The 144179-nt window shown below is 40.0% G+C and overlaps 3 protein-coding genes and 1 long non-coding RNA gene across 15 annotated transcripts in view; 2 read left to right on the top strand and 2 right to left on the bottom strand.

Moving 5' to 3' along the window:
* SDR16C5 (short chain dehydrogenase/reductase family 16C member 5) overlaps positions 1 to 4139 on the top strand; it is a 21063-nt gene extending 16924 nt beyond the window's left edge. For 3 of the 4 annotated variants that reach the window (XM_033202604.1, XM_033202607.1, XM_033202605.1), the window contains exon 7: positions 2557 to 4082. In XM_033202604.1, coding sequence (XP_033058495.1) covers positions 2557 to 2650 — 94 coding nt within the window. In that variant the 3' untranslated portion in view covers positions 2651 to 4082. Of the gene's footprint in view, positions 1 to 2556 lie in introns of all 4 variants that reach the window. The other variant, XM_033202603.1, reaches the window with a different exon arrangement.
* A 6762-nt stretch (positions 4140 to 10901) lies between these two features.
* On the bottom strand, positions 10902 to 64788 carry LOC117079291. 2 transcript variants are annotated; one of them, XR_004435356.1, is made up of 4 exons: positions 64767 to 64788; positions 64597 to 64717; positions 12954 to 13013; positions 10902 to 12875 (listed from the first exon to the last, which is right to left on the bottom strand). It is a non-coding gene; the product is annotated as an uncharacterized LOC117079291 (long non-coding RNA). The 2 variants fall into 2 exon arrangements; XR_004435355.1 differs by lacking the exon at positions 64767 to 64788 and having other exon boundaries at positions 64597 to 64723.
* Positions 64789 to 82394: 17606 nt separating this feature from the next.
* On the bottom strand, positions 82395 to 90029 carry CHCHD7 (coiled-coil-helix-coiled-coil-helix domain containing 7). 4 transcript variants are annotated; one of them, XM_033202358.1, is made up of 5 exons: positions 89757 to 90029; positions 88692 to 88839; positions 86609 to 86678; positions 84496 to 84638; positions 82395 to 83714 (listed from the first exon to the last, which is right to left on the bottom strand). In XM_033202358.1, the coding sequence occupies exons 2-4, from the start codon at positions 88748 to 88750 to the stop codon at positions 84522 to 84524; spliced, it is 246 nt and encodes an 81-aa protein (XP_033058249.1). In that variant the 5' UTR covers positions 88751 to 88839; positions 89757 to 90029; the 3' UTR covers positions 82395 to 83714; positions 84496 to 84521. The 4 variants fall into 4 exon arrangements, with proteins under 4 accessions (XP_033058249.1, XP_033058247.1, XP_033058250.1 ...); XM_033202356.1 differs by having other exon boundaries at positions 84496 to 84594; positions 89757 to 89997; XM_033202359.1 differs by lacking the exon at positions 88692 to 88839 and having other exon boundaries at positions 89757 to 90012.
* A 187-nt stretch (positions 90030 to 90216) lies between these two features.
* PLAG1 (PLAG1 zinc finger) lies at positions 90217 to 141687 on the top strand. Of its 5 annotated transcripts, XM_033202528.1 has the most exons (5): positions 90217 to 90473; positions 122830 to 122934; positions 131289 to 131387; positions 134198 to 134556; positions 135081 to 141687. In XM_033202528.1, the coding sequence occupies exons 4-5, from the start codon at positions 134315 to 134317 to the stop codon at positions 136339 to 136341; spliced, it is 1503 nt and encodes a 500-aa protein (XP_033058419.1). In that variant the 5' UTR covers positions 90217 to 90473; positions 122830 to 122934; positions 131289 to 131387; positions 134198 to 134314; the 3' UTR covers positions 136342 to 141687. The 5 variants fall into 5 exon arrangements, with proteins under 5 accessions (XP_033058419.1, XP_033058420.1, XP_033058422.1 ...); XM_033202529.1 differs by lacking the exon at positions 122830 to 122934; XM_033202531.1 differs by lacking the exon at positions 134198 to 134556.
* The last annotated feature ends 2492 nt before the right edge of the window (positions 141688 to 144179 follow it).

Here is a 144179-nt window from a genome sequence, read left to right as displayed (position 1 = left end):
ATTAAGTTCTTTTTGCTTAATAGATAGCAGATTATAGTATAGTAATGCCAATGGTAAGAACATGGAACTTAATTTTTCTACTTTGAATAACTGTGGAGATTATGTTTAGTTTTATGACATACTAGTTACGGGACATGTTTTGAGAGAGGATTAGATAGCTGCTGAGTAAGCCAAAGGCAAGGTGAAGAAACTCAGTAAAGGCAGTCACATCAAACACTCCACCAAACATTCATTCAGCAAACATTCAGAGAGTGCTGTGTGTGTCATGAATCACCCACTATCCAAGGATCTGCGCTCAGGGTTACAGCAAAGAACAAGACAAACAGTGGTCCCTGCCCATGTGGAAATCACTTCCTGTGGGGTGAGGGGACAGAAAAGAAACAAAAAAAAAAAAAGTAAAGTAAAAGAAAAGACCATAAGTGCTCTAAAGAAATATAAAGCAGGGGCCGGGCGCGGTGGCTCAAGCCTGTAATCCCAGCACTTTGGGAGGTCGAGACGGGCGGATCACGAGGTCAGGAGATCGAGACCATCCTGGCGAACACTGTGAAACCCCGTCTCTACTAAAAAATACAAAAAACTAGCCGGGCGAGGTGGCGGGTGTCTGTAGTCCCAGCTACTCGGGAGGCTGAGGCAGGAGAATGGCGTGAACCCGGGAGGCGGAGCTTGCAGTGAGCTGAGATCCGGCCACTGCACTCCAGCCCCGGCGACAGAGCAAGACTCCGTCTCAAAAAAAAAAAAAAAAAAAGAAAGAAATATAAAGCAGGAAAGGGAAAAAAGGAAATCCCACAGTGGGAGGTAGATGGGTGCAAGTTGAGTTTTACTTTTTTTTCTTTTTTCTTTTTTTTTTTTTTTTGAGATGGAGTTTCGCTCATCACCCAGGCTGGAGTCCAATGGCGCGATCTTGGCTCACTGCAACCCCCACCTTCCCGAGTTCAAGTGATTCTCCTGTCTCAGCCTCCCGAGTAGCTGGGATTACAGGTGTCTGCCACCATGCCTGGCTAATTTTTGTATTTTTAGTAGAGTCGGGGCGTCACCACATTGGCCAGGCTGGTCTCGAACTCCAAGTGCTGGGATTACAAGCGCGAGCCACCATGCCTGGCCAAGATTTACGTTTTTTTTTTAATTTTACTTATTTAATTTTTTTTGGAGACAAAGTCTTGTTCTGTCACCCAGGCTAGAGTGCAGTGGTGTGATCATAGCCCACAGCAGCCTCAAACTCCCAGGCGCAAGTCATCCTCCCACCTCAGCCTCCCAAATAGCTGGGACTATAGTTGTGCACCATTATGCACAGCTAATTTATTTTTATTTTTTTAGAGATGGGGTCTTGCTATATTGCCCAGGCTGGTCTCAAATTCCTGGCTTCAAGCAATCCTCCCACCTCAGCCTCCCAAGGCGTTGGGATTACAAGCATAAGCCACCACATCTCAGCGAGATTTAATTTCTTTTTTCTTTTGAGACAGACTTTTGCTATGTTGCCCAGGCCAGAGTGCAGTGGCATGATCATGCCTCACTGCAACCCCCCACCTCCTGGTTTCAAGCAATTCTCCTGCCTCAGCCTCTTGAGTAGCTAGGATTACAGGCATGTGCCACCACGCCTGGCTAATTTTTGTGTTTCTAGTAGAGACAGGGTTTCACCATGTTGGCCAGGCTGGTTTCAAACTCCTGACATGATCTGCCTGCCTCGGCCTCCCAAAGTGCTGGGATTATGGGCATGAGCCACCACGCCCAGCCTGTGAGATTTAATTTTAAGAGTGGTGTTTAATGGGTGGGGGGAGTCTCATAAAGAAGGTAGTATTTGACCAGAGACTTGAAACTGTGGAGGGGATGAACCACTTGGAGATCTTGGGGTGCCCAAACAGGGGAACAAGGAGCATGGGGTCCTTTCCTTTACTCCCCACCTTAGGATGAGTCTCAGGTTTCCTTTGCCTGCTTTGTTTCCTTGCTCTGCAGTATTGAGTGCTAAGGCCAGTGGAGCAGAGTGCTCTGTTGGGATGATGATCATGCATATATATGGCTTTGCAGAGGGGCAGACGGGGATGGAGAAAATGAACAGTGTTAGTTGAGTCTTGCCCAAGGTTTGAGGAGTTATTGCATCTCATCCTCATAGTAGTCCCAGAAAGGCAGATTGATGACCTCATTTTACAGCTGAGAAAATTGAGGTCTGTGAGCTGAGTCAGTTGCCTAAGGTGGCATTGCAAATGACAGAGCTAGGATTCCAGCCAGGCTCATCTGCCCCCAAAGCCCATGCCTACACCACAACACTTCACTGCTTCCTCTGTGTCATTGTACAGTGGAGTGATGCTTTGGAAACCGAAATGAGAAGTGAATTGAATAACTTAAGTAAAGCCACAAAACCTGTCAAGGCCCTGGGCAAGTGTCCTCTGATACAGTGAAGAAGGCCCGGTGACCCTGAGGCAGGTAGCAGTCAGGCTGCATAGTGTGTGCATGACTGAATGACTGCATCTGCCGCAAGAGGTGACACTGCTTTTCAGTAGAGGTGGTAAAGAGGCTTTCATGAATGATAATCACGAAAGTTTATTCTTGTGTTCTCTTTAGCTTTTTGCCCCTCAAGACAGCACTGCTTATAGGTGACTATCTTGACATCTTTCATGCAATGGATGGCTTTCTTGAACGAAAGAAGAAGCTCTAAGGACCAACTCTATGGCTGAGGTCATCTGATACACAATGTTACGTAATGTGTACTTCAATGAAGAAAAGTATTTTTGTCTGACAGTGGAATGTAGCTGGAGACCAAAAGTACCACTCCTGTTCTGTTATCTGGACTAGAATTTTCAACCAACGCATTTGAAAATAATGTTGCTATCACCTATTAGGTTGAGTTTTGGTTTTTTCTTTTGCTATTTGTTTTCCAAAAATAAAGACAGCCCATTTTTGTCATTTCCATTTGCCACAGATGTAAGAAAGTGATAAGCCATGGCCACAAGCTGCCCTGAGCTTTTTGGTCGTTGGGGAGGTGGCTCAAATGGAGCCGGTGGCTGTGGTTAACCTGCACTGGGGAGCAGGGCGGAGGGGCGAAGAGGACATGTGGGTATCCAGTCAGAATGCCCTCTCTCCAGAGGACACACAGCTCTGGATTCCCACCTCCTTGCTCTCCGCTCTGGCCTTTTTGAACCTGTACCACCTAATAGAGAAAAGCCCCGCCTCAAATGCCCTTCTTTCCAAAACAGCTACACAAATACTTATTTCTGAATGCCCTCCTGGATACGCAGACTGAGTGCCAGTCTGGCTAAAGGCCCATCCAGCACCATTGTCCCTAAGAGCCTTACTGGGCATTCCCTGAACCCCCCTCAGAGGCGGTGATCCTAGACCAAACTCTTAAATAGAATCACTTTTGTTTCCTAGAAGAGATCAAAGAGTGGTTGCTTCTTATTTTGAAGATGAAATTCTACCAAGTTAGGTTTTTTGCTATCTGTTGATCCAAAAAATATATTCGTGCAATTAACTTTAAGTGTTTAACTTAGTATTTCAAGTTGGGATTCAGGTTGAGGCATTTTCCTGCAGAATGGGCAATTTTATGCATTTACATTCATCAGTGCTGCCCTCACTTCGGATCTATTGTATTCTTACAGTTTAATCAACTGGCAAAGTGCTTTCATGCTTTGGAGATTAACTACAAAAGCAAGATTAAGAAAAATATGTTAATTACCATATCCCTGGAACTCCTTCTCAGGCTGGCGGGGGCAGCCTTGCAAGAGAAACAGCAGCCTTTGTCTCTTCCCTCTTGTGGGGAGCAAGGAAGGGATGAGCGGTACCTTGGGAGACCCTGTAAAAGTCTAAAGAATTGAGAATTTGACTATCTTGGGGGTAAAATGCTGTCATAGGGGCAGTGATCTCAGGGAGTGTAAACGCTGGAATCCACTGTGGTCTGATTTACCTTGAGTGGCCTCCACAAACATGACAGCCCTGTCCTGTATTTCCTTTCCATTCAGAAAGCCTTAAAAAAAAAAAAAAACTTGTTTTATGATAATACTATAAGAATCATAACTCAACATTTACTGTGTCTGGCAGCAAATTAAGTATTTGACAAATGTTATTTCATTAAACAAGACTGTCAATCATTACTCAAAGAATGATGAAGGTATTTGGTGTATGTCAAAGAATAAAGGCATTTTATTTCACAGAGTGACATCTTACTCCACTGTAGATGTGTACTGAGAGGATAACAAAGGCCCTCTTAGAGTCACCCACCGACGTTCCAAATCCTTGGTTAACAAGGTTAATTAAGAAAGAAGCACAATATTGCTGTAATATTACAATTCCAGAAGCGTATCTTCTAGGGTCCTGTCTATTTAGTTGAAGAATAAAGCTCAGACTCTTCGAGGATTCAGTACAACAAAGGTCCAGGAGCACTGCAGGCATCCCCCACATCATAACATCATTAATAGCAATTATTTCTAATTGGAGTGCATCTTGGCTGGACTGTGACAAAGCCCTGAAATTCAACTGTGGTTTTACAATACCCATAAAATTGTCTAAACAAATTCAGATTTACTTGAGACACTTCTATGAGAAGAGACCACATGTAAATTAGAGGATTCTAGAGGCCACTAAATAACAAGGTGATTTAATGCCCTGGGGAGCGAGGAGTGCTCTCAGCATGTGTGTCATGCCCGTTTCCATCCGATATTTAGTCCTAATGAAACCATGACCAAGAGCGCAACACCTAAGCAATCCTGAGGAAACGGAGGGACACAGGGCCAGGGCTGTGCCCCATGCCTGGGCATTCTGCCCTGCAGGGCGCATCTTCCAGGATCTTGTACTCACTGAGCTGCTCCAAAGCAGAGAAGAATTCTTGGTGTAAGAAGGAGTTTGACTGGGTAAAAATGTGTGCCACACACTGTGTGTGTATGTGTGGTTTTACATTGTGATGCTGTCTTAGTCCACTGGCTGTGTGTGTGTGTGTGTGTGTGTGTATGTGGTTTTACATTGTGATGCTTAGTCCACTGGGGTGTGTGGGGGTGTGTGTGTGTGTGTGGTTTTACATTGTGATGCTTAGTCCACTGGGGTGTGTGGGGGTGTGTGTGTGTGTGTGTGTGGTTTTACATTGTGATGCTGTCTTGGGCCACTGGGGCCACCATAACAAAATGCCACAAATTGGGTACTTTAAACAACAGAACTTTAATTCTCATAATTCTGGAAGCTGGGAGTCCAAGATCAAGGTGGCAGCTGATTCATTTTCTGGTGAGGGCTCTCTTGCTGGCTTGTGGAGAGAGAGAGAGAGAGAGGGTGGGAGGGAAGGAGGGAAGGGGAAGGGAGAGGAGGGGAAGGGAGGGGAGGGGAGGGAAAGGGAGGGGAGGGCAAGGGTGGGGGAGCTATTTCTTCTTCTTCTAAGGACACCAGTTCCATCATAAGGGCTCTACTTTCTTGACCTCATCTAACCCTAATTACCTCCCAAATTCCCATATCATTCCTCATAAATTTTGGGGGAACACAGACATGCAGTCCATAACAGATGCCAAGATAGAAAAAGAAACCAGACCACAAATGACATTTATACTCCTTAGAGTCCTCACGCTGAGATGGTCACAGTTCATCAGATGAAATCATTTAAAATCTTGGAGGCAAAGTGAATTGAGAATGCCTGAAAGAAACTAATTCCAACCTCCAAGAGTCAGCACTTGAGAAAAACATGACTGAGAATCTGGGCCACCAGACAAAAACTGTTGTGAAGCCAGAAGTCCTGTGCAGAGCAGCTCTGGGACGAACATGTCTGGTACTAGGCACCCTCAACATTCCAGGCTCATGAACCAGGTTGGACTGAGAGCAGGGCTCATGCATGTAATTCCAGCTCTTTGGGAGGCCAAGGCAGGAGGATAGCTTGAGGCCAGGAATTCAAGACCAGCCTGGGCAACATAGCAAGACCCTGTCTCTACAAAAAATTTAAAGATTAGCCAGATGTGGTGGTGGTGCACACTTGTAGTCAGAATTCATCACATGACTAAAGCAGCCCTCAAAGGATGCTGAGAAATATGGTATTGATTTTGCACCACCCTGAGCCACCTAAACATAGGGGCTATAGTAATAGGGGTCCTATTACTATGGGAAAAGATAAGAAAAGATCCAGATGTTGGATGTTAACTTACAGTTTCTGCCACAGTCTTTCACATATATTTATGTATTCTCTTCTAAGATAGAACCCACAGACCCTCTCCACTGTAAAGATCTGCCCAGTCACTGCAGGTCACCAGAAGTCCAGAACCTATGGGCTAGGCAGCACCCTCTATCAGATCCTAATGACTCCTCATGGCCGAATGACCAAGAAGAGACAAGGTGAGTGATTCACCCCCATCTCACTCTACATACAGTGGTGCATGAGAAGCAGGATAGCCATGAGTCAGAAATGAGAAGGAAAGGAGATGGGAGGAGTGAAAGGGAGGGGAAGGAAGGGGAGGAGAGGGGTAAAAAAAAAAAAGAGAAGGGGAGGGGAAGGAAAAGAGGAGAAGAGAGGAGGGGATTCAAGGAAAGGGGAGAAGAGAAGAGGGAAAGGGGAGGGAAAGGAGAAGGGAGGGGGAAGGAAGAGGGAGAGGAGTAGAATGAGGGGAAGCCAGGAGACTTTCCATTCAAAACCAGGAAGTGGGCAGAAGAAACACAGTGATGGTCCACAGTGATGGGATTTTGCTGGGCAGGAATCACAAGTGCTTCCTTTCTCAGGCAGCCCTGTCTGCTTCTACTCTGTGATATGGCATCTTGACCATTGCCCTCCATGAACCTAGAAGGTTCTTTGTTGTTTAACATTTTCCCCACAGCTGAGGTGAGCTTTGCGGACTATATTGTCTCTCAAGGCTACATAGATTGTGTAGTTTTAAACTAGAGGGAGAAAGACTTATAGCCTGTGTCAAGGCTGTCTTCACTTTTGCAATACAATTGCCTCCAATAGCTCAGTTGACTTCTTGTGTATTTATTTCATCCCCCTCATTGGCCATTTAAACCACTGCCACAGATCTTGCTTGGATGAAGCTTTAAGCCTGAACGCTGCTCTGTAACTGGCACCTGTGCTCTGCCCATGCCTACCTCTGTCTCTGTTTGGTGGATGTGGTGGGAAAGGTTTAAGGGAAAGGTCACTCCCATGGTCTGATGTTTATTGCTGGCTGGATCCCTGGTCTGGCATTCAATCCTTAACGGAAGGTGCTGGGGAAAAGCTTAGGACCACAGTATTTCTTCCCCTAAGGCCATTGTCTGGCATCTACACTTCTGAGGGCTCCCATCAGGCGCAGAGGGTGTTGGCTGTTTCAACCCTCCAAGGCTCCAAATTGCCATGCTCTCAGTTAGCTAGGCTTGCAGGTAGCGAGGGCTGGCTTCCTTCCCTCCTCTGCTCACACACTGTGCTCTCCAGCCTGAGCTCCCTTCTGTGAGTCTCTGCTAAAAAGCTGCAGAGCACCCACGCCACAGAAAAATTCTGAATTTGTCTTACCTTTTCCCCTCATGCTACTGTCATACTCAGCAGGTCATACATTTTCCAGGGCAGAGTAGGATCCATTTGAACCAAATGTTCCCACTGCCAAACAAGTGTGCCCAGATTTCTGCAGAATCTGGAAGATTCTGAACACTTACCACCTCTCACCTAACAACACGACCTTCCTTATACCGCATATTTCCATTTCCATTATGTGGAGCACCTCCTGCAGGGTACTAAGTTCTATATTCGCTATAACTGTGGCCCCAAGTAAACAGCCATGTAAGAGCTACGAAAGTCTGCTCTTCTCAGGTGAAAGTCCAGAGGAAGACAAACCATGTCTTCTATGTTGGTTCTGCTCTAAGAAGCAGGAACCCAGGCTACTGACAGCCCCTCGCTCTGCCATCGCAAGAATGTGACCATCATCTTTAGGGTCAAGAGAATGGCAGACCTAGGAAGGGATAAAGTCGAAAGCAATCAAGGCACCGATTTGCCTTTTAAGAATATTTCTATTCCCTAGAAAGCAGACTCACATTAAAAAAAACATAATACAAAGACTATTTCTAGAAGCTCACACAGCACTCCCCTCAAATACTATTATTTGAGATGCAAGGATGCAAGGGAGATGGGTGATTGCAGTTTCTAGGACAGTAGCCATAATTCCGTTGAATGACTGTGAAAATTTCTGAGACTAGGAAAGCAGGCATTAGTAATCCTGGACGTGGGCTCTCTCAAGTCACAGATGTGGATTCAGATCAGTTTAGCTATGCAGCTGTTTAAACTGATTGAAGTCAAGTGATTTGAACTTTCTGAGACCCTTTTCCCATATCTGTAAATGGCTGCAGTTCTTCATATGACTGTCCCAAGGATTAAATGAGTCGACAATTGTAAAATGCCAAATGCAGGGTTTGACACATGCTAATGCTCAACAGACATCAGTATCTACTGTGTCCCCTATCTAAACTCTGACTTTGAACTTCTGGTATCATTTGAAATCTCTTTATATTAATATTCATATATCTTATTCACTTTTTCCCTCTATAATGTTAAAATATTTTGATATTTCACTGTGGGAAGTACAATTGCTTAAAGCTATGGATTTTAATTCTTTTTAATAGAAAATTGTTGGCCTCACTCTTTTTTTAGTACTTTTTTTAAAAAAAGAGAAAATGTAATGCCTCACTTTGAACTTCTGCTCAGGCCATTTATGTTGAAATAATTTATGATAAATTTTGAATCTTGGCCCTCTTTGCCCTTATGCTTCCTATTTTATCTTCATTTCTTGCTCACCTGCTCTCTTCTCACTGCCCTGTCTCTTTTCCTCTCTTTATTTTCCCATTCAAAAATATGTAGTGAGTGCCTGTTATGTTTCAGTCACTTTACCACGTGTTACATAATAGATATATAAATATAGGTTATGGGATGTCAAATCGAACTTTTTTGATGTCTTGAATTTTTGGCTGAAGCCACAAAGCTGAGAAAGAATATGGATGGTAAGTACCTTAAAAAAAGGTCCTGGCTGGGCACGATGGCTCACGCCTGTAATCCCAGCACTTTGGGAGGCCAAGGCAGGTGGATCATGAGGTCAGGAGTTTTAGACCAGCCTGACCAACATGGTGAAACCCTGTCTCTACTAAAAATACAAAAGTTAGCCAGGCATGATGGCATGCACCTGTAATCCCAGCTACTCAGGAGGCTGAGGCAAGAGAATCACCTGAACCCGGGAGACGGAGGTTGCAGTGAGCCAAAATCACATCACTGCACTCCAGCCTGGGTGACAGAGCAAAACTCTGTCTTAAAAAAAAAAAAAAAAAAAAAAAAAAGGTCCTAGACATATCTGTGAAAGGACAATAAAAATCTGAGGACCCCAAACTCTGCCAAAAGGACAGTTAAGCTTGATAACTGAGTCATGCAAAAACCGCCTTTCTTTTGTTCCCAAACAGCTGTGATTTCACATGATTACTTTAACCTAAAATATAGATTTACTGAGTGCAAGATGAATGTGTAATTGACATCCCCCCCAGCTCAGTTCTTTTCACATGTAAACTGTAGATCCTTTGAGTGCTAATCAGAGCCTCACAAGAAAGCCATCATTGGCATCATTGCCCACCCACCTCCTCTTTTTTCCTTTCCTCCTTCCCCTCCTGCTCACTCTTTCCCCTTTAAATATTGAAGTCCTCAAACCCTCTTTGGAAAAAGCCCAGGACACAGATTGTACTGTGTGTGTTTCTTTTTCCTGGTTGCATTCTCAACCTGGACAGAATAAATTTCTAAATCGATTGAGGTTTGCTTCAGTCACTTTTTGGGTTACTTATCTGTGTAGAGCTAAGGGAGGAGACCACCCCTCATATTGTCTTATGCCCAATTTCTGCCTCCAAAGAAAGAAGAAGTAAAAACTAAAAGGCAGAAATGAAATCCACAAGCAGACCCTGGACCACACCCTGGGCCTGGTAGTTAAAGATTGATCCCTGACCTAATTGGTTATGTTATCTATAGATTACAGACGTTGTATAGAAAAGCACTGTGAAAATCCTTGTCCTATTCTCTTCCGTTCTAATTACCGGTGCATGCAGCCCCCACTCACGTACCCCCTGCTTGCTCAATTGATCACGACCCTCTCAAGCGGACCCCCTTAGAGTTGTGAGCCCTTAAAAGGGACAGGAATTGCTCACTCGGGGAACTTGCCTCTTGAGACAGGATTCTTGCTGATGCTCCCGGCCGAATAAACTACTTTCTTCTTTAACTCGGTGTCTGAGGGATTTTGTGTGTGACTTGTCCTGCTACAGAGCTTGTAAAAAACATATCAAAACCAGACTTCAGATTTCATTTCCAACATGCAAAGGACTTGAAAGTCCCACTCCTTTCCTTACAATAATAAAAAGCTAGATAAATGGAAAATAAATCACTTTTCTTGGATCAATCAGAGACTAGAGGCTATAGGACAAACTGCCAACCAAAAAACTCTGGGGAAATAGGCTCATTCAGAAAGACACAGCCAAGATCTGCTCATCTGGAGCAGAAGCTGCCTGGAGCTCTTGACTGGTGGGAGTCTTGACATGAAAATTTCAACAAATTGCTGGAGAAGTGTGAATTAGCATAAGAGTGAGAAGTTCTTGAGGATCAAAGTCTTAGTAGGCCATCCACACAAATGTGGGCTTCACATCCAGGAATTCCAGCAGGTTCTCACAGGGAAGCTCTGAGAAAGATCCCCTCCTGGCTCTGGAATGGAGTAATCACTGTAAAATAGGACCAGAACCTTCCCCGTGCAAAGGCTTACCCCTCCAGGAGAAAGGAGTCTGCCAGCCTTAGCCCAGCTGCAGGAAGGGTATTCCTTTCTGCTCTCTCTCTCCAGCCCTGTTGTCTCACCTAATGGGAAACAAGATTCAAAATGGGCCAGGGCTTCAGGGAAGGAAGAGGAGATGGGAAAAGCTATACACCTGGGCAAACACTTGTGAACGTCAGCTCTGAGAAGCAGGGCCTCGAAGGCTAAGGTTTAAACAAAAGATAATACAATACTATCCCTCCCCCTGCACCAACAGAGCTCCATTATAACAGTGGATCACAGCTGAAAAAGCTACAAGACATAGACTTTCTCTGAAAAGAAACACTTACGGAAACCCAAACGTAACACAGGAGACACAAACAAGCACCCAAGAGGAATGTGAAGCCTCTGGCATTTAAAGCTACAGCAAACATTAAATATTGCCCAGCTCCTAGCCAGATTAACATAAATCCCCACACCAAGGGCCTATTTACCCCAGTTCCTATAACCCAATAAAACATGTTCAGCTTTCAAGAAAAAGTTACAAAGCATACCAAAACCAATAAAAAGTACACTCTCAAGAGATAAATTATCAGAACCAAACTCAGATATGACACAAATGTTTGATTTATCAGACAGGGAATTTAAAATAACTATGGTTCGTATTTTAAGGACTCTAATGGAAAAAGCAAATAATATGCACAAGCGTATGGATAATGAAAACAGGGCAATGGCAATGCTAAGAAAAAAATAAAGAAAATGCTAGAAATCGAAAATGTCATAACAAAAATGAAGAATACCTTTGATGGTATTCTCAGCAGACTAGATACATCTGAGGAAAATTTTAAACTCAGTGAGAGTGAAGACAGGTCAATAGAAATTTCCCAGTGTGAAACATAAGAGAAACACATAATGAAATTTTTTAAAAAGAGAAGCAGAACAGAGCATCTAAGAACTGTACTTCAAAAGCTGTGTCAGATGTGAGATTAGAATATCAAAAGATAAAGTAAGGCAGAAGGAAGCAGAAGAAGTACTTAAAGTGATTATAACTGAGAACTTTCCAAAATTAATGGCAGACACCAAATCCTGACTACAGTAGAATTAGACTAGAAACAAATAACAGAAAAATAGCTGGAACGACCCTAAATATTTGGAAGTTAGCAACACACTTCTAAATAACCCATGGATCAAAGACCTCTCAAAAGAAACTTTAAAATATTTCAAACTAAATAAAAATGGAAATACAACTTACCAAAATGTATGGAATCCAAGAAAAGTAGTGCTTAAAAGGAAACTTATCTCATTAAATGTATTGAATAGAAAAGAAGAAAGCTCACAAACCAATAACCTAAGCCTCCACCTTAAGAAACCATATAAAGAGAGCCATTGAAGCCTAAAGCAAACAGAAAAAAAAAGAAATAATACAAATTATAACAGAAATCAATAAAATTGAAAATAGGAAAACAATTTTTTAAAATCAATGAAATGCTAAGTGATAAAATTATATCAAATAAAATGCTCAATTAAAACCAGAGAAGGCAGAAAAAGAGATCAACAAAATTGATTGTCCTCTAGCCAGATTAAAGAAAAAAAAGGAAGACACAAGTTACCAATCTCAGAAATGAAAAAGGAGTCATCACTACTGATCCTGTGGAAATTAAAAGGATAATCAAAGATAGCAAAGCAGTTCAGCAACTACTGTTCTCAATAACCACAAAAGAAAACTGGAGTTTTAAAAAGAGCTTGAATGAAGAGGCACTTTGAAGTGTGAGTCCCTCAGATCAGAAAGCACTTAACATTTCTCCTCCCCACCACTCCCTGCACTATCCTTCCCCATCACGTCTGATGGCATGTTCTCCAAACAGGTTTTTGGTGGCAAACTAGGAGATGTCCATGAAGATAGGGAATTTAGAATTTCATGGTCCAGCTGGAGGCCTGCTATGCTGCCAGGATCATAGGCAGCCTTTGGGCAGAAATGCTATTGAGAGGACTCGACATGTGTCCACAGGGGTTTCAGGCCTACATGAAAAAGGTTCTTGCCTCTTGATTGAAGAATTCTGACTCCAGGAGACTGACTAGAGCTTCTCAGTATGGCAGGATCCTGGGAAACGATTCAGCAGTTGGTCAAGCAGAAATCACCAATGGATGTTAAAGCCTCCTTGAAGCAAAGAGGATTGCCAGCCAGGAAAAAGAGACCCCCTGCACAAAGAAATTGTAAACATTTACTACTGGTGTATAGGAGCTGGGATGTATATGCGGCTCAATGAGAAATCTTACCTCATTGGAGAATGGTGGCATAAAGGGGCAGGGCTTCCCAAGACTGCCAAAATCAAGCCCCTGAGAGAGAGAGAGCATTTGGACACCTGTTATTGCAGACATTGACAACTGCATCACATCAGCACCCATCCCACCGTTCTTATGACTTTATTCCTGCCCGTTTGTTTCCTCCTCACCACTGAAGTGTTCATGGAAAGCATCAACAGAACAAGATGTAAGAAGAGAAAAAGTAGATCGTGCCTCCCCACCCACCCTCTCCAGGACAGATCTTAAAGGGGCTTTAATTTAGAGTGGATTCGACTTTAAAAATCTCCAAAAATGAGATTAAAAATGACTGAAAACCATGAGATCTGCTAATCATGCTGTTAAAAGTTGGGAAAGGGAGCTCCGGCAGAACACAAGAGTGAGAAGAAAAGGCAACTGTCTGCTGACTGTCCCATTGAGTGGAGTCACTGAATAATGAGATTACTAATCATTGCTTAAAGAATAGTAGAGGGAGTTGGACATCTGAAGAGCAAGGGCTAAAGCTATCACATAGCTGGTTCTCATTATTCACAGTAGTTCTGTTCTAGAAAATTGTACAAACCCTGAATTTGTGAATACTGAACCATTGCTCCCAAGATGAAATACAAGTTAGGTTCTGAAAAGCCTCTGGTGATACTTTTGTGAACCCATCAGTACTCAACCTTGTTTTATGTGTGTTTTTAATTAAAGATATCTTATTTTATATTATATATATATGTCTATATGTACACACAAACACACACATGCACACATATATATGTATAGTTGATTCGTTAACACTGAACCCATGCCAACAACACTGTAACTCATTCCTGAAGGAAGCTGATGTAACACACATATTTTCTCCACAAGGCACATCACAGCCTCTTGGCTTAGGAACATTAGACAGCACTTCACTTGGAGGCCATTTTAAACACCAAACTCACCAAACAAACATTTAAAAAATGCAAAAAATGTGATACTAAATAGATTGTAAAAAGGACAGTTGTTTACAGTATGGGAGCACAAACAAGAAAGCATAGTGTTCAACCTTGTTCAACCTCAGCTAAAAACATCATGTTGGGAGACTCAAATTTTTAGTTGCTTTTAGCATGTCCAGAAATGACCATGAAAGCACCACAAGTGTTGATTTGGGAGTTATAGATAAATTTTAGCAAGTAGGCAAATTCACAAATATGAAATTTCGTGAATAATGAGGATGAACTGTACAGGCTGGGTCCAGGGTGTGGGAGGGGACCTGAAACCCCACACTTGCCATTATTCTGGTTTTCAGTATTACTCTGTCTAATAATGGTACAAGTCATATCATTGTTTAAATAAATTAACATTTCTCTAATTTTTTAGCATCTCTAATATGCTTATTAGCCCTTGGTGATTCCTCTTCTGTAAACTGCCAGTTCATATTCTTTCCCTTTTTGTCTGCTGGGATTGTTCGTTTGCAGTTCCTTCTCTACGCCAGGCACTAACTACTTATTGATATTACATGCAGCCACCTATGACCATACCACCCTGAATGCGCCCTATCTTGTCTGATATTGCATACAGCAAATATCTTCTCCCAGCTTACCATCTTATTAATTCTGTCGTTTTGATGGAAACAAGCCACTAGTTTGTTTTTTAAGTTTTGATTAGGAAGTTCCTCCCTCTTTGGGAGGCCGAGGCAGGCAGATCACCTGAAGTCGGGAGTTCAAGACCAGCCTGACCAACATGGAGAAACTCTAACTCTACTAAAAATACAAAATTAGCAGAGCATGGTGGCACATGCCTGTAATCCCAGCTACTCGGGAGGCTGAGGCAGGAGAATCACTTGAATCCGGGAAGTGGAAGTTGCGGTGAGCCAAGATCATGCCATTGCACTCCAACCTGGGCAACAAGAGTGACACTCCATCTCAAAAAAAAAAAGAAGTTCCTCTCTGCCCATAGGTTATAATAATATATTTTCTGCTATTAATTTATTTTTCATGTAGGCTTTTAATCCATCTAGATTCCACCTTTATATGTGGCATTGAGTACTAATCTATTTTTTATATTCTCCGCATGTTGAGCCTATCTCTTTGTTCCTCATTATTCCTCCTTCATCATAGTTTAAGTTGTTATATCTACGTGAGTCTATCTCTGGACTCACTATTTTGTTCCATTGGTCTTGTCTGTGCTTGCACCAGTACTAATGGTTTTTTCTAAGTAGAGCTTTGTAGTTTCATTAATGTCTAGTAGTAAAGGCATTGTTTTTAAGATTGAGTTAAATGGACTTTAGACTTTAATTCCATCACATAATTTTTACATGTATAAAAGTTCACTTAAAAATCTAGGGTTTAGTGGTATTGAACATATGTACGGGTTCTTTCAAGAAGATTTGACATCTTTATGATATTAAATCACCCCCTGATCCTATGCAAAAATATAGAGTGATAATTTATTTGAATGGTTTTTAATGTCTCTTAATAATTTTAAATGTTTTCTCCATAGAGGTCTTGTGCATTCTTGGTTAATTCCTAGATATCATTACAGTTTTTGCTGCTGTTATGAGTACAATCTTATTAACAAATTTTTTTCAAGTTGATTATTACTTATTAGAGAAATGCTTTTGATTTTTACAGGCTGTTCTCATGTCCGAGAAAGTTGCTGATTTTTCATTAGTTCTGATAGTTTATCTGTTGAATATGTCGGGTTTTCTAGGTAGGTGATCATATCATCTGCATCACCTCCGATCTTTACATCTCTCTTTTTGTTTTGTTTTGTTTTGTTTCGTTTTGTTTTGTTTGTTTTGAGATGGAGTTTCACTCTTGTTGCCCAGGCTGGAGTTCAATGGCGTGATCTCGGCTCACGGCAACCTCCGCCTCCTGGATTCAAGCGATTCTCCTGCCTAAGCCTCCCAAGTAGCTGAGATTACAGGCATGCACCACGACGCCTGGCAAATTTTGTATTTTTAGTAGAGATGGAGTTTCTCCATGTTGGCCAGACTAGTCTCAAACTCCTGACCTCAGGTGATCTGCTCGCCTTGGCTTCCCAAAGTGCTGGGATTGCAGGCATGAGCCACCGTGCCTGGCTCAATCTTTACACCTCTTATTTCACTTTCCTTTTAATATTGGTTAGGCTTTTCACTAGTGGTAATAGTGGGCATATATATCTTGTTATTGTTTTTAAAAGAAATGTGCATAAAGCTTATTAATTAAGTTTAAAGTGTATTATAGGTCTTTTGCTATATAAACTTTATCAAATGAAGAAAGTTTCCTCCCATTCTAAATTTTCCAAGGGTTTCTAAACTTATAAATATGATTTTTCAACTTTGTGATGTAACTTGTATGAAAATGGAATTGGTACAAATTTACCAAATTTGTACATAAAAAAATTGGCAAACTTTACTGCATGGGCTTGTAGGCTTTTGAGAGAGAGGTACTTTGATCATTATTTTCACTCATTTTATTCACATTGGTTGATTCAAGTTCTCTATTTTCTCTTGCATAAATTTTATTTTTTAAATTTTAGACTCAGGAGTTACATGTACATGTTAGTTATGTAGGTATATTGCCTAATGCTGAGGTTTGGGCTTCTAAATGATTCTGTTGCAAAATAGCGAACATAGTACCTGATAGTTTTTCAACCCTTATACCTTCTTTGCCTCCCCCTTTTTGGAATCGCCAGTGTTTGTTATTCCCATTTTTGTATCCATATGTAAATTATGTTTAGCTCTCACTTATAAGTGACAACATGAAGTATTTGGTTTTCTGTTTCTACATTAATTTGCTTAAAATAATGGCCTCCAGCTGCAAAGTACATGACTTTGCTCTTTTTTATGGCTGCGTAGTATTGCATGGTGTATAGGTACCACAGTTTCTTTATCCAATCCACTGTTAATGGACACCTGGGTTGATTGTATGCATCTGCTATTGTGAATAGTGCTGCTATAAACATATGAGTGCATGTGTCTTTTTGATAGAATGATTTATTTTCCTTTGAGTATATACTCAGTAATAGGATTGCTGGATCAAACGGCAGTTCTACTTTTAGTTCTTGAGAAATCTCAGAACTTCTTTCCACAATGGCTGAATTAATTTGCATTCCCACCAACTGTGTATAGGTGTTCCCTTTTCTCCGCAATGTCACCAACATCTGTTTTTTGCTGACTAATAATAGCCATTCTGACTGGTGTGAGATGGTATCTCATTGTGATTTTGATTTGCATCTCTCTGATGATTAGTGACATTGAGTATTTTTTCATATGTTTGTTGACCACTTGTATGTCTTTTTGAGAAATGTCTTTTCATCTTTTGCTCACTTTTAGTGAGGTTATTTGTTTTATTCCTGTTGATTTGTTTAAGTTCTTCATAGATTCTGGATATTAGTTCTTTGTTGGACACATGGCTAGCAAATATTTTCTCCCATTCTGTAGGTTGTCTGTTTACTCTGTTGATAGTTTATTTTGTTGTCTTGCATTAATTTTTAAATTGTATATTTTTCTAGGAATATAGTTATTTCATTCCAGTTTTCAGTTATCATATAGCTATTTATAATACTCTTTTATTAATTTTAAATCTCTTTTTTTCTGTAATTGTTTCCCCTTCTTCTGTGTTGAAAATGATGGCTAATGCAGCTCTTTCTTCTATACCATATTGCCCTTATTAGAAGTTGAGGCTCCTGTATTTATTTTAACATGTACATAAATTTTTTTCTAAAAAAAAAAAAAATAAAGCTTGGCCTTGTTAAAGAGGCTGACTTTTCAACAGAGATGTTCACTGTTGACCCTCCCAAGGCAAGTAGCGTAGCCAGGCCCTGAGGCTTAATTTGAAGCTGAGGTAAGGGCTGAGGCTGCTGCAAGAATGATTTGATAGGGCCAAAATTCAGAAAGGACTGAGATTAAGAGATTAGAAACCCAGATGCTGTGATTGTACAAACTGATTTCTTAATTGTCACCTGCATGGAGCATATGAGGCCTCTGAGTGTGAGGACAGCATTCTGTGACTGCTCCCAAACAGCACAGAGTTCAGGGCACACATCTGAACTGAGGCTGCCACTCACTGCTGAATGTGACCTGAACCCTGTCTGAAGAAAATGGGCCAATCCTTAAAACTCAGGAGGTTTCATACACATCACACACACAATTCTTCCTCAAGTCATCAGAAGGCAATGCATGGCAGTATTTGCTTCAGCAACTATCCTTTTGGGGCATATTTCCTTTCTGTTGGTATGACATTGCACCTGTTTGTGTTACCTGCTTTCCCATGCTGACATTCAAAGTTTTGGACCCTACTGTAATATTGACCCTTAACAGTCCTTATGGACCCATCATCCAGGAATGTACATGCACAGACCCTCCATCTCCTCCAGTTTCCGGGCTGACCAACCTACACATTCAACCTGCTCACAGCTGACCAGGGATGGTATCGACTTGGTATCCCCAAGAAAGCCCTAACCACACTCTTATTTTTGAAAATATCATATAAAATTAGAAGTTGCTTCTCATACTTAAATTTAACTTTTCATTATGATAAGTGTTTAAATATTTATATTGCATTAAAAATATGTTTCTAAAAATCTTATGATGAATGAGAAGTGCTGGTGACAATTGATAAAAGAAATAGGTTAATAAATTGTGTATAATCACAACTATATAAAATACAAGTTAAAACAATTTAAACTCAGGGGAAAACTTTATGGAAATGCACCAAAAATGTCTTAGATGCTGCTTCAATGGGTAACATGACTATGGGTGACTTTTTGTTTTGTTTTGTTTTGTTTTTGTTCTTGCAGACGGAGTTTCGCTCTTGTCTCCCAAGCTGGAGTGCAGTGGCGCGATCCCGGCTCACTGCAACCTCCAACTCCCAGGTTCAAGTAATTCTCCTGCCTCAGCCTCCCGAGTAGCTGGGACTACAGGTGTGTGCCGCCACCCCCAGCTAATTATTTCTTTGTTTTATTAGTAGAGACAGGGTTTCACCATGTTGGCCAAGTTGGCCTCAAACTCCTGACCTCAGGTGATCCACCCTCCTCAGCCTCCCAAATTGCTGGGATTACAGGCATGAGCCACCACACCTGGCCGACTATGGGTGACTTTTTCAAATTTTTCTATTTCCTGTGTCTTTCAATTATAATGAGGATGTCATAGATACTGTTAATGCCCCGCCCAGATCTCTACCTACTGATACCTTGTCCATAGCTACTGCAAGTGATTGCTAACAGTTTACCCCTGTGATCTTCTCCCAAGACTCCTGCTTGCCTTACTAGAGCCAGTGATAACCACCCTGGTGGCCAATGTCTATTTAACTCAGGATTTGACAAGCGGGACAACTCTGTGATACAATTTCAGCTCCAAAATGACCCCTCCTCCCCCATCATGTCAAAGTGAGACTTTACTTAGCCAAACCCTTGCTTAGCTCTTACCCCTTCCCTAAAGCTTCCCTCTCTGCCTTATAGGTTTTTAACAATCAACCCATTTTTTATGGAGTGATGTCCATATAACTGCTAGTGTTTAGGCTGCTAGTTTTAAGTGGCCCAGAATAAGAAAGAGCTCTGAAGCACAGCCAAGCTATGGTATACACAGCTCTACTACTTGAACCATAGGATCCAGAAGTTCCCACGATAGTAGATGTACAACAGATGCAGGCATGCTTCTAGATCTCCAGAGCAAGATTCTGCTATCCACAATAGAAAATCAGCTCCTAACATCTCACCGGGCCCGGGCCCTGGAGCATCTGACTATGGGACATCAAGTAACTACACAACCGAACTTCCCATATGAGATGAGGACTCTCAGATTACCAAGTAAGTCATAAGATCAGGCAAACCCAGTATTAATAGATCTCTGGCCGGGCGCGGTGGCTCAAGCCTGTAATCCCAGCACTTTGGGAGTCCGAGATGGGCGGATCACGAGGTCAGGAGATCGAGACCACCCTGGCTAACACGGTGAAACCCCGTCTCTACTAAAAATACAAAAAACTAGCCGGGCGAAGTGGCGGCGCCTGTAGTCCCAGCTACTCGGGAGGCTGAGGCAGGAGAATGGCGTGAACCCGGGAGGTGGAGCTTGCAGTGAGCTGAGATCTGGCCACTGCACTCCAGCCTGGGTGACAGAGCAAGACTCCGTCTCAAAAAAAAAATAAAAATAAAAATAAAAATAGATCTCATACACTTAGATCTCACCTCAGGCTGGGGAATCTGATCTAAGACAATTGTTGACACTAGAAGTGGGCCTACGAGGCAGGTTCTAAGGAAGGAAGCCTGGAATTGAATAAACTGCTAACAAGGAGGACCCTGCCAGTGAAAAGGTTTGGCACGTTATATCAATGGAGTTGCTCAAACATCCCCCTGTGATGAGCTGGGATGGGATGCGCTGATTGGTACAACATCCCTGCATTTGACATATACAGGAGAAATGGTAATTGTAAAAACTGTGGAATTGGGTGGCTGTTTCTGGATACCTTTGATGCATTAGAGGAAAAAAAAATGACTGGCTTGGTTTGGTTAATCCCCATAGAAAGCAAACTGTGAAGGTCACAGGGCAGCCTTGGTGCGATTTAAAGACTCTCATCACCTGTAGATGTAGGACAGACAGAGCTGAAGAGAAGGAAAGAGCTTAATTCAAAGAATCGCAGAACTGCAGATGAGGTAGGTCTCTTATAACAAAGTCAAGGCCCTGGTAAGGAAGCAGTGGGACCTGGGAACTGGGACAGAGAACCCAGGTTGGTGCAGTTGAGACACTAGATCCTCCAGATTTTCTTGGGCCACTCTCCTTTGTTAGGAAAGAAAGCTGGCCTTTCTGGAATCGTGGCTCCTCCCCAAACTTGAAGACCATACTAAGCCTCAAATGAGGTCCTTCAACATTACACTTGCCTTCTTCAAGATATGCTCCCTTCTCCCAGCCACCATGCCAATAACTAGCATCAAATCTCAGCATGGGCCTACCAAGAAAGTTATGGGATTGCTGAAGAATAACAGAAATTATAAGGCAGCAGAATTATGGTGCCTGGCCCAAGTGGCTGGCCAGTATCAGGAGAGTAGAATTGGGAGCGACGTTTGAGGGACTGGATCAAGATGTGAGACAGAAATACACAGCTGTGGCCGGGCGCGGTGGCTCATGCCTGTAATCAGAGCACTTTGCGGGTATGAGGCAGGCGGATCACCTGAGGCCAGGAGTTCCACACCAGCCTGGCCAACATGGTGAAACCCTGTCTCTACTAAAAATACAAAAAATTAGCCAGATGTGGTGGCAGGCAGCTGTAATCCCAGCTACTCTGGGGCTGAGGCAGGAGAATCACTTGAACCCAGGAGGCGGAGGCTGCAGTGAGCCTGTGAGATTGCAGTGAGATTGCACCACTGCACTCCAGACTGGGCAACAAGAGCAAAATTCCGTCTCAAAGAAAGAAAGAAAAAAAGAAATATAGAGCTGGATAAGCAGAGCCCACCAATTAGGAAGAACTCTCCCATGACACAAGAGCTGACACCCTATCAAGGTCCCAAGAAAACATTTCCAGGTTCTTACATAGTGCTAAGGGAGCCACAATAAATGAAGGAGAAATGCTCAAACACCCCATGACAGACTTTGGAGGAAGGGATCAAAAGTTGCAGAGAATTGGGCCTGCTGGAGAGATAAGAGCCACTGGCTGGCAATATCCCTGGGGACAGACCAAGTGAGAGGTGGCTCACGGAGGTGATAACAAAGTTACTGGCCAGAAGCATCTCTGAGGATCTCAGTAGTGTCTGCCGTCTACTAGCTGCTGCTGAAGGTTAAAGATATTGTTACTGAGCAACCTAGTACAATAAAGATGCTAGGAGCGGTGGCTCACACCTGTAATCCCAGCACTTTGGGAGGCCGAGGCAGGCGGATCACAAAGTCAGGAGATCGAGACCATCCTGGCTAACATGGTGAAACCCCGTCTCTAGTAAAAACACAAAAAATTAGCCGGTGCGGTGGCAGGAGCCTGTGGTCCCAGCTACTTGGGAGGCTGAGGCAGGAGAATGCCATGAACCCGGGAGGCAGAGCTTGCAGTGAGCTGAGATCATGCCACTGCACTCCAGCCTGGGTGACAGAGTGAGACTCCATCACACACACACACACACACACACACAAAAAAAGATGCTAGGAGCCCCCAAATAGCAGAATCAAGTGGGAGTAATTTCAGCACTGGCAGCCAGGGACCTGAGCCACTGGGCTCTCTGGGGATGGCTTTTAGAATTCAGTACTTCAAATCCTGCTACTGGGTATATATCCAAAAGAAAACAAATTGTTCTACCAAAAAGACACATGCACGTATATGTTCATCACAGCACTATTCACAATAGCAAAGAAATAGAATCAACCTAGATGCCCATCAATGGTGGACTGGATAAAGAAAATGTGGTACCTATATACCATGTGATATGGCTTGGATCTGTGTCCCCATCAAATCTCATGTCAAATTGTAATTCCCAGTGTTGGAGGTGGGGCCTGGTGGGAGGTGACTGGATCATGAAAGCAATTTCTCATGAATGGTTTAGCACCATCCCTGCCTTGGTACTGTACTCACAGTAGTGGGTTAGTTCTCACAGGATTTGGTTTTTTAAAAGTGTGTGGCACCTCCCTACTCACTCTCTCTTGCTTCTGCCACTGTCATGTGACACTCCTCACTCCTCTTTTGCCTTCTGCCATGACTGGAAGCTTCCTGAGGCCTCCCCAGAAGCAGATGCCCCTGTGCTTCCTGTACAGCCTGCAGAACCAAGAGCTAATTAAACCTCTTTTCTTTATAAATTACTCAGTCTCAGGTATTTATTTATAGTAATGTGAGAATGGACCAATACACCATGGAATACTATGCAGCCATAAAAAAAGAACTAAATCATGTCCTTTACAGAAACATGGATGCAGCTGGAGGCCATTATCCTAAGCAAATTAACACAGGAACAGAAAGCCAAAAATCACATGTTCTCACATATAAATGGGTATCCACGGACATAAAAATAGTAACAATAGACCCTAGAGACTACTAGAGAGGGGAGGGAGAGAGGGGAGCAAGGGTTGAAAAGTTAACTGTTGGGTACTAGGCACACTACCTGGCTGACGGGATCATTGGCATCCCAGACCTCAGCATCAAAAAATACACTCATGTAACAAACCTGCATGTGCACCACCTGAATCTAAAATGAAAGTTGAAAATATTTAAAAAAAAAGAATTTAGTACTTCTAGAGCAAAACAGATAGGTAGCCCATAAAGATACTGCTATTATATATATAATAATCAAATATATATAGTATATAATATGCACATAATTTATATAAATTATGATAAATATATAAATTATATGTATATATAATCAAAAGATAGCAAGAACAGATAAGCAGAAAGCTGGGGTCAGCTGCTCCAGTGGAAATCCTTTGTCCAATTTTCAGACTAGAGCTAGATCTCAGAGACCAAGTCCTCTGAGAAGGACCTGGAATTCTGCAACAAAGGTATATAAACAATGACAGCCCCCTTCCTAGGCCTTCCCTCAAAAAAACCTATGAAAAGGTACAGTGAAGTTGTTTATCAGCTTAAGGAGTTTTGGGGCTGAGATGGGGTTTTCTAAATATACAATCATATCATCTGCAAACAGGGACAATTTGACTTCCTCTCTTCCTATTTGAATACACTTTATTTCTTTCTCTTGCGTGATTGGCATGGCCAGAACTTCCAATACTATGTTGAATAGGAGTGGTGAGAGAGGGCGTCCTTGTCTTGTGCCGGTTTTCAAAGGGATTGCTTCCAGCTTTTGCCCACTCAGCATGATATTGGCTATGGGTTTGTCATAAATAGCTCTTATTATTTTGAGATATGTGCCATCAATACCTAGCTTATTGAGAGCTTTTAGCATGAAGGGGTGTTGAATTTTGTCGAAGGCCTTTTCTGCATCTATTGAGATAATCATGTGGTTTTTGTCATTAGTTCTGTTTATGTGATGGATTACATTTATTGATTTCCATATGTTGGACCAGCCTTGCATCCCAGGGATGAAGCCAACTCGGTCGTGACTTTTGATGTGCTGCTGGATTCAGTTTGCCAGTGTTTTACTGAGGATTTTTGCATTGATGTTTATTAGGGATATTGGCCTGAAATTTTCTTTTTTTGATGTCTCTCTGCCAGGTTTTGAAATCAGGATGATGCTGGCCTCATAAAATGAGCTAGGGAGGAATCCCTCTTTTTCTATTGTTTGGAATCGTTTCAGAAGGAATAGTGCCAGCTCCTCTTTGTACCTCTGGTAGAATGTGGCTGTGAATCTGTCTGGTCCTAGGCTGTTTTTGGTTGGTAGCCTATTTATTACTACCTCAATTTCAGAACTTCTATTGGCCTATTCAGGGATACGACTTCTTTCTGGTTTAATCTTGGGAGTGTGTATGTGTCCAGGAATTTATCCATTTCTATATTTTCCTTTTTTTTTCCCCCCCAGACAGAGTTTCATTCTTGTTGCCCAGGCTGGAGTGCAATTGCACGATCTCGGTTCACTGCAACCTCTGCCTCCAGGGTTCAAGCAATTTTCCTGCCTCAGCCTCCTGAGTAGCTGGGATTACAGGCCTGTGCCACCATCCCCGGCTAATTTTGTATTTTTTAGTAGAGATGGGGTTTAGTAGGGACTTGGTCAGGCTGGTCTCGAACTTCCGACCTCAGATGATTCGCCCACCTTTGCCTCCCAAAGTGCTGGGATTACAGGCAGGAGCCACCATGCCCGGCTGATTTTCTAGTTTATTTGCATAGGGGTGTTTATAGTATTCTCTGATGGTAGATTGTATTTCTGTGGGATCAGTGGTGATACCCTCTTTATCATTTTTTATTGTGTCTATTTGATTTTTCTCTTTTTTATTAGTCTGGCTAGTAGTCTATCTTGTTAATCTTTTCAAAAAACCAGCTCCTGGATTCAATGATTTTTTGAAGGGTTTTTTGTGTCTCTGTCTACTTGAGTTCTGCTCTGATCTTAATTATTTCTTCTCTTCTGCTAGCTTTTGAATTTGTTTGCTCTTCCTTCTCTAGTTCTTTTAATTGTGAGTTAGGATGTCAATATTAGATCTTTCCCACTTTCTGATGTGGGCATTTAGTGCTATAAATTTCCTTCTAAACACTGCTTTGGCTGTGTCCCAGAGATTACGGTAAGTTGTCTCTTTGTTCTCATTGGTTTCAAAGAGCTTCATTATTTCTGCCTTCATTTTGTTATTTACCTAGTAGTCATTCAGGAGCAGGTTGTTCAGTTTCCATGTAGTTGTACAGTTTTGAGTGAGTTTCTTAATCCTGAATTCTAGTTTTGTTGCACCGTGGTCTGAGAGACTGTTTGATAGGATTTCTGTTCTTTTGCATTTGCAGAGGAGTGTTTTACTTCCAATTTTGTGGTCGAGTTTAGAATAAGTGCAATGTGGCTGGGTGCGGTGGCTCAAGCCTGTAATCCCAGCACTTTGGTAGGCCGAGACAGGCGGATCACAAGGTCAGGAGATCAAGACCATCCTGGCTAACATGGTGAAACCCCGTCTCTACTACAGAATATAAAAAAACTAGCCGGGCGAGGTGGCAGGCACCTGTAGTCCCAGCTACTCAGGAGGCTGAGGCAGGAGAATGGCGTAAACCCGGGAGGTGGAGCTTCAGTGAGCCGAGATCCGACCACTGCACTCCAGCCTGGGTGACAGAGCGAGACTCTGTCTCAAAAAAAAAAAAAAAAAAAGAATAAGTGCAATGTGGTGCTAAGAAGAATGCATATTCTGTTCATTTGGGGTGGAGAGTTCTGTAGCTATCTATTAGGTCTGCTTGGTCCAGAGCTGAGTTCAAGTCCTGAATATCCTTGTTAATCTTCTGTCTCATTGATCTGTCTAATATTGACAGTGGGATGTTAAAGTCTCCCACTATTTTTGTGTGGGAGTCTGAGTCTCTTTGTAGTTCTCTAAGGACTTGTTTTATGAATCTGGGTGCTCCTGTATTGGGTGTATATATATTTAGGATAGTTAGCTCTTCTTGTTGCATTGATCCCTTTACCATTATGTAATGCCCTTCTTTGTCTTTTTTGATCCTAGTTGGTTTGAAATATGTTTTATCAGAGACTAGGATTGCAATCCCTGCTTTTTTTTTTTTTTTTTTTTTTGCTTTCCATTTGCTTGGTAAATATTCCTCCATCCCTTTATTTTGAGCCTATGTGTGTCTTTGCACATGAGATGGGTCTCCTGAATACAGCACACCAATGGGTCTTGATTCTTTAGCCAATTTGCCAATCTGTGTCTTTTAATCAGGGCATTTAGCCCATTTAGATTTAAGGTTAATATTGTTATGTTTGAATTTGATCCTGTCATCATGACACTAGCTGGTTATTTTGCACATTCATTGATGCAGTTTCTTCAGTGTCAATGGTCATTATATTTTGGTGTGTTTTTGCAGTGGCTGGTACCGGTTGTTCCTTTCCATTTTTAGTGCTTCCTTCAGGAGCTCTTGTAAGGCAGGCCTGGTGGTAACAAAATCCCTCAGCATTTGCTTGTCTGTAAAGGATTTTATTTCTCCTTCATTTATAAAGCTTAGTTTGGCTAGATATGAAATTCTGGGTTGAAAATTCTTTTCTTTAAGAATGTTGAATACTGGTCCCCCTTCTCTTCTGGCTTGCAGGGTGTCTGCAGAGAGATCCACTGTTAGTCGGATGGTCTTCCGTTGTAGGTAACCTGACCTTTCTCTCTGGCTGCCCTTAACATTTTTTCCTCCATTTTAACCTTGGTGAACCTGATGATTATGTGTCTTGGGGTTTCTCTTCTCGAGGAGTATCTTTGTGTTCTCTGTATTTCCTGAATTTGAATGTTGGCTTGTCTTGCTAGGTTGAGGAAGTTCTCCTGGATAAAATCCTGATGTGTGTTTTCCAACTTGGTTCCATTCTCCCTATCACTTTCAGGGATCCCAATCAATTGTAGGTTTGGTCTTTTCACATAGTCCCATATTTCTTTGAGGCTTTGTTCATTCCTTTTCATTCTTTTTTCTCTAGTCTTGTCTTCACACCTTGTTTCAGTAAGCTGGTCTTCAAACTCTGATATCCTTTCTTCTTTTTGATCAGTTCATCTATTGATATTGTGTATGCTTCACAGAGTTCTTGTGCTGTGTTTTTCAGCTCCATCAGGTCATTTATGTTCTTCTCTAAACTGGTTATTCTAGTTAGCAGTTCCTGTAACCTATTGTCAAGGTTCTTAGCTTCCCCGCAGTGCATTAGAACATGCTTCTTTAGCTCAGAGGAGTTTGTTATTACCCGCCTTCTGAAATCTACTTCTGTCAATTTGTCAAACTCATTCTCTGTACAGTTTTGTGCCCTTGCTGGAGAAGAGCTGCAATTATTTGAAGAAGAGGTGTTTTGGTTTTAGGAATTTTCAGCCTTTTTGCACTAGTTTTTCCTCATCTTCCTGGATTTATCCACCTTTGATTTTTGAGGCTGATGACCTTTGGATGGGGTTTCTGTGTGGGGGTCTTTTTTGTTGATGTTAATATTATTGCTTTCTGTTTGTTAGTTTTTCTTGTAGCAGTCAGGCCCTTCTTCTGCAGTTTGCTGGAGGTCCACTCCAGATACTATTTGCCTACGTATCACCAGCGGAGGCTACAGAATAGCAAAGATTGCTGCCTGCTCCTGCCTCAGGAAGCTTCGTCCCAGAGGGGCACTGACCTGATGCCAGCTAGAGCTCTCCTCTGTGATGTGTCTGTCAACTCCTGTTGGGAAGTCTCTCCCAGTCAGGAGGCACCAGGGTCAGGGACCCACTTGAAGAGGCAGTCTGTTCCTTAGCAGTGTTCAAGCACTGTGCTGGGAGAACCCTCCTTGTTAGGATCCACTGTTCTTTCCAAAGCAGGAAGGCAGGGATGTTTACTGCACCCACAGCTGCCCCTTCCCCAAGGTGCTCTGTCCCAGGGAGATGAGTTTTATCTATAAGCCCCTGACTGGGGCTGCTGCTTTCTTTCAGAGATGCCTTGCCCAGTGAGGAGGAATCTAGAGAGGCAGTCTGGCCACAGCCACTTTGACGCACTGTGTTGAGTTCCTCCCAGTCCGAACTTCCAGGCCTCCTTAGTGCTGTCAGGGGAAAACTGCCTACTCAAGCTTCAGTAATGGCAGATGACCCCCCCTCCACCCCCCGCCCACCAAGCTAGATTGTACCAGGTCAACTTGAGACTTCTGTGCTGGCAGTGAGAATTTCAAGCCAGTGGTTCTTAGTTTGGTTGGCTCCATGGGAGTGCGACCCACTCAGCAAAACCACTTGGCTCACTGGCTTCAGTCCCCTTTCCAGGGGAGTGAATGGCTCTGTCTTGCTGGGGTTCCAGGCACCACTGAAAACCCTTGCAGCTAGCTCGGTGTCTGCCTGAACAGTTGCCCAGTTTTATGCTTGAAACCAGGGCTCTGGTGGCGTAGGCACACGAGGGAATCTCCTGGTCTGTGGATTGCAAAAGTCATGGGAAAAGTGTAGTATCTGGGCTGAATAGCACAGTCCCTCACAGCTTCCCTTGGCTGGGAATGGGAGACCCCCCACCAACCCCACTCCTTGCACTTCCCAGGCAAGATGATGCCCCAACCTGCTTTGCTCACCCTCCGTGGGCTGCACCCCCTGCCTAACCAATCCCAGTGAGATGAACAGGGTACCTCAGTTGGAAATACAAAAATCACCTGCCTTCTTCTTGGTCTTGCTGGGAGCTACAGGCTAGAGCTGTTCCTATTCGATCATCTTGCCCAGCAATTCAATAATGTATTAAGTGTGAGCCGGGTGCAATGGCGTGAGCCTGTAATCTTAGCTACTTGGGAGCCTGAGGTGGAAAGATCACACTTAAGCCCAGGAGTTTGAGTTCAGGCTCACAACATAACAAGACCCCATCTCAAACCAATAAAATCATATTATATATTAAATGTGAAAAGCAAGGAACACTATATTCACTTTTTTAAAGGTAACAATTTGGGATTTCTCAGGCCTCTTTATTATAGTTAGAACAAGTTTCAGATTAAAAGACAACTCTTCTGGCCAGGTGTGGTGGCTCATGCCTGTAATCCCAGCACTTTGGGAGGCTGAGGGGGGTGGGTCACGAGGTCAAGAGATCAAGACCATCCTGGCTAACATGGTGAAACCCCATCTCTACTAAAAAGTACCAAAAAAAATTAGCTGGGCATGGTGGCCGGCACCTGTAGTCCCAGCTACTTGGGAGGCTGAGGCAGGAGAATGGTGTGAACCCAGAAGGTGGAGCTTGTAGTGAGCCGAGACTGTGCCACTGCACTCCAGCCTGGGAGACAGAACAAGACTCCATTAAAAAAAAAAGACAACTCTTCTGAATTGCGCTGTTGAAATGTTCTCCACTCTGAACTTCAGCACTGTGAAGTTACTACTATTCAGCAAATATTCATTCCCTTCCTCTTCGAGGTTCGGGCATTCCATGCTCCATTGATCTTAGACTTGGTTAGGTAAGGTGTCTTGCTTTTGCTTTGGACAGAGGAGTTTCAGTGAAACTTATGTAAGCAGATGTCTTAAGGGGCATGGCATTAGGCTGACTCACAGCCTAAAGCAAAGTCTCCTCCTGTAAGCAAAAAAATGAATGCATAAACAAATGCCTATCTTTGTGATCCCTAGAGCTTTGGGGTGGTTCCTTGTGCAACATCATTGGGCAATAGCTGGCAATTACAAATATTATTTACATTGTCTAAGTATGATTCTAGGTAAAGACTATTCACCTGAAAGTAGCTGAGCTGTCAAACCAGAAGATGTGGAACTCCACCTTGAAAAGACTTGGATGAGATTATTCACCTAGAGAATGACCTGTTTTGTAAGCCTGGAATTATATAGGTTACACTGAATCTTATGAAACTGAAGCCTCCATAGATTACTATTGACTTAGCTTGATTTTATCAATGTGCCATGTACATCACACCTGGGAACCCTAACAGATGCCTTTGCCCTTGTTCTGTATCTTGTAGAGAATCTACAGTCACTTTCTAGCTCACACCACACAAATCCTATCTTCAAATGTCCCGCAGCCATATTCTGCCCTTAACCCAAATATCATGTCCAAGGTTTATCTGTAACTGACACTTGACACAAGTTGTGAAAGAATTAGGAAAGGAAGACAAATGCAAAATAAATAAAATCAGCCACAGGGAAATGCAGGGAGTTTCCAATCAATTATTTACCAAATGGGAAAGATGACCTTGCGCAAATGTTGCTGCTGTCTATAGCAAGCACATGAGTTGAGAGAAGGCTGAGGTAATTGAACGGTTACATATAATATATATGTCTATTATATTTGTATATATGTATACATATATCAATATATGTATATATCAGTAGTATATACTGTGGTACATATATCAGTGGTATCAGTATATATACACACAGATATATATACAAGTGTATTTAAAATACATATGTAGATATGTATATATATATCAGTATATATGTGTGTATATATGTATATGTGTATATATGTATATTATATATATTATATATATATATATATCAATGCCCAGAATTACACTTAGCAACTGTGGTATAATAAATAATATTTGATCTTTGTTTCTGGAGACTCCTAGATAGCTTCAGGATGGGGCTGGTTGCCCAAGGAACCAACCATGTGATCAGAGGGTTGGAACTTTCAGCCCCACCTCCCAACCTCCTGGGAGAAAAGGAAGAGGCACTGGAGACTAAGTCTGTCATCAATAGTCAATGATTTAATCAATCATGCCTACATAATAAAACCTCCATAAAAACCCCTAAACAACAGGGTCCAGAGAGCATCTGAGTTGGTATACACATTGAGGTACAGAGAGGGTGGGGTACCCCAGTTCCATGGGGACAGAAGCTCTTATGCTAGAGACCCTTCTGGACCTTGCCCCATATACCTTGTTATCTGGCTGTTCACTTGTATCCTTTATAGCAAGCCAGTAAACATAAGACAAGTGCCTTTCTGAGTTCTGTGAGCCATTCCAGCAAATTATCACACCTGGGGAGTGGGTCAAGGGAATTTCCAATCTATAGCTGATCAGTCAGAAGTACATATAGCCGGGCCGAACAGGAACAGCTCCAGTCTCCAACTCCCAGCGCGAGCGACACAGAAGACCGGTGATTTCTGCATTTTCAACTGAGGTACTGGGGTCATCTCACTAGGGAGTGCCGGACAATAGGTGCTGGTCAGCTGCTGCAGCTGACCAGCGAGAGCAGATGCAGGGCGAGGCATCACCTCACCTGGGAAGCGCAGGGGGAAGGAATCCCTTTCCTAGCCAGGGGAACTGAGACACACAACACCTGGAAAATCGGGTAACTCCCACCCCAACTACCACGCTTAAGCAAACGGGCACACCAGAAGAATATATCCCTCACCTGGCCGGGAGGGTCCCACGCCCACGGAGCCTCCCTCATTGCTAACACAGCAGTCTGCGCGATCTATCCGCAAGGCAGCAGCGAAGCTGGGGGAGGGGCGCCCGCCATTGCTGAGGCTTAAGTAGGTAAACAAAGCCGCTGGGAAGCTCGAACTGGGTGGAGCTCACAGCAGCTCAAGGAAACCTGCCTGTCTCTATAGACTCACCTCTGGGGGCAGGGCACAGCTTAAAAAACAACAGGGGAAGCAGCAGAGGCCTGAGCAGACGCGAACGACTCTGTCTGACAGCTTTGAAGAGAGCAGTGGATCTCCCAACACGGAGGTTGAGATCTGAGAATGGACAGACTGCCTGCTCAAGTGGGTCCCTGACCCCTGAGTAGCCTAACTGGGAGACATCCCCCACTAGGGGCAGTCTGACACCCCACACCTCACAGGGTGGAGTACACCCCTGAGAGGAAGCTTCAAAGTAAGAATCAGACAGGTACACTCGCTGTTCAGCAATATTCTATCTTTCTGCAACCTCTGCTGCTGATACCCAGGCAAACAGGGTCTGGAGTGGACCTCAAGCAATCTCCAACAGACCTATAGCTGAGGGTCCTGACTGTCAGAAGGAAAACTATCAAACAGGAAGGACACCTATACCAAAACCCCATCAGTACGTCACCATCATCAAAGACCAGAGACAGATAAAACACAAAGATGGGGAAAAGCAGGGCAGAAAAGCTGGAAATTCAAAAAATAAGAGCACATCTCCCCTGCAAAGGAGCGCAGCCCATCGCCAGCAACGGATCAAAGCTGGTCAGATAATGACTTTGACGAGATGAGAGAAGAAGGCTTCAGTCCATCAAACTTCTCAGAGCTAAAGGAGGAATTACGTACCCAGTGCAAAGAAACTAAAAATCTTGAAAAAAGAGTGGAAGAATTGACAGCTAGACTAATTAATGCAGAGAAGGTCATAAATGAAATGACAGAGATGAAAACCATGACACGAGAAATACGTGACAAATGCACAAGCTTCAGTAACCAACTCGATCAACTGGAAGAAAGAGTATCAGCGATTGAGGATCAAATGAATGAAATGAAGCGAGAAGAGAAACCGAAAGAAAAAGAAGAAAAAGAAATGAACAAAGCCTGCAAGAAGTATGGGATTATGTAAAAAGACCAAATCTACGTCTGATTGGGGTGCCTGAAAGTGAGGGGGAAAATGGAACCAAGTTGGAAAACACTCTTCAGGATATCATCCAGGAGAACTTCCCCAACCTAGTAGGGCAGGCCAACATTCAAATTCAGGAAATACAGAGAACGCCACAAAGATACTCCTCCAGAAGAGCAACTCCAAGACACATAATTGCCAGATTCACCAAAGTTGAAATGAAGGAAAAATCTTAAGGGCAGCCAGAGAGAAAGGTCGGGTTACCCACAAAGGGAAGCCCATCAGACTAACAGCAGATCTCTCGCAGAAACTCTACAAGCCAGAAGAGAGTGGGGGCCAATATTCAACGTTCTTAAAGAAAAGAATTTTCAACCCAGAATTCATATCCAGCCAAACTAAGTTTCATAAGTGAAGGAGAAATAAAATCCTTTACAGATAAGCAAATGCTTAGAGATTTTGTCACCACCAGGCCTGCCTTACAGAGACCCTGAAGGAAGCCCTAAACATGGAAAGGAACAACCGGTACCAGCCATTGCAAAAACATGCCAAAATGTAAAGACCATCGAGGCTAGGAAGAAACTGCATCAACTAACGAGCAAAATAACCAGTTAATATCATAATGGCAGGATCAAGTTCACACATAACAATATTAACCTTAAATGTCATGGACTAAATGCTCCAATTAAAAGACACAGACTGGCAAACTGGATAAAGAGTCAACACCCATCAGTCTGCTGTATTCAGGAGACCCATCTCACATGCAGAGACATACATAGGCTCAAAATAAAGGGATGGAGGAAGATCTACCAAGCAAATGGAGAACAAAAAAAAGCAGGGGTTGCAATCCTAGTCTCTGATAAAATAGACTTTAAACCATCAAAGATCAAAAGAGACAAAGAAGGCCATTACATAATGGTAAAGGGATCAATTCAACAGGAAGAGCTAACTATCCTAAATATATATGCACCCAATACAGGAGCACCCAGATTCATAAAGCAAGTCCTTAGAGACTTACAAAGAGACTTAGACTCCCATACAATAATAATGGGAGACTTCAACACTCCACTGTCAACATTAGACAGATCAACGAGACAGAAAGTTAACAAGGATATCCAGGAATTGAACTCATCTCTGCACCAAGCGGACCTAATAGACATCTATAGAACTCTCCACCCCAAATCAACAGAATATACATTCTTCTCAGCACCACATCGCACTTATTCCAAAATTGACCACATAATTGGAAGTAAAGCACTCCTCAGCAAATGTCAAAGAACAGAAATTATAACAAACTGTCTCTCAGACCACAGTGCAATCAAACTAGAACTCAGGACTAAGAAACTCAATCAAAACCGCTCAACTACATGGAAACTGAACAACCTGCTCCTGAATGACTACTGGGTACATAACGAAATGAAAGCAGAAATAAAGATGTTCTTTGAAACCAATGAGAACAAAGATACAACATACCAGAATCTCTGGGACACATTTAAAGCAGTGTGTAGAGGGAAATTTATAGCACTAAATGCCCACAAGAGAAAGCAGGAAAGATCTAAAATTGACACTCTAACATCACAATTAAAAGAACTAGAGAGGCAAGAGCAAACACATTCAAAAGCTAGCAGAAGGCAAGAAATAACTAAGATCAGAGCAGAACTGAAGGAGATAGAGACACAAAAAACCCTCCAAAAATCAATGAATCCAGGAGTTGGTTTTTTGAAAAGATCAACAAAATTGACAGACCGCTAGCAAGACTAATAAAGAAGAAAAAGAGAGGAATCAAATAGACGCAATAAAAAATGATAAAGGGGATATCACCACCGACCCCACAGAAATACAAACTACCATCAGAGAATACTATAAACACCTCTACGCAAATCAACTAGAAAATCTAGAAGAAATGGATAATTTCCTGGACACTTACACTCTCCCAAGACTAAACAGGAAGAAGTTGAATCCCTGAATAGACCAATAGCAGGCTCTGAAATTGAGGCAATAATTAATAGCCTACCACCAAAAAAGTCCAGGACCAGATGGATTCACAGCTGAATTCTACCAGAGGTACAAGGAGGAGCTGGTACCATTCCTTCTGAAACTATTCCAATCAATAGAAAAAGAGGGAATCCTCCCTAACTCATTTTATGAGGCCAACATCATCCTGATACCAAAGCCTGGCAGAGACACAACAAAAAAAGAGAATTTTAGACCAATATCCCTGATGAACATCGATGCAAAAATCCTCAATAAAATACTGGCAAACGGATTCAGCAGCACATCAAAAAGCTTATCCACCATGATCAAGTGGGCTTCATCCCTGGGATGCAAGGCTGGTTCAACATTCGCAAATCAATAAACGTAATCCAGCATATAAACAGAACCAAAGACAAGAACCACATGATTATCTCAATAGATGCAGAAAAGGCTTTTGACAAAATTCAACAGCCCTTCATGCTAAAAACTCTCAAAAATTCGGTATTGATGGAACGATATCAAAATAATAAGAGCTATTTATGACAAACCCACAGCTAATATCATACTGAATGGGCAAAAACTGGAAAAATTCCCTTTGAAAACTGGCACAAGACAGGGATGCCCTCTCTCACCACTCCTATTCAACATAGTGTTGGAAGTTCTGGCTAGGGCAATCAGGCAAGAGAAAGAAATCAAGGGTATTCAGTTAGGAAAAGAAGAAGTCAAATTGTCCCTGTTTGCAGATGACATGATTGTATATTTAGAAAACCCCATTCATCTCAGCCCAAAATCTCCTTAAGCTGATAAGCAACTTCAGCAAAGTCTCAGGATACAAAATTAATGTGCAAAAATCACAAGCATTCTTATACACCAGTAACAGACAAGCAGAGAGCCAAATCAGGAATGAACTTCCATTCACAATTGCTTCAAAGAGAATAAAATACCTAGGAATCCAACTTACAAGGGATGTAAAGGACCTCTTCAAGGAGAACTACAAACCACTGCTCAGTGAAATCAAAGAGGACACAAACAAATGGAAGAACATACCATGCTCATGGATAGGAAGAATCAATATTGTGAAAATGGCCATACTGCCCAAGGTTATTTATAGATTCAATGCCATCCCCATCAAGCTACCAATGAGTTTCTTCACAGAATTGGAAAAAACTGCTTTAAAGTTCATATGGAACCAAAAAAGAGCCCGCATTGCCAAGACAATCCTAAGTCAAAAGGACAAAGCTGGAGGCGTCACGCTACCTGACTTCAAACTATACTACAAGGCTACAGTAACCAAAACAGCATGGTACTGGTACCAAAACAGAGATATAGACCAATGGAACAGAACAGAGTCCTCAGAAATAATACCACACATCTACAGCCATCTGATCTTTGACAAACCTGAGAGAAACAAGAAATGGGGAAAGGATTCCTATTTAATAAATGGTGCTGGGAAAATTGGCTAGCCATAAGTAGAAAGCTGAAACTGGATCCTTTCCTTACTCCTTATATGAAGATTAATTCAAGATGGATTAGAGACTTAAATGTTAGACCTAATACCATAAAAACCCTAGAAGAAAATCTAGGTAGTACCATTCAGGACATAGGCATGGGCAAGGACTTCATGTCTAAAACACCAAAAGCAACGGCAGCAAAAGCCAAAATGACAATGGGATCTAATTAAACTAAAGAGCTTCTGCACAGCAAAAGAAACTACCATCAGAGTGAACAGGCAACCTACAGAATGGGAGAAAATTTTTGCAATCTACTCATCTGACAAAGGGCTAATATCCAGAATCTACAAAGAACAAGCAAATATACAAGAAAAAAAAAAACAACCCCATCAAAAAGTGGGGAAAGGATATGAACAGACATTTCTCAAAAGAAGACATTCATACAGCCAACAGACACATGAAAAAATGCTCATCATCACTCGCCATCAGAGAAATGCAAATCAAAACCACAATGAGATACCATCTCACACCAGTTAGAATGGCAATCACTAAAAAGTCAGGAAACAACAGGTGCTGGAGAGGATGTGGGAATAGGAACACTTTTACACTGTTGGTGGGATTGTAAACTAGTTCAACCATTATGGAAAACAGTATGGCAATTCCTCAAGGATCTAGAACTAGATGTACCATATGACCCAGCCATCCCACTACTGGGTATATACCCAAAGATTATAAATTATTCTACTACAAAGACACATGCACACGTATGTTTATTGCGGCACTATTCAATAGCAAAGACTTGGAATCAACCCAAATGTCCATCTGTGACAGACTGGATTAAGAAAATGTGGCACATATACACCATGGAATACTATGCAGCCATAAAAAAGGATGAGTTTGTGTCCTTTGTAGGGACATGGATGCAGCTGGAAACCATCATTCTTAGCAAACTATCACAAGAAGAAAACCAAACACCGCATGTTCTCACTTATAGGTGGGAACTGAACAATGAGATCACCTGGACTCAGGAAGGGGAAATCACACACTGGGGCATATCATCGGGAGGGGGAGGGGGGAGGTATTGCATCGGGGAGTTATACATGATATAAATGATGAATTGATGGGTGCTGACGAGTTGATGGGTGCAGCACACCAACATGGCACAAATATACATATGTAACAAACCTGCATGTTATGCACATGTACCCTAGAACTTAAAGTATAATAAAAATAAAAATAAAAAAAAGAAGTACATATAGCCAAAAATTGCAATTGGCGTCTGAAGTGGGGGCAATCTTTTGGGACCAAGCCCTTTACTTTGTGTGATCTGATGCTAATTCTAGGCAGATAGTGTCAGGATTGAATTCAATCGTAGGATACCTCATTGGTGTCAGAAATTTGACGAAGTGGACTTTGAAAAGACACTGCACATTTGGTGTCAGGAGAGAAACCTTTCATTTGGTGTCAGAAGTGGTGTGAGAAAAAAAATCACTTAGCAACCATCCAAAATACATTCTGAGAGAGATGTAGTCAAGGGGTACACAAGTCTGAAGCACATGTAGAGAGCCGCTGAAAACGACAGACTGATGGGTTATATACAAATACAGTCAAGGAAACTTTCGTTTACCAGAGTCTAAAACATTTTTTGAGGGTGTCGTTTGTCTTTTGATGGTTCTTGTGCTCCTTCTTTAGCCTAGGCTTTTCCTCTGCTGGGTGTGAAGTGTTTCTTCTGTAGCCTGTGTAAGTGCCCAGTGCTTGACTGCTCACCTGATTCAGCTGTCTCTTGATAACTCCTTAACACATCACTCTCTTGACTCAATTCCCACCTTTCTGGTAGCTCCTCCTGTCTTCTGTGCGGGTTCCCTTCTTCTACTATATGTTACAGTTTTCTGTGTTCCATCTTCAACCCCCTCACTAAACACATTATTTCTGGGTGATCTCATGGCCGCAATCATGATTTAATTGGTAATGAGCCCAAAAATATGTCTTTTATTTAACTCCACATCCACATATTTAATTGCCTTCTTAAACAGACCCACCTATTTCTGAGATACTTCAATCTCAACAAGTCCAAAATTGAACTCATTATTCTTCTCTGGTATTGACCATCCCTTCCTCCCATCCCCTACCCTCTCTGTAATGCACACACAAAAAGGAACGAAGCCATTAAGTTGCAAGTCATCACTGACTCCCCCTCTCCTGCAACAGCCCCATACCCCATATGAGAAGTCTCTTTTTAGAGATGGGGTCTTGCTGTATTGCCCAGGCTGGATTCAAACTGCTAGGCTTAAGTGATCCTCTCACCTCAGTCTCCCAAGTAGCTGGGATTACAGGCACATACCACTGCATCCAGCATCCAATCTAAGAAGCCTTGACTTAAGTTTTTTTTTGAGACAGAGTGTTGCTCTTTCGCCCAGGATGGAGTGCAGTGGTGTGATCTTAGCTCACTGCCATTTCCACCTCATAGGTTCAAATGATTATCTGGCCTTAGCCTCCCGAGTAGCTGGGATTACAGGTGTGCGCCACCACACCTGGCTAATTTTTGTATTTTTAGTAGAGACCAGGTTTCACCATGTTGACCAGGCTGGTCTCAAACTCCTGACCTCATGTAATCTGCTCACCTTGACCTCCCAAAATGCTGGGATTACAGGTGTGAGCCACCATGCCCGGCAATTTAAGCTTTTAACTAGGAATGGGAAACAAGGTATTCTGTGACTCAAAGAGAGATGGAGCAATTAATGAAAACAGAAGAATCAGAAAGGAGAACTGCTTATATTAGAAGTGGTTTTTAGAAATACAAAGTTGAGGTGTTTACTATTATAACATCCATGCATGGTTACTTAACAATGAGTGGGAAATTTGAAATTAAATAAATAAACCTAAGGGTTTTCTGGATGGATGCAATCATTGAAATCATAGAAATTTTAAAATACAAAAAAAGAACAAGGTTAGAGAACAGAACTTTGGAAAATGCCTAGATTTCTACACTGAGTAGAAGAAAGGAATTTAGTGAGAAAGTTTATTAAAAAACAGTTAGACCTAAAGGAAGGACTAAAGTAGTAAAATATATTGAAAGCAACAAAGGAAAGACTTACAAGAATAAGGCAGAGGTCAACTTTCTCCATTATAAGAAAAATGTCAAGAAAAATTTGAATAAGATTCTACTTTCACCTATCAGATAGGTAGAGATAGAAACATTTTATATTATTCTATGTTAATGAAAGTCTAGGGGAAAAGGCACTCTTGTACATTTTTAGTGGAGTGTAACTTGGTTCAATATCATTGGAGACAATTTGGCAGAAACAATTGTTATGATAATTTGTGATAGTCATTTGACCCAAAATTTCCTTAGAGAAAAAATTTAGCCCACAGACATATTTACATACTCAAGCAATTATTGTAGAAGATAATTTATTGTAGGATTATTTATTGTAAATAAAGGCAAGAAACAAGTAACCCTTAATAAGGGCAAGTTAAAGAAATTATAGTACATACATAAAATGAAACAATATGCACTTGTTAAAAAGAATGACTCGTGTCTGCATGCACTGATATGGACAATTCTCAAGATGTATTATTAATGAAAAAAACAGGTGCACACAGGATGCTACCACTTCTCCTACAAAAGGCTGTCTTGTGGAAGAGCGGGTGGGTGCGAATAGGTATGCTTTTATACACACAGACTACCTCTGGAAATCTTCACACGTGCACAAACTAGTAACAGAAGTATTTGGAGGACTGGAGAAAAAGGCTTTCTTTTTTTACATTTGTATTATTTAATATTTTTAATATAAGCAAATTTTTTTTTAAATGAGAAACTTTTTTTTTCTTGGCAAATTGGTTTCCCTGCCTTGGCCAACCAATTAACAGCCACTAGAAGTGCTCAAAGTTTGTTTTCAAAATATCTTTTTAAATGTATAGGTAAACTGACCAAAAAGGAGGATTCCTAATTAGCCAAAAAGAGGAATTCAAAGAGGAAAACAGGGATTTGAAGAGATAAGTTGGCATTTTCTCTGAACATTTGTTGAACTCAAAGAACTAGAGTTTGGGTTTTCAAGTATAAAGTCTTTAAGGTCTTCCCAAGTTGGGGAGTCAAATAAGAGACACTCCTCTTAAAGACACATTCTCGGGATAAAGGTGACCTTCAAGTGACTCTTGCTCCTTCTTCCCACCCTTGGCCCCACCAGAGGACAGAAATGATATTTTCCTATTATGAAGCTTGGTTTACGGAAAAGAAGGAAAAATTACAAACTCACCTTCACGTGATTTTGTTGTCCAAATACATCCAGTATGAGAGAGCTTAAAATATATTAAGCCAAGAATTTAACTGAAAATACTCAAAGTTTCAAATGCTGAGAAGTCCACCATATAAGTCCCACAGATAAACTTGCAAGGAGCTAGACTTCACAATTAGAAATTATGAACACATGAGGGAACAACACACTATAAATAAGATAAACAGAAAAAAGAGACCCACAAATACTTGTGATTTTTAGAATGTTCAGATACAAAATATAAAATAAGAATGGGTTGAAAATATTCTTGTAAGAAACAAGAATTGTTCCTTACATGAATTGTTCCTAAAATATGATAATTTTTTAAAACAAGCTTATTTAAGAAATAAATAAGTATAACTTCTAGACATTTTACAATATAATAAAAATTAAAATATTAATAAATGAATTTATTAGAATCCAGATTTAATGAATTACAGAACAGAATTAGAGAAGTGTTTCCTAATGTAGCACAAAGAAAAGCAAAAGAGAAATGAGGGGAATGGAGTTCAGAGTGTCATGTTCCAATAGAAATGTCCTGTGAGAATTTCAGCGGAACAAAAGGGAGAAAATGGAAGAAATATAATATTTGAGCAGATAATGACTGATAATCTTTGAGAATTGATGAACTGGGTAAAGAACAACAGTCCTCAGATTCAGATTTGAATAATCTCAAGATTTCAGAAGTGAAGATTAAGCTAGAAGTAACACAAGAGCACAGCAGGTAATACCTTAAAAGAAGTAGATAGTTAAAAGGGGGAAATGATAAAAATCAAAGCTAAATGAAAAATTTTACATAAGTATTTATAACAGCATATTCATCATAACCAAAAAGTGGAAACATCATAAATGTCTATCAACAGATGGATGGATAAATAAAAAATAGCATACCCAATGAAACATTATTCAGCAATAAAAATAAATAAGTGCATGTCACGATATGAATGTATCTTGAAAACATACTAGGTGCAAGAAGCCAGTCACAAATGCCCACATACTGTATTATTCCACTTACATTAAATGGTCAGACTAGGCAAACTCATAGAGAGAAAAGTTACTGATTGCTGTGGACTAAGAGAGTTGGGGGAAAACGGGTATGATTACTTACGGGTATGGATGCCTATGGTATGGGGCTATTAAAATGTTCTAAAATTGCTTGTGGTGATGGTAGCACAACTCTGAATATACTAAAAACCATTGACCTGTCCACTTTAAGTGGGTTAGTTATATTATATAAAAGTTATATATCAATTTTAAAAGTAAATAAATGAAAAAAGGGATTTGAGAGAAATTGAGACTAATATTGAAGATAGGCCAAGAAGATTCAACATATTACATGAAAGGAGACTGTGAAGAAAATCAAAACAAAGGAGCAGAATGTTTAAACTAAAATTCTAGAAAACTTTCCTGAAATATAAATTAGATTTGAAAATGTATGTTGAGGCCGGGCGCGGTGGCTCAAGCCTGTAATCCCAGCACTTTGGGAGGCCGAGACGGGCGGATCACGAGGTCAGGAGATCGAGACCATCCTGGCTAGCATGGTGAAACCCCGTCTCTACTAAAAATACAAAAAACTAGCCGGGCGAGGTGGCGGGCGCCTGTAGTCCCAGCTACTCGGGAGGCTGAGGCAGGAGAATGGCGTGAACCCGGGAGGCGGAGCTTGCAGTGAGCCGAGATTGCGCCACTGCACTCCAGTCTGGGCGACAGAGCGAGACTCCGCCTCAAAAAAAAAAAAAAAAAAAAAAAAAAGAAAATGTATGTTGAAATAGCATGCCATATACCTGATAATATTTACCCAGAACACTTGACACCAATAATTATTCCAGAAAAAAAAATGCTGGGTTTTCAGAAAACTAAAAAATATATTTGAATATCTAGACAAAAATTTCAAGTAACTTATACAGGAACAAAAATGAATTATCTCTAGATTTTTCTACAGCAACATTTATGCAGGAAGTAATTATGTAACATATTCAAGATACTGAAGGAAAGAAAGTGTGAGCCAAGGATTTTTGTATTGCGAAGAATATTAAGTATATAAAACACAGATAAACATGTAATCAACATTCTCAGGGAATACTGTTCCTAGGAATCCTTCTTGTGGAATCTACTGGAGCACAAGCTTCAGTTCAGGCGTGGTGGCTCATGCCTGTAATCCCAGCACTTTGGGAGGCCGAGGCAGGTGGATCACTTGAGGTCAGGAGTTCAAGACCAGCCTGGCCAACATGGAGAAACCCTGTCTCTACTAAAAATACAAAACTTAGACAGTTGTGGCGGCATGTACCTGTAGTCCTAGCTACTCGGGAGGCTGAGGCACTGGAATCGCTTGAACCCAGGAGGCAGAGGCTACAGTGAACTGAGATCGCACCACTGCACTCCAGCCTGGGCAATACAGCAAGACTCAGTCTTGAAAAAAAAAACAAAAAAAGAGAAAAGAACACAAGCTTCAGACAAGCAAAAAAAAAAAAAAAAAAAAGTTATTAAAAACTGTGTAGTAAAGAATTTAGTCTTGCCCAAAAAGAGGTCTGGTCCTTGCCCTCACATTCTGGGAAGTAATCTCTAGGCCATTGGCTATCATGCCTGATGGTAGTATCTCTGTTTGCCTGAGGGGAAGGGGTCACACTGGATTGTCTAGCAATACGACTTAGAGGGTGGGTCAGCCCTAAACTTAGGGTAGGAGCTGGCCACTCTAGAAAGAACAACAATGTGATTTAAGGTAAGGGCTTTGAGTCATCTGATATCAGTTGAACTGGAGATCAATCACATGGGCAGTCCATCAGTGATACCCTCGTGGTGGAGCACGATAAGTACTCTGAACACCAAGGTTGGGTGAGCCTTCCTGGCTGACAAAACCGCATCTTGTCACACATCAAGGCCAGAAAAGTAACACATCCTGACACCATGAAGAGAGGCCAACGGGAGCTCCATTTTTGTTACTTCCACAGATTCCACCCCATGTGCTTCTTCTCTTGGGTGACTTTAATCTATATTATTTCCCTATAATAAATGATAATTGTGAGTATAATAGCTTTAGTGAGTTTTATGGGCCCTTATACCAAATCATTGAACATGACTGTGGTTTGGAAAACTCTTCCACACTTGCAGTTGGTGTCAGAAGTGAGGGAGGTCTTGTGTGAACCAAGTACCCTCTAACAATTGTAGTTGGCCAAGCCCTTGCAGACAACAACATAAGGATTTGTCAGGCCGGGCACAGTGACTCAATCCTATAATCCTAGCACTTTGGGAGGCCGAGATGGGAGGATCAGTCGAGGCTAGGAGTTCGAGACCAGCATGGCCAACATTGTGAGACCCCCGCCTCTACTAAAAATACAAAAATTAGCCAGGCATGGTGGCGTGTGCCTGTGGTCCCATCTACTTGGGAGGCTGAGATACAAGATGGTGCCACTGTACTCCAGCCTGGGTGACAGAGCGACACTCTGTCTCAAGAAAAAAAAAAGGATTGGTGGTAAGCATTAGAAATATACTTACTATTAGAACAAGATTAAGTAGGAGTTAAAAGGGAAAAAGTCTGGCTTGTAATGTCTGTTTTCTCAATTTACATATTGTATAATTATAAAAATAAGGGGAAATGGGAAGAGCATACACCAAAAATGTTCACTCTTGTCAGTAGGTATATTGAGACTGGTAATATTATTATTACTCTAAAACTTGTGTGTGTGACATGTGATTTGAAAAGAATGAGTAATTATCATTTCAATTCTATAATCTTCTGTGTCCCTTAGAACTGGGATTCTGAGTGTGAAGAAAGGATATGCAGATATAACAAAGAAGAAATTTCTAGAAATATTTTCTAATCCTATTTGAATGTGTGTGTGAGGCCTAGAAAAAGTAGCCCAATAGCAATGAATATTTCAGGTCCCCAGAATGTGGTCTTAAAATACCATTCACCTAGTTACTAAATGAAACAAGGGTTTCTTGGAGCTGATTGCAAGACTGGAATATGAAATACACAAGATGTGCCTGGAAAAGTTAATACCAGATAGCGGGGAAGCTATTCATTAAAGACTGCTAGAGTTGTGTCAAAGGACTTGGGAGACAACTTGAAGAGGCGCTCATTGGCCAGATTGAATTTGAGCTTTGAAAAGCTCAAATTCATCAATAATTTATCAATTAATAATTCATCAATAGTTTAAATCCATGAGTTCATGATAACATTGTTTTGAACAGATGTGTTATCCTCTGAAGAATGATGTAGAAGAAATTATTATCTTGAAAACTAGTTTAGAAAGAGAAAGAATCAATAATTTCTCCTGCCTTTTCAATATGAACTGGGAAACCACAGAGTAAATGGAGAAATTGCTAGGCTAATCCTTGTATTTACTTAGTGATGTATTCTCAAAATAGGTAAAGCTAATAAATTTATAATTAACAGAGCTAAAAGGAGCAATATACAAATTTATAATCATAATAGATTTTAACACACCCCATTCAATAATTAATTCCTTAAGGAAACAAAAATCAATGAGTAGTAATCAGTAGTCCTGAAGAAAAAATAAATAAGCTTAATCTACTGGTTGTTTCTAAAGCATTGCAACCAACAAGTGGTATATTAGTTATCTGTTGCTGTGTAACAAATTATCCCCAAATTTAGCAGCTTAAAATAACAAACATTTCTTGTCTCACAGTTTGTATGGGTCAAGAATCCAGAAGCAACTTAACTGGGTGAGTAATTTCATCTGAAGGCTCAACTGGGGAGGATCTGCTCATTCACAGGGTTGTTAGAACTTTGATAGGCCAGAGACTTCGCTTCCTCACCATATGGGCCTCTCGTAGCCTAGCAGCTTGCTTCCCCCAGACCAAGCAGTCTAAAAAAGGCAGCAAGTGGGTGAGAACAAGTGAGAGCATCCAAGATGGAAGCCACAGACTTTTATTTTCTTTTCTTGGTAACAGATTTAGTGATATATAATTCACATACCATTCCAGTCACCCATTTAAGTGTACCATTTAATGGTTTTTAGTATATTCACTATTCACAGAGTTGTGCAATAATTACCACAATCAATGTCAGAACATTTTCATTACCCCAGAAAGGTATCCCACACATACCCTTTCATTGCCATCCCGTTAGCCCCTCCCTCTTCCTCATTCCTAGACAATAACCAATCTACTTTCTGTCTCTGTAGATTTTCCTATTCTGGACATTTTCATATAAATGGAATCATATAATGCTCAGTCATTTGTGACTGGCTTCTTTCCCTTAGTATAATGTTTTTAAGGTTCATATATGTTGTAGTATGTATCAACACTTCATTTCATTTTAAGGCTACACAATATTCCACGTTTTGATTATCCATTCATCAACTGATGGACTTTCAGTTGTTTCCACTTCTTAGCTATTATGAATACTGCTGCTATGAACATTCAGGTACAAGCTTTTATGTGAACATATGTTATTTTTTCTCTATCCAGGTGTGTAGATATAATAGAATTTCTGTGTTGAATTGTAACTCTATGTTTAATCATTTGAGGAAATGCCAGACTCTTTTTCAAAGCAGCTGCATCATTTTACATTTCCATCAACAATGTATTAGTGTTTCAATTTCTCCACATCCTAACCAACACTTATTATCTGACTTTTTTATTATAGCTACCCTAGTGGGTGTGAAGTGGTATTTCATTGTGGTTTTTATTTGCATTTTCATGATGACTAATAATGTTGAACATGTTTTCACATGCCTATGGCCATTTGTGTAGTCTTCTTTGGAAAAATAGACATTTTTCAGATCCTTTACCATGTTTTAATTGGATTATTATTTTTCTTGTTATTATTGAATTATAAGAGATTTTTTTTCAGAGCTAGTCCATAAAGAGGAAGAAATTCTCTATATAATCTAAATGGAAGTTCCTTATCAGATACATGATTTGCAAATACTTTCTCCCATTTTGTGAGTTGTCTTCTCACTTTATTAATAATGTCCTTTGAAATGCAAAAGGTTTTAAATTTTGGTGACGTTTAATTAGTTTTTCTTTTGTTGTTTGTGTTTTTGATGTCATATATAAAAATACTTTGCCTACTCCAAGGATGCAAAGATTTACTCCTATGTTTTCTTTTAAGGGTTTTATACTTTTAGCTCTTACATGTAAGTCTTTCATCCATTTTGAGTTAGTTTTTGTATTTGGTATGAGATATAGGTCCAACTTCATTTTTTGCATTTGGATATCCAGTTGTCACAACATTTATTGAAATGATTATTCTTTCCCCCATTGTATGGTCTTAGCATCCTTGTCCAAAATTAATTGACCATAAATATATGGGTATGTTTCTGGACTCCCAATTATTTCGATAATAGATATGTCTATCCTTGTACTATTACTACATTGTCTTGATTAGCTTTTTAGTAAATTTTGAAATTGGAAATTGTGCATCTTTCAAATTTGTTCCACCTTTTAGGATTGTTTTGGCAATTCTGGATCCATTGAGTTTTCATATGGATTTTAGTATCAGCTTGTCAATTTCTACAAAGAACACAAGTAAAGAGCCGAAATTAGTGGTGGACTACTGTAATCCTAGCTACTCGGGAGGTTAAGGTGAGAGGATCACTTGAGTCCAGGAGTTCAAGACTAGCCCAAGCAACATAGCAAGATCTCCGTCTCTACAAAAAAAAAAAAAAAAAAAAATGCAAGTGGGTTTCTGACAGGGATTGCATTGAATCTATAGATCAACTTGAGATGTATTTCCGTCTTAACTATATTACATTGTTAACATAAGATAGAGGAATTATAAGAAAATAAAGAAGTTTAATTCTTTTCTACAATATTCTGCAGCTTTCCTAGTACAAGTGTGGCACTCTTTTGTTAACTCTGTTCCTAAGTATTTATTTTTATGCTATTGTAAATTTTTTCTTAAACTCATTTTTAGATTGTTCATTGCTAGTGTATAGAAATACAATTGATTTTTATATGCTCAGCTTCTATACTGCAACCTTGCTGAGCTCATTTATAAATTAGTTCTGATCGTTTTTTAGTGACTTTTATTCCATTTTCTTGCTTAATTGTCCGTGAAAGAACCTTTAGTACAATACTTAACAGAAGCAGTAAGAGTGTGCATCCTTGTCTTGTTCCTAATCTCAGAGGAAACCATCTATTCTTTCACCATTAAGTACAATGTTAACAGTGAGATGTTTGTAGATGCCCTTTATCAGGTTAAGAAAATTTCCATCTTTTCTGAGTTTGTTGAGCATTTTATCATAAAATGATGTAGGTTCATCTATGCCGCAAGGCAGCACTGTCCTTCACACAGTTCTTTGTGCTGTTGCTGTGGAGCCAAAGGAAGTTGGGGAGGCTGGGGTGCCACCACAGAGGCCTGGAGAGGCATCCTTTCAAACTGGAAGGAAAAGCCGCCAACAGCAGCCTGGCATGCTTCAGAAGGGATACAGGTGTCAAATATGGCTTGACGGGACTGGAGTCCACCAAGGTGGCCCTGGATATGGAGTGCTTCTGGGAGTGGGCAGTGGTGCTGGCAGACACTGTGGTCTCCAGTGGCAGATGCTACTGGGAGGTGGCAGTTCTGGTGCGTGGGAGCCCGGTCTCTGTGGTCCACGTGCTACAGATTTCCAGGGTCCACTGGTGCCTGCATTTGCTCTTTAGGATGGAGAGCTGCTGACCCATTCAGGCCTCAAGGCACCCGAGGACCTCTAGTATATCCATGACAGGAGTCCCTAATCATGCTCCTCGTGAACCACCTTTTGAAAGGGTCAGAAGCCTTTTTACTTTGCCCCAAGCAACCTCTAGCTCCCACAATTCAGTGTCGGGTCCTCTGTGCAATATCCTAGTCATCTTCCCCTTTCTCACCCTGTGAAATTAGGGATGCAGTCAGGCCCTCCTCCCCTCGTTTCCCAACTACTACAAATTTCCTAGGCTGCAATGAATGTATCTTCCCTGACGTGCTTCCTTTGGTGCCTCTGCCCAGGCCTTTCTCAGAGCGTATTCAGTCCTGGGGTCTTATCCTCCAGCTTTGTTTGAATTTATTCATTACTGTGATATCTCTTCCTCCTTTTGTCCACATGTAACTTGCTTGTTCTTGGAGCTCTACCAAATCTCTCCAGAGTAAATTCTTTCTACCTCTGGGTCAAGGAGTGGTGCACTCAATGACTTGGCCCTTTCTCTATAGTACAGAGTCAGGGCTCTGGCTTCCTCCATGAGCACTTTATTGACTCTAGGTCAGAATGAAAAGAGAGTCCCCCTTCCCCAGTACCTCAGTGCCACAGACCCTCAGCCCACACAGCTTCAGCTAGCCTCATCCCAAGTCCACCTACCTTACTCTATACCTCTGACAGACACCTAGCCGATCTGTCGTGATTGTTATCCCAGTTGTAATCATGACCAAAGGGGAAGGGATACTTGGGGGATATCCAGGGGATTCGTGCTAGAAGCTGTTGATTCTTGAGAAGTTCCATCTTCATTTCTTCCACAGCTGGAACTTCCAGAGGAAGGAGGGAGGCCTGAGGTTTTGCACAATCCATTTTGGAGTCTGTTCAGACTCAAACCTTCACTTCCCTTGGCAGCCGAATACCTAAAGTAGTATTTGGGGTTGAGAAAAACCTGATGCAGTAAGTGAACATGTATGTGAAGTATGTATTATTGAGGCTCACTCTGGCTCTGTGATTCCATCTTATTCTACCTTCTATGCTGAGACTGGATGCCCCTAGGGGAGAAAGAGAAAGACTGGATTTAGCAAAAATGATTTGTGTCGTTAAATTTTATTTGAGCATATGCACACACAAAAAGCTGTCATATACTGTAATATTGTAACATGCTTTTCAGTATTCTATTGAAATGCTTATATGGGTTTTTGTTTTTTATTCTATTGATAGGGGACATATACTTGCTGATATTCATGTTTAAACAATCATGCATTTCTGGCATAAACTCCACTTGGTCATGGTGTGTAATTCTTTTTATATGTTTCTGTATTTAGTTTGCTAGTATTTTACTAAGTATTTTTGCATTTATATGCATAAGATATTGGTTTATAGTTTTCTTTTCTTATGATATTTTTGGTTTGGGTATCAAGAAATATTGGTCCCATAGAATGAATTGGGAAGTACTTTCTTCCCCTCTATTTTTTGGAAGAATGTATGAATAATTTTTATTAATTCTTCTTTAAGTGTTTATTAGAATCCACCAGTAAAGCCATCTGGGCCTGGGCTTTTTTTCATGGGAGTTCTTGATTACTAATTCAATTTTATTATTTTGTATAAGTCTATTCACTATTTCTTCTTGATTCAGTTTCAGTAGTTTGTGTCTTTCTAGGAATGTATTTATTTCAACTAAGCTGTCTACTTTATGGGCACACAATTGTTTATAGCATTTCTTCATAAATCTTTCAATTTCTATAAAGTTGGTAGTAATGTCCCCTGTTTCCTCTCTGATTTTATTATTTGAGGCTTCTCTCTTTTCTTCCTGGTTAATTTAGCTAACAGTTTGTCAATTTTGTTGATACTTTCAAAGATCCAATTTTTGGTCTCATTGTTTGTCTCTGTTTTCCATTCTCTATTTTATCTCCTCTATAGGCTGGAGAGAGACCCTCTGAGCTGAGGTGGCAGATGCAGGGAGGCGGGAGGGGTCATGCTTCAAACTCTCACTGTTCTCAGCACGTTTTAGTGATTTTTATTGGATAAATGTTTCTTCAGTTGTAGTATACCCTTAGGATCATTTATAGAGACTTTAGTTAGAGTTTTTATTATAATTTCCATTCGTTTCACTGGGAAGTTGCTCTACAGAGCTCCTCACATTGTCTTGACAGAAGCAGAAGTCCCTCAGCCTATTCATGACCTAATATTGAAATGATGTGCTGTTTTGCCATATTGCCACACTCATACTCATAGAAGTGAGTCACTAAGTCCAGCTCACACTTAAGGGGAAAGGATTACACAAGGGTATGAACACAGGAGTTGGGGATTATTGGGACTTACCTTAGAGGCTGGGGAACATAGATTCATTTTGAGTATCATGAGACATTTCTGAAAATTTTCCACTAGACCATAAATTTAAGATTCAATGTATTCAAAAGACTGGGTCTGATACAAATCATATTCTCAAACCCAAGGTAATTAAGTTAGAGATAATAACAAAAAAGACTGCAGGGAAAACTTTGTTTGAAAATTACAAAGCATATTTATAAATAATATGTTGGTCAAAGACAATTATAATAGGAATAGTAAACCACCTATACCTGAACATTAATGGAAATATAAAGATTGCAACCTATATATGTATCCAAAGAAAGTCCTGGATGGAAATGCATAGACATCTGTAATTATAATAGAAAAGAGAAGGTTAAATAAAAATTAATAAGATAATCTAACTTACCAAGTTAGAAAATAATTTATAGAATAAACATAAAAACAGCAAAAGGGAGAAAATTATAAGGATAAGAGCAGAAATTCAAGAAATAGAAAACAAATAAAATTGAGAGGATAAAAAATATCAGGAGTTGGTTATTCAGAAAGTCTAATAAAAAGTGGAATGTAACTGCCAGATCCTGCAAAGACTTAAAAATTACTCAGAGAATATTTTGAGCAACCTTATGTCAATAAACTTGAAAACTTAGATGAGAGAGCCAAACGATTAGGAGAATATAACCTGCCAAACAGTACTTCAAGATGAAATAGAAACCTTAAATGTACCTATAACCCTTAAGGAAAATAAACTAGCTAAAAATTTTCCCATAAAGCAAACATTAGGCACACATGGTTTTACAGGTGAGTTTGATGAATCTTTTAAGAAATATAAAAGAAAAGAAGATTCCACAACTCATTTCTTGAGGTTAACCTAACTTTCACAACAAAACTGACAAGTACATTCTGAAAAAGGAAAATTATAGGCCATTATCACTGATTAGCATAGATGCAAAAATCCTAAATAAAATGATGGTAAACTGCATCCAGCAATACATTTAAAAAGAAGAAGAAGAGGAAGAAGAGAAGAAGAAGAAGAAGAAGGAGGAGGAGGAGGAGGAGGAGGAGGAAAGAAGAAAGAAGAAAGAAGAAAGAAGAAAGAAGAAAGAAGAAAGAAGAAAGAAGAAGAAGGGGGAGGAAGAGGAGGAGGAAGAAGAATCAATCAAAACTAACTTAAAGTTTCTAGGAAAGCAAATTTAAAGGAATTATGGTTGTCTCAATATATGCAGAAAAAGTATTTAATTATAATAAAATATCAAAGAAACTCAGCAAACTGTGGACAGAATGGTATCTTCTTTTATTTATTTTTTTTTAGACGAAGTCTTGCTCTGTTGAACAAGCTGGAGTGCAGTGACGCTATCTCGGCTCACTGCAACTTCCACCTCCTGGGTTCAAGTGATTTTCCTGCCTCAGCCTCCTGAGTGCTGGGATTAGAGGTGTGCACCACCACAGCTGACTAATTTTTTGAATTTTTTGTATTTTTAGTAGAGATGGGGTTTCACCGTGTTGGTCAGGCTGGTCTTGAACTCCTGACCTTGTAATCCACCCACCTCACCCTCCTAAAGTGCTGGGATTACAGACGTTAGTCACCACACCTGGCCAAGAATGGTATCTTGTTAATAATCTAATAGTTATGTTTCTGTTTCCTCCAAACAAGTTCAGAGCTCTTTAAAGGCAAAGACCATAACTCATGCATCTTTATATCCTTGGAGCTTAACAGAGCCTAGCATACAGTAGTACTGATTGAATGATTGTTGATTGATTATTATTATTATTCTGCCATTACTTTTAATAGCAAAAACTGCAATTTCTTTTGCACCAACCTAGTGAATGACTGAATGAAAAAGTGAAGGCTTGATCGTCTTGATAAAACAGTAGATGGGTCATCTGCCTAGAGTAAGAGATCTAGTAAGTCAGCATGTTAGAAAGAAGAGAATGTGTAGGAATGTGGCTGCAAGTCATCAAGGGATAGAAGAAAGAATTAAATTTTGCAAACACTAAAGTAAAATACAGGAGTAAACTTCTTTACTGTAGTTGAAATATTGACCTGCCCATGCAATTCGTTGTTTGTGCAAGGTACTGTAGGTGCTGTACAGGGCTGCAATTAATTAGCTAATTCCCAAAGAGAATTTAGTAACTGTTGTAATGGATTATCAGCCCTTTACACCTTAGTGTAAATAAAAGCTCTGAAGGTAGGGGAAGGGTGCCATCTACTGAGAATATGGAGCATAACAGAGCAGTGAAAGCTGAAATTTCCCATTTGTAAATTGTTTCTAGGAGTTGCCGTATCTAGTTTCTTCCTCTGTCCACCACATATTTTATTAAGTATTTTTTTCCAGATTATTTTAAAGCATTAATGTTTAAGAAAACTTAACGTCTCTTCAATAAATATTTCATGCCCATTTGCAAATACATCACACTTCGTTCATATCTTCCTTAAAAATTGTAAGGTGCTTTGTCTAAATATCTTTAATTAAAAATTTAAAAATAAAAACTAGTGAATAATACATCTCCAAAGTTCAGACTATTATTTATTAACAAACAAAACTACCGCTTGTTTTGTTAATAAATTCAGGAAAAGTTTTGTTAATGAGAGGAAAACATTTTCACACAAAGTGAGGACAAGGTATGTTCACATTATTTAATGCAAAATGCAAACAAAGTGCAATTATTAACAAATGCAGAGGTGGAGGCTTTGGCATAAAAGCATGATCGGCACTGCCGTAGACACAGGAAAGCAGATGAAATCACCAGATCAGACAAATGAGTTGTCAGTCTGAACAGACAAATAAAGAATGCCACTTAAAACACACTTTAGTTCCTAAGGGCACATCATGGACAATACTCTCTTTAAGTGGCATGAGATATTTTGTCAAGATCCTTCCTTGTACACAGAGACTCAGTTATTATTCACCTAGGGGCTGAGCCAAACACACAGACTTTGGCTCCATGACATTCAAGCTGAGCTCCCCTGAAAGTCCAAACATAGCAGAAATGACATTTATTGAGCACTTTCTATATGCCAGACACTCAGCTTTCCACCTTATATATGGTGTATCATTCACTCAGGTAACCACATGAGGCAGGTTTTACACTGAATTTAATGACAAAGTAAGAGACTCAAAGAAACTGAAGAAACTTACCCAAGTTCTTACATTTAGTGAATGGTTGAAATTCTAAGGCTAACCTCTTTGATTCCTAAACCTCTAATATTGTTTTGCACTTGTCCAGGCTGCTTAATAAGGAAAAAGTAGACAATCTAGCCAAGAAAAGTACAGTAGGCAACATCAAAGTAGACCCTCTAATTCTTACATTGGGGAGATAGAGTTGAGTGAATCCCCATTAATTGGAACTCTTTGCAATATATACAAGGTAGTGTTTCTCAAAGAGTTTGCATTGAAATGCTAATCCCTCACAGTGCCCCATGAAAAAGGAATTCTGCATGTTCAGTTGGGTTTGAGAAATGCTACATCTGGTATCCTCTCTTAAAGAGCCAAAATGGGGCTAGTCTGGGCACTCTGCCTGTCGGGTAGCTCTGCTCCGTGAGGAGCAGAAAAAAAAAAAAGGCAGCTAAAATGTACATTCATGTGTTAAGAGGTCTGGGAGGTAAAGAACTCTGTCTAAATGTGTTTATCCAAAGTTTCATGCAGACTTTTCCTGTGGCACATCTAACATCCCAGTGATCACCAGGTAGAAAAATGCTGCCCTGGCCAGAAAGGAGTCATTGATGGGTTGAAAGTAGGGGAGTGCCAAGATTAGATTTGCATGTTTTTTTAAGAGACAGGGTTTTGCTCTGTCACCCAAGCTGGAGTCCAGAGGCACAACCATAGCTCACTGCAGCCTCAAATTCCCGGGCTCAAGCGATCCTCTCACCTCAGCCACCCAAGTAGCTGCAACCACAGGTGCTCACTATCATGCCCAGCCTAGATTTTCATGTTTGACACAGGATTCTGGCAGCTTGGGTTTGAGGACAGAAAAGATTGAATGTGAAGGGAAGCCAGAACCTGAAATAGGGATACTTAGGGGAATAGGGATAGAGAGAGGGGGACAAATGAAGAAATGCTTAAGAGATGGAATCAATAGCACTTGGAGATGGATCAGACATAAGAGAGAAATAAATAAACTCACAAATTTCTAGATTGGGCAACTGAATAAATGTTGTAACATATGAGATAGAGAGATAGAGATATTGGTTTAACTTTTTTTTTTTTTTTAGATGGAGTCTTGCTCTGTTGCCCAGGCTGAAGTGCAGTGGCACAATCTCAGCTCACTGCAACCTCCGTCTCACAGGTTCAAATGATTCTCCTGTCTCAGCCTCCCAAGTAGCTGGGATTACAGGCATGCACCACACACCTGGCTAATTTTTGTATTATTAGTAGAGACGGGGTTTCACCATGTTGGACATGCTGGTCTTGAACTCTTGACCTCGTGATCTGCCCACCTTGACCTCCCAAAGTGCTGGGATTACAGGCATAAGCCACTGTACCTGGCCTAATTTAACATTTTAAACCTATTGTTTTCCAAATGTGCTTACCCTTTTTTTTTTTTTTCCCCATGAGATATCCCATGGAACTAGTGTTCTATAGAACGCACTTCTGGAAACACTGCTGTGGGAGGATCTTGCATCAGAAAGCCAACTGCACCATATCATCCAACTCCTACTGGGAAAATCCTAAGAAAAACTGTGTGGCAACAAAGGAATTTTGCTGTGAAAGGAACAATGTAAACATGATTTAAAGGGATATACACAGCCGTCCCTTAGTATTCATAAAGGATTGGTTCCAGAACTGCCCAAAGATACCAAAATATGCACATACTCAAGTCCCAAGGTAGGACTTAAGTACATAAAGTATCCATACGCAGATTTCAGATCCCACAGATACTGTATTTTCCATCCACAATGTTTGGTTGTGGATGTGGAACTCACTGATAAGGAGGGCCAACTTTATTTATTGAAAAAAATCCATATATAAGTAGGCCTTTGTGGCTAAAACCCATGTTGTTCAAGAGTCAACTGTACACCCAACTTGAAACAAAAACCTAACTTTTTTTTTTTTTTTTGAGAAAGTCTCACTCTGTTACCCAGACTGAAATGCAGTGGTGTGATCATAGTTCTCAAATCCTTTGCCAGCCTCTTGAGTAGTTGGGTCTGCAGGTGAGCACCACCACACCCAGCTAATGTTTTATTTTTATATTTTAGAGATGAGGTCTCACTATGTTGCCCAGGCTGGTCTCAAACTCCTAGTCTCAAGCGATATTCCTACCTCAGCTTCCCAAAGTGCTGAGATTACAGGTGTGAGCCACCACACCCAACCCTAACTTTTTTGTTGGTGGTGGTGGTGCCACTATAAGATCTGGAGCAAAGGGTTGGCAAATAGTTCTCACACCAAATCCAGGCTGCGGACTGTTTTTGTAACCTTTTGTTGGAACACGGCCATCCTTCTTTCTGTAGATATTGTCTGTAGTTGCTTTCATTCAACAATGACAGCGTTGAGTGGTTGAGGCAGAGACTGAATGGCCAGCAGAGCCCAAAATATTTACTATCTAGTCTTTTATAGAAAAAGTTTGCCAAACCCTGATCTAGTGAACTGTTAAGCACATAGTGGATTCTTGTAAAGAAATGAGCTGGCCGGATGCGGTGGCTCACAACTATAATCCCAGTACTTTGGGAGGCTGAGGTGGGCAGATCACCTGAGGTCAGGAGTTTGAGACCAACCTGGCCAACGTGGTGAAACTCCTTCTCTACTAAAAATACAAATTTGCCAGGCATGGTGGCACGTGCCTATAGTCCCAGCTACTTGGGAGGCTGAGGCAGAAGAATCGCTTGAACCCGGGAGGCAGAGGTTGCAGTGAGCTGGGATTGTGCCACTGCAGTATAGCCTGGTCAACAGAGCGAGACTCTATCTGGAAAAAAAAAAAAAAAAAGCTAATTGATACATTAAAATTCATAAATGTGAACACTAAAAACTTTGCAATCCACGTTTCCTCAGGCTATACCAGCTGATGAGTACAAATGAATCCCAACAACAACAAAAACCCAGCGTGTAAATCTCTGGTTCAGCCTCCCACTCCACTTGCCGAAATTAGGAACTCCATCCCTCCTAAACCTACTAAAGTTTCTAATTATGGCCCTTCTGCTGGCTACCACTTGGCCTCCTTCAGTTCTCCCCTCTACGACTTCTAGTGTTTCCTCCTGAATCTCTGGCTCCCACTCCCCAAAGTGTGCTAGTCCAGCTAGTACCAACACCACCCCAGTGCTCATCAGCAAACACAGGTTTCTCAGAGCTTTCATGAGTTAGAAATGCATTCAGTGGCAAATAGCAGAAAATCATACTAAAGAGGCTTAAACAAAATAGGTGTTTGTTTATCCATTCTAAAAGAAGTCTAGACATAGGTGTCCAGGGCTGATTCTGAGAAGGAAGGAAAAAGAACGAAAGGCAAAGTGCTGAAGGAAGCATTCCAGCTAAAGTTGCCTTTTTTCAAAAACGTCACTGATAGCCCAATCTAATGGCTTCCACTTCTATCTCGTTGTCCAGACTAGCTTACCCGGCAACCTCTGTCTGTAACAGCATCTGGAAAAGTGAGTGTGTGAGTTTTCCAGCCCCCAGTAGAGGACGGGAAAGGACATTGGAAATGACTTTTGGAGCAACCAAACTCCAGTATGTGACTCAGAGCCTTTACTGTGTTCTCCATCGTGCCCTCACCGTTGTTTGGCCACGTGAAGATAGCACCCCCAACTCTTGTTGATGACCCACTTGGCTCTGTTCTGTGGCTGTGTTCCATGGCTCACTGAGATGTGGAGGCTGTGGCCTCATGTGTGTCACAGCCTCAATTCAATCCAGAGCTAGATATGGGATATAGCATGCTATGGCATACTTGGAGCAATGCCACCTTACCAGACCAGCTTTGCCATGATCTCTCTCCCATCTTATTCTGAAGCTGGTCATTGAAATAAAGTTTGTAGGTATGCCAGGCATCTTTTAAAAAATTACTTCCCATGCCTTCTCTAGCATTTCGTGTTAGTTTATCTTTGGGAGGTCTTCTATATCTCTGCAGACATGACTGCATCTGTAGAGTGCATGCAGCTTGGGATCCAACTCTGGAATCTTCGCAAATCTAAAAGGGGGAATGAAAGAAAGTGGAAGGAAATGGAGTTTCAGGAATGCCAGTGCTCAGGGCTTAGGTGGGGCCACAAAAGGAATTATTGGTGGAATACCTACCACTTGCCACAAGCTTAAAGTCTACATTTTAATTATAAATGTATTGTCTATTTAAGTCTTGGAAATACAGTGACTAGTACAACATTATATTCATAAGTTTCATAAGAATTTGTATTTGATTGGTTAGATAGTGGTTTGTTGGTTGACTATTACTTTTAGTTACATTATATGCTAAGAAACAAAATATGTAATTTTTATTGCATATTCTAGAAATAGCCTCACTTTAAAATCAATCATACAGAGTTCTAAATTTTTCAAATCAGAGAAGTTATACCCAACTCAAATGCATCATGAAAAGAATACTTACCCCTCTACTGAATATATTAAATTGGTCATGCATGAACATTAACTAGGAATATGGCTAACATTATTGCATAGTAATAATTAATTTTGGTATGGAACATCCAAATCTAATTCATGTGCATTCTCATTTGACTTTTACAATTACTAAGTCACTCCAATTTTTCTAGATTTGTCAGCCACCTCAGAAAAGTGACTGCCTTTATAGGCAGATTTTAAGGGGCACTGGTTGAGGGCCCCAGATATCCCAAAATATTTTTGCAACCTGATCACTAAAGCTTGACATAAGAGATAAACTTTCATTCCACAATTAGAAGTGAGACCAAACAAAATTTCCAAGGGATCAACCATATATTATTCAGTGTCACACGGACAAAGGCAATGTGGTGATTAGGAATTCAAGCTCTGGACAGACCAGCCAGTGATCAACATTGGCTCAACTATTACTAACTACGTAAAATGGAAAAATAATTCTCTCCTCCCCCGTGTGTTTGTTTCCAGGATTGAAGAAAATAATATTTAGAAAGCACTCAGTGAGTCTGGCAGTTAGGAGGATTCAATAAATGTTAGTCATTTTCTTGTTTTACTTTTTGTTTTTTATTTTTGTTGTTGCTGTTGTTGTTTGATGGAGAAAGACAATACAAAAGGCACCAAGTTATCTGAAAGGAAGGGGATACATATTCCACAGAGGAGGAGAGAAAAGGACACCAAAAGAAAAGGGAAACTTCCGTGGCACATAATGAACAAACAATCCAAACTTCCCAGTTTTTCTCTTTGGTCCACAGGGGCCAGCCAAGAGCCCATGGGCTAGAGACTAGGACTTACTGGGGGAGGCAATGCAACAGTATACCACCAGATGGCAGCATAGAGCCACTGCTGTTTTCACCCTTCGGCAGCATTGCGGCTTCATCATGCTGAACTCCACAAGGTTCCAAAGAATTGGTTCACAGCAATGGAAATAGCAAATGTCCCAGCCAAACTCCCCACCCCCTTGCACCATCTAAGCCCTGAACATTGGTGTTCCTGAAATGCTATTTCCATCCACTTTCCTTCACTCAATCTTGTTGTTCTTGGGAATGTAAAATGACTAGAAAATCTGATTTACTGCAAATTCTCTTAAAAGAGAATCTTTTCACACCCAAAGGAAAGAATTGCAAGGCCCACTCTGCAGCAAGTATTTGGCCTGTTTCTTTCAAGCCCACAGTGGCTCAGCTATGACTAAAATGTTATTAAAACAAAACAGCTCACATGCTTATAGGCAAATCACATTTTGACATGATTAGTTCAAAAGCAAAGATGCCAGAGAGATCCAATGGCTTTTTTTGTAGAAAAGTCAAGCATTAGTTTATCAACATCTTTGAAGAAAAATTTTCAGATACTGAGTAGCTTATAAATGGATTCATACAAATAAAGTATATTTCTTCCAAAAACTCAAAAGAGTTTGTAAAATTTCAGCATGGATCTAAAGAAATGGGTCATTTTCCTTTATAGCTACTAATAGGAATGACTATGAAGTGATCCATCATAGATTAAAGTATACATTATCATTTACAACAGTCATCCTATAGTGGTACAGAACACTAGAATTTATTCCTTCTATCTAGCTGTAATTTTATAACCTTTAACAAATCTCTCCCTATCCCTCCCTTCCCTCTACCCTTCCCAGCCTCTAGTATCCTCTGATCTACTTTTGAATATATTATTTTTTAATTTTTAACATTTTAAATTGATAAATAATAGTTGTACGTATTCTGGGGTACCTAATGATGTTTTGAGACATATAATGTATGGTGCTCAGGTCAGGGGATTTTGCATATCCATCACCTCAAAGATTCATCATTTCTTTGTGTTAAGAACACTCAATATCCTCTTTCTAGCTCTTGAAACTATATAACTAATACATTACTGTTTACAACAGTCACCTTACAGTGGTACAGAACACTAGAATTTATTCCTCCTATCTAGCTGTAATTTTATAACCTTTAACAAATCTCTCCCTATCCCTCCCTTCCCTCTACCCTTCCCAGTCTCTAGTATCCTCTGTTCTACTTTTTACTTCTGTGACATCAACCATTTTTTAGTTTCCACATATAAACGAGAACATGTGGTGTCCAACTTTCCATTCTTGGCTTATTTCACTTAACATAATGTTATCCAGGCTCGTCTTTGTTGCTGCAAAAGACAGGATTTCATTCTTTGTATGACTGAATAGTATTCCATGGCATATACATTCGTATTTTCTTTATCCATTTATCTGTTGTTGGACACCTAGGTTGATTCCCTATCTTGGCTACTGTGAATAGTGCTGCAATAAACATAGAGGTGCAGATGTTTCTTCAATATACTGGTTTCCTTTCCTTTGGATAAGTTTCCAGTAGTGAGATGGCTGGATCATATGGTAGTCCCATTTGTAGTTTTTTGAGGGACCTTCATATTGTTCTTCATAGTGGCTATACTAGTTTGCATTCCCGCCAACAGTGGATAAGAGTTCCCTTTTCTTTGCATCCTTGCCAAAGTTTGTTATTTTTGGTCTTTTTGATAAGGAGAAGGTCAAAAGTGTACATAATATCCCCAAATGCTACAACTTACATTTGGCTCATAGATTTAGTCAACGGATGAGAAAAACATCCACATAACTCCCTAGAAAATAAGCATATCCAGAATCTGAAAACAAGTTATCCCTGCTTATGTCAGGATTGACTTATACTTGACCTGCTTTTGTTTTGTAATAACCTAGCCTAACATAGCAATTATGTGCACATCCCTTTTCTCTAGAGGTATGTGTAACTTACTGTGGAGTAAATATGAACCCATATTAATTCAAATAGGTAATTTTAAAACACTGTTTAATAGTGACACTACTTTGAGCCAAAGAAAACAAAAGAATCTACCATTTAAAATATGTAGTCTTACCTTAAAATTAGTATCACCAGTAATTAACTTTATCAGTGATATTAACACACCACATCATGTGCCTCTAGATACAGTGCACTGGGAAGGACACAACAGCATTTAGATAGTACTATGGCCAAAAAACTCCAGGTTAAATAACTCCAGGTTATTTAAATCTAGATCCAATGATGAGGAAATCACAGATAAACCCAAAGTAACAGAAATTCTACAAATAAATGACCTGTATGCTACAAAATTGCCAAACACGAAAGGCCCAAAAAAAAAAAAAAAGATGAGAAACTGATCCAGAATAAAAGAAATGAAAGAGACATGAAAACTAAATGCAAAATGTCATCCTAGACTGGCTCTTTGACCCGAAAAAAAAATTGCTATACAGGACGTTACTGAGACAGTTGGAAAAATTCTCCTAAAAACTATGTATTAGACAATACCAATGTATCAATATAAAACTTCCTGATTTTGATAATTGTGCATAGTTACATAAGTGAAGTGTCCTTGTTCCTAGGAAATACACATTTCAAGTATTTAGGAGTAAAGGGCGATGTACTCTCAAGTGGTCCAGAAAAAATATAGAATTATATGTGTAGGAGGAGAGGAAAAAAAGAAAAAGAATGTGCAAATGTAGCAAAATGTCAACAACTGGTGGATCAGAGCAGAGCGTATTTGAAAGTCCTCTGCACTATTCTTGCAACCCGTCTATAAATTTAAAATTGTTTCAAAACAAAAAATAATCCATTTAAAAAATCGTAGCAAGGTCATCATTCCAGGCCAAAATCCTGTTATTACTTTATTAACAAAGCACCATTGTGCACCAAAAAAATGGAAATTTTTAAAAGAAAATAAAATCACCCATAATCCTCCTCCCTGTTCTCCAGGTAACACCTGTCTACAGGTTTTCTTCCCCTGTCTCTAAGTCACGTGTCTCTTGCACCCTCTGTTCCAAGCCTCCATCATCTCTTCACTGGAGACTGGGTTCCCCACTTTTTCTTGTCCCCTCTCCATCTGATCTCGGCAGATGTGTGCCCCTCATGCTTGGCACTTGGTAGGGGCTCAACAAACATTTGCTGAATTAATTAGTGAATGAATCACAGTAAAAACATTCTGTAATTTGCTTTTTTAGGTAAAGCAAATTGAAATGATGTTGTACACATTCACATTTTTTTTAACAATAGAAGTAGAGATTTGGGCAAAATGCATTCGAAAGTGCCTGCCTGAATATTTTCGCATTTGCAAAACATCCAAATGTTTAATCTCAGTTAAATTCCTTCTACTGTAGCTCATCCCTAGAGTAACGATGTGCCCCTGACTTTACCTTTATGCTCCCTTTTCCACACCATCTTTACCTGGCTGCCCACACTCTATTGTACACTGTGGTTCTCTACCTGGGCATTATAAATCCAGATGGCTATATCCAAATCTCTCAAATCAGATTAGATTGGGTTCTGCCTTCTGGCTGAACTAGAGCCTCCTGGGCCTCACTGAAATGGAAATCTGTAGGCATTTCCATAACCTGCAAGGGTTGGGCTCCTGATAGTAAGCATGACTCCATCACTAACCAGCTGTAGGCCTTTATAAATTTTTAAATCTTTCCTGTTCTCAATTTTCAATAGAGTAAAAGGGAGGTGAGAGTAAATAATATCTAAAATCACCTTTAGTTCTGAAACACTATTATTCTAACACCAGGAAAAGTAGAAATCAGGTAACAGAAAATCAGGAGTGGAAAATTTTTTAAACTCAACAGAATGTAAGTATGATGATCATGCTTTATTTTAGGGTTTAGATGCAGAGGACAAAAGAACAGGACTCCCTTCACACAAACTGGTGGAATAGAATTAAGGTAATTACAGACTGGTAGTTTCTGAAGACGATAAATGACTTAATAAAACAGTTGACCATGACTCTTAACTACTATAGTTGAATGACACATCCCCAAATGCTATAATTAAATTCCTCTGTAACAAAATTCTGGCACTGAGTAAGCTTTTCTTCCTTTATACTTTCAAAGGCTTGGGAAATTAAGTCCAGTCAGTTTTTTAGATTACTATATCAATGGTTCTCAAAGCATGGTCTACGAATCTATTTGACAGATTAGAACAGAGATCAGAGCACTTCAGAGTGAGACAGGAAGAGCTGACGAACAAGTCCCACTTGAGAAAAGTAAGGGCCAGACTAGTTAAGTGGCTTGTCAAAGGTCACACAAAATGACACAACAGACTCACTTCCTGAATGTCTGATTGGGTATATCACCACCATGCATCTCATCCATAAAACACTCCTAACCAGTCATTCATGAGTTGGTATCTGGTGCTGTTATTGAAGTTATGGGCATATTTCACTTCTGACATTGATTCACACACTTCATCCTTGTTCACACCTCTGGAACTGTCTGTCAGCTTAGGTAGGTCTTGTACAATGAAACTCTTTGCAGTCCTGGAGTCATTGCAACACCCTGGAATGGGGGCCAAAATGGATATCTCCTGGCTCCCTGATGTGCGTCCTTCTCTAAACTGCCTAGTGAATACAATCTCAGACAACTCTTCAGGCACAACCATTCCAGTCAACTGTTTTTCAATGGTAGTAGGAGAATAAGGCTACATATTCTTCTGGGGGCTTATATCTCCAGCAGAGTGCCTTCTGGAAATTTGGAGTTAGAAAGCCATTGCATCACAGCACCTTGTACATGTTTTGAATTCAGATTTATATGTTAAATTAAAAAGCCAGTTCTTTTCTATAGACACTCAGCATGTCTCTTCTCTAGATTTGCCCAGACAGATAAGGTGGAATTAAGGGATACTCTCATGATGGAAGATAATTTTCTTCATTGTAACTATTGGCAAGAATAAAGATCACCTTTGCTATCTGACATGGTGATAGTAGTTTCTACTTTACCATGTGGTGGAGAAGAATGAGCACATGATCATGCCTGTGCCAGCCTTGCAGTGAGCCACCTTCAGCACCTGGCTAATCCCTTTACCCTGCCAAAGCTAGATGAGAGCTAAGCTTTTGCAGGTCCCCCCTGCTCTGTGTAGAGACTCCTCTCTTCATAGTCTTGGGATCCAGAGAGACAGCAACAGAATCAGTCCCAGAGACCCTTGCAATATTTTCTCACAAAAACAATATGAGGTTTTTAAAATCAGGTCCGAAGCATCCTTAGGACAAACAAGAAGGTGATTTTCTGAATTTTGTGCTCTCAGGCTTCCGCACCATCAGTAAGCCTTTCATAATCATTGGGAAGTTTCCGTATATGTGGCTCCAGCCTTTCCAGGTCTCTCAAGTTCTTCTGTCATTCATAATAGTCCCATGAAACGAAAGTGATTCCTTGTCAATTCAAAAGTTTGAGCATTCCTGATGGGAAATTTGGATTTGGCAGGATATAATATCTAAGTCCCTTTTTCTAGAGAATTGAGACCTGTAACTTAATTTGTGAGATCATTCACAGGAGGGGAAGTGATCAAATTGTGGGGTTCCACTCCCCTTTTTTGGGAATTAGACTGCATGAATCTGTATCCCTGTTCATTGTTGTTGGTTTTATTCACATAAAAGAAAATGGTATTTTCTTCATCTTTCTGGTGGATGGAGAAGAAAAAGAATTTCCAAAAAATGTAAAATTACCAATAGGCCCTCTTATAAGTGTGTTTCTCAAGTTCCTGCTATCAACATTTCCCTAAAAATTAATAGCCAATAATTCATATTAAATGTTCCCAAATTATTGAAAAGCATATCCTCTCTAGAGAAATGTATTTACAAAGAAGTCTTACAGATAGTTCTAAAGAACATATTCATAATCAAAAAACACCAAACACAAACTAGAACAGGACACCACTGCATGCCAACCACATGAAACAACAGGCAAGATAATAAGATCTGCAGAAATATTAAATACTGGGACCTTCATACATGGAATCACATATATATGTGTGATTAATAGATTTAAATTAAAGATCTACATGATGTTCTATGTACAGCAGCAATCCCCAACTTTTTTGGCATCAGAAATTGGTTTCATGGAAGACAATTTTTCCATGGACCAGGGTAGGGGACGGTTTCAGGATGATCCAAGCACATTATATTTACTGTGAACTTTATTTATATTGTCATTACATTATAATATATAATGAAATAATTATACAACTCACCTTTACGTAGAATCAGTGGAAGCCCTGACCTTGTTTTCCTGCAACCAGACGGTCCCATCTGGGGATGATGAGAGACAGTGACAGATCATCAGCCATTAGATTTTTATAAGGAGCATGCAACCTAGATCCCTCATCTGTCAGCCATTAGATTTTTATAAGGAGCATGCAACCTAGATCCCTCGCATACACAGCACTCCTGTGAAAATCTAATGCCGCCTCTGATCTGACAGGAGGCGGAGCTCAGGCAGTAATGCGAGTGATGGAGAGCAGCTGTAAATACAGATGAAGCTTTGCTCATTCGCCCTCTGCTCACCTCCTGCTGTGTGGCCCAGTTTCCAACAAGCCACGGACAGGTACCAGTTCATGGCACAGGGATTGAGGACCCCTGATCTATAGGATTGAACATATGAATAAAGAATGGGAGATTATGAAATAATCAAGAATATCAAGCAAAGAATCAAAGAAAACTTCTAGTAGTTAAAATGTGGAAAAACTATAAGTAATAATTAAATGGACAACCTAAAAAGCAGATTAGCCACAGATGAAGAAAGAAGCAAATTGGAAGGTAGAGTTGAAGAAACACCAAAACTGCATCTGTTGAAGAAATACCAAGACTGCATCTCAGAGACATAAGGAATAGGGAAATATGAGAGGTTAAAACACTTGAGAATAGAGAACTTTCTACATTTCTAGAAGCGAAATGAAGACTGAATGAGGGATAGACAATATGTTAAAGGATAACAATGAAGTTTGATTTTTAAAAATTAATGTAAGATATAAATTTTCAAATTCAAGAAGCCTAAAGAAATACATACCTAGACAAATCAACAGAAACTAAAAACATAAAATACAAAAAAAAAAAAAGAGCCTAAATATATCCCAAGAAATAATACAGGCTACCTATGAAGGAATAACAGCTAGACAGACAGATTTCTCCTAAACAAGAAGAGCAAACTTCTGAAACTATTGTATAACAACTTCACAGTACCAAAATAATAGCAAAAACAAAAAGACCCTCAACCTAGAATGATTTATCCAGAATAAGCAGCTTATAAAGAGGATGACCCCAAAAAATGATAATTTTATCTAGGTAAAAATGAAAATAATTTCTGAAAATTATATTATAACTAAAGAAAATTATAATTAAAATCTTTAGAAATATGAAAGATACAAGAAGAAATTTTCATGTTTAAGTACATTCATTTTGTTTTTAAAAAGTAGATATTAATGTCTTATTAAAATATAGAGTTAACAAGATGAATTAAAAACTTAAACATAAGACCTGAAATTTTAAAATTCTAGAAGAAAACCTAGGAAAAACTTTCTGGACATTAGCCCAAGCAAAGAAGGTATGATGAAGACCCCAAAAGCAAATGCAACAAAGACAAAAATAGAGAAATGGATGTAATTAAGGACTCTGCACGGCATAAGAAATAATCAGCAGAATAAACAGACGACCTACAGAATGGGAGAAAATATTTGCAGGTTGGGTGCGATGGGTCATGTCTGAAATCTCAGAACTTTGGGAGGCCAAGACAGGTGGATCTCTTGAGGTCAGGAGTTTGAGACCAACCTGGCCAACATGGTGAAACCCCATATCTACTAAAAATGCAAAAATTAGCTGGGCCTGGTGGCATGTGCCTGGAATCCCAGCTACTCTGGGGGCTGAGGCAGGAGAATCGCTTTAATTTGGGAAGAGGAGGTTGCAGTGAGCCAACATCATACCACTGACTTCCAGCCTGGGTGACATAGTGAGACTCCATCTCAAAAAAAAAAAAGAGAAAAGAAATTATGCAAATTATGCCTCTGGCAAAGGACTAATATCCAGACTGTACAAGGTACTTAAACAACTCAACAAGAAAAAAACAACTCCGTTAAAAGCTAGGCAAAGGACATGAACAGACATTTCTCACGAGAAGAAATTCATGCAGCCAACAATCATGTGAAAAACTGCTCAATATCATCACAGAGATGCAAATTAAAACCACAATGAAATACCATCTTACACCAGTCAGAATGACTATTATTAAAAAGTCAAAACACAACAGATGTTGGTGTGGATGCAGAGAAAAGGGAACACTTACACACTGTTGGTGGAAATATAAATTACTTCAACCTTTATGGAAAACAGTATGGAGATTTCTCAAATAACTAAAAATAGAACTACCATTCAACTCAGGAATCCCACTACCAGGTATCTACCCAAAGGAAAATAAATCATTGTACAAAAAACATCTGTACTTGTACGTTCATCACAGCACTATTCACAATAACAAAGTCATGGAACCAGCTTTACTTAGTGTCTATCAGAGTTGGCTGGATAAAGAAAAATGTGGTATATACATATCATGGAATACTAGGCAGCCATAAAAAAGAATCAAATAATGTCCTTTGCAGCAACATGGATGGAGCTGGAGGCCATTGTCCTAAATGAAGTAACTCAGAAATAGCCAAATACTATATGTTCTCACTTGTAAGTGGGGTCTAAACATTGGGCATGGGCATAAAGATGGAAATAATAGACACTGGGGACTCCAAAAGTGGGGAGGATGGGAGGAAGTTGAGGGTTGAAAACTTACCTACTGGGTACAATGTTCCCTCTTTGAGTAATAGGTACGCTAGAAGCCATTTATGCAATATACTTATGTAGCAAACATACACACATACTCCCAAATCTAAGTTTTTTTAAATAAAGTATAGAGTTAAGATACCATATAGCAATCATTAAAATTGAATGGTGGATAAAGTATTCTAAATTGATCCCTGTTTTCTAACTTACTAGCCATGTGAACTTGAGCAAGTCACTTCACCTCTTCAAATCTCCTTCAGTTTATTTGTGAAAACAAGTTTGATAACCAGTTTGACGACAAACAATTAATACGTTTCAGCTCTTATAAATTCTGCTGGGAAGGTAATGTCACATTACATTTATGCTCGTGGGTTCTGGAATTATATTGTTTGAGTTCAAATCCTGGCTCCATCCCATACTACTTTTGTGACTATGGACAAATTATTTAACCTCAAGTCACAGGTTTTTCTCCTGTAATATGAGAATGAGAGTTGTCATGAAGAATAAATGTAAAAAAAAGAAAAAAAAATGAAAAGCAATGTATCCACAGAAAAGCAAAAAAAAAAAAGTATCCACAGAAAAGCAATGTATCCACAGAAAGTGCATGGCATGGTGCTTGGTGTCTACTAAGCATTTTAAAAATATTGGTAATTGTTAGCCGGGCGCAGTGGCTCACGCCTGTAATCCCAGCACTTTGGGAGGTTGAGGTCAGTGGATCACTTCAGGCCAACATGGTGAAAAACTGACCAACATGGTGAAATCCCATCTCTACTAAAAATACAAAATTAGCCAGGTGTGGTGGTACACACCTGTAATCCTGTAATTGGGAGGCTGAGGCAGGAGAATTGCTTGAACCTGGGGGGCGGAGGTTGCAGTGAGCTAAGATTGCACCATTGCACTCCAGCCTGAGCAACAAGAGCAAAACTCCATCTCAAAAAAAAGGTATATATATATATATAATACACACATATATATACATATATGAAATTGTTATTCATATTAATGTAATAGCAGCAGCAACAGTCGTGGTAGCGATATTGCTCTATTTGGGAGACAACTTATAATTAGAACTGTGGAATATCTTTGAATGTTTTTGTCAGAAGTAATGTTCCCATTCCTGACTGGAGCTCATTATAAATACCCATCTTCTCTGAACAGTGCAAGGGCCTTTGAAAAGTGTTCTGAGTAAACGAAAAGTGCTCAGCATCCAGGAACATTCTAGATGGGAAACAATTTTTCCCCCTTGAGTTTCCATTTAATTCATTTAAAACCTTTCTTGTGCTATTTTAACTGACAATTGGCATAATTAAAAACAACAAACAACAATTCCTGGGCCGGGCGCGGTGGCTCAAGCCTGTAATCCCAGCACTTTGGGAGGCCGAGACGGGTGGATCACGAAGTCAGGAGATCGAGACCATCCTGGCTAACACGGTGAAACCCCGTCTCTACTAAAAATACAAAAAACTAGCCGGGCGAGGTGGCGGGCGCCTGTAGTCCCAGCTACTCCGGAGGCTGAGGCAGGAGAATGGCGTAAACCCGGGAGGCGGAGCTTGCAGTGAGCTGAGATCCCGCCACTGCACTCCAGCCCGGGCGACAGAGCGAGACTCCGTCTCAAAAAAAAAAAAAAAAAAAAAAACAATTCCTGCCAATATTTCTAACATAAAAATTTTAACTGGCGTAACATTATGAACGTTATTTTATTTGAAGTGCACTTACTTTCCTTTTTTTTTTTTTTTTTTTTTTGAGATGGAGTCTCACTCTCTCGCCCAGGCTGGAGTGCAGTGGCGTGATGTTGACTCACTGCAACCTCTGCCTCCCGGGTTCAACCGATTCGCCTGCCTTAGCCTCCCGAGTAGCTGGGACTACAGGCGCCCACCACAACACCCGGCTAACATTTTTTCTTTTTTCTGAGACAGTGTCTTGTTCTGTCGCCCAGACTGGAGTGCAGTGGTGCGATCTTGGCTCACTGCAACCTCTGCCTCCCGGGTTCAAGAGATTCTCTTGCCTCAGCCTCCCAAGTAGCTGATATTACAGGCGCCCGCCACCACACCCGGCTAATTTTCGTATTCTTAGTAGAGACAGGAGTTTCACAATGTTGGCCAGGCTGGTCTCAAACTCTTGACCTCATGATCTGCCTGCCTCGGCCTCCCAAAGTGCTGGGATTACAGGCGTGACCCACCATGCCTAGTCATGAATTTACTTTTGAGAGGCTTTCTATTATATAATGGATGTGCACTGTATTTGAAGTTAAAACAAAACCAAACATGCATATTTAAATGATCCTTCATCTACTGTATTAGGAAGAATATTGTGGCCCTGGACTGCTTAATATTTAATCTCAATTTTCCTCAACTGTGAAAACAGAGACTTTAGAATCTGGCTTGTTTTACAAAGTTGTTATTGGATATTAGCTGAGAAAAACTTGGATTAAGTTGTAATTGATGTCATTGTATAAATTAAGTTATTCTTATTTCAGAATGTGAGCTCATTCACCCACACAGATGCTGATTCTTGAATTTTGTTTGTACTAACTGAAAAACAACTTATTTGGTTGGTTGACACATTTACCCACTGGGGCCTGAATTCAGCTCCCTTTTAGGAGTGACAGTTTCAGAATATGCCATGAGGTGTCTGCGATGTCCACGCTCTCTGCAAGTAGGGGGCTGCGCCTCTGTAGCTGAGTCCTTTCACAGACTCCTGTAAGGAATTTCAACAGGCTTTTGCAGAGCTGTGCACGCTCCAAAATATACATTGACATGATAAACCACAATAGATTTAAGTGTTTAAAGTCAGCAATACACTTTTCAAAATAAGGACTTTAGTTAGCCGGTGGAGCAGTAATACCTGGATGCTGAATTGAATTTGTTTAGAATAAACCACAGAGTAAACTTTTTCATTTTAACATTTTGCAATGAAGCAAGGAAAACCAAAGGGGAAAATACAATTCCATGAAACGCTTCCTTCTTTCTACAATATGAAACAATTGCAACTTGTGGCCGACTTATGAAGCCAAGCCAGAAACCCTGAAGTCTCCATAAAAATGTTTAGATTCGAATTAAAATTAAATATGCTTTCTATGCCTCCGGCTCTGTCTGCTTCTTTCTGTCTTTCACTTGTTTCTTACACCTCCTCTAATCCCTTTCTGGTGCCCAGAAAATCTGCTGCAAAAGAATCCCCCAAGCTTGAAAAAAAAATTGCGAAAACATTCAAGTGCCTATTTTTCACTTATTTATTCTGTATTTGTCTGTCAGTGTTAAAAAGCTTTCTCTTCATTTGTTTATGTATAGTTCCTATATCACTGTCTAGTTGTCTCCATTGTTTTAATTTGGGTGGAATATTGTGAAATATTTTGATGTAAGCAGCGTCTTGTGTGGCTGGGCTACCCAGGGTGAACTCCAGTGTTCTGTAGTGTGGAGGTGATTTTGTCTCATTCATTTCATTCATTCAGACGTCACTGCCCCCAGCATATCCTGAGAAGTGATATATTGTTGTTATTATTTTGTAAGCATTCAAGCCCCAACTTGGAGTGTTAGAGGCTAAAATCCCTGTTTAACTAGATAGGTGGTTCAGCGAACTCTTAGCCCGTATCGTGTCTTCCAGTCTGTGTGGTGTTCAGACAAAAGGCTGAGCTCATCCTGGGAGTAGCCCTGGGAAGGTCTGAGAACTTGGCACAAGAGCTTTTGCTCCTTTGTTTCTCCTGAATTGGTTCTCTAGTCAAGAGGTGGGAATTGGAAAACAGTACTCCCACTGTGGCATCAATTTATAACAGAGTAGAGGTTGACAAATTCTCCCTGTGGCTTAGAGGGGCCCTCCACATTTTGAAGCATGGACTCACTGTGCTCGCCTCTGTCCGAATTAAAGGTCCACCACTAAACAATGTGTTTAGGATAGCATGGCCTCCAGCAACCAGCACAAAAGTACAGAACATTTTCTAAAAGAGGGGAAAATGTTTCTTCCTTCTACCTAAGATTGCCCTGCTCCAATCTCACACTGGTATCTTATACCAGCCCCCTGATCACAGCTCTAGGCTTGACCCTGGGTACACAGTCCAATGTCCTGGAGAAGAAGTAAGAAATTGAGGCAATCATCTAGGAGCTTGGCATTATCATAGCAAACAACTAACTGAATTTTCCACTTAGGCCCTTAGATTCCCCTGTACTAAGGGATTTTTCTTCAAAGATGTTTGGCATATGATTTTTAGCCTTGCAAGGATGCAACAGACAGCACAGCAGAAAAGGAGCTGTCTGACAGAGATGTTTGGCATTCTATGCATTCAAACTTGGAAGTATTTTTGAACTTCATGCACAGCCTTCATTTATTTTTTTATACAACAATACACAAACTCACTCCCTGCTGTCTGTGGATTCAAAGTTCATTGCACTGTCTTTGTCCTGACACCCCTAGAGTCCTTTGCTGCCTGAACCCTAGAAAGCTTTGACACTACTCTTCACTGCTGCATTTTCATTACCTCAATAAACATGATTTCCAAGTTCCTTAAATGCCTACTCCTGCTCTCATAGGGACACATATGGTCTCTTTTATTGGCACGTTCTAAAACCCAGAAGAGGTTCAATAGAAAAACAGTCCAGATAGGATAGCAAGAAGCTAAGTCACCCATTTGGGTGGTGGCCAGGAAGGAACAAGCTTTGCTGCCCCTGCCCATTGTCATGTTCAGTACAGTCACACTCCCTCCTCCCCAGCATCCCTTTATCCCCCACCCCTAACCCTCTAGGCACACACCTCCAGCCCCTCTTATCTTCCTTTATGGATCCTTTTGTTCCCCGCGTTTATGACTTCCTGATATTGTATCTGGTTCATTTATTGCGCTTCTTGCAAATTGTCCTTCTCTCTCCACTATCATATAGGTTCCATGAGGGTAGGGATCTGGCCTATTTTGTTCAGTAATGAACCTCCAGTTCCAAAGACAATGTAACACACGGCAAGTACTCAATATTTGTTGTACAAATGAACGAATGCTGAAAGATAGCTACGTCTCTAATGCTCAAGTCATTATGCATACCCTGCTCATCTCTAAATCTTTTCCTTGCTTGTTTTCCTCATTTCTAGGTGCAAAGCCTTGGCAAAATTTCAAATTAAACTTTGTGTCATTCCTCTCTTTTTTTTTTTTGAGCCTTTGTCACCTAGGCTAGTATGCAATGGTATGATCTCAGCTCCCTGCAACCTCTGCCTCCCAGGTTCAAGTGATTCTCTTGTCTCAGCCTCCTGATTTGCCCGGGAATACAGGTGCCCGCCACCATGCCCAACTAATTTTTATATTTTTAGTAGAGACAGGGTTTCACCATGTTGGTCAGGCTGGGGTCTCGAACTCCTGACCTTGTGATCCACCTGCCTCGGCCTCCAAAGTGCTGGTATTACAGGTGTGAGCCACTGTACCCGGCCTCTTCTCTCTTTTGTTACCTTCTTCCCACATTCCCCATTGCCTAGAACTTTTTTTTTTTTTTTTTGAGACGGAGTCTTGCTCTGTCGCCCAGGCTGGAGTGCAGTGGCCGGATCTCAGCTCACTGCAAGCTCCGCCTCCCGGGTTCACGCCATTCTTCCGCCTCAGCCTCCGGAGTAGCTGGGACTACAGGCGCCCGCCACCTCGCCCGGCTAGTTTTTTGTATTTTTAGTAGAGACAGGGTTTCACCATGTTGGTCAGGCTGGGGTCTCGAACTCCTGACCTTGTGATCCACCTGCCTCGGCCTCCAAAGTGCTGGTATTACAGGTGTGAGCCACTGTACCCGGCCTCTTCTCTCTTTTGTTACCTTCTTCCCACATTCCCCATTGCCTAGAACTTTTTTTTTTTTTTTTTGAGACGGAGTCTTGCTCTGTCGCCCAGGCTGGAGTGCAGTGGCCGGATCTCAGCTCACTGCAAGCTCCGCCTCCGGGTTCACGCCATTCTTCCGCCTCAGCCTCCGGAGTAGCTGGGACTACAGGCGCCGCCACCTCGCCCGGCTAGTTTTTTGTATTTTTAGTAGAGACGGGGTTTCACCGTGTTAGCCAGGATGGTCTCGATCTCCTGACCTCGTGATCCACCCGTCTCGGCCTCCCAAAGTGCTGGGATTACAGGCTTGAGCCACCGCGCCCGGCCTAGAACTTTTATTTAATCTAAACACATCCTTTCCTTGTCCCACCCTAGCCTATATTCTTCAAAGTGCCCAATGCATTCCCTCTCTTGGTTACTCACTTCTTCTAAGAAAATCCATCTCATCATTTATTGTATAGTTTAGAGAAGAACCTCAGAGCCATAAACATTTCAGGAGGAAGGTCTCTGTTCCAGTTAATTGTTATAATATGCTCTGGCTATCTTTGGAAATATGTTACTGTCTTCTTGAAGATTAATGACTTGCCAAACCATGCAATTTTATCGAACTCGCCCTCTCCCTTAGAGATATCCAGATACTAAAATAACTATAATTAGTCTTGAAATCATTCAGCAATAACGAATTCTTACTCAAGACTAGGATGCAATTTTGAAAACATGAGGAGCTCAACAGCATGGCGATTAGGGAATATTGATCTATTATTTCAGCAGATAAAAACCAAACTAGAACCCCATTGTTTCAACAGAGATTTTATAAGGGTCTTTTGACTTTCCCTTCTCTTCAAAAGGTAACAATAGAGAATAATAAAAGTAGCCAATATTTATTGGTGCTTCCTATGAACAAGTCACGATGCTGTTTTTTACAGACATTGTCTTAATCAATATCCACAGGTCACTCTTTGAGGTTGGCATTTTACAGTTACAGAACTTGAGACTTTTAAATCTAAGAATGTATCCAAAGCTCCCAGTTAAGAATAAGTAAGGAGAATTATAAATCCACCCAGTGAAAGAGCAGAGACCATGCCTTTAACCACCAGTGACACAGCTCCCATTGTATACCCTCTCTCCTTACTTTTTCATATCTTCTCTTCCATCCCCATACAACAATTAAAAATAAATAAGCAAATAAGTAATGAGATTTAAAAAGGAGACATAGGAAACTGACCCAAACACTAGTCTAACACCCTTGTACTAGGCATGGGAAGTCATAACGCTGAGAAGGCTGGAAATATACAGCCTCAGCTTAGCAGGACTGCAGGAATATTCACCAGTCTTGAGTTTTCTGTTGCAGTGGTGGTCCTTTGGTTTTGCTTTCCAAAGAGGGAGACAAATGCAATCTATTAAAGTTATGAAAGACATTCTTCAAAAGTAGGAATTATATACAGAAGCTGTCAAGGGTTTGGAATTCTGTTCTACAAGATGATGTATATGTATAAATGAAGTGAAAGAACAGGGAGATGAGATGATGCTCTGGTTGCCCAGGGTGTGTACCATAAACTCAAAACACCCCATGCCAGTCCACAACTCCCAAGTCTTTAAGGAGTCCACATATGTGTCAGGAAACTCCAGTACAAGAAAATGACAAAACCAGCCTACTTATCCAGGGGGGAGAAGTCCACTTTGCAGATGATCAAGGCTTTTTGCCTTATTCTTTCCTTCGACTTTATGACAAAGGGCATGTTGTCATCTCTCACCAATGTCATCTCTCACTGTCATCAGAGGATAGCAGTGGATGGGATAAGGATGCGATGAGGTTGACAGGATACACAGAATCAAACATTTTGAAAGACTTCCTAGAGTTCATGAGAAGGTTTAGCAGAGAATCAGTTATCCAATCAATGGTATTTGTTAATTTGTAATTTTCTTCTACAGTATAAACTTCCTCATTCACTTTTACATCTTCTACAGAAGCAGTTTTGTGTGTGTGTTTGTACCACTCAGTAAGTATGAAATGGTGAAATGAATAGTAATTTGAATAATAGAGTCAGGAGCTGCAAAGGAAATGAAGGACACTGAGCGAGTGGAGTTCACCACAGGAGAAACTGGGGAGTGGGGGCAACATAGAACCCCATTCAGTAGGCAGGTCACTTAAACTTTGTGAGTTTCCATCTTGGACCTACAAAGCAGGACAAATACTGACTTCATGGGGTTGTACTGCATCTTAAAGGTGATCATGTTTCTGACAATATCTTATAAACTGCAAAGGGCTGTGCAAACATGAAGTACCCCAGTGGTCTCTGCTTCTGCATTTTCATGCAGGATGTGACAGATAAAACCTATGTGTACAATGTGGAATAAAATGATAGACACCAACATATAACCATGTACAGAGCCACCTAGAGCTGCACTTAGCGCTACAGCACAGGGAAGGTGGAAAGCGAGAAAGCTACAGGTGAGGTTGAAGAGGTGCTTCAGGAGCAGGACTAGGAGAGGCAGAATTAGCACACAGATTTCAGTGGAAGTGAGAAGAGACTAGAGCAGTTCTTGAAGGAAATGAAGCATAGCTTTGGAAGGAAGAGAAAGGAGAGGACTTTCTGGTTATGGTCAGTGGGACAATCTAGCCAACAGTCAGCTTTACCTATATATGTCGTGCTCTAAATGTTGATGGATGCTATTAAGTTTCTTCTCAATGATTTGGTATATAGGTCCAATTCCTTTTATAATCTCCCCACCTCCCCCAATAAAATGTTTTTGTATGCCTTGCTTATTGGAGACTCCAGGTATATATTAAGGAACTAGGATCATAGTAGGATGTGAAGGAGAAGAAAATTATCAAGAGAGGACATTCTGGACCAAGTCGTATAATGAAACTAAAAGTAAAGGAGTGAAATAAAAGAACAAACAATTTGATTCTTTGTAACTTTTCATAGGCGAGGTGGAGTTTTTTAAATTGTCATTTTGGATTTTTGGGGGGTGGGTGGGAGAGAGGTTTAAGAGGTGGCTGAGTAAAAAGTTGTAGTAGTTGATATTATGGCTTTACCAGAGTCAACTAAGAATTAGCTGAGGCTTTTACTTATTACAAATGCATCCAGTATCTATGTAGATGCATTTCAAATATTAATAATGTCTACTTGCACAACACATGGGAAGCTTCTTTGGGTTTCACAACATCCTACAGATTACTTTTTAAATATATATTTCGCAGAAGGAAAGGTGCTGAAGATGAAGCAATCTACTCAAGACCATCCAGGTGATAAGAGGCAAGGCCAGAACCCACACCCAGGTATTTGGACTCTGAATGCAACGTTCTTTCCACACCCTGCTGTGTTTTACTTCTGTGTGTGCAGCAGGATTTGTGGTTGAGATTCTAGCATGAGGATCTTCATGTGTATGGTAGATGATCATTTATTCTTAGGACCTACTGCAATCCACAGCCTCCATCCTGCACTCAGTGAACCATACTCTTCCTCTTGCTAGTGCCTCATGAGTCTCTATCATTTCCTCTCTTCCTGCTTAAACTTCCTCATATTATAACTGGCCCTGTTTCCCTTAACCCACCAATACTGAAGTACAAGGCTTTGCAATGAACCTGATTTTCCTTTAGTTTCCTACCAGGACTGGTGGGAGGAATCTGAGTCTATCTCAAGCCTATTCATTTGTGGTCACTAAACAATGACAAAAGAAGCAGAAAAATAGAGTGTACAGTCACCTAAAGTTTTTGTAGGTGAAGTTTTTTAAATGTAATTTAAGAGTTTTCCTGGAAAAAAGCATGTGTTCTAAAACAGACTTTGCATTTCATTGCGCAATAGCACCATCCAGTTGTCAGAGGAAAAGCCCAGCTGCTCTGAAACCACGGGCTCTGAACAGGGCAGGAGGCCTGGCTTTAGACCTCACCAACACCATACTTGACACTTGCAGGGCTGTCACGTGCTGACGGACACAAGCAATGACAGACACCACTCATAATATGGAAGATTATCAGTGAAAATTGTTCTTGTGTTTATAACTGAAAAGCAAAACAAATCTGTCTCTTTGAGTCTCCTTTTTGGAATAAAGCAACTGCTGCTTAAACTACATTTTATTTTTTTATTTTTCCTTTGCAAAATAAAAACTGAAGGTGAAAAAATCAGAGTGCATTAGGTGACTTGATTTGCCTAATTTTACCACATTCAGTAACACACCCAGCTATCCAGAGTACACAAAGTGAATATCACAGTAGAGATGAGGGGGAATTAAGAGAAGGTGGGAAGAATTCTGACCAGGCATACGAGGAAGGCCTTAGAGAGATTACACATGAACTGAGCCTGAAAAGACAGGTGAAATTTTAACTGGAGCAGTCAAGAGATGGCCATTCAAGTTCAGAAAATAGGGTACATTGGGAATGGTGAGTGTGCATGGAAGGAATGCACAGGTTCAACATTCGAAATTTGAAAATCTGAAATCTAAAATGTGCTGAAATCCCAAATTTAACACTCACAGAAAATGCTTATTAGAGCATACCAATTTCGGATTTTCAGATTTGGGATGCTCAACTAAGTATAATGCAAATACTCCAAAATTTAAAAACTCAAAATCAAAATAAAAAGCTTTTCCAGTCCTAAGTATTTCAGATAAGGGATGCTCAGCCTATAGTTAGATATTTTTATGTCTCTCTCTCTAACTAAAATCTAAGGTCATTGAGGACATGGGCTGGGTCTTTTGTGTCCAAAACCAAATCCCTTTTCAGCTTCCTCAAGCTGCTCCCTTCATAAATGTGCCAGCTCTCAGAGGATTTTGTAAACCAAGGGAAGAAATGTGAACATGTGCCTGAGGTGGTGAGCAGGTCTTGGGAATTTTTTCCCAAGGAGAGGAATTAATTCGTTTGTGTTTTAGAAAGATTTGCCTGGCCATAGTATAGAGAAGGAATGGTGGTGGGAGGTGGGGGTAAGATTCAATGGGAGAAAAGTTAAGACAGCTGCAGTGTGATTCAGAATCACTGTAATAAACTGTCTGCCTCAATGCCTCTAGATTTTTCTAAACACAAATTAGATTTGATCCTCTCCATCTCTCAAAATCCTTCATAGCTTTCTCTTGCATACAGAATAAGGTCTAAAATACCAAGCACGGCATTCAAGGCCTTTCATAATCTACACCCATTTTACCTTTCTAGACTTTTTCTCTTGCTACCTCCCTTCACATACCCTGACTCCCGTAAGAACTTCTCCTCCAACATGCTATGTGTTTATTGCCCCTTTGTGTTTATTGAGGCTCCCCTCTTAAAAGTTTGCTCTTATTCCTATTATGGTGTTCGTTTCATTTTCCCTTACAGCAGAATAGAATTCTTTGAGGGCCAGGATGGTGTTATTCTTCCTTGCTCCTCCACAATGTTAGCCTAGCATTTTGCACATTATAGACACCTAGCAAATATCTGTTGAACAGAATTGAACGGTAACAGCAGTACTGGTACGTGGATTCACTGAGTATTTATTGAGCTCCAGAAATCATAAATTAAAAAACAGATCCACTTAATTACATTGAAATGTAAAACACTGTACAGAAATATCTTTACAAGCCAAAAATAATGTTAAAAGACAAACTAGGGAAAACACATAGAAGACATGACAAACAGGTAATTTCTTTGATAGACCAAAGGTCCCCAAATCATTCGCACCAACATGTTTTAAATGGGCAAGGGAAAACCAAAAACCTGCAGTTCCATTTTTCACTGATTAGACTGGTAAGAATGAAAGAGTTTTCAAGTATCCAGTGGGACTGAGGGTGTCAGGAAAGAAACACTCACAGGCTTTGTTTATGAGCGTATACATTGGTGTGGTCCTTTCTGAAGGGCAATTGATTTGCAGTATCTACACATTTTTAAATGCAGAAAGCTTTAACCTAGAAATTCCACTCTTAGAAATTTTACAGATAAAAACATGCACAGACAAAGATCCAAGAACAAAGATGTTGCAACCTTGTTTATAGCATACTCATCAACAGGAGATTGCTTCAATAATGGTATGCCATAAAACAGAAACTGAAGCCACTGAAAGAAATAAAGTAAATCTATAATCACAAATAGAAAATTACTCCAACCTTAATATCACTTAATATCATGAAGTGAAAAAAGCAAGGTATCCTATAGCTCATGTACTATGACGTTCTTTTTACGTAATAGATAAGCTTTTAAATGCATGGAAAATCTTGAAAATTCTTGACACCAGCTGCTTCTGGGACAGATTTATTGTACTGAAAATCCGAAATTGGCATGCTCTAATAAGCATTTTCTATGAGCGTCAAATTTGGGATTTCAGCACATTTTAGATTTCAGATTTTCAAATTTCAGATGCTCAACCTGTGCATTCCTTCCATGCACACTCACCATTCCCAATGTATCCTATTTTCTGAACTTGAATGGCCATCTCTTGACCGCTCCAGTTAAAATTTCACCTGTCTTTTCAGGCTCAGTTCATGTGTAATCTCTCTAAGGCCTTCCTCGCATGCTTGGTCAGAATTCCTCTCACCTTCTCTTAATTCCCCCTCATCTCTACTGTGATATTCACTTTGTGTACTCTGGATAGCTGGGTATGTTACTGAATGTGGTAAAATTAGGCAAATCGAGTCACCTAATGCACTCTAATTTTTTCACCTTCAGTTTTTATTTTGCAAAGGAAAAATTTTTTTAAAAATGTAGTTTAAGCAGTAAAACGCCTTCTCCATATTTTGTTAGTTGATAATTGATATCAAAAGCTTGCCTGACGCCAAAATTTCTCATGGCGCCCACTGACACAATTTATCAAATTAATTAGCTTCACCTCTCCCAAAGTAGAATCTTGGAAAGGGAAATAAATACAATAGAGGCAAATTTAACAGTCGTGATGAGAAAAACTCCTGAGACTGCCACTAAAAAGTGGTGCCATGAGATCTTGAACAACCAGGTTATAAGAAGAGTATACTGAAGTTTTCAGGGTAGGTGTCAAGAGGCAAACTAGGAATTAGGGAATTACCGAAGACATATTTCAAACTGAACAGTTTTGCCTGGACGGAGTCATTACATGTATGTTAAGGATTTGCTGATTAAAACTCCCCAAACAATTAGTTTGTCATTGAAAGCACTTTATAAAAAACGCACTTACAGAAACCAATCATCCAAGAGCTGTGCCATTATTACAAAGCTACAGTAATCAAGACAGTGTGGTGCTGGCATAAGGACAGACCTATACAGATCAATGGAATAGAATTTCAGGCCAGAAATAAACTCTCACATGTACAGTCAACAAATCTGCAACAACGGTGCCAAGGCAATTCAATGAAGAAAAGAATAGTTCTTTGTCAATAAATGGTGCTGGGAACACTGAATAGCCATATGCAAAAGAATGAAGCCTAACTCCTACCTCATAATGTACAAAAATTAACTCGAAATATACAAAGACCTAAATGTAAGAGCTAAAACCATAACACTCTACGAAAAAAGGTGGAAATCTTTGTTACCTTGGATTAGGCAATGCTTTCTTAGATATGATACCAAAAGCAACGAAAGAAAAAAATAAATTGGAGTTCATCAAAATCAAACACTTTTGTGCTTCAAAGTACACCATAAAGTGAAAATACAACCCACGGAATGGGAGAAAAAAATTGCAAACCATATATCTGATAAGGAATTTTCATCTGTTATATATAAAGAACTCTTAAAACTCAGTAATTAAGACAACCCAATTAAAAAATTTAAAAATGGGCAAAGGATCCAAATAAACATTTCTCCAAATAAGAAATACAAACTGCTAATATACACATTAAAATTTGATTGACATCATTAGCCATCAAGGAAATGCAAATCAAAGCTATAAGGAGATACCAGTTCACACCCACTACGATGGCTGTAATCCAAAGCAGATAACAAGTGTTAATGAGGAAGCTGAGAAATTTGGAACTCTCATACACTGCTGATGGGATTGTAAAACAGTGCAGCGACTTTGAAAAACTGTTTGTGCCTCAAAAGGTTAAAGTTACCACCTGACCCAGCAATTCAACTCCTAGGTATATACCTTAAGGAGAAATTAATGTCCACATAAAAACTTGTACAAAATGTTCAAAAACCAGCATGACTCATAATAGGCAAGAAGCGGAAATCCAAATGCCCATCAGCTGATTCATGGATAAATAAAATGTGGTATAGCCACATAATGGAATGCTAAAGCACTGATACATGCAACAACATAAATGAACCTTGAAAACGAGGTTGTCAAAGAGGCCAGTCATAAAAGACCACATGATTCCATTTATATAAATGTCCGTAAATAGGCAATAAGATAAACAGAAAGTAGATTACCAGTTGCCTAAGTGTTGGAGGTTGGCATTAGGAGAAAATGGGAGCCAGGCAGGCAGATACAACTCCAGCTACTCTGGAGGCTGAGGCGGGAGGAGGGCTTGAGGCCAGGAGCTGAAGGCTGCAGTGAGCTATGATGACGCCAATGCACTGGAGCCTGGGCAACAGAGTGAGACTTGTCTCTAAAAAAACAAAATGAGCTGTGCGCGGTGGCTCACGCCTATAATCCCAGCACTTTGGAATGCTGAGGAAGGTGGATTACCTGAGGTCAGCAGTTTGAGACAGCCTGGCCAACATGGTGAAACCCCATCACTACTAAAACCACAAAAATTAGCCGGGCATGGTGGCTCATGCCTGTAATCCCAGGTACTTGGGAGTCTGAGGCACGAGAATCACTTGAGCCTGGCAGGCAGAGGTTCCAGTGAGCCAAGATCACACCACTGCACTCCAGCCTGGGCAACAGAGGGGCACTCATCTCAAAAAAAAGTTTCTTCCCCAATCTCCAGAACTAGAGCTCCCTACAGGGTGCCACTGGTGACCAACTGTTTTTTTTTTTTTTTGACAGAGTCTCGCTGTCGCCCAGTGGCGCGATCTCGGCTCACTGCAAGCTCTGCCTCCCAGGTTCATGCCATTCTCCTGCCTCAGCCTCCGGAGTAGCTGTGACTACAGGCGCCCACCACCAAGCCCGGCTAATTTTTTGTATTTTTAGTAAAGACGGGGTTTCACCATGGTAGCCAGGATGCTGTCGATCTTCTGATCTCGTGATCCACCTGCCTCGGCCTCCCAAAGTGCTGGGATTACAGGCGTGAGCCACAATGCCCGGCCGCCAACTGCAGTTCTTGAACCTACATCAACCTCAACCCAGAGGCCCAGCGGGCAGGAGGGCCTGGTGGGAAGGCGGGTATCCATGTCTTTACCTGAAGTGCTCAGCAGTAAGGCAAAGGTACTGAAAAGACTCAACAAGAGTGGCATCAGGACAACTAGTTACGAGATGAATGTTGATATTGGTATGTACATTCAAAGAAGTGACATTAAAATTCCAAGCCCTTTAACAAGTGTGCTTAAAAAAGTACTAAAATACTTCTTACACAGGTATGCATTCATTCTTTTCTGGTACTGTTTTAATCCATCATTTTTATAGCAGTCAATGCAAATGAAAAGAATTTTGGAAATAATCCATTTTTTATTCAAATATAACTACATTTAACAATCAAGGTCATGTGGCTTGGAAATAATCCATTTTTTATTCAAATATAACTACATTTAACAATCAAGGTCATGTGGCTTAGAAACTTGAGCTTGGTTTTAGACTCAGACAGATGGTTCATTGTCACCAGCCATTAAAACAATGTTCTTGAATTAGACCAGATGAAGAGAAGGGACAAAAGCAATGTTTTCAAGTACATATTAAATTTCATTCAATAATAGTATGTCTTCATAAAACTACCGTGAATGAAACAAATGATTCTAAAAGGCAGTGGGCATAAGGAGGGTCCTTCACAATCTACCCCAGTCACCACACTGAATAAGTATTGTGTTTACATCATAAAGTGAGGTTCTAGCCTCATCAGTGTTGAGTTCACCTGATGAACCCTGACCCCTTTCCCTACCCAACTCATCCTGCAAATAGAAATTCTACTCCTAAGGGAATCCATTTGTCTTTCTTCCCATTACTGTGGTTCAAAAACTGATACTACAGCTACCCAATATTTAAGGATTTCAATCACAGAATCCTGTAACTTAGCCTTTAGAAAGACGACCAGTTTTTTATGCCATTTATTTAGAAAAACCCATTTGTCCCTAGTGAATGTACTAACCTTATTTAAACAAAGATAAGTGAGGGAAGAACTGATTTGAGGAATGAGCCTGGGATCTGAGGCCCGCCACACATTCCTTACCTTCAACTTACCTTTCCAGTCTTCTCCCACCACTGCTCCACCCACCTGAGATTCTAGGTGGAGCAATCTACAGGATACTCTCTGAATGTGGTTCTAGCTTCCCTTGCCTCACACTCTTGCTCATAACATTTCCTTTACTTGGAAACATTGCCTTCATCTCAGCCCCATTCAGTCTTTACTTGTTCACATCATATTCTTCTTTCAAAACCCAGTGGAAAAGTTCGATTTCTCATGTAGCCTTACCTAACTCCATGCCTCGAGAAAATCATGCAAACTCATGCCACAGCACAGCCAGCAGCAACATACCATCGGCATGGCACTGACAGCAAGCAAAAAGGACACGGGGTGACTTCACTGTCTCCACTTGAAGAACTTAAGGTCTGTCTGGGTGAGGGGTGTATAGTCTTAAATATTACAGCGATCATTTATTAGAAATATTCATCTGCTTCTAAGTTATATAAATACTTTTAATGCAAACACTCAATAGGGCATCTTTCCCACTGCTCTCAAGATTTCATCTCTTTCTGCTGCCGTAGGCATACATGGCTTCACTCCGTTCTGTCTTCTCTGCATCATGACAGAATTCTGTGTACAGGCATTAAAATAAAAAAGAAGAAACCAAAATCAGTCATGTATTAAATGCTAATCATTTGCCAGTAATTTGCTATTGCTTCCTCAAACAGGAAATTCTAAAAACCAAGTTTAAAAAAAAAACCCAAAACCTAATTATAGGACTCCAGATAAACATTTTTAAATTATTAACAATTAAATAGAAGTAGTCATTCCCACAGGAATACATTAACAGCAATTGGGATGGGAATATACAAAGTACAAAAGTGTATACAGTCCATCAAGAAGAGCTACTGAATAATCGTGAAATAAAACCAACAGTGCGTGTAGCGAAGGGAAAGGAAATAGCTGGGTCCAGTGGCTCAAGGAAACAGAAATTCTATACCAATGTTTTCAGAAAAATGGAGCATTTTAACTACCACGGATGGCAGTGAGAAAGAAAAAGGCAGAAATGGAAGTCTAACATGATGTGTTATGACAAGGGAAGTGAAATATTCTGTTCATCTCCAGGAAAACTAAATTTATAACAAAGACATTGTTTTAGGGCTGCAGATCCTTAAATGCCTAGGAAGACCCACCTATATTAGAACTGCATTCTTATAGCTTAGAGGAGGAGGAGGCAGCTAACAAGAGCTCTCAAGGATCATTCAGGGCTAAAGCTGCTAGCAGAGGATCAAGTTGAAAAGTTTCCCTACAGCCATCAGTGGGAAAGGATTGTGGGTACTGACTAATTTTAGGCTTCAGTTTCAAGCCTAGGAGATGGGTTTTAACACAAAGTTAACCAATCTAGGCTTACCCAGAATCTCCGGCAGTTTTTATACTTTAAGAAGTAAGTGGAACACCTTTCCTTGTCATAGTTATTTTCATCCAGACATCTGGTGGAAGCATCAGATTCCTTACAGACATAAGAGAGGCATCATTTAAAAGGTAGAATAGGATCTAAAAGCAAACAGACAAAAAAATAAACAAGCTGCTTCCCTAGAAGCAAATAATGTGAAATAGTTCATTTGTGTTCATTTTGACGGGTAGACTCTAATAAAAACTGGACAATCTCGCCAACTATCCAAGTATGCACTGTGCTCAGGCTAACACCTTCCTTTTTATAATCTGGGCCTGTTTTCTGAATATGTGATCACAGGAATTTGAGCCAAGTAACTGTGATTAATTAATCCAGTAACCATTTTAGTAAGAAACTGAGGCAAGGTGCAATGTGTTAAATGACTACTGCATAGCTAGAATCAGAATCCATCTCCTGACTCACAGTACATCTCTCCTGCTTTTCCAGATTTTCACTTTGGCTTGAATGTTTGATCATAACGTTGGTTTCAAGATTCCAAGTAAATCACGAATAACTGGTCTACATCAAGACAACCTAAATTAACACCATTCATCTCAATGCATTTTTGGCTACCATTTACTCCACTATACAAATACACTATTATATAAGCAATTTTTTTTTTTTTTTGAGACGGAGTCTCACTCTGTCGCCCAGGCTGGAGTGCAGTGGCGTGATCTCAGCTCACTGCAAGCTCCGCCTCCTGGGTTTACGCCATTCTCCTGCCTCAGCCTCCTGAGTAGCTGGGACTACAGGTGCCTGCCACCTCGCCCAGCTAGTTTTTTGTATTTTTTAGTAGAGACGGGGTTTCACTGTGTTAGCCAGGATGGTCTTGATCTTCTGACCTCGGGATCCGCCCGTCTCGGCCTCCCAAAGTGCTGGGATTACAGATAAGCAATTTTAATAGATACTACTTCAAAACCAAAGTCGTCAACACAGGCTATAAATTCAAAGGAAAGTAGGTGCCACATGGGGATTAAATTTAAGCTGTGTGAACTGGAAGTACATTGAATAACTTAAAAGTGAAAGGTATGATTCTGTGAAGTCATCTAAAGCAGGGGTCCCCAACTCCCGGGCCACAAAGTGGTACTGGTCTGTGGTCTGTTAGGAACCCCGTCAGATAGCAGGAGATGAGCAGTGGGCGAGTGAGCCTTACCGCCTGAGCTCCCCTTCCTGTCACGTCAGTGGGAGCATTAGATTCTCCTAGGAGCATGAACTCTATTGTGAACTGCATGCCTGTGAGGGATCTAGGTTGCAAGCTCCTTATGAGAATCTAACGCCTGTTGACGCCCACCCCCTTCCCCATCCGTGGAAAAATTGTCTTCCACAAAACCAGTCCTTGGTGCCCAAAAGGTTGGGGACCACAGATCTAAAGGAAACCTTTAGCTCTATGGATAGATAGTTTGCAACACATATCTAAGAAACATGTTCTACCTAAACAGAACAAAGCCGAATTTCTATGCCAAATATTTAATGAATGTATATATTTGGAAAATGTATATCACTAAAGAGTATAATTTTCATGGGACCAGTATGATAACTACATTATTCAAAGGTAGCAAAACCACAAATAAGTATTGCAAATCATACCAAATAAATGCCAATAAAAGCTTACTCTTAAGACATTTTGTTTATGAGATACCTTTGTGAAAACCTTTAAGCTTTAAATAGGCTAATTCTATTATCAGCCCATTACTCTCAGCCAGGTTGTCAAGGACATGATGCTATTATTACTAGTGAAACAATAAATGTCAGTGACAGTTTAAAAATACCATACCTTCCAGTTTTCCATGTTTGGACTAAACATTCTCAGTGTTACATTTTCCTGTGTAGTTTTACAGTGACAACCAAATGCTTGCATATTATACAAATAAGGAAAACAAAAGAAAACATGAATGTTAGAGAAATTATAAACATCTAAAAATGCTCTAGTTAAATAGGATATGCTGGCCAGCAATATTTTTTGTAGAGAAATAACTTTATTCAACAACTGCAGAAAACAAAGGCCCACAAAACTAAAAGCAGCCTGTTTTTCCAACTTAACACTCATGAAAATTAAAGCACACCATCCTACCGACAAGCAAGGATTTATGTCAGGATCTCTCAGCCTCCGTGTTACCAAGGGCATCCTGACAGTCTTCTTACTGAGGGTAGACAGAAAAAAAATAAATATGCAGTAGACGACAGAAAATAAATCAATACATCTCAACAGCCCTAAAAGTACCTGAAATTTTGATTTTGGCATAATGATCACCTAGTGAGGAACTTCGTGTATTCTCTGTATTTTGTGAACAAAAACTTGAACGTGGCTGGGCGTGGTGGCTCACACCTGTAATCCCAGCACTTTGGGAGGCCAAGGCGGGCGGATCATGAGGTCAGGAGATCGAGACTATCCTGGCTAACACGGTGAAACCCCATCTCCACTAAAAATACAAAAAATTAGCCAGGCGTGGTGGCGGGCACCTGTAGTCCCAGCTACTCAGGAGGCTGAGGCAGAAGAATGGTGTGAACTCGGGAGGCGGAGCTTGCAGTGAGCCGAGATGGCGCCACTGCATTCCAGCCTGGGTGAGAGCGAGACTCTGTCTCAAAAAACAAACAAACAAAAAAAAAAAACTTGAACGTGTTTTTCCTTTGTATGGCCATGCCTCAACACAAAGGCCATATATTGGACTGAAATGCATCTACAGCCTGGGTGTGGCGTCTCCTGCCTGTAATCCCTGCACTTTGGGTGGCTGAGGCTGGAGGGCTGCTTAAGCTCAGCAGTTCGAGATCAACCTAGGCGACATAGAGAAACCCCATTTCTACCAAAAATACAAAAATTAGCCTGGTGGTGTGCCGTGTGCCTGTGGTCCCAGCTACTTGGAAGGCTAAGGTGGAAGGATCATTATAGCCCACGAAGTCAAGGCTGCAGTGAACTGTGTGATTGCATCAGTGCACTCCAGCCTGGGTGACAGAGAAAGACTGTCTCAAAAAAACAAAAAAGAAAGATAGTTCAATTATAATTCAGTTGTGGTTTACTCATTCTTAAGCAACCAAATGCACTAATAAAACCTAAGAATACAGTATGCATTCCAACAATTACTTCCTTATTTTACAGCAATTAGCATACAAAATAAGAATGGAATTCAGTACAGTCCAACTCTAGCAAAAACATTCATCAACTGAAGTACCAGAGTGCCTATTTTATGGCCAATAGTAGGGTAGCCAACACACCAAAAAGCCAAGTTATTGCTTAGTTGACATTATGAAAAGTTATACTGTTTAAAAAACAAGAGTCGAAATTTTACTTCCAGTGGCATCTTCTTTTTAACTGATTACTTCCCTGGGTTGCAGGAAGTCAGGGAATGCTACTGTGCTTCTGTAATCTTGCAATTCAATTCCTAGAGATACAGCTTTGCAAAAGTTGGGGAGGCCGAGTCGGGCGGATCACAAGATCAGGAGTTCAAGACCAGCCTGACCAACATGGTGAAACCCTGTCTCTACTAAAAATACAAAAATTAGCCGAGCTTGGTGGCACGTGCCTGTAATCCTAGCTACTTAGGAGGCCGAGGCAGGAGAATCGCTTGAACCTGGGAAGCAGAGGTTGCAATGAGTCGAGATCCTGCCACTGCACTCCAGCCCAAGCGACAGTGGGAGACCCGGTCTTAAAAAAAAAAAAAAAAAAAAAGACTCACCCAGCCTGGTTCTACTATGGAAAAGACCAGGATGTCCAGGCCAAAGGAGACCAGGCTTTGCAAAAAAACAATGGAAAAGGGTTTGGTTATTCTGGTGTCCATTAAGTAATTACTGAATAAAAATTTTATGATTTTCATTGAACAATACAAGAAAATATCCAGCAAACAGTAACATCTTGGCAAAAAAGAAATCGATGCTGTTCAATTATATCTACAAGCTTCTTCCTCTCCTGAAGACAATTTTTTTTTCACGCTTGACTTCTTCCTGAGAGATGATAGTAAATAAATTCACAGCTTTCTTTTTTTTTTACATCTATCCTATGATGTGAGAACACAGAACTCTTCTTAGCTGTTCATACACTTTAGATTTAATAATCTCAACGAGGATCAGACAACCTTGCATTAAATTTAAGTTTCGTTCCTTACGTGAAAGTATCCTACTCTATATTTTATTGTCAGTCAGAAGTTCTTTAAAAATAATACCTAGGTAACATGACATATAACCAGTTCGAGTTTGGTGCATGAGTTTCTTCACATTTCATTTCCTTTTCCTTCCGGATTCTAAATACAAGGCACTCTAAGTTTGGATTTCCGAAAGTCCCCTCCTTTGCATGAGTTCCTCGTGTATTAACTGGAATTGAAGAGGAAATGTCAATTTACAGTGAGGAGCGGGGCTGAAGTGCAACATCGAGTGCTCGGCTAAAGGGGCCTTATCTATTACTTTTTGAATGTACTAAACAAATGTTACAAGGCTCTACTACTTGCAGAGGATAGCCAGAAAAAAAAACCAAGCGAAGATTTGAAGGAGGGGCCACAAAACCATAGCACATTCGGGTAATAACTCTAAAATCCACTCCAAAGGGCAAACTGCTTAATTAAGCAGTTCTTGATTTCCCATCCAGTGGTTCACGTCCCCCCTCTCTAAGTAGCTTTGAAAGGGCAGGGGGATGGGAACGTTTCTGAACACGTTCATGCCCACACACCCCGGGATTGGAGCCCGGGCAGGGTCCGCGGTTCTGCTAAACCCGGAAGCTGCACACGCCGTGCCGTTAACCCACTGCCAGGTGCAGAGGGTAAGAAGTCAAGGGTGGCCCGCCGGAGGTGGGCGGGCAGGGCGAGGAGAAACAAGGGGCGAACCCGAGGCCTCGCCGCCTTCCGCGGTGTAGCCCGCCAGCGTCTGATCCTGGACGGTGCGCACAGGTGAACACACCTTGCTGTGCCCTGAGACCATGCCGAAAGAGGCAAGGGGCGAGGAAAACGCAGGGAACTGGGGGTGGGGCCGGCAACTGCGCTTCAGAGGCTACAGAGAAGGAGAGCAGAAGAGCTAGGGTTGCCCGGACTAGGCAGGGGTCATCTTCCTCGCCCCTGGAGCGAACAGACCCATGTGGCAGGAGGAAGAGCAACGGGAAGAGGTTCGCGCTGCGGCGAAACCTGGCGGGAGCGCCTCTGTGCCGCAGAAGTGGATTCGGGCCCCGCTGCGGCCCAAGGGCACCCCTCTCTTCCCGCTTTTCTGCGGCCGCTGGGGAGGTAGGGCGGGGGACCACTCACCTCGGGCCTCCGCTTCGCCAGCACCCAGGCCGTCTCCAGCTCCAAACACGTCAATGGCTCACGCAGCAGGACCTTAAGTAGCGCGCATCCGAACTTGCTGCCCCCGCTCCCCGGCGGCAGTCCGCCCAATCGGCGCGCGCCGCCGCCAGACTGACAGCCGCGCGGGGCCCTGGGCCGCAGGGGCAGGCGGGCCTCGCCCCGCCCCCGCCTGGCGAAAGGAGGGCCGAGGCGGGAGGAGTGGGCGGGGCGGGGCGCGCGACTCCGCCCCCTCTCCCCCGCCCCCACCGCACCCCCCAGCGGCGGCCCGTCTCTTAACACTTCGGCTTGACGGGCGGAGCCGCGGCCCAATGGGTGGGTCGGCTCCCGCCAGCGGCGGCGCCGAGTGGACGGCTCCCGGGCGGAGCGCGCGCGGGGGGCGGGCGCAGCGGCTGGCGGGGGTTGAGGGCGGGCCGATGGGAGGCGGGGGCGGTGGCCGAACAGGCAGGGGGAGGCAGCGGTGGGCGCGACGTCGGCGGCGGCGGCGGCGGCGGCGGCGGCAGCTGCAAGTTGGGCTGCAGGGGCAGCGCATACACTACAATGGCTGCTGGAAAGAGGCGTAAGGAAACAATTTCCAGGCCCGCCGCGTCCAGCCCGAAATATGAGAAAAAAATTATTAGAAATTCCGCGGGCGGTGTAGAGGCGGCGGACGGGCCGGAGGGAGGATGTTAAAGCCCCGCGGTGAGTTCTCCGGGGGTCCGGGGCGGCGGCGAGGCGTTTAGCGGGAGAAATATCAGGGTTATTTAAATTATGGGACTAGCCGAGGGGGCAGAGGAGCAGCGGCGGCGGCAGGAGGAGGAAAAGTTTGTGCTACTCTCAGCCCCTGCTCAGGACCCCAGAGAGAAAAATAATAATAAAAAATAAAATAAAATAATTACGCGGGGCTGCGAGGACTCCCGAAGTCGCTTCTGACAGGGCAGGGGGCGATGCGGCTGGGGACCCGAAGGTGAGGTCGGTGGGAAAAAAAAAAACCCTTTATTCAGGGTCTGGAAAGTTTGAAAAGTTTTCCTCCTCCTCCTCCTCCTCCTCTCTGGTGCTGTGAATATTGTGACAGCGGCAGCGGCAGCAGCGAGAGCGGAAGACATTAGAGACCCGAAAAATAAGGGAAAAATTAATATAAATTCAGTTTTGAGAGTAAACTCTCCGCATTTTCCACCAAAACATCCCGGGGGAAGGTCGCTTCCCAAAGGGCCTGGCGGAAACCCGCAGTCGGCAATATTTGGGGGGCACTTTGAGTGACTTGGGGTAACTTTGCCCCTTTTTCAAAAGAGGTTTTTCTTTTCTGGAGAAATGAATTTGTTTTTGCCCTTTCCTCAGGTGGGCAAGCCGGGGTCGGGGTGCGGGGTCTGCAGGGAGGTGTGAGCCCGGGGTGTGTGGCTGCGAGGGGGAGTAGGGGGAGGGGGTGCTAAATGAAAGCAGGAGATCGGCACAGAGCAGGGACAGCTTGTTGTCAGTATCATAAACAACCAAAATGGAGGGAGAACTCAGGCATATAACCAAATAAAAATTTTTAAAAAATCGCAAAAAATCCCTAAAAATCCGGGATGCTCCCCCTTTTCTCGCTAAAGGTAAAAGTATGTACCGCCTTTCCCCTGAAGTCCATTTTGACTTTACAGGGACCAAGGAGTTAATATTTATTTATTTTTTAAAACTTTCGAAGGGCAAAAGCCTTTTATAACTCAACCGACAATGAGAAAACGTGAAAATCCGATGCAAGAGAAGCAGGGGGAGCGAGGGGGGAGGTGGTAGTGCAGAAACTGCTAAACTTATTGGTAATGTGGACTGATCTGAGATAAGATAAACACTATATTTGCTATTTTATAACTCTCTTTTAATGATCTTTGCGGGGTTTTTTTGGGTGGAAAAAAAAGTGATGCCATTTTCTTAATAGAGTTAATATGTGTGATTGGAAGAATAAACCTTTCCGGCTTTAGATTGCATTTTCGTCGCATTTATGCTTCAGGTTTTGTTAGTGGCTCCCTCCTTTCTTTAAACTGGGCTCTGCAAAGGAGGGATAGAGAGGCGATGGTGCTCAGAGAGGCTGGAGTGCAAGGCTGGAGTACCTTTTGGGGAGGGGTGTGAAGTTGCTTGGTTTCCCCCTTCCTGACACGTTTGCTTCACCTGTTCATCCTTCCTGAAGAATGTTAAGCTGAGGTTTTCTGGTTTTCTGTATATAAAAGGATGATGTCTCTTGCATCACATTGATGTTAATGGGAAAGTGCTGCTGATGTTGGTTCCACGGACAGAGCAGGGCATTTTAAAGGGACAGCTTCTCTTTTCTTATGGTTTTCATCACCTACACAGAATCACTGTCTGAGGACCAAAAGCAGAGGTGCTAGGAGGGTGTGGTGATGGAAGAGCCTTCCCTTTCTGTTACTCCAGTGCACTCACCCATAGGAGTGATGGAGGGACAGGGGGGATAAACAGCCTCAGCTGAAGATGGATATGTGTATAGTTTGTATCCAAGCTGTTCTTTTGTGTAACAAGCCCTCCCAGGAACTTTTCATGTTACATTGCTTTGCTTTGGAAGCTGATTTTGGAAGGAATTGTGGAAAAATGGAAATAGTTTAAGGTGTGTGGTGTAATGGTATAGCATTATTGAACAGTTATGAATTCTGTGCAGTGAGATCAAAGAGCTGTGTATGCCCATAATGTGATTTTACAGCCATTTTGTAAAAGCTGTAAAATACCTAATATTCAATTTTGCTTAAGGTACATTGAGGACTTCTGGTTGAAAATTACAGAGTGGTGAAGATTCTTTTAATATTGTAAGCAGTAGGCATTTCTTTAGAGGGAAGGAAAGTACACACACCAACACCATGGAAAAGTTTACACATCCATATTTAAAGTCCATCCTATACATGGGCTGTAACTTTGAGCCTTTGAAAGGAAAAGATTTTTAAAATCCTGAGCCCTATGAGTTTTCGTCTTCTGAGTTGAATTTATTTGTGTTATTTAACAGAAAGTGTTTACTGACCATAAACTACTATCGGCTTTTATGTTTTAGATTTCCACGATATTCTCAAAATTTAAAATATGTAAATTGTTAGCTGTACTATAATGGGGATTAAGGTTAATCTTCAGTAGAAATTACTTGTGTTCCATTTTCCACAGGTATATGGAGTTTCTGAAATAAATCCTTATTTCCTCTTGTTTTTATGATTTATAGACATGGATTAAAGTTAGAGCTGAATTTTTAGACTTCTTATATAGAATGTTTTTTCTTGCCATACTGTATAAACAAGTTATTATTTTTGTAGTCCATTGTATGTTAACTTGTGTTTACAACTGAGTTCTTTCAACTTTCTGTAAATACCTCCATAACAACATCACATCGGTAACGTGTTTGAGTACATCATCTTGTGGTTTCTGATTTTGGAAGCAATTACAACTTTCTAAGAACTCATTAAAAAATTAATCTCATCACCCACAGTTAAATCAAAATTGATTGGAAAAGGATTAAGCTATCAATAGAGAAGGGAAACGCCTCCCTGCCCAATGATCCTCTGTCCAGAGGTTTCAGAATGCCATTAAGACTTACAAAGCCTTTTCAGTTTATCTTACATTTTCATTGTATTTTGGCTCAAGACAGTTACATTGACTATAAGTAGTCAGAATTATGCTGTGCATTTAAAGTAAATGAGACTTAGATCTTGAATAATTGCCACTTTGACAAACCAGATGCTAATATCAATAAATTCAATCTCTATAAAAAAATGAAGGAATTCAAGTTATATTAGATCATCGTGTTATTCAGGTTGTTTGGACACTTTATGATTGGTTTATTGTCAATCTAAATAAAAGAGCTAGTATTGTGATTTTTTTTTCTTCCTCTCATATAGGGTGGTGTAAAACTTTCTTCATGTTTGTATTTTATGCAACTAGCTACTTGTCTGATTTAGAAAATGCACTCAGTGCACAAATTTAAAATCTGTAATCTCTTAGAGAGTCTTATTTAGATGGGGCACAGCACAGTATTTAATTTGAAGTGATTGTACTGAGCTTTTGTGATTCCTTAGAAATACTACCTGTTGAACATCCTTTTCTGAAGCTACTGTTAAATTATACCAACATACAGAAATAATGTAATGATGTTGTGTACTCAAAATCTTTATTTCAGTTGGAATCGGAGAAACCTCATATATTGATAGTCTTATTTGAAATTTATATGCCTAATTTTGCTACTTGAAATTATACAAAGAATTTAGCTGCTGTGGAAGATTTATAAGTGTGGGCTAATATTGACACATTCTGTATCTGTATATTATTACCAAAATATTTTAGTAAATAGTAAGTAGATATTTATAACAAAATAAATTAGTGAATTTGCTTTATCAGTATAGTTTTAAAATTTGAAGGGTACTATTTGTGTTTTAATAGCATGCACAGGTGGGGGTTATTCCTTCATTTTTAATGTAATCCTGATTGTCAGTATGTACATTTTGGTTTGATATTCTGCAAATTTTCCTTTCTAAGGATTAAATTTGTTGTTTCCTAAATTAAATGTAATGCTCCTGTCTTAAGTGAGATTTGAAAAGCCAGATGACTAAAACATATATCTATAGCTATCTTTGAAGTCTTGTTTCAGTAATCATTTGCCTCTTGAGCTGTGTAGTCCAAATAATTTTATCTAAGAATGTTTTAATATTTTTTCTTTAGAATCCTGTTCTTTGGAAATTTAAGATATGTAAAACATTACCAGTTACACACATCCCCAAGGAAAAAAAAAGTTTTACTGAAGAAATTTACTTACATTGCTTGGAATACATATTCTTTTTGGTGTGTTTGCAAGTGTATAAGAAATAAATATTAATTTTTTCTCTTTATATTGATAACATCTTAGATTCTTTAATTATTTGAGTAAGGGAAGAGTTTCAAAAGGAGAAAACTGAATCTGTTCAACAAAATCCAAGGTAGTGAATATGATCAAGGTAAAAGGGCTATAAATCATCCCTTGAGCCATTTTTAAATGTCTTAAGAACCTGATAAACACCTTTTCTGAAACACTGAATACTTTGAAAGTATATCAGTCACTTCTGAAAAACAAAGGTAGACCTTTAGTTTTAGCAGGAATAAATGTAGGTAGCATATTTAACCAATTAGTAAGTGTTTAGGTAGTCATGGAAAAGTATTTACAAATATGTAAAATATAAGTGCAGGATAAATCAGATTAATTAGCTGTAAAGTTAACCTGATTTTAGAATTCATGCATGGGAATTCTTTTCTCTTTTACCATAAGAATACTTTGGAGGTAACTAATTTTTGCTTTTTGTATTTATTTTATTGCCTAAATGTTTTGAAATGCTCAAACCTGAAATCCACTGTTACTACTTTTCATTTATATTAGGTTAACTTTTATATCTTATTTGCAAATTTCATTGTAAAATATCATTTGACAAATTAAGATTTTTAGATTATAACATTTTATAAAAGTATTGAGCTATTAACATTTGAGGTTGTAAGAAATGTGTGTGTGTGATAGCCTAGTAGAAATTATTACAGGGATATAATTTGATTTTTACTTTTAGATTGATTAGCCTGCTCCCCAGAGGTTTGCATTATACTCACTGTTTATAGCTATCCCTGCCTCCTCTTTACAGGGTGGTATTGACAAGGGTATGGTGGTGTGGAACTTCCAAGGGCACTTGGGTATTTTTGTTTTCTGATTTTGCGTGTGTATTGGTGTTTGTTGTTAAGAATTTTGCTCTTTAAAAAAAAATGCTTATCAGAACATTAAAAAATTTTATAAAACAGAAATATCTTATTTTTTTTAAAAGGTGGTGTGATACTGCATTAAAATTGTTAGTATTTAAAAGTCCCTGGATGTCTTGTAAACAGAGTTACTACAGGATCATGGTATTAAAACTAACCACAGTGTGTGTTGGGAATTTGAGATGACTACCTAAAAAATGTGTGTGCATGTGTAGAATGAATGAACTTATGCAGTATGTCTTAGGTTAACAGGACAAGAAATTTGCTTAAAATATTTCCTTGCATTTAAAAGTGGAATCTTCTTAATCTAGAAACATAGAAAACCTAGCAGTGTGAAGATGTTAGGAAGCAAAAATGTTTTTTTGGTGTCTTTTAAAAATAATAATTTTAAACAATGAAAGTATATAACAATAAGTATGGACTAAAATGTCCAAAATTCATGGTAAAGAATTTGGTAGATAAGAATTTCAGAGAAAAATGACAATTGTGGTAAATTAAAAATTCATCTTATGTGAATAAATAATAACTAACTACAAGGCAAAAGTTATCATTTTGCCTTAAAAATTAGATAATTGGGGAGATCTACCAAGAATATTTTTAATACCAATTGTTAGTTTTATAATGACCTTTTTAAAAAAGATCCCCAAAGCTTTCCTTCCTTATCTTCTTAGATTTGAATTAAACTAAATTAAATTCTAAGAATAATTTGTAGTGGTTATTCAGAATTTTTTTAAAATAAGAAAAATTACTTTCTGCTATTTTCATAAAAGATTTTAAAGATTATTTTAAATGTGTGTCTTCGTGAAGTGTCCTGAGAAAGTCAGAAATTATTGAAAATCATTTTCTTCATTGTTCATCAGAAAGCTTAAAACTTTAAGTTAATGAAATAAATTTTAAAACCTCAGTCTAAGAATAGTTTGCTTCATGGACTTTTTTAGAGCAATTTAAATAATTTGTTACAGACTTAGTCCCATTTAAAAAGCCTTTCACAAGATAATGATAACATTTCACCAACAAAGTTCTTAATTTCTGGTATGTTTTTAGGTCTATGCTGCCAATTAAAGGAATTTTTTCTTTCCCATTTATTATTTAGCAATTACTTTTCTGAAAGAGAATCTAAACTTTTGGTATTATCTTCTGGGATAGAAGGTGCCTTTAGTATTAGAAAATATTTTGAGAGTGGAGGGGGCATCTTTTCTTAAAAGGCAACAGAATCCTTTACAGATTGTGAAGGATGTGCCATTAGAGAGCCTTGAACTCTTCTTTTTTGAGAATGAGAGCCCCATTTTAGCCTTTCAGTCGTTAAATATTTGAATTATTATTGCAGACCAATATTGGAATTGCACATATACATATTGATTATGATTTCCTATCTTTTTGTTTCTGAATGTGATAATATTCTCAGAATAAATACTACATGTAGAGGACTGCCATATCAGTTTTTTAAAAAGTATATCTCTTTAACCAATGATTAGACATTAGAGCCCTTTAACTTTAAAATACATTTTTGGAGACTTTTAAACTAGAAATCAATTAGCAAATGAAGAATTTAGCCCCTTTGGCTCAAAGGCAAAATTGGAAAGTGTCATAATCACTTTTATTCCTTTGAAGATACATTAGTAAATATTTATTGAATTGTTCTTGATCATGAGAATTTTAAGAAATTAAACCTGGAAACTTAAGATAGTTCAAGTGTACAGGTTCAAAATAGCACTGGTTGGATTTTAGTCTGCCAGATTTTCTCAGTAACTTGATTTTTTCTTGTGTTGTCTTAATGCTGGAATTACATAGAGCTCACATCACTTTTCATCATACCCTAAAAGAGTTATAATGACTCGGTTTCATTTTTATCAACTTTGGGCAATGAAGGAAAAATGCTGTTTTGTTATATATGAGCACTCTCCTTTTCTTAAGCTATTTTCTGTATTTCCTAAACATAATTTATTCAAGCATTGCATTCCATTGATGAGAAATTTGCTCCATTATTCTATGTTATTATACATTTGCAACTTATAGAACAGTTGTCAGTTGATATATTTGGATTCTTATGACCTTATAACCTATTATAAACTTAAAAACAAATATTAACATGACCAGCATATCCTATTATAAATAAGCTACACCTCAAACATGAATTTGTTTTCCTTGCACCTTTAAAATTCTTTCTAAATAAATCTAAGAAAATGTTCTTCGTGTGTTTTGCTAATTTGTCATAGACTGAGGTAATTTAATTGTATAAATTTCAATCTAGATTTTTCTCTTCTAATATTGGTAGCATTTTACTTGATGTTTATTATTCAATTTCATAGGATTTTAGCATTAGAATAGAAATAGATGTATAATAAAATAGGTTAATTACACCAAGAGTGGTGGAAGCAGCCCTACCAGTTATCTGGAAGATTTTTTAAATGTTTCAAAGAAGGAAAGTTTCTGTGATGATCAGGCACACCAAACAGGAGTTAGTGACATTTTATGTTTTTATCTTGCTTCATAAAACATAAGCATTCTCAGGGCTACTGTCACACAAACAAATAACTGATTTAACTATGCTCTATGTTAAGCACATCTATGAGGTCTAGCTTTTAATGTGATTTGCTCAGTTTATTTTTAAGAAAAAGGTATCAGACATATTTTTCAGAAATAATTTGTCATATATTATGCTTTGAAAGATGCTGTATTAAAATATATTGTCATATTTGCTTACCCAAATCAAAATGAAAGTAAACTATCAAGTAATAGGCTTAATTAGACATAGAATGAAAGCTTTAAATATTTAACTGAATAACTTGATTTACTGCTGAAATACACATGATTTTAATTGAAATAGTTGTTTTTGTATCTGAATCTACTTTTTATGCCTAGAGGTTTGTAAGCAAAGTACAAAAAATACATATAAAATTCTGTAGAAGTTCCTGAGCAGCTAGCCTTTATCAGTTAATAAAAATATTTTTTTCAAATCTATGGTCAAAATTACTTAAAGATCATGATATGTTCAATTATTTTCATTATTTTTCAAAAAAAGGAGTGACAAATAGGTCAGTACTGGGTTGAATGTCTATTGTATTTAAATTCTTAATTATCAAGCATTTAATACTTTTAATAGTATTTCAATTTTTTAAGTACTGTTACAGATGTTTTTCTTACAAGCCCTTCTTTTGAGAAAGTATAAACTAGTGTCTGCACTTCCTATCTCACAATATTGCTGTTGAGAGATTGCTGATAGACAGTTATTTTAAAACTTTACTTCTATAACTGCTTTTATTTGATATGTTCTCAAGATCATGTTATTCTTAAATTCCTATCTGAGAGCACTTTTAATTATAGCCTGGGTTATCTTTTAAAATATATACCAGAGATACAGTTGCTTTACTTAAACATTGGATCTCATATGGTGCTTGAATTTAATTATTCTTAGTTCACCTTTTATCCATCAGTGCAGGGAAAGGTAGAGAAAGCAGTTTGTTGTGGGAGAAGTGCAATTGATCACATTCAGAGGCTGACTCATAATAGCTTTTGTACAATGCATGATACTCTTCCAGAATTAAAGGAAATTTCTTAATTAAAGCCAAAATATCCGTACATCTAAGTTTGTCCTAATCAGATTTCAGGCAACTTGTGTGCTTCCATTGGCCCTTCCAAGTGTTCTTGCTGTTTGCATGTGTTTGGTTCTCAGTGCTGCCACCCTGTGTATGGCAGTGCCTTACGTAGACTAGTTTTCTGTGCTTTTTAAAATCATGCAATAACATCCAAAACCACTTCTGGAAAATGAGCATACGTATTAAAATTAATATAAAAGTCATTGTGGTATACTCTGGTTCTGTGTTTAATGCTGTACTAAAATCTAGATTTTTTTAAAGTTGCACAGTTCAGAAGTGTGGTCTTCAACTGCTAAGTATAAAATTTAGAAAATTTTAAAGATAAGTAACTTTATATATTTCATCCATCATTTCACTGAAATAAAGTAGAATTAGATTAGTATTTTAAATCTAGCTTGAAATTGATCAAATAAGAAAGCAGAGGTTCTGATCTTTTAAAGATGAGATGTTATAAGATTTTTTTTATTTCAGCCAAGTTTTAGTTAAAAATTTTTCCTAGTAAGAACAAAACAAAAAAAGTGAGCACAAAAACTGTTTATGTTTAAAAGAAAAAGAAACTCAATTTGATTGGTTGAATTATTCCCTGAAGCATTAGCAACATGACTTTTAAATTATAACTCCCAAAATATTTTGAGTATTAATGCTATGCTTCAGTCATAAAATACTTTGGCTACCTGTCAGTCTTTGCTTTTACCTATACTATCGCATTTAGTTTTCACAGCAATCTCATGAGATAGGAATTGCAAGGATAATGTGTATGCAAGAAGCAATAATGATTCCAGAAATTGGAATTCTGTTACTTTTTATAAGTAAATCTTTAGAATGGACAGACCTATAGCAGCTAATTATTATATGTTATTCGGGTAGTATAAACCTAAATTATGTCCATATTGAAGTTCATTTATTTAAGAAAATTGTACATTCTTACAAAAATGAAGATTTCAGGCATAGAGTTGACAGAGTAATTCAAGTTAGAAACTGCTAAATGTCAGCTTTAAGCTGTACATAAGGAATTGGGGAAATTTATCAACTTACTAAGCTAAAGGAGATTTTTGTAAAGATACAAGCATAAACTTTGTCTCATAATAAGAATCTTAAATAGGTAGTTTTGTTAATTTTGACCTTAAATTTGTTGCAAAGCTGTCCAATTTCAGAATAATAAATAAACATTTTCCCCAAAATTTTTGAATGGTCTTAGTTCATTAAACAATGTAATTCTGCATGATGTCAGTTGAAAATACTGCTAAGCTTGGTTAATTTTAGATGTTAGGCTTCCAAGCTAGAAATGCCACTGATGATCTTCCCACCCAGGAGAGTTAAAAGAATTTAATACAGTATATGGTATTGTCCCAATTACTAAAGAATTTCAAGTTTCACATCTCCATTTTGTTATTCATGTAATCTCTATGGGTTTGGGGGATTTGGGGATTTCTCTCTTCCTTTGTGTCTCCCCTATAATAAACACATAAATATTCCTTAAATTTATTTTAAAATAAAAATGTGATTGCTATGGGAAATGTGGCTAAATGTTGAATTGGGAGAGAAAGAAAAATTTTTTAAACTTCTCTGCTTTTATGTCTTTGGATGATGAGTTAATATATAAAGCGATCCCAGAGCATTGTATTTTAAAATGCTAAATGAATGGTAGAGACAGTAAAAACTATAGGTGCTCAAGGGAGGAAGAGGTGGAACTTGAGATGGGCTTTGAAAAAGGCGTGAGTTAGGAATTGGCAAAAAGAAGCAGGGCTGTTCAGGTGAGAGGAATGGGTTCAGCAGAGGTTAGGAGACAGAGAAGAGCAGTCTGACTGGAGAGGATGGTTTGCAAGGGGACAGTTCAGGAGCAGCTAGAAAGGTGTGCTGAGATCTGATTGTGAAAAGCCTTTGTTACCAGCCTGAGGAACGTGCACTATGTGCTGTGGAAGGCATTGTAGCTTTTTGAGCAGAGGAGGATGAATTAGGAAAGATAAGTTGATCCAGAGTCCAGAATAAACTGACCCCATGGATGTAAGACTAGAGTTAGAGAAATGTGAGCATATTCCACATTGGAAGTGGGGCCCGCTGCATGCAGAAGTCTCAGGTCTTTACCACTAGGTCCATTCTGCTAGCAATTAAGACTTTAGCTATTCTGTGAATGGCTCTACCATTTTTTTAGTTCCCCAGTCATGGAACCACCTTTTTCTACATTCAGTTGGAACTTACATCATAGGTTTAATACTTGTGTTATAGAGACATTAATGAAGTGGACACATAGAAGAAGTTAATGCCACCTGGGGGAATTGGACTCACAGAGGAGGTGACTGTAAAGCCAAGAATGGTGGGGGATGGCCAGGGGACCCGGGGAAGGATGCTTAGGCCCAGCATATGCAGCACGCACCCCATTCTCCTGTAGTTGAGTGTCAGGGTGTCAGGGGTGAGCAGAATGATGGTGGGGAAAGCTAGAAAGGGAGACTGGGGCCAGGAGGCATCAGGTCCCAAAGGCCACACAGAAGGGGTTTTATTCCGTTGAGAGGGCACCCACTGAGGTTCAGAGCTGGGTCTTTCATGATGTAAACCCAGTCTTTTACCTGCGTCCCCATTCTCTCTCCTTTTGCTCATTCCTCTCACCAGCGATTCTCAACATCTAATGTTCTCCTATAACCCTCTCACCAGATGTCTAGCTTAGCTCCCAGAGAAGACTGGGACTGGCAGTGCCCTCTTTACATCTGGATTCTTCTGTAATGGTGCCCAACCCTCCTGTAGGGGAGGATCGGGGGGTGGCAAAGATGTACTGCCTAGTGCCAGGAAGGGTTGGTCTAGTTGGGGAGGCTGGGCCCCAGGGCTGTATGCCGGGGCTTCTGGAGCCAGCCAGTTACTCCAGCCCCTCGTAGGGCCTTGTATTGTCACTCACCCCTCCCATCTTGGAATTTCCCATCTCTTCCTCTCCACTTGCAAAATAAGCTCAGATCTTCCCAAATCAAAAAAATAAAATATACCTTGGGCTTCATCATCACCCTTCCCTAAGTACCTTTCTCCTCATCAGGGCCAGACTTTCTGGAAGAGTGGTCCATGTGCTGTCTGTTTCTTTCATCTCCCCTTACTCTTTAGCTATCCTTCCCCTTCATTTTGAGTCTGCCTTTGAAGGGAACATCCATCAACAGCCTCCCAGGTACCAAACCTGGTGGTATCATTTCCATTTTATCCCCACTTGGCCTTTCTGCGGGATTCCACGTGTTTTGCAAACTCCTGCATCTCTGACTTTTCTGGCTTTGCTGTTCCTTCTCTGGCACCTCCTTTGCACTTTGGTTGGGTGGCACCGTTTTTCCACCTGTCCCCCAACCACCAGCATTTTGGCATTCCCCAGGGTTTGCGGCATTCCCCAGTCCACTTCTCTCAGTGTACACTTTTCCTGAGCACCGGTTCCCACTCCTGTGGTACCTTTAGCTTGCAGCTTTGTGCTAATGAAGCCTCAGTCTCTACCTCTCTCTAGGGTCTCCATGTCGCTTTTCTGTTTACACTAACATCTCCACATCTATGTGCAAGACACCTTTCCTTTTATATGTTAGTCATTCAGCAAAGTTTACAAAGTGCCTGCCACACAGGTCAAGTACCATGTTGGGTACTAAGCCAGGCCCCACCCTCACTGAGCAAAGGACACAGTAGTTAGCAGGGTTCCCTTGGGGTGCAGCAGGCAGCATGAAGGAAGGAAGAAGGAGTTCAAAGGTGAGGAGTCCTGGGGGCCAGGGAAGAGGGACCCTAAGAGACAGCAATCAGGGGACACCTCTTGATAAAAGGCCCTTTGTATAGAGGCCTGAATGATGAGAAGGGACGGGCCAGGAGTGATCTGGAGGGACGCTCCAGACAGAGGCCCTGAGGTTGTATCGGAGGAGCCCTATGTGCTGGAGGCAGAGGGAGTGAGATAGGGGACTGGGCAGAGAGCCATCTTGCTGGACTATCTTGTAACCTCTATGGGGACCACTGGCCCGGAGTGCAGTAGAACTCTGGAGCAGAGCGGGGGTTGTTCTTTGCAGGGTGGCTGTCACCTCCAACCTCATCCTCATCTGTGCTGCCCTCTGCACATGGCTATAGGACCTGGGTGCCCCGTCACCTCTTTCCTCCCCTGCCTCTTTGAGAGCCGTGTTGCTGGGGCACCCGCAGCCTGCCTGCCTCAGCTGTGGTGACCCCTCTGTGCCTGCACAGCCACGTCCTTCTCACCTGCCTTGGAACACCGCTCCATACCATGCGTGAGTATGCATCTCCCTCTCAGGACTGAGCTGTGGAGGGCAAGGACCATGTGCTGTCCTCCAGCCCGCTTTCTCTGTCTCAGAACTGGCGCATGGTAAATTCCTGGAGAGGAGTGCTCTGTTTTCAGGGGCAGTCCAGAGGTTTGATTGTGGTGAAGGGAAGTTAGAGGAAGCCCTGAGCAGCAGTTAGAGGCTGTGTGATGCGGGTCGTCCATTCCAGAGGGTGTCTGGGATGACATTGAGTCCCGGGGAGAAGTCAGTAAGAGGAGGCCTGGGATCACTTCTTTGGAGTCACCCAGCCCCTTGTTAACTGTGAAGTGTGGAACAGCAAGGTTGGGAGAGAGGGGGTGGTTAAGCTTGTCTCTGCTGCTCCCTACCCACCCAGTTCCCTGCTCCTTCCATGTCTAAGCCCTGCCCAACAAGTACAGACAGACCCCCTGACCGCCACCAGGCCAGCCCTCACCTGCAGCAAGCCTTGTTACCATGGGGGTGGCAGAGATAACTACACATGCCTCAAAGACAGACAGACACAGACACATGAGGCAAAAGGATGCACACCCCTCAGAATACCCAGAGCAAGGGAGACCCACAATCCCAGAGAGAGAAACACACAGGGGCCTAAGCATGGTGGGCGTGGGAGGCTGTATCTGTCTGTGCAGGTATGTGTAAATTATGTTTATATTTATATTTCAGGAGAGAACCAGTGGGAGAAAGACAGGCACAGAGAAAGAAGGAGACACACACCCAGTTCACACCCAGAGAGGGGAAAGAGATGCACCAGCAACTCTGACTCTGTCTTTCCCCTGCTTGAGGGGAGACCTCAAAGCAGGGAAAGACACTGCATGCTCACCAGGACAGGCTGGGGAGAGACACTGAAGACAGCTGGACTGGGGGAGAGAGTGACATCCAGAAGGTGGAGGTGGGAGAGACAGATTCCAGGATGGACGGGAGAAAGAGTTACACTCACACCAGGATGTGAGCAGAGACACACACTCCCACGGTGGAGGGAGACACAGCTCCAGACGTGAGGACAGGACACCAGTCCCGCCAGGATTTGGGGAGAGGGGCACACATGCTCAGACGGGGTAGACACACAGAAGCATGCAGAGATGGCAGAGAGACACAGACACCTGCTCTGCAGCATGGAGAGAAAGACCCCCAGAGTTGGGGGAAGAGACAGAAATACACTCCAGAGTGGGAGGGCCCCAGAGATCCACAAACATACACAGCCCTGGAGGGGAGAGAGGAGCACACACACACACTAGAGAGGGAGAGGGTGCCTGTGCCCCACTTAGGAACACAAGACCACAGACAGAGCAACTCCAAAGGGAGGCGGCACATGGGGGCACACACATGCACACCCCCATGCATCTGGATGAGGTGAGGAGAGAGAGAAACACATGCGTAGAGGAGGATGCACACATGTGTACACATGCCAGGATGCAGGAGGGAGGCCCACATGCTTGCAGAGGAGTTAAGACAGGCCAGGTGAAAGATAGCGCACCAAGGGCAGTGAGAGGAAATACACGGGATAAGAGATGTTTACACACTACTCATCCATGCCTGTGGTACTTGCACCATCCCCGAGACTCAGGGCGGGAAATGATCGCGGCACCACCCACTTGTCCTCAAGCCCCACTGGGTGCACCCGTAGAGCCGGGTCTGTGCATGGCAGTTAGCGTTTGGCCCCTGAAAGTACCTGAACTCTGCCTATCCTCCTCGGGTCACCCATATCCAGACAGAAGGTCACACCAAGGTCCTTTACCCTAATTAAAATGCTGGAAGCATGCAGCGGAAGCATCACACGCTCATATAGCCAGTTCTAGCCTCCGAATGTGATGTACATGTGAATCACAACTATCTTGAGAGTACAACAGTAGAGTGAAGAACCTCTCGATTAAACCAATACGGTAAATGCTGGTGCATCACCAGATTCAACAGTTAGTGCCTCCACAGCCAGGCTTGTTTCTTCTATCCCCTACCCATGCCTGTCCCCATTCCCTCGAGCTTGTTTATTTTCCTGCAGGTGTGAAGTTATTTCATGTCATTTGTATGTTTATGATCATGTGCCTTTGGCTTCCCAGCATCTTCTACTTGGGATTCTCTTTTCCCCTGCTCCCTAGACAGCACCTTTCCGACCAACTCTGTGGTTCCATGGTACTTCTGTGCTCCCCAAATCCCCCTGTGGTGCCCGTCTTATGGCAGTGAGCATGCAGCTACCTTGCCTTGCAGTTAGGTGTGTCCTCCCACACCTGCGGGACTAGGTCTGTCATCTTGATATCACTCCTTACCTGCACACAGCAAGCACTTGGGAGGTTTTGTGAGACAAGTGCCCCGAGCTGTAACAGCTCAAAGGAGAGACTTGTGTTGTCCGTCTTGGGCCCTGTCTTCTCACCAACCCAGAGTTCCCTGGGCACTGGCCCCCTCCCGGCTTGCACTGTCTCCTATTCTCCCACAAGAAGCCAGGTGCCTTGAGCTTTAGGACCTCCTGCCGCCTTAGAGTTGGGCTGAGGTGGCCTCAGGCAAGGGAACTTGCTCGGTGTTCTCTCCAGCCGCTGGCTATGAACTTGGGGCTTCCTCACATCTGTCCTGCCCCCTGCAACCTTCACCAGCCCTGGATGCTGGCTTTCTGGGTCGTGGCTCCACCACCACCCTACCCCAGCCTCTCTGGTACCTGCCCTCTGCATGTTCTCCCCTGCTGGCCCAAGAAAGCTGGTTAGCTTCCGTGAAGAGTGCAGGTGGTGGACCAGCTGGCTCTGTAACGGACCCCGTGAACTGAGAAGTGACTCCCTTATCTGGAATAATAGTGCTGTCTGACTGAAGTGCTTGCCCTGTGCTGATTGTTCCAGGCACCTACACATAGTGATGCCTTTTATCCTGGTGATGGCTCCCTAATGTGGGTATTGTCCTGATTCCCACTTACGGAGGAAGAAAATGAGCAGAGAGAATTTAAGTCACTATGTATTAAATGAGATAATGCATGAAAAAAATTCTCAGCATAACACCTGGTTCCATTCAAGTGGTCAAAAGGTTTTTGTTTGTTCTAAACAAGCCTGTTCACTCTTTTTCATGAAATTTTGGCTAAGAATGATGATAATAGTCTCTAATAGAACTAGAAATCTCTGATAGTCGTTAGGTAACTTTACCCCCCAAGTTCACTGAGAAAATTGAGTCTATCAGATGTGCACTGTCAGCAGCTTCTTCTCTCACCACCCACCTTATTCCCATTCTAACCCCTCCTTTTCTTGGCTGCAGAGGAGCTCTGCTCTTCTGCCCAAGGCTCATCCACTCTTTCACTGTCCCATTAAATATGGGATCGTGTTTGGTCCCACTGACTTCTTCCCTTCAGCCAGTGGAGGTGTTCAAGATTCTCCAGACCAAAACGGTTCAGAGTCCTCACTTGTCTCTGCCATCTCCATTCTCTTTCTCCTACAGGACTTCGCATCTTTCTCAAACCACACACACCCAGCAGACTCCTGCCTCACCACTCACCCTAAGCAACTTGGGCAAAGGTTTCATCATGGCCTCCTGCCGCATACGCATGCTGCACCCACATACACAGGAGACACACACACACACACACACGCACACACACACACACCCAGTGATGAGTCCAGCAGATGCTTTCCCAGTTGCTCCACCTGCCTGCTCCATGACCCAAGTCTCTCCCGCTGTAGTGCACCCACTGCACCCGTGAACCACCATATTCTGCCACCTCAGCCTGACAGTGCCATTATCTTGCTATGCTCACTTATTCTCCACCTTTATTAGTTAAAAAATAACTAGTCATCAGTGAAACCCCGTCTCTACTAAAATTACAAAAAAATTAGCCAGGTGTGGTGACACACGCCTATAGTCCCAGCTACTGGGGAGGCTGAGGCAGGAGAATGGTGTGAACCCAGGGGATGGTGCTTGCAGTGAGCGGAGATCACGCCACTGCACTCCAGCCTGGGCAACAGAGCGAGATGCCGTCTCAAAAAAAAAAAAAATAGTCATCATATGCTGAATAGTTGCTTGATAGCCTAATGGCAGTATTTCTTTTTCCTTTTTTTTTTTTTTTTGAGGCAAAGTTGTGCTCTCTCGCCCAGGCTGGAGTGCAGTGGCACGATCTCAGCTCACTGCAACCTCCACATCCTGGGTTCAAGCGAGTCTCTTGCCTCAACCTCCCGAGTAGCTGGGACTACAGGCGTGTGCCACCACACCCAGCACACTTTTTGTATTTTTTTAGTAGAGACGGGGTTTTGCCATGTTGGCCAGGCGGGTCTCAAGCTGCTAGCCTAAAGTCATCCCACAGCCTTAGCTTCTTAAAGTGCTGGGATTACAGGAATATTTATTTCTGAAAAATAGTTTACCTAATGAAGGCCAGGCACGGTGCCTGTGCCTAAAATCCCAGCACTTTGGAAGGCCGAGGCGGGTGGATCACGGGGTCAGGAGATGGAGACCATCCTGGCTAACACGGTGAAACCCCATCTCTACTAAAAATACAAAAAATTACCCAGGCGTGGTGGCGGGCACCTATAGTCCCAGCTACTCGGGATGCTGAGGCAGGAGAAGGGCGTGAACCCGGGAGGTGGAGCTTGCAGTGAGGGGGTATGGCGCCACCGCACTCCAGCCTCGGTGACAGAGCGAGACTTCGTCTCAAAAAAAAAAAATGAAAGATCTGACTGTTAAACATTTGTTACTATGTTACTTGTACATCAGTCTCAAATGCTTAAAAATAACCGTTTAGCCTCAGTAGAGTAGAATTAGCCTCAGTAGAGTAGAATTATCAGTTGATTGGTCTGTGGCCTTTGTAGCAGGGTCAAGGGTGCAAAAATGATCATGTGCATTCCTTAGTTTGGAGAAGATGTAAATATCATAAACTGTGTAAATCATTTCTGACTTTGTCATTGTCAACCAGCTTTTATTATGTACCCAGAGCTTGTGGTACATGTACATGTAGGTTTACTGTGTAGGGTGAAGTGTAGTGCTGCCTTTAGAGATTTTTTAAAAAACTTTTTATTGTAGAATATTTTAAAGATATATACAAGTACGGAAAACAATAGAATGAATCCTCATACCCATCGCCAGTTTCAAGTTACCACACCTCAGCAGCCAGTCTTGTTTCCTTCGTCCCCTACCCATACCCATTACCTCTCCTGCAGACTCTTTTGATGCAGTTACTTCATATCATTTGTATATTTCTTGGTGTTTCCAAAAAGTATAGACTCTTTTTAAAGGTATAATTACAATACAATTATCATACACTAAAAGAACAATAATTCTTTAATATCTAGTGAGTTTTTTTAAATCTGCCTACCTGTCTCCTGTTTTTAATGATTTCCATGATCCAAATCCAGTAAGGTCCATACCTACTATTAGCTGGTATATCTCTTTTAAGTCTTTTTTGACTCACAGTTATTCTTTTTTTTTCTTCCTTAAAACGTATTTGTTAAAGAAATGGATGTTTTGTTTTGTCTTTTGTTTTTGTGTCTGTCTGTCTGCCCTGTAGTGTTTCCCCCAAGTCTGAGTTCTGCGGCTTACATCCCTATTGTATTCTTTACATGCTCTGTAAGGTTCAGGTTCTGCTTTTTGCCTCCAAACACATTCTAGTCTTTTAAAAAGGAAAGTTGGAAAGATTGAGTGTGGAAGAAACACATATTGAATTAAGTGCCATAAGCAATCATGATAACGTTGCTACCAATATAGTAAATATAGCTACTTATCATAGCTATAGTATTATGGTGTAGAATTAGCATTCCCATCATTTTAAAAAATGCATGAAATACTAACAGATATTTCCTTCTGGAATGTTCTTTAAAACTATGTAATACTTTAAAAAATGGAATTGGGATCTTTGTTTTGTATCTTACTTTTTAAAAACCTATTATTGTATAAATATTGTTTCCCGCGTACTTATATTTGCTTCTGTGTATTCCTCAAAAGCTAGACCACTTGAGAATGAATGACCACAGTTTATTTAGCCTTCCCTAGTTGCTGGCGAGTAGGTAGTTTCCAGTCCAGTCTTTAAATAATGCAGTAATGAATGACCTCATGCATGAATCTTTATGGATATCTCAGGTTATTTCTTAAGTTAAATGCTTAGGTGTAAAATGAGTGGGCAAAAAGATAAGTGCCCACTTTTCATTGGCTTGGCAATTGCATAGCAAATTTGACCTCCAGGGAAGACTTCCAGTTGCTGTCGCTGGTAGTACACAGGAGTGCCCATTTCCTTCACTTTCCCTACCATGGGCCACAGCCACTTAGAGCAACCTTCCCTCTCTCTACACTTGTTGATTTCTTTTGTTTTAATTTGTCCTTTGTGTTTTCTGTTCTTAGCAGTCACCTACCTGCCGTCATTGCATTTCCCTTTGATACCTGGGGCTGCTTATCTTCCCTGTACCAAAAATCCCAGTTAACCCCAACTTGTTATGGTTTTGCCTACAAGATTGGCACTGAGTGAGGGTGCATAGTACATGCCTCAATATGAAGTGCTTGATATGTGTAGATTTGTAGTATCTCCTTTGGCTGTTCAGAACCTGTGTTCCTCTGTGTTCCTCCTTTCTAGGTTTTTTTTTTTTTTTTTTTTCTGTGTTTTAGATCATTGATGTTGCCAGATAAATGAAAGATCACCCTATGTTAATACCATAGGTTCTGTTAAGGTAGGGAGAAGAACACATCTGCCAAACTCTGAATTAATTGGAATTTGTAAAGCAGATAATTTAAGGGAATAATTATTCACATTACCCAATAAGTTGCCTTTTTTTAAAAAAAAAGGATTGAAATTGGCACCTCTTGCCGGGCGCGGTGGCTCAAGCCTGTAATCCCAGCACTTTGGGAGGCTGAGACGGGCGGATCACGAGGTCAGGAGATCGAGACCATCCTGGCTAACACGGTGAAACCCCATCTCTACTAAAAATACAAAAAAAAAACTAGCTGGGCAAGGTGGGCGAGGTGGCGGGCGCCTGTAGTCCCAGCTACTCGGGAGGCTGAGGCAGGAGAATGGAGTAAACCCGGGAGGCGGAGCTTGCAGTGAGCTGAGATCCGGCCACTGCACTCCAGCCCAGGCGACAGAGCGAGACTCTGTCTCAAAAAAAAAAAAAAAAAAAGAAATTGGCCCCTCTTTTGGTACCGTTAGTTATTACGTATCTGAGCAATGTCAATTGAGAATCTAAAGTATTAGAACTCCAAAAGTCATCATCTAAGTGCTCTGAAATTACAGTGCATACTAAAAATACCTCACATTTGCATAATGCTTGTAAAGCTGCATCATTGTCTGGAACACCCCACCCCTGTGAATTTGAACCCTAAAGTGGCCCTTGCTGACCACAGGCTCGCGTCCTCTGCCACCATATCCTTCCTTGCTCCTGCCAACTTTGTTTCTGCTACTACAGTTTATGCTACAGTTAAAGAAAGGTAAAAAATCATGTCTAATGTTACACAGGTAAATACATGAGAAAGTACATACTCGGGTCTTGGTATCATTCATTCCTTTATGATCAATGCCAGTAAAGCGTTTTAAAGCAAAAGAAAACAAGTCCAGCATTGTGAAAGGTGCCTATAGACAAATTTGGTATACACCTCCTTCTCTCTAGCTCAGGTCTCATGTGCTCTCTGCTGCCACCGCTGGCTCCTGCTAGTGCTCTAGAATGTTCTGCTTCTCCACTGCTCTCTACTTCACCTTCCTGCTCCCAGCCCTGGGAGAATCCTCTCCTCTTGCCTTTTCCAGATGACTCAGGACAGTGACATTACTGGGTGATCCAGAAGCAGCGTGTGTAAAGCAGGCCTGCAATGATGGCATGAGTCCAGGGCCTGTGGTCGTTTGGCCCTCCTCAGTCACTCTCCAGCCCTGTCATGGGAACACCCCCCCATTCCCTTTAAATTCCGTAGTGCCGGGCTCTCACGTTCCTCCAGCATGTCAAGCCACATTTCCCATGCCTGCCCTTGCACGTGCCATTTCCTCTGATGGCATGTTCTTACCCCTTTAGTTCACTGAACCAATACCTACTCATCCTTGAAAACTGCTCATGTGTCACCTACTCTATGAAGCAAAATTAATTACTGTCTGTGTCCTCCCCCTGTGCCTTAATGGTGTTTGGTTTAGCATCTGCACACATCCTGTCCTCCTCTATCTGTTCTTGTGCCCTGGGTCCCATCCCCTCTAATTCATTATCCTTTCTTTGCCTTTCCTTGTCCATCTGATCCTTCCTGTCAGCATTTAAACATGACAAATCTCTGCCATATTTTAAAAAATAAAACAGTGACAGCTCACACTCCTCTCTGTACCTTCCCCTTCAGCTGATAGCATTTCTCCAAAGAGGGATGTGGACTTAGTGCCCCAGGTTCCTCATGCAGCACTCATTCCTCCACACCAGGCTTCCATTCTAGTTCCCCAAAGTGTAATAGTTCTTTTCAAGATTACTAAAAACCTGCATGTCACACAACCAGGAGGAAGTAGGGTTTAGTCCTTACCTTGGCTCTGCCTGCCTACAACATTCTCTTCCCTTTGCTTCTGTGACCCTAGAGCATCCTGGCTTTCCCTGCTACTCAGTGGCATACCTTTGACCTGTTTGCTGGCTTCCCCACTCTGTCCATTCTCCAGGTAGTCCCTCCTTTCCTCCCTCTCCATGCCCCTTTCCACACCTTGCGGTGCCATGGTTTCTGCCATATGCCATCTTCCCCCTAGTCCTTACCTTGCTCTTCAAAACCTTTACTGGTGTGCCACTCACTGTGTTTTGTGCCTTACATGCAGTATCATTTATTCCTCACAACAACTCTGTAGGGCTTCATTATCTCACTTTATAGCTGAGGAAACTGAAACTGAAGAAAGATAAGTCATTTACCCAAGGTCATGAGCTAGTCCACTTGACTTGCAGTCACCAGGCAAGATTGCTTTCACACCACTGGCTGAGTAACTTGTCCCACAGCGCTTCCATCTCCAGTTACACTTGCTAAAGCAGCGGCTCTCAGCCTCCAGTAGGCTCCAGCCTTGCCTTTCTGCAACCTCCCTTCCCACTGCTTTCCTTAAGACACCATCAGCTCCAGTCACAGGAGGAATAAGCGCTTCTACCCTGGTCTGCGCTTTTCTTCTCCCCTGACTGGGATGCACTCCCCACCTCTCCAGCCTCACCTGTGTAGGTCCACATCTCACCTCCCCCCAGTCTGGGTTCAGTTGGCTCTTTCTTCCCAAATTCCCGTCTCCAAAGCTTGGAAAGATCTTTTCTTTCTGTGAATTCTCACTCTACCTAATCTATACTTACCTTGTGGCATCTTCTACCTTCTGTTTTGTATTATCAATAATTATAAATTATGAGTATCCTTTTGGGATACCTCCCCTACTAGACCGCAAGCTCCTTGATGGTAGAACTGGTGGCTGATTAATCTTTGTGTTCACCATGATACCTTGATAGCTAAATTAAATGATAAGGATTTATTTATCTGTAAGTTTGTTTTTATAGCCCTTTCCCAGAGCTCTGTGCAGATAGGGGGACTATACTGGTCTGTTGGGGAAGACGAACTTTCTGGACATGACCACAAGATGGCAACAGTGACTGCACCGTCCTGGTGTCTAGAGGGTGGGCCAAGTCAGGAAAGAGAACAATGTCTTCTTGATTACAGGAGACTCAAGGGAAATCCAAGAGAATTTTCAAATTTAAAGCATTCTGTCAATTCCCAGTTATTCACAGAGGTGAGCAAATAGATTGGACAACTGTTTTCTTCCGTGGGTTCATTTGGCCAACAGCATGGAAAGCTCTTCCTGCCCTTCCTCCCATCTTCCTTTTATTCATTCAGCACATACTTGAGTGTCGCCTGTGTGCATCCACTGTTCTAGGTACTAGACATACAGAAATGGGCAGTAAAAGGCACGATCCTCTTCTGATGGAACTTACATTTTGTGGCCTTCACTGGGACCCAGTGGAAGATACTGGAGATAGAACCAAGAGTTTCCTTGCTGTTTTTTGTTACTCCTGGAGTCATCTTTTCCCCTTTCCCCCAGCATGGATCGATCCATAGCTTTATATTATCCACACACATTTCATTTCAACAAGCAAAGGGACCACTGGTCAGCGAATCACAGTGACTAATTTTGTTTTAGCCATGATTATTGGTGACCTTCTCCCCTCTTCCCAGTTACCCAGTTAATCAAGAATCGACTGTGTTCTTCTTACAGTTAAAGATATGGAAGTTAAAGAAAGGTCATGTCTAATGTTACACAGGTAAATACATGAGAAAGTACATACTCAGGTCTCGGTATCATTCATTCCTTTATGATCAATGCCAGTAAAGTGTTTTAAAGCAAAAGAAAGCGAACAAGTCCAGCGTTGTGAAAGGTGCCTATAGACAAATTTGGCATACACCGTGTCAGTGCTAATGGTGAGTGATAAGGTTGACCTAATGTAAGTTTACTTAAAGTTGCGTCTAGTGTTTAGAAACATTTCTTCTTCAAGGGGTAAACAAGAGTGTAAAAAGAATACACATGTAATAATTTAGAAGCATCAACTACCACACATTGCTTGTTTTAAGACCAAGAAGTTACTATCTGTTAGAGCAGCCTCCTTTGTGGTATGAATCTTAGTTGAGTATTCTTTTTTTTTTCCAGTATCAGTTCCCTGTCCCCTCCCTCCATCTTCCCCGAATGACTCTGAAAGATGGGATTCAGTTCCACACAACCTCTTACCAAACCTTCCCTTCATTTCAGGAGGACGAGAGAAGGGGATTAATTTGAAAGGCTATGTGAAAGAGGCATCCTGTGTTGTAGAACTCACAGTATGGAATCTTGGCTCCTATGTACTTCAGTCGAGTAGATTTTTTATGACATGTAGCTATTTTCTCTGATTTTTAGCAATTATAATATTTTCATACGTGCATTATCATCTGTTACCAACCAAAGTTAAGCCATAAACAGGGGTCAGTCCATTGCTGAATAGTCAGTAATTACGTATTACCCAAGTTACTTTTCAATTGAACATGCAGAATGACTGCTGGCTTCCCGTGGATCAGTTTTATTTTAGCTGTGATTTGGGTTTATGTATGACCATGGCCACCATAAAATTTAAGGTACACCCTGCCTATGCCACCGAGATGAGTCAAGATCAGATGTATGCTACTTCACCAAATAACATTTTTAATACGAATCTCATTTATATATGAACCTTCTTCTCAGGAAGTATTCCCATTGTTTGTCCCTCAAAGATTCCATTGACTGTGATTCTGTGTAAGAGCCTGTGCCCAAAAAAACAAAAATAAAACAAACCTTATTTTTTAAATCCACATCAGGCCAGGGCAGCACTTACCTCTGAGTAACACTCTGAATATAATAACTTTGCATTTTGAGCCCTCAGAACTATGCTAGAGACTTTGCGTACCCTACTTTAATTCACACACTACTGCAAGGTAAGTATTTTTTCACATCCTACAGAGGAAAATGCTGAAGAGAGACTAAATACATCATTGAAAGTAGTTACACAGATAGTGAAGGTCAGACAGGATTCAAGTGTAGTTCTGATTCTTGCCTTTGCCTCTCTGCTATTCCCCTGCACTGCTTTAGGCTCTGAATCAGGGCAAGGATTCATGTTTTGGGGCACTCTCCAAGTCAGAGTTTTAAAGTAGCATTGCAAAGGTGATTTCCAGAACTATACTGCCTGAGATGATGGAAAGATCTTCTCTCTGTAACACATCTCTGTATCGCAGTAGGGAAGGAGACCAGGGGAATGGGGAAAAACTGAGGAGTGTGTCGTCATGCAGTGTAGGGGCCACCCCAGATCCTGGTGCTGAAGCTTCAAGAAAGAGGAGCCTGGGACTTTGCATTGATGGGTTTGAACCCCATTTTGTTAACTGTCAGCAAACGCTGCAAAGCCTTAAGTGAGTTTATAATTTAGGAAGGTCAGGCCAGGCACAGTGGCTTATGCCTGTAATCCCAACACTTTGGGAGGCTGAGGCCGATGGCTTACCTGAGGTCAGGAGTTCGAGACCGGCCTGATGAATATAGAGAAACCCCATCTCTACTAAAAATACAAAATTAACCAGGCGTGGTAGTGCATGCCTGTAATCCCAGCTACTCAGGAGGCTGAGGCAGGAGAATCGCTTGAATCTGGGAGGTGGAGGTTGCAGTGAGCTCAGATGGCACCATTGCACTCCAGGCTGGGCAACAAGAGCAATACTCGGTCTCAAAAATAATGTCATAATAGTAATTTAGGAAGTTCACTTTTTTTTTTTTTTTTTTAATGCCAGCCAGCTGGGCGCAGTGGCTCACACCTATAATCCTAACTTTAGGAGGCCAAGGCTGGTAGATTGCTTGAGGTCAAGAGTTCAAGACCAGCCTGGGTAACATGGCAAAACCCCGTCTCTACCAAAAATACAAAAAATTAGCTGGGCGTGGTGACATGCACCTGTGGTCCTACCTACTCAGGAGGCTGAGGTAGGAGGATCACTTGAGCCCAGGGTGTGGAGGTTGCAATGAGCCAAGATTGCACCACTGCACTCCAGCCTGGATGACAGAGTGAGATCCCATCTCAAAAATAAAAATAAAAATAAATAAAATAACCTAATTAGAAACTGAAAGGAGAATGGCCACTTAATTGTTTCGGAGAGCAACAAAGGCACATAAAGATTGGTTGCTTTCTGAAGAATCTAAAAATGGCATTGGGTATAGGAGTTGGGGAAGCAAGTTGTATGGGCATCTACACTGAAGATACTTTGTAAATTATACAAATAATTTTTAAAGTTTAAGCCCCTGGTGACATGACGCATACATGGCTCCTTCACTCTTCTTGTCTCCTGCAGAGTTCCAGTCTGCCTCTCTTGCTCTTAGCCCCAAAAACAGTGAATCTCCTGAAGTTACCTAGACCCACAGTACAGTTTGTGACTTCCTCTACCTGGAGTACCTGCCCATGCCTGGCTGATACTTGTTCTTTTGTTATCTTGGCTTCTGTATTACTTCATCTGTTTTATTGAGTTAATCAAAGGCAGGCCTATCAATTAGCATGGCACTTATTTCTTTTAAAGCAACTGCTAATGAACATTTTTTTAAAAGTCTGTGCAGAGGCTGAATTGAAACACTTCAGTGGGTACTTCCTTTGGTATTTGATAAGTGGAACGTATCCCAGAACTATTTATCATCCATGGGTCTCAGTTCCAGTTAGATGTATTCTTGGAGCCTTTAAATCATGTAGTGTGATACGCCAGCCCATAACGCAACAGGTGAACTGAACTGGCTTCCTCCAAGTTTGACAGCTGAGAATGTGGCTCTAAAACCTGCCTAGATATATATCCTTTTCTAGTAAGAACTGAATGCAACTCACATTTAAGCCAATATTCCTTTCCTCTTTTTTTCCTCCCTCTGAATGTGAAGGAGAGATTTTAGTCATTTTGAGTCATTGCCCTTAAAGGATTTTAGTTTATCAGTTTGCAGAAAGTTTTATTTTCATTACTTCTGTAAATTTATATGATAATGAGTTTCTTATCCTCATTTTGTTTTTTATAATATGAAAACTCTGCCATTTTGTTGTTTTTTAACAGTTTGGGGGGGTATAATTGATATTGTACAGAATGCCCATATGTAAAGTGTGCTTGCAGTTTTCACATATATATGCATACATCCCTGAAACCATCACCATTATCAACATGGTGAGCATATCCGTCATTCCTAAAAGTTTGCTCATGCCCTTTTGTGATGGATCCCTCCCTATCCTACCTCCTGTCCCCAGACAACCACTGATCTGCTTCCTGTCCCTATGGATAAGCTTGCATTTCCTAGACATTTTTATAGATGGAATCGTGCAGTTTGTACTCTTTGTTTTGCCCAACTTCTTTCATTCAGCCTACTTATTTTGAGGTTCATCCATATTACTGTATGTATCAATAGCTTATTCCTTTTTGCTGCTGATTAGTAGCCCATTATAGGAATATACTACAACTTGTTTTTTTGTTTTGTTTTGTTTTGGGGTTTTTTTGTTTTTGTTTGTTTTTTGAGACAGAATCTCACTCTGTCACCCAGACTGGAGTACAATGGCATGATCTCGGCTCACTGCAACCTCCGACTCCCAGGTTCAAGCCTCCCGGGTTCAAGCAATTCTCGTGCCTCAGCCTCCCGAGTAGCTGGGATTACAGGTACATGCCACTATACCCAGCTAATTTTTGTATTTTCAGTAGAAATGGGGTTTCACCATGTTGCCCAGGCTGGTCTTGAACTCCTGACCTCAAGTGATCCACTCACCTTGGCCTCCCAGAGTGCTGGGATTACAGATATGAGCTACTGCGCCTAGCTAGCTAATTTTTGTATTTTCAGTAGAGATGGGGTTTCACCATGTTGCGCAGGCTGGTCTCGAACTCCGGACCTCAAGTGATCCACTCACCTTGGCCTCCCAGAGTGCTGGGATTACAGACGTGAGCTACCGTGCCCGGCTAAAACTTGATTTTATCCATTCACACAAGGATAGACCTTAGGGTTGCATCTAGTTTTGACTATTATAAACAAAGCTACTATGAATATTCATGAAGAAGGCTTTGTGAAGGCTTATGTTTTCAGATCTCTTGGTAAATAGCTAGATGTGAAATGATTGTGTCATGTGGTAGACACGTGTTCAACTTTTAAATAAATTGCCAAACTGTTTTTTAAAACAATTGTACCATTTTTACCTTCCTATCCATGGTAGATAGGAATTCTATTTGTTTCACGTTCTCAGCAGCACTTGATACTGTCCAGTGTTTTTAATTTTGGTCATTCTAATGGGTAGATAGCATTATCTCACTGTGGTATTAATTTGCATTTCCCTAATGATCTATGATCTTTTCTTGTGCTCCTTTACCATTCATATATTTTCATTGGTGAAATATCTGATCAGATCTTTTGCTCATTTGTTAATTGAGTTTTTTTATTGTTGAGTTTTGGAAGTTCTTTATATATTCTGGATACAAGTAATTTATGAAGTAAATGCTTTGCAGAGATGTTGTTCTAATCTTCTAGTGGCTTGTCCTTTTTATTCCCTTAACATTGTCTTTTGAGGGGAAGTTTTAAATTTTGATGAAATCTGATTTATCAGTGTGTTTATTTTATGGGTTGTGCTTTTGGTGTTGTGACCAAGGACTTTTTGACTAAATGAATGCCACAGAAATTTTTCTGTTTTCTTCCAGAAGTTTTATAGTTTTAGGCTTTACATTTAGGTTCGTGATCCATTTAGAGTTAATTTTTCTATACGGTGTGAGATGTGATTCCAAGTTCATTTTCTTGATGTGTAGATATCAAACTTTCCCAGCAGCATTTGTTTAAAAAATATATTTTTGGTGAAATAATTTTTTCTGATTATAAAGACGTGTAAAGATTGTAAAGACATTGTAAAGATTATAAAGACATTTGTATAATGTAGAAAAGTGTAAAGCTTATGTCTTCCTAATCTTCTGTTTGTAATTTACCTAGGTACATTTAACAGTATTGGGAGAGGGAGAGCTAGTTTTAAGTGCATAGTTTTAAAAAATTGGTATCATAATGTATATACTTACTGTGTGTCCTGCTTTTTACAATTTTAACATTATAACTTTCCCCACATAACTTAGTATTCTTTAACTGCTCTTTCCCATGGGATTTCATATTCTGTAACTGCATGGTTTTTAATGGCTGCGTAGCTGTTCTATCACATGCATATCACACTTCACCCCTTTTATTTGACATTATCAATTTTTAATCTTAAAATACACTTTGAGCATCTTTAAACTTAAAATATTTTTATTTTTGCTTAAATTTTTGTAAATGAATTATCAGGTCAACATATATTAACTTTTAAATGGCCTTGATTACATAGTTGCACAATATATTCCAGAAAGGTTTCAACAATTTACACTCCCATCAGCAATAACTAAGCAATTTAATCCTTTATTGCAAGTTTTGTTTGTTTGTTTTTGTAAAAACCTCAAGGATACCCTGGACACTCCTCTGCTTCTCTCAAAGGCAAATATTTTCTGCTAGCCAAGTGCCATTCTCCTTTCTCATTCTTCCCAGACATAGGACCCTTCTACTTAGCACTGGCCAAGGTGAGCAAACTCCATGCATTTCTTGCCTTTGCTACCAAAAAAATTAGCAGGATGAACATACCTCCCTCCTAAGTCTAGTTTGATAAAGAAGCCCCTTTTCTTATCCAGGGCAAAATCTTCTCCCTCTTCTCTAGATCCCATTCTACCCTGATTCTTCCAAGAATGCCCTACTTTCTTCCCTGTGTCTTTATCCCTAGCATGGAAGCATTCTCTTGTCTCTCCCTCTGGGATCTTGAGTTCCCCCGTAGCTACCCCCTATTTTGTTTTTCTCTTTAGATGCAAAACTCCTAGAAAGAAAACATCCTCTTGTTGGATGTCATTTCCTTGTCACCCAATGAGCTATCCTTACACATTCTCCTTCTCCCTCCCCCAATTCTCTCACTCCTTCCTACCCCACTTCTCTTGCTGTAGTTTGGCATCCTCATGCCTAAGTGGTGAACCTATGGGCCGGTTCTGTAGCTCTTAGCATTTTTATCTTTTTGTGGTTTCCGCCACACTTTCCTTCCTTCTCCTTAAAGTTCTAGCTCTGCTCTTTCTCTCCTTAAATTACCTGATTTTGCCTCATAGAGGTGATCTTTAGGCTCCATCAACAGTTAACCAGTAATTTGGCTTGGGTCTGTCTCTGTAAAAGTTGGCTGTACAACTATCATTGTCTTTCTTCCTCATATCTCTTTTTTGTTAATACTATTGGGCACATAAGTAGACTTTCTTCTAGTAAATCTTATTTTTGCTGGTTTTCATGTCTGCTTTGGATAACTCCAACACATATCTTCCGTGTCTCATTCAAACAAGCACTTCCTTTCCACCTTCTCCTGTCCTACCTCCCCAAAGCACTTGCTGTTCTCAGTGCTTTCGATCCATTTGATGTTTTACAGTTGCCAAGCATCTCATAATGAGTACATGAGTGTGAACAGTCCAGCCCATTGGGCACTTTTCTCACCTGAATCTGTACAGCATGTATAAACTATGCTGCTTGGTAGCCAGAAGGTCATCTTAGAATCTAATAATCTATGGTTCTAATCTCTGACTTCTTTTTTGCAGTCATGCCCCACCCCTACAGCCACACACACACTTTTTTCCTTTGTCTTTCTTAATTGTACATTTTTTAAGGCAAAAATCACCAAATATCCATAGTACTGTTTTCCTTTTCTGATCTTCTGTGGTACTTTTTTATAGCATATAATATTGTTTTTAAATGTTGATTTGTCACTGTGATACCACCTTATGGCAGATTTTATTTAACATTTATACATCTGAACTTGACAAAAGGTATATATTCTTTTTTTACATACATACTTTAAGTTCTGGGATACATGTGCAGAACGTGCAGGTTTGTTACAATAGGTATACACATGCCATGGTGGTTTGCTGCACCTATCAACCCGTTATCTACATTAGGTATTTCTCCTAATGCTGTCCCTCCACTAGCCCCCCACCCCCCGCCCGACAGGCCCTGGTGTGTGATGTTCCCCTCCCTGTGTCTATGTGTTCTCATTGTTCAACTCCCACTTATGAGTGAGAACGTGTGGTATTTTGTTTTCTGTTCTTGTGGTAGTTTGCTGAGAATGATGGTTTCCAGCTTCATCCATGTCTCTGCAAAGGACATGAACTCATCCTTTTTTATGGCAGCATAGTATTTCATGGTGTATATGTGCCACATTTTCTTTATCCAGTCTATCACTGATGGGCATTTGGGTTGGTTCCAAGTCTTTGCTATTGTGAACAATACCTCAATAAACATAACGTGTGCATGTGCCTTTATAGTAGCATGATTTATAATCCTTTGGGTATATACCCAGTAATGAGATTGCTGGGTCAAATGGTATTTCTGGTTCTAGATCCTTGAGAAATCGCCACACTGTCTTCCACAATGGTTGAACTAATGTACACTCCCACCAACAGTGTAAAAGCATTCCTATTTCATCATCTCCTCTCCAGCATCTGCTGTTTCCTGATTTTTTGATGATTGCTGTTCTAACTGGTGTGAGATGGTATCTCATTGTGGTTTTGATTTGCATTTCTCTAATGACCAGTGATGATGAGCTTCTTGTCATATGTTTGTTGGCCACATAAATGTCTTCTTTTGAGAAGTGACTGTTCATATCCTTTGCCCACTTTTTGATTGGGTTTTTTTTTCTTGTAAATTTGCTTAAGTTCCTTGTAGTTCTGAATATTAGCCCTTTGTCAGATGGATAGATTGCAAAAACTTTCTCCTGTTCTATAGGTTGCCTGTTCAGTCTTTGACAACCTGACAAAAACAAGCAATGGGGAAAGGATTCCCTATTTAATAAATGGTGTTGGGAAAACTGGCTAGCCATATGCAGAAAACTGAAACTGGACCCTTCCTTACACCTTATGCAAAAATTAACTCAAGACGGATTTAAGACTTAAACGTAAGACCTAAAACCATAAAAACCCTAGAAGAAAACCTAGGCAATACCATTCAGGACACAGGCATGGGCAAAGACTTCATGACTAAAACATCAAAAGCAATGGCAACAAAAGCCATAATTGACAGATGGGATCTAATTAAACTAAAGAGCTTCTGCACGACAAAAGGTATATATTCTCCAGCCACAACTAACTTGTCTGCTCCTACAGAACAGGCATCATGTCTGTCTGTACCCATAGTAATTGAGATTGGTACCATACATAATAGGTGTTGGTAATGTTTATTCCATCAGTGTCAGATATTTGTCTTAGTAGAGTGGTAACCATGTATAATTGAGCCTTGACCCTCTGGTGTAGGGAAATGAAGCAGGTGATTTTCTGCATAGAACTTGTGGCTTCCTTTTCTCTCCTAGTTAATATCCCTAGAGATTGGTCTTCATAACCTGCACCAACAGACGGATGCTGAAGATAACCCAAAACATTGAATACTTCAGAATACATTTTGCATTTTCTTTGTATGTCATTGAGGATGGACATGACCTGGGAATTTAATTGAAAACAAGCAATAATCACATCATAAAGACTAATTCAAGAGCTCAGAAATTGTCCCTGGCTCCTTATTCTGCCTCTGCCTGAGGGCGCTCAGTGGCTTGCACCCTTCTCTGTGGACAGATGGCCTGGTCTCAGACTGAGGAAAGCACTCATAGGGCAAGATTTCTCCCATAGCGATTGTTAAGGACAAGATAGACACCACAAAAGGTTTTTCTGAAAACTGTGTTGCAGAGAAGATAATGTGTGTGTTTAGAACATAAATAAAATAAGCAGCAGTTTTGAGAAATGACAGTAAACGTGAAATAATTTATCAAAATAAAAATGTGAGTAATCTAGATAACTGTGATCCAGGGGAAAATATATAAATCTAGGGATATTAATTTGTGTACTTTTCATTTTTCCATGTACTATATGTTTTTAACAGGATTTAAGATACATTTTTCAATAAAGTGCAAAGAATGTGAATAAATGATAATGAATTAAAAGCAGTTTAGTACATATGCCATTAACCAGATTGGCCTGACTTGTGGAATTTAAAACTAACTCTTCTTTTCTTTTTAGGTTGCCTCTTGGTGCTGCCTTGGCCGTATTTGGCACCCAGAATGCTTCATTCTGTGACGGTCTATTAATAAGGTTGCCTTGCTAGAGTTTGGAGCAGGGCCTCAGGTAGGTGGCTTTTATCATTATATGGCATGACTTTCAAAGTGATTAATTATTCCACTTCCTAAATACTATAAGATATAATATTAAAAGCTTTGAAAAGCATGCCACATAATAAGCATGCCACTTACGATCTTAGGGTCTATCAGTATGTACTGTGATCGGGACTTTAGTAATAATTATGGTTGAATGGGAGGCTTGAAATACTAGCAAGGAATAATCTTCCTCACTCTTTCCACAAAACACATAGCTGCTGTAAAAACTTAATTTGTTCCTGTTCCCCAGATAGCCCACAGATGTACTTTTAAGCTCTTCTTTCTCTAAATCTTGCTCAGTGATACACTATCCCATGTTGCCCTTATATCTTTTTTTTTTTTTCTTTTTTCTTTTTGTCCTGGGAAGGATCCTGTTACCTATGGGCAGGTGGAGAGGGGGATTAGACTTGCTCACAGGGATGGGGCAGATGCTAGAATAAGGAACCCAATGCAACAAGAGCAATTTGCCAGCATTGTTGGGAAGAGGACACACACAAGCATCTAGATTTCCTAACCTGTAGGCGCAGCTCAGTGTCACAGAATCAAGGTGTAGCAATATTTGGAAATCCAGGCATACATGGATATGGTACCAGGTAAGTCTGTCAGTACGACCTTCAAGATAGGGTAGAGGGTGAGAGGCCAGGACCCCCGCCCTAGGATGGGGAGACTGGAAGAAAAGCCAATGGTGACTGTGCCAGGTACCAGGGGATGGGCTCCTAAACTCTTCACTGATGGCAGATGGGGGAAAGGAGGCCTTGGACAGGGTTTCATAAGATACATGAACAGAGCTTGACAATCAAATTAAAGGTACACGAATTAATCTGGCTAAAATTTTCTATAAGAACAACATTCTATGGGTTTAAGCATCAACGCCATTAGCATTAAAATTTTAGCTATCTGTATACTATAAATATTTTAGCTATCTGTATACTATAAAAATCTTTCATGTTAGGGATTATGGATTTTTTTGCTTTTTCTTCTTTACTATAGTTTTTAAACTTGTTTTTAATGAAGATGTTTTTTAGTAGCTAGAAAAAGGAAAAATGATTAGTTTTACTTAGCCAAACCACATTTATGCAGGTTTTCTCCTTTTTTATTCTCCTGTATCTGTAATCAGTTGAAAATTTTCTCTGATAGTTTATTTTATTTTAATTTATTTATTTATTTATTTATTTTTTTTTTTTTTTTTTTTTTTTTGAGACGGAGTCTTGCTCTTTCGCCCGGGCTGGAGTGCAGTGGCCGGATCTCAGCTCACTGCAAGCTCCGCCTCCCGGGTTTTACGCCATTCTCCTGCCTCAGCCTCCCGAGTAGCTGGGACTACAGGCGCCCGCCACCTCGCCCGGCTAGTTTTTTGTATTTTTAGTAGAGACGGGGTTTCACCATGTTAGCCAGGATGGTCTCGATCTCCTGACCTCGGGATCCGCCCGTCTCGGCCTCCCAAAGTGCTGGGATTACAGGCTTGAGCCACCGCACCCGGCCCTCTGATATTTTAAACATAATCCTTACATTTTATTTTCACATGAAGGATGTCCTTTTTTAAAGATTTTAAATTTTACTTTGTTCCTTTTTCCTTCCCATAGAACTTCACTCGCTATTTCTAAATGATAAATCATGACCAATACAGGTTCCATGTGCTTAAGGAGCTATGGAACAGGACATTTAAAGCAGAAGTGTTCTAAACGTCCAGGCTGGCTGAGTGCTACCCAGGTTTGTATCCGTGCTTGGCGGGCTCTGGGTAGCACGAGCCTGGGACTCCCTGGCTTTTGACGTCTGCCAAAGCAGGTGACACCTCTCCTGGGGACACAGAAGCAGTATGGACTCCCAGGTGGCGGTGGTGCTTTCCCTAAGTTCCTACCTCTCTGCCAAAACAAATTAACCATGTATTTCTCTGGAGCTTGTCTTCTGAGCTTGCTTTATAACCAATTTGAAATTTCAGGAGACCTGAAACATATTTACCTGCTAGGTTTGATTCCTGAAATTCCCTTAAAGGGACCACAGTTCTATTCAGCAAATGTCTGCTACATGTTAGAGTGCTGACCAGGTGCTAGGGATATGAAGATGAATAATAGCATCCCTGCTGATGAATTTACTGTCACTGGGGGAAAGACATATCAGGTCATTTCAAGAAGAGCTTTCCAGTCCATTTTAAGGGTAAAAGGTTCAGAGAGGTAAGGTTTTCAAGGTCATTCTTGATCAAATAGAATTAGTCAAGGAATATAGATAACAAATCTAATTGTTCCAGCCAAGAGAGTACATGGCATCCTCTAGAGGGAGGCAGAGGAGAGAGCAGCTACCCTTGACATGACGGTTTTGCCTAGAACTGATCCTGTTTAACCTTAACTATGTGGGAATAAATAGAAATGGTTGTTTCTAGAAGTGATTTTATCCTGGACATCCACATGGGCATAACTTAGGGAGGATAGATGGATGGTATGTGCAGACCTGAACCAGGCCACAAATCCTGTTTTCATTACATTTTTTAGTGCTACTCAAGCATTAGCACATATACAACATTTATGCCATAGCACAAGCCCGTCTTTAAAGTACACTTTACTTTGAGATGGCTTAAAACTAATTCTCTGCTTGAGCTTTTATAGCTAAGTAAAACTTTAATTTATAGCTAAGTAAAACTTTCTTTCCTTAGCACTTTTATAAAGTGTCTGATGTCTGCCTTTTTGTTTGAATTTATAGACAGATTCAGTATGAGTGCTTGACAGTTCAGACATGAAATTTGGATTATTCTGTATTTGCGATTTTAATAGCGTTAGGCAATTAACTGTACATGAATGGAGGCATGTTCTCCAGATATTTAGGGTCCTTCATTGTGAACATTTTTATAGTTGGTGTCAGACATTTTTGTTTTACCCCCAGAAACTTAAGCAGTTACTGGTAATAAGATCAATAACTTACCACAATTTCGGATACATGCAGTTTTCAGATTGAACTGACCTGTGGGCTACCTACTTTGTAATCAGACCCAGATCACCAATATTTTGGGACTGTTTTATAGAAAGAAAAAAAAAGCACAAGAAATTATCTGAAAATAGAGTACTGATTAAGTAATCTTACTTTGCATTCAGATATAATTGCCCTTCTTTGCTTTCTGAAGCATCATTGCTTCCCTTTTGCACAATTTCATTTCCTCTTTGAAAATACTAATGGCCCTGTGTGAAGAAAATGAAAATATCTCAGTGTTGTACCACCCATTGTATTTTTAAGTCTTTTTATTTTGATAAAAATACACAGTCATAGGGAACCCCCCACCCCACATAGCAGTTAAAATGAAGTGGATCATTTAGATCCATTTAGTTATGGATCATTAGAAGGGAGCTTTCGGTTGGGTGTGGTGGCTCATGCCTGTAATCCCAGCACTTTGGGAGGCCAAGGCGGGTAGATCACTTGAGGCCAGCAGTTTGAGACCAGTCTAACATAGCAAAACCCCCATCTCTACTAAAGATACAAAAAATTAGCCAGTATGATGGTACATGCCTGTAATCCCAGCTGCTGCAGAGGCTGAGGCACGAGAATCGCTTACACCTGGGAGTTGGAGGCTTCAGTGAGCCAAGACTGCACCACTGCACTCCACCCTGGGTGACAGAGTGAGACCCTGTCTCCAAAAAAAAAAAAAGTTTTCAAAAGAGAAAAACACTTTTTAACTTAACATGGCATTTTTGCTCTATAAAATAAATAACCAAGGAAAATATGTCTGAATTGGGGGATATTTACTTGATACTCCTTCATTGGGTTATCTATTCATTCTCTCTGGGTACTCTAGAAAATGAGTGGCCTGAAAAGGAACATCCTACTTGTAGAGATAAGAGAACTGATATTGGGGTTTCCTGATTCCACTTTGGAATTCATTGACTTTTTCCTGTTGGTTCTTAGACACAAAAAGTTATGCCATTTTTCCCCTCACTTCTCAAATAGTTGTATGCTAAATATAAGACATTTCTAAACATCAGTAAGGCTAATTTTTATGGTAAATTTCAAAAAGATGAACTATATTTTAATGAATTGCTTAAAATGAGTTAAAAATATAAAACAATAATTCAGAAAGGGCATCCTTATTTTTGATTAACTTTAGTTAGCTATGACATCTAATTTAGGAAAGTAAATACTGAGTTTTCCACATTCCAGTTATAAAATGCATTTTTGAGGACCTGCTGTAACTCAGGCGAGTTAGGTACATGTCTTGGCTATGTCTCCTGCTTCTCAGTAGTTGCTCCAGCTCCTTTCTGTTCCCCTCTGTAGGGACCAGCAGCCCCAACTGAGGGTCTTGTTGTCCTTCCTGCCCCATACCAAGGACTAATGCAGGCATCAGGCATGTTTTCACTTTGGAAATTTTTATTAGGAATGGGAGCCAAATTGATGTTATCTACTTGTATTAGTTGATTTCTTGGTATTAAGGTTAGAGAATGCTTGTTTTCTGAGGCAAAATAAGTATTTTTAGATAACCTTTTATTACAATTGCTATTGTTTTAATCTAAGACTTTTCAAATAGCTGCTTAGTTTCAAAAAAAATACTGTTCTATTAGCTTATTCAATTTGTTGGACCAAATTTTGTTCATACTACATTATCTTTGACTTGAATATAGATATATACAGTTGTCCCTTGATATTGATGAGGGATTTAGTTTCAGGACTTCCCTGGGATACCAGAATTCACAGATGCTCAAGTCCCTGAAATAAAATGGCATAGTATTTGCATATAACTTATGCACATCCTCTCATGAACTCTTCACATCATCTCTAAATTACTTATAATACTTAACGCAATGTAAATACTATGTAAATAGTTGTTATACTGTACTGTGTAAGGAATAATGACCAAAAAAGTCTGTATATGTTCAATACAAATGCAGTTTTTAAAAAATATTTTCAATCCATGGTTGGCTGAGTCCATGGATGCAAAACCCACAAATACAGAGGGCCAACTGTAAATTCTGTCTTATGTCTATTACGATGACTAAGCAAGCCTGTAGGTCATTGTGGTGCTGGTAAGCACTTGGCCCTGCTTTAATTTTTTTTCATTCATTCAACAGTTATTTTAACTGCCTTTTATGGGAAACAACAGTGAATAAAACTGGCACAACCTCTCTGCCCCTGTACTGTCTGCAGTTGATTTTTCATTCTTAGGTTTTTATAAGATAGTTTTCTTTCTGTTATTTTTCAGTAATAAGTGATTTTACAGACCTATGGAAAGTGAATGCTATAAAAATTTACGAATTATACAGAAACACCGAAGTTGTTTCTTAAAAATGTTCTAAGTATACTGTTGCTCTTACTTCAAAACTGACTGCCTTCAGTTGTTATCTTAGTAATAGATTTCACATTATTCAAAACTCTCTTGTGTTTCATACATGTAAATTACAATATTAAAAACTGGTAAGTTTCCTTTTGCAACCTAGTTTATTTACTCTGTATGAAAAACCTCTTTTAAGGAAATGTTTTGAATTCTTCTGAATTACTTACTAAAGGCATCTTATAAGCATAAAGGAGAATAGAGCTTTGATGCTTGATGGTATTTGCCCTTAATTAGCAAAATCTATGTTTGACTTTTAAATATGAAATAATTATTGATGCAGGTAAGTGAAAAAATTCACAGCTCTTAGCAAAATGATTATCAGAACTATGGAATTTAAAATATAGATGCAGTTTTAATACAGGCCTATTCTTTTGCTGGCATCTCATAGGAACTGATTTTAGTAGACCCTCTGCTGTATGACTCATTTTTGCTTGTTAGTTTTCTATATGAGTCACTGTTTTAGAATAATGTAAAACATCAGAAGATAAACCTGGGTGTGTGTGCACAAACACTCCATACTCTATTGTTTCTGTATGCAAAGTTGCCCTAGAAAAAAATGCTGCTTCTGGTACCAACAAAAACTAGAAGGGTACTCGGAACTGCTGTTCATCACAGAGTGATTTGAAATGGGTGTATGTATTTTCTACTTTGATTCACAGTTCGTCAGACCAAGGCAAAGAAGAATTTTCATCACTTGAAAAGCACAGTAACCAATCTATCTAACTTTTCAGTTAGGATTACATAAATACAAACTGTTCAATTGTTATTACATCAATCCAAAGAATAATTTCTAACCAGTCCTGCTTTCTTTTTTGGAGGGAAATATTTAGCAGAACTTTGAAATTATCTGGCAACTCGTAAGAACTCAAAATAGGTTCAATTAGGGAAATTAAGAAATTCGAGATTATATTTTGGGATAAAATAAAGTAAAATGATTGGCTGTGTTATTTTAGACTGTAAAATATATAGCATGAGTAATTTCTAAACTATTGGAATATGTCACAATACACATAATTTCAAACTGTTGAAATACTTAGATGCTGAAGTTTTTTATTGTAAAATGCCATTGAACAATAAGCATAAATAAAGATTTTATAAATGTATTTGAGAATGCAATAAAATTTATATGGATTGGAGACTAAAGGAAAAAATACATAAACTTATTGTTTACTAGTTAACTTGGGTTTTCAATTTGTTTCTACCCAAATCGTTATCCACTCAGACAGATGTATTAGCTATTACTTTACATTAACAGTTGTTTAAATTATTTAAAACTGACTTTATAAACTGTCTTTTAAACTTTTTAAGTCTTAAATTTATTTCCTTTTGGATATTTGGCATATTTGGCAGCTCTAAAAGAGAAAATAGGCGCTATCCCCTCTTTTGATCTTTTAAGTGTAGTGACTGGATTTATCCACTTGCAGATTGGTTTGCTAACCTGCCTTGTCATAGAAAACAGTAGAAAAAAAGTGAAGTTGTGGTTTTAGGGCATTCATCCCTTCTTTATCACACATATGCTGTCAAGTTGTTCATCTTCTCTGGGCCTCTCACCTTAAAATGGCAATGATGGTAAACACATCCACCTCTCAGATTCATTGAATTCCAGGGAGATAATAGAGATGAAAACACTCCACACGTGTCAGGTATTTATATTCTTAAAATTACATAATGACACAAAATGGTCTTTCATATTCTTAATTACCCTACAAAAAACTCAGTATGTGCCCTGGGCAAGTAAGTATTTACAAAGTTAATGTTATTATTTTGTAATTTTGATGTGCAGAATTCCGTTCTTCCATTTATGCATGTCCTGTGCTTTACAAAAGAATGGAGCTTTTGCTTTAATGTTTAAAATATCTTTTATAGGTCTAAATTTTTGCTTTTCTTGTCTTTTAAACTATAAAAAACTGCTGCTTTCAGATATACCCTTGGCATTTTTATGATGATGCTTGAATGCCTTCTATTAAATACTTTATTTAGATATCATCAAATTCTTCAAGAATGAAAGTTTTATCACAGGGGACATTTTTAGATTGTGTTAAGAATTTGAAAGTTATTTTTATTTAACCTGTCATTAACATGTCTGTTATTATATTTTAACTATTTGATTTAATGATCCCTTTATAATCATGATTTCTGAATGTTCATCTTTACAATACTCTGAGTTTACTGATCTCTTATGCCTTGTGCTCTCTGCAATAGATGATTCTAGATTATTCTGACTTTTGACCATTATTCTTTTCATGTTTACTTGTACGATCAAGAATTAACAGATTTTTTTCTGTGTGTGATCTCAGTCTACTAATGATCATACTACTGATAGACATTATAAGCTACTTTAAGAGTTTTCAACAATGACCTCTTAAATCAAATGATGTTCTCTTCCTAACACCCCCTTCTTCTGTAGCAAATCTATATTTAACTTCTCTTGCATGCTTTTGAAATCTAAAGAGTGCAGAGTTGTTGCTGCATTTCAGCCATCCTTGCAGCATCCTGAAAAATAAATTGGCAGGTGTTGCAGATAGCAAAAGTGTAGCTCTGAGAAGCCCCAGTTGTGCTAGTGTGCACAGTATGGGCGTGAATGCTTTCACCGGGAGCCTGTTGTTCTTTGGGTGGCTCCAGATACACCCTCCGAAAGGGGCCTAAGATTGTCACTTCCATAATATTAATAAACAATAAAATTTTGATCATTTGGTTTATAAACAGTAGGCCTAATATCCATTTCAATAGGTAAGTCAGATTTTAGAAATAATAAATTTGGGAAAGAAGTGGGGAGTCATTCAGCATCACAAATTGCTATTTATCTAGGTAATACTTTTTATTTATGCATTTATTTGGTCATGTAAATGTGCTTAGACCTAATAAACATATGTAGTTGGTGAAAATTAATGCATGACTCATAAGCAGAGTATGGAATGTAAGCATGTGCCATGAAACTGCAGTTCTTTTATCCTGTATTTTCCATCATTTACACACCGGTTCCATTTAGAGGATAGTCCATTTTCACTTTTTTTTCATAGATTGGCCAAAATGGGAAGGATTGGATTCCACTCTCTTCCACGAAGAGTCAATGGGACTGGCTAAGATCAAAGTCTGAGGCTTTTTCCATCTGTAATCAGGTATGCATTGAACTGAAAATCACTGTAATTCTGTGCATGCATCTTTAAAGTATTTGACTGATATGCATATTATGAATGTGGTCTTTTATTAGATTTTGAGCTCACAACCTTATCCTATAGTTTGAAATGCACCTATGATAATTAATTTGAGTTTTGTAATATACTAAAATAAAAAGGTGTTATCAGCCATGAAAAAATTTCAGCTGGTCTTAGAAAAGTATAATATTTGAAATCAGTGCAATCTTCATTGCTCAGTATGTACATCCAAAGATAACAGAATTGATTTGTTACTACATATTCATTATCACCAATTTTAGTACAATCAATTGTTTGTCTATTGCATATTGGTGCACTTCTAATAATTTTTTTAATAACTTAGAAGTTGTTTTTCTTAACTGGAATTCTCTGCCCATTATGGTTGGATTTTATAAAACAATGGCAAATATGACCAGTCTTTGAAGTCTTTTCAGATATTAGTTATATACAGGGATTCAGATACTTTGCATTCCATGTAGATTTTGCAGTTGTGAAATGATCAACTTGTTTCCCACGATGTTCTAAATAGGTGCATAAAAGTATCAGGTTAGGAAATCAAATAATGAAAATTAAAGTTTGTTTCCTGCCTTGGTAGAATGCTTTATGCCAGTTTATAGTGTCATTACTGGTCACAGCAGAATAGCTGTTTAGATATTTCCGAGGGAGGCAGAGGACCTAGCTTTTGAATGAGAATATAACAGAAAAAGAGCAAGAAGTACTTGAGATCCAGAAAATCTAAAACAAAAAGAACGTATGTTACCATTGGTAATGTCAGTTGCATTGTGTTAATGTCACTTTTAAACAGCAAGGCGGATTTTTAGACCATTTGAGTAGCACAAAGGCCTTGCCTTTATCTAGCCAATCAAGAAAGACACTTGAAGCAAGTACTGATGAACTTACCCATATGCCTTACCATTTTAATCAAGCAAGTGGATAATTGCTGTATTTTGCCTGTTTAGAAACAGCCTTTACATTAAAATACAGTAAGACCTATTGTAACATACAGTTAATTTTACAAAAATGTAGATAGTTAGAGCTCCTGTGAAAGTATAACTGGAATCCGTGAAAGTCAGTCTAATAGTAGCTTGGTAGTAGCTTGGGACAGCAAGTGTCAGTGTCAGTCTGGTGCCAAAACAAGGTGATATAAGGAAGTTGGTTTTCTTTTTTTAAACATGTAGCAGGGTGAAAAAAAATCAATTGATTAGTAGTTAATAATAGTCATTTAGTCATATTCAAATTTTCAATTTAAAAATCAGATATTTTTAAAAGAGGTTGCAGGTATTATTTCTGTGGTCTCTTAAAAGTACATCACAGGCCAGGTGTGGTGGCTCACGCCTATAATCCCAGCATGTTGGGAGGCTGAGACTGGAGGACTGCTTGAGCCGTGGAGTTCAAGACGAGCCTGGGCAACACAGTGAGACCCTGTGTCTACAAAAAATAAAAAATAATTAGCCAGGCATAATGGCATGTACCTGTAGTCCCAGCTACTCGGGAGGCTGAGGCACTTGAAGATAGCTTGAGCCCGGGGAAGTCAAAGCTGCATTGAGCCATGCTTGCCCCACTGCACTGTAGCCTGGGTGACAGAGTGAGACTCTGTCTTAAAAGAAAAAAAGTACATCACTCAATTAGCCTTTACAAACGTTGAAGAATTGGATCTTTGAGGAGTTGGTTTTCTTACCCTAGAAACAGAGTCAATAATATTTACTGTGTTTTGTCGATGAATTTTTAAAGGTTTTAATTGATTTTTAAATTTTTTTGTTTAAAAAGATATACTCCTTGCTGTACAATATGTACATTTCATTCTTTTTTGCAGCACCAATAACAAATTGAAACTCTGACACACCTTTTTGCCAACCTTAAACACCTCTTTGATGATGTGTTGTGTGCCATGTCAGAAGTCCACACAAGTCTGCTGCACAGGGTGCAGGTGTGTCCAAAGGCCAATGCCCTCAGCTCTCGGGGATGCCTGCTGACTCATTTACCTACTAACCTCAGTGTGCCTAAAATTTTTGTGATGTGAAAAACGATGAGCAAAATTACATTAACCATGTCTTTCTCCCAAAATGACAAAGAGCCATGCGCTTCACCTAATAAAACATCAAAAGGTTTTACTATTTGAAGAATTAGTATTTGTTGGGAAGATGAATCATTTCTACTCTTGACTCAGGAATCCCTCAGAGTATGATGACACTGGTATAAATGCATCACTTTGGGTGGTGCATTCAACTCTTTCAGGCCTCTAGTGTCTCTGCGCTGCGTGAAGTACCTCTTCCACAGACTTGGTGGTTCACAAGGTGCCTAAAAGAGTTTGCAGTTGCTTATCTCTGTTTTCCTATAATGCAGTCTGACTAGAGCTGACATGCACAAATCGAACCGATTTTTAGAGACTGAAATATTTGCTGAAACATTTTTAGTCAGATTTATGTTCTCTCATCCTTTGTAAAAATTGAAGCTTAATAATGCCACTTTTTAGAGTCATGTTTTGATGCTTCATGAGAGTTCCTGAAATCACTACTGCTATGCCTAAGTAAAACATGTGTCAAGTGGAATTTCAGGGTATGTATGAACTGTTCATTCTGAGCAATGCATTTCTATGTATTTTGACAAATATAAAGAAACCTATGGGGTTTCTAATGTAATGTAATGATATTACATTAGACCAGCTGAATCCATTTTATTGGTTTCTTTTTTAATTCAAAAGCATCACATAGCAAATAAAATTTTTAAAAATTGAGTTTAGTTACAAACTAGTTGTTTCTTATTTTTTTTTCCAGTCCCTTTTTGCTTTCTTTTACGACCACATGAAACTTGAGAAGCCACCTAAAGCTATATCATTTAGTGGAGTTGGGCAGTTCCCAAGTGTCCAACAAGAAGGCCTGGTTTAGGCTGCGATGGCCACTGTCATTCCTGGTGATTTGTCAGAAGTAAGAGATACCCAGAAAGTCCCTTCAGGGAAACGTAAGCGTGGTGAAACCAAACCAAGAAAAAACTTTCCTTGCCAACTGTGTGACAAGGCCTTTAACAGTGTTGAGAAATTAAAGGTTCACTCCTACTCTCACACAGGAGAGAGGCCCTACAAGTGCATACAACAAGACTGCACCAAGGCCTTTGTTTCTAAGTACAAATTACAAAGGTATTAAACTCTATTTGTCTTTCAGATTATATTTTCTCTTATGTTGGCTGTTTGAAGCCATTGTAAACGTATGTATTTGTATACACATTTTTCAGCTAATTTGCAGAGAGGAAAATGTTAAGTAGATTAGACATTGGTTAGTTTTTAGTATTCTAAATCACATACTTTTATGTGTTAGTGTCTTTGAACTTTTTAAAATAAAATGCTTAATGGGTAGAATTTCCATTTGTAGAAAGAAATTACAACAAGAAAAGGGTAAGGACGTTTACGTGAGTATATTCAGTCTTGCTCATTTGCTTTTGTAATAATAGCTGGAAACCAGCAAAAACTAAAGTGGCAACTTAAATGGCTCAAGTTTTGCAGTAATTAGGTATATTAACTATCCTTGTGGTATATATTAAGTTAAACAGTTTCCATTACTAAGGGAATTCTGTGTTAGCATAGCAGTTTAGCTTCCATTTGAAAAGTGAATACATGCCATTTTTGTCATGATAACTACTTATAGATTATATCTGTGTTTAAAGGCACATGGCTACTCATTCTCCTGAGAAAACCCACAAGTGTAATTATTGTGAGAAAATGTTTCACCGGAAAGATCATCTGAAGAATCACCTCCATACGCATGACCCTAACAAAGAGACGTTTAAGTGCGAAGAATGTGGCAAGAACTACAATACCAAGCTTGGATTTAAACGTCACTTGGCCTTGCATGCCGCAACGAGTGGTGACCTCACCTGTAAGGTATGTTTGCAAACTTTTGAAAGCACGGGAGTGCTTCTGGAGCACCTTAAATCTCATGCAGGCAAGTCGTCTGGTGGGGTTAAAGAAAAAAAGCACCAGTGCGAACATTGTGATCGCCGGTTCTACACCCGAAAGGATGTCCGGAGACACATGGTGGTGCACACTGGAAGAAAGGACTTCCTCTGTCAGTATTGTGCACAGAGATTTGGGCGAAAGGATCACCTGACTCGACATATGAAGAAGAGTCACAATCAAGAGCTTCTGAAGGTCAAAACAGAACCAGTGGATTTCCTTGACCCATTTACCTGCAATGTGTCTGTGCCTATAAAAGACGAGCTCCTTCCGGTGATGTCCTTACCTTCCAGTGAACTGTTATCAAAGCCATTCACAAACACTTTGCAGTTAAACCTCTACAACACTCCATTTCAGTCCATGCAGAGCTCGGGATCTGCCCACCAAATGATCACAACTTTACCTTTGGGAATGACATGCCCAATAGATATGGACACTGTTCATCCCTCTCACCACCTTTCTTTCAAATATCCGTTCAGTTCTACCTCATATGCAATTTCTATTCCTGAAAAAGAACAGCCATTAAAGGGGGAAATTGAGAGTTACCTGATGGAGTTACAAAGTGGCGTGCCCTCTTCATCCCAAGATTCTCAAGCATCATCATCATCTAAGCTAGGGTTGGATCCTCAGATTGGGTCCCTAGATGATGGTGCAGGGGACCTCTCCCTATCCAAAAGCTCTATCTCCATCAGTGACCCCCTAAACACACCAGCATTGGATTTTTCTCAGTTGTTTAATTTCATACCTTTAAATGGTCCTCCCTATAATCCTCTATCAGTGGGGAGCCTTGGAATGAGCTATTCCCAGGAAGAAGCACATTCTTCTGTTTCCCAGCTCCCCCCACAAACACAGGATCTTCAGGATCCTGCAAACACTATAGGGCTTGGGTCTCTGCACTCACTGTCAGCAGCTTTCACCAGCAGTTTAAGCACAAGTACCACCCTCCCACGTTTCCATCAGGCTTTTCAGTAGGATTCTGGGACATGGATTTATTACAGAAATGTATGTGTAGCCGTGCCCTAGATGACCATTTTTATTTTAGTGCCTACTTTAAAACAGTATAAAAATTTCTGCTTTTGTATAATACAAATTCTCATTAAGCCAGTATAAAATAGAAACTAGCTTTTAAAACGAGCTTTGGAACCATTTGTGTTCAGTTATGTTTACCTGGGTATTTTGTCCTGATTCACTGCCAATTGTCACATTTTAAGAGGTTGGTTTTTTTTTTTTTTTTTTCCATATAGGAAAGCCATTATTTGTAGTAAACCTTTATAAATCCCATTTTCAAATTACTTTTAGATCTTAAAATTTTCATTTTTGTCTAATAACAGTGGCTCTACCTTTTGACATCTGGCTCATTAAAAGTTTAGCAATAGAATGTAAATTGTATAAAATGTTTGTGAATAACTAAAGGGTTTAAATTTTTTTACTAGCATCTAAATGGATTAATAATCAAGTACTTCAAATGAATTAAGAGTCCAGTTTGGGAAGAAAACAGATGTTTGTTAGATACACCATAATTTCAGATCAGCATATTCTGAAGACTCGCTATTGTCTGGCTAAAATATTTGCCATCTTTATTATGAGCCTTTAAGAAAAATAAACCCTAAATACAAAGCATCAGTATTTATAGCAAAAAGAGACTCTTTGTTAGGTGACATGGCATTTCGTGCCACTTAATAGTTGGCCCTAAATTAGTACACAGGATATTTTGTCATGTTTCATCCTTCTTAACATGCTACCTTTTCATTTAATAATAGTAATAGTGTATGGCATTGGGGTCTTCAGAGTCAATACATAGGTAGATCTCTTTAGTCTTTTCCACCTTTCACATCCAAGGGGTGGGTCAAGTACAGCCAGCAATTTATTTTGATTGTTGGTCCATGGTTAGTCCATAATCTAGAGCCATTGTGGAACTGCAGCCATGAGGTGTGTTTATCCCAGAGTGGACTGACTCAGCCTCTGTGGGTGACAGACTTCTAAGCAGGAAGATAGATGTGAAGAACATGGTTACATTTGGGAACTTGTCTAGGGATCATGGCCCCTGTAGCCACAGTTAAAAACTGGACTTCTTAGAAGTAAAGTGAAAGCATATTGCTTATATCATTTCTTGTTGAATTTGATACGTTTTTCTTTCCCTTAAGAACCAAAAGCAGAAAACAAAAACAACAGTCCTACCCCCATGTTATATTTCTGATTCAACGTGAATCCATCTTTCCTTGCAATTTTTTGTATGGAGAATTTGAAGTTGAATGCATTAGAAAACTACCTGAGGAACTACCACAAAGTTTTAAGTGACTAGAAATATATACAGTAAAATCCCACTTTCATGCTTCTCTGGGAAATGATAGGAGTGTTGCAAATAAGTTGAGTTTGTAGAGGGGAACAAAGTAAAGTAAAACAAGCCTATCTTGGTTAACATGAAAGTAATAATCGAGAATATATTATATTCACTGAATAATTATAGGCTTTTCCTCACCTTAGACAACCAACATAATCTTCTTAAAGGTCTAATTAATATATTTTTCTAAGGGTCAGTTGGGACATTAACCTAAGAAACATATCTATTAAGCACTTGTTAACACCTTATTTTGGGACCCTCTCCATTGGGGACGGGGGCAAGGGTGGGAGGTTTTTAGAAGAGTATATATCTCTTTAAAAAAAAAAGAAAGAAAAATATTTCTGAGCACTCATTAGCCCTATATGGAAACTTCTTTCCTTTTTGTAGGGCCAGTTATCACTGCAGATTGCAATGTTTACCAAGAATTTCTAAAAATGAGTGCAGATTACTGAATATAATACGTTATTTAAAATATTTGGGAGTAGTATAATTTGTGGAGAAATGTAAATTGTAATAATGTAAATGGGGGCTTCAATATATATATATATATAAAATACACACACACACACATCGCACTTCATAGAATCAAAGTTGCTCTCTGAAGGAGCTTTGGCTCCTGATATTTTATCATGCTCCTATATTTTTTTAATCCTAGGAGCAGTAGTTTTTATACTTATGTATTTAAATTGTATTATGAAAAATTACATTTATTAAAAATGTGTGTTCCAAAGGCATTAAAATTATATATGTTAATAAGGAAGTACATTTTTAAATTTTTCAAACTGCTCCTAGCTTTTGGTTAGGAGAATATTTGTTCTGAAAGTAGGCTTTTCGCTCTGCTTCATTACTGCTTCCTTTAGTTTCTATGAAACAGATTGCTTACCTAAATCTTTAGTTGAATGATTAGTGTTCAATATTGCTTTAATCACCATATAAAAGGAAAAAAATTGGTGACAGAGCACAAATAGAAAACCTATTTTTAAATAGAAATCACAAATAGCAAGTGTGGAAGCACTACTTTATTCTGTTTAAAATTTACTTAAGAAGGCATCAAATTAGTGAATTGAGACATTGGCCTTAGTAGGCTGTATTCACTGCTAATTTTAAAAAGGGAGTACCAGGATTTATTAAGTAAAGCATTTTGGAAATGGGGAATAGCGCCATATATGTGTGTATCTGTGTGTATATATATATATAAATATACACACACACACACACACACACTCTCTTAAATCTTGCCCTGCATGAAATTCAAATACATGGAGGCACATCTTTCAGGGCACCAGTGTTAAAATTGTGGAGTCTTAATTTTCATATGTACACCTCTTTGCCTGTTCCTGCCCCCACAGACTTGAAATAACACTTCAGAGTAAGAGGGAATTCAGCTAATTTGTTTTAAAAATTGACTGTATTGGTCACTAAACCCTTTTTGAGAGAATTTCTATTAAAGATGAGGCAGACTCACTTATTTGAATTGCACAACGTTCTAACAAGGATGTAACACAGAATTGGCTTTTTTTTTTTCCCTAGAAAAAGATTGTTTGTTTCTATGTCAGCTAGATATGATTAAAAATAAGTATTGCCAATGCTGTTTTCATTCTCCAGTGGCCAGAATCATTATCCTTGAAATTTCTGGTAGTGCCTTAGCTTGGTTAAAAAAAAAAAAAAAAAAAAAAAAAGGATTAACATTAAATAAAAGTAGTTTAGAATTTGGACCTCAGACAAGATATTGAACCTCATTCAGTTTCACTTCCACATGTGTGTACAAATTAGGTCACCAAACATGGAAATGTGAGTGTGGAAGGATCTTGGCACTGTAAGCAATGCTATCCATTGATGTATACAAGTACCTTTATAGTTATCGATCACTGTTAAAACTTTCATTTTAAAATCCTATTACCAAGTTCAGTTTTTTAAAACTTCAGTTGTCCTGGCTGATTATACATCACTCTGTGTGCAGCTTTTTTATTTCATTTAGTGTTTCTTTCAAGCTGTGTATTTTTGCCTATTTGTTGCTTGTGCTTTATTTTTCTTAGTCATTTGTGGAATATAGTGATATATTGTGTTAATTTGGACAGTAGCGGTTTTTAAAAACCATATACTGACTGAAACATGAGCCAGAGCTGATTGCTTTATTAAGCTAATAATGAATGTTAAAGAGTACATATTTTCAGGATCGTTCATCTAGTGAGCAATACACATATTATAGGCCAATATTTTTTTAAAAAATAGAGCTTGGTCAACCTCTATACTACACATATTACAAGATATAGCACTTTCAAAATGAATCTAAACCTTTACAGAAACTTTCTTATAGGTTATGCCTTTTAAGACTTACTATAATTCATTTCAAGTGCCATTAGATGATATATATGTAGGCCTTTGATATATAATGCTTTGTGTACAAAAATGGTAGATGGTATTTTAAACAGGTACATTTTTACAGTGTTTTCTTATCAATTTGCTATATTGCACAGAATCAGTGTGTGTCTTTTCATAAGGTTTTACAATGGTTTATTTTTTTACAAGGTTTACGTGTCTCAAAGCACACTGTCTTCCCAGTACGTAAGTTGAAAAATACCAGTTCACCCAAGTTGCTTCTAGCCTACTGAGATCCATGTGACATTGGAGGAGATCTTTTCAATGTTTAGTATTCGTCATTAGCAATGGCTGGCTGTTAGTTCTGGTAAATGTGTGCCTAAGTTGAACTTGCCTTGTTTTTCTCACACTGTGTCAGCAGCCATGTCTACAACACAGATAGTCTGTTGTGATCACATAGATCTACATAAGTTGTGCAGTTTTGTGCTAAAAACCCATAGGGAGCTCCTTTGGGATCATAGAAAAGAAGATCATGTGACCAGCATTGGTGAAGGCACACTCAGATTGCACTTAGGCCCTTTCTATGATATTGTGAACCCTCTGAGGATGGAAGGCAGTGTCTTTTGATGTTATCTAGCCTAGAAGTGACACAGAACTATTGCTAATGTATAAAACACTTCATTGTATAAGCTTCAGTGGTACAGATGAACCAGAATGAATGTTTATCTTCTCAGAAACACTCCTTCAATATTATGTTGGATCATGCTGCTAATGTAACTTGGGCTACAACTCTTCATGGTGCTACAAACTTCTCTGTCTCATTCAGTCGTATTTTTTTATCCATAGAAAAAGGACTACATTAGGTGTAAAAGTGTACAATATATTTTTATACTGTGACTTAATTTGTCATTAACAAACTTTTACACCACCACAATGTATTCATGTGCACTTGCAAAAGGAGATCTCGGACATGCAAATGTTACCAGAACAAACCCAGCTTTTGTCCACAAGGTGACTGTAACTCAGAATGGAAAGTGGGCTTTATAATAGGGTGTGGAGTGAAGAACATGCTGTATGTTACTAACAGCCCTTTGAATTTAACAAAAACTGGGAATCCATTAGGAAACGGATTGCATCATACCTGAACATAAGCTGGACTGCTGAAATTGTATTTTTAGCTAATGAAAAAGTATTTGGACTAGTACTCTAAAAATGTTCTAATGATAAAGTTTTGAGTCAAAATAGAAAAGAAAAAATCTGCATTCCAGGCCGAATTTTGTATATTTTTATTGCATTTAAAATTGCTATTCTGTAATATTGGGAAATCAAGTGGCTTATCATGTATATCATGTACTTAAAATGTATTCACAAACTACTGTTGTATTTGTATAAAATATAGACAAAGATCATATTTTTTGTGTGTGTATAAGCTCTGTAAAATAGCAATCACATTATGAAGCTGCAGTGATACTACATTTTAAACATTCACATCCAAAGAAGCAGGCTATTTATTGTCCATATACCGGATTTAAAATATTAATTTGCTGCTAATTAAACAATAGTACTGCAGCTTCTTGTGGCCTACAGTGTTATGTTTGCTGTAAGAATAAGATATGTGAATTCCACAAAATATATGAATAAAATTATAGAATGGCTTTAGATAATGTAGATCTTCCTGAAATTTTAATAGATGATACTTTTCTATTTGCTATCGCATTTTTTCTTCAAATTATAAATATTTTCTCCTTTGATTAATATTCTAATAGCTGGCTCTAGGACAATATTGTTGAAATGAAATGTAAAAGCTAGGTTTTTGGTTTGTTTTAAAACTTTTGTATCTTTAGAGGAAGGATAGAAATTGTAAATTAAAGTCAAAAGATGATGCATCAACACTTTAATCCAGGTGAGTTTAGAATTCAAAAAAGGATATTAGTTGCTTGTTTCTGTGAGATAAAATTGGCATTTAGCATTTATTTAACACTTACTGTTTGTCAGTACTAAAATTATTCTTTCAGAATATTTTTATGTGTTTTTCAGAATAATTTTAGCTTTGGGCTATTTGCCTAAAATTTTGCTGAAGAAAGCTCTCTTGACAATTTGTGTGGACCAAAATGGTTATCACACACATATTTCAGCTAACACTCATCTGCTAAATGGTCAGCAACACAGCTTCCGAGACAGGTATTAATTCTAAAAATTTGGTTAATACCTTTCCAGGAACCAACTGTAGAAATAATTTGTTATGGCCGGGCGCGGTGGCTCAAGCCTGTAATCCCAGCACTTTGGGAGGCCGAGACGGGCGGATCACGAGGTCAGGAGATGGAGACCATCCTGGCTAACACGGTGAAACCCCGTCTCTACTAAAAATACAAAAAAAAAAAAAAACTAGCCGGGCGAGGTGGCGGGCGCCTGTAGTCCCAGCTACTCGGGAGGCTGAGGCAGGAGAATGGCGTAAACCTGGGAGGCGGAGCTTGCAGTGAGCTGAGATCCGGCCACTGCACTCCAGCCTGGGCAACAGAGCGAGACTCCGTCTCAACAACAACAACAAAAAAGAAATAATTTGTTATGTATCTCATAGCACCTCTTTGAGTATAATAGGAAAAATTCTTCCCTTACCTTTTTGACTTTCTGACTTCCAGAGGGGTAAAGAAAATGAACATAATTCCAATGTGGCAATTCCCGCCTCTTTTCACTTGTTTAATTTCTGCAAATTAATGCAGTATTTCTATGTTCTTAGAATTAACACTAAATATGTTTTAAATTCATATGAAATAGTTCAAGGACTTCACAGAAGGAAAATACTTGTGCTCTTTTGCCTTTTGCAGAATATGTCACTGCCATTCTTTTGAGGAGCTAGTTTTACCTTAAAGGAAACAAAAATACTTTTCTCCCTGATACACTGTTAACAGCATAGCACATAAATTCCCAGGTTCTGTCTGCTTGAGAAAAGGAATGGGAAAAGAGCATGGTGCTTGATGGAGACTGTATCCATGAAGGAATGCACAGAATATCTTTTTTACTGTAGTCTTTGGCTGCCATTATTGCAGATGAAAATGAACCATTTTTTTTTTATGTAAACAGGCTAACTTTACTCAATAGATAGATACTTTAAATGTAAACCAATGTGTATTATAAATGCACAAGTGGAAAATTCTATAAATTTGAATCTTTTATTTTTTTAAACAGGCAGATAGTCCATTTAAAATAACACCTCCATCAAGGTCTTAGGGTTTTGAGGGAATGAGAGTGGGAAGAGTAAAGGCCTCTCACATAAGGTTTTCTGCTTTATGGTATTATAATTTTTGGAAAGGTATTACTTTTGGTTTACTGTATTTGTCATTGGAGAACTTTAATAATTTATTGAGGCTCCTTTCAAACTGTTGCTAGTGCAACTAGTAGTCTTACTGGAATAATGTTAGTAAACTGCTGTTTCAAAATAATTGATCTGTTATTAGGATTCACACACACCTGATATTTTTAAGCAGGTTCCTGTAAACAGATTCTCATGACCTAGGAATGTTCATTGTGTAAGGAAGTTAATAACCTAAGCCATGATGCCCTGTTTAAAGATTTTTAAGTTTTGTCAGCTTTTCCCATCCCAGAATTAATGGTGATCAGTGACTGTAACAAATAAAAACCCTGTGTCTTGAAGACCATGTTGTCTAATAACTTCCAGCCAGTAAGTTCAACTCATCCCCAGCTTTCTCAGTTAAATTATTATTTTTTTTTGCAGTGGTAAAGTGCTACTTTTGTATTTTGTCATAAATTCTTTTATATATGTCCATATTTATTCCTATATGCTAGCTTTATTGAGTTAGTCAGTGACCCTGAAAATGTTCCTCCATCCTTAATAGCACCTGCCCATTTCCTCCTCTGCCTTTTTCCATCATTTTCATAAGCAGTTACTCACTGTTCCTTATACTGGAGCCTGTGCTTATCTGTCCCTTTGCCTCCAGTTGTCCACCATCCCTGGAATGCTGGATTTCTCCTCCTGCACAGGAATTCCACATGCCAAAATCTTACCCATTATCCATCCTCCACCCCTTTTTTAATTCTCTCTCTTCCACAAAGCCTTCTGGTCTCATTAACTGAATAGTAATTTATTTTCCCTCTGAACATATATTACAGTTGGTAACAGAATAATATATTT

This window comes from Trachypithecus francoisi, unplaced genomic scaffold (genome assembly GCF_009764315.1).
Source record: "Trachypithecus francoisi isolate TF-2019V2 unplaced genomic scaffold, Tfra_2.0 Lachesis_group7, whole genome shotgun sequence".
Classification (NCBI taxonomy): domain Eukaryota; kingdom Metazoa; phylum Chordata; class Mammalia; order Primates; family Cercopithecidae; genus Trachypithecus; species Trachypithecus francoisi.
The sequence above is the reverse complement of the archived record's forward strand: the minus strand, read 5'-3'. Positions and strand labels throughout refer to the sequence as shown.

What these genes read in the sequence shown, in the direction of transcription:
- CHCHD7 (XM_033202356.1), bottom strand. Translation starts at nt 88,750, where the DNA reads ATGAAATGTGAAGAAACTCATGCACCAAACTCGAACTGGTTATATGTC. An exon ending in TTATATGTCATGTTACCTAG is followed by an intron (nt 86,679 to 88,691) that starts GTATTATTTTTA and finishes GTCTACCCTCAG; the next exon opens with TAAGAAGACTGTCAGGATGC. An exon ending in ACATAAATCCTTGCTTGTCG is followed by an intron (nt 84,595 to 86,608) that starts GTAGGATGGTGT and finishes TATGTCTGTAAG; the next exon opens with GAATCTGATGCTTCCACCAG.
- PLAG1 (XM_033202529.1), top strand. Translation starts at nt 134,315, where the DNA reads ATGGCCACTGTCATTCCTGGTGATTTGTCAGAAGTAAGAGATACCCAG. An exon ending in TCTAAGTACAAATTACAAAG is followed by an intron (nt 134,557 to 135,080) that starts GTATTAAACTCT and finishes CTGTGTTTAAAG; the next exon opens with GCACATGGCTACTCATTCTC.